General features: G+C 34.6%; 1 protein-coding gene across 1 annotated transcript; it reads right to left on the bottom strand.

Moving 5' to 3' along the window:
• Positions 1-47,642: 47,642 nt before the first annotated feature.
• Positions 47,643-137,058, bottom strand: Ube2e3 (ubiquitin conjugating enzyme E2 E3). Its single transcript, XM_026392000.2, has 6 exons — positions 136,672-137,058; positions 135,417-135,635; positions 133,621-133,671; positions 53,560-53,692; positions 50,072-50,219; positions 47,643-48,629 (listed from the first exon to the last, which is right to left on the bottom strand). The coding sequence occupies exons 2-6, from the start codon at positions 135,608-135,610 to the stop codon at positions 48,532-48,534; spliced, it is 624 nt and encodes a 207-aa protein (XP_026247785.2). The 5' UTR covers positions 135,611-135,635; positions 136,672-137,058; the 3' UTR covers positions 47,643-48,531.
• Between the last annotated feature and the right edge of the window lie 7,121 nt (positions 137,059-144,179).

Here is a 144,179-nt window from a genome sequence, read left to right as displayed (position 1 = left end):
ATTCCACCAGTCCCCTTGTCCCATTCTACATCAGGATCCCCCAGACCTCATCAAAATCAGTATCCCCTCAAGAGTTGGAGAGGCTTCTGAAATTCTCCTTCAATGCTACATTCTGATTGGTCAGTGCCCTTGTCCTACTAGTATTAAATATTTTTAATATCCCCATATCTGTCTTATGAAGTATTTTAAGAATTTAGTGAGATAATAATACCTAGCATTTACTAAGTATTGTGCTCAGTATTATAAATTGTCTAATGTGCCCAATCTCACAAGGCTAGGTGTGTCTTCTGTGGCTTATCAGGAAAATCCCTCATTTGATAAGGTCATAGAGCCCTTTCTTCCCCCATTAATTTCTTCCTTTCTAAGGTCATTGGCAATGCTGACTACATGTCATTAGTATATACGTGTTCAGCAATCTTAAAAAGAAAGAAAATAAAACCATTTCTAAACTAGATCAAAATGTGTTCATTAGCACACTGAGATTGAATCTCAAGATGACTTTTAAAATTTTCATGTCAATCTGTTTAATTAATGGAAGTCTGTACATTGTTTCTGTTTGCATGTTTGTATCATTTATTGACAGATATAATCATTGTTAACAACACATAATTTGAAAGGGGAAAAAGATGTATGGCTCAGTTTATGAAGTATTAACCCAAATGTTTAAGGCAAAGAAAGGTTTAGTTCTCAAACGACAGCATAAAATAAATTCTGTTTCTCCAAGTTGATGGTTTAAGAAAATAGCTAATTCAGAAATACAAAAATCTAGAATATATATATATATATATATATATATATATATATTTGACTTTGAAAAGTAATTTCAAAGTAAATATATATAAAAAGTAATTAAGCAAATAGATGAACTGCACAGACATTTGCTTCTTTCCCAGATTGACTGCTATTCTCTGTTAGTATGGAATGATGATGAGAGTGTACATCCCAATGCATTTCTACTCATAACTGGCCTGTGTGTGAGAGATTAGAAGCACTTCTGTTCCCTCACTATTCCTGCTGGCTTGATGGGGCATAATTAGTGTAGAATATTAGGTAAGACCGAGAGCAGGTAGCTTGCCAATCAGATTTACTATCGAAACCATGGGTGTTGCCACTTCTAGCCATTTCTGACTGTACTGCTAGGAATTAAATCACGGCATTAGCTGAGCACTCTTTGGCTATGGAAACCTAGTAGGTCATCAGTTTATGCCCCCACCCTCTAGACAAGTGGCAGGTGGAGCACACTAGCTACTGCTAATGCCATGAGCTGGAGGCTCTGGCTAGTAGATGAGAGTTTACAGGGTTTTGTTTTTTTTTAATTCATCAGGCCATATGCTGCCAGGCTCTCATGCAAATAGATGAAATTGCAAATAATAAAAAAGAACCAACTGTTTTAGCGGTTGGCTGTTTTTTCTCATCATTGCCATCTATGTGAGAGGCCAGTTAATGAAAGAGGGGTCTTGGACTCCCGGTGACATCAACCTAGAGGGATAGATACTTCAAAATCCAGGCTTCATTCAAACCTCTGCCCTAGGGTAACTTGGTGCCAAGCGACTATTTGGCTGGAAAGTAGGGAAGCCTGGCCTTCCAGCTGGCCTGGAGATTGGGCAAGCTTCTCGAAAGCTCCCTGCAGCTGAGGCCCATTGTCCACTGATGTGAGAACAGAGAAAGGTTAAGTTTCGTTTAGGTTGGGTTAAGTTGGGGCTCATGGGTTTATCAGCTTCAGACACACTTTGAATGAACAGCTTTAGAAATAGAAAAGATTAGTCAATGCTGTTTTCTATTTTAAAACCATAAGAACATTAGCATTTATAGGCTTTTTGAAAAGCACTAACTCTTTAATATCAAAGACTGTAGGAAATTTGTCTCCAAGCAGATTCTAAACTCTTCCCCAGAATACTTACATTTAAAATTAAAATGTTGCTAAACTTTTGTATAATTTCTGCTATTGCTCTATTCATAATTATTACCAAGTTTCCAGTCTGTACAAATGGAGAATTTCACACCCTTGATAGAATTCACACATTTATTTCCCATTTTAAGGCAATAAACCTCCAACCAAAAAATGAAGTAGACCGACTCTGAATTCATGTCTATGTGCATATATTTTAAACAATTCTGTTTTTGAAATGTTGTGCTAACGTTCATTTGCACCTCTCTCAGGTCACTTTGAAACCATAATTTGCACCTTTTTAAAGACAATTCAAAACCAGTTGTACACAATTAATATGCAATGTATTGCAGTTCAAGAATTGTCAAAATAAACATATCACAGAAATATATATATATATATAGCTACATGTGTGATACTGGGAGAAGTCTGTGATGAGTCTCTCATTCAACTCTTGCTGCACAGCAAGGGTGTACTGAAGAGTACTTGGCCCACAGGAGCCAAGGCACAACAAACATCTTGCAGGCAACCAGAAGCAAATTCTTTCCCTCCTAGTTTTCCTACCACATCACTAAAACTGGTGTTCTTACTGTCTTACTGGCTTTTCTTTGCCCTTTAGTTAACTGTAACCTAACCTAACCTAACTATGAAACACAAATGGGCTTAGCTCTACTATTCAGGAATGGTTCCCAGATCTGCTAGGGAACAAGTCACAATAAAAGGTGCAAAGTTTGCCTCCAACAGACCATGATAGACACACTTCACACAGCTTCTCAGTGGAAAAAAAAAAATAAGTTCATAGAGGAAATTAACATTTTTGGAAAAACTAGCTCATGTTGCATATAAACAATAAGGACTACAAAAGATAAAATCCACTTGAATTTTTCAAGAGAATGCTATTAGAAAGTCCTGGAACAAGGAATAACAGGCTCTATAGTCACTGATATTCATGATCCTGTATTCCAAATCTTGATTTTTTTTTCCCTAATGCCAAAGCGATGACTTCACTGGGAGCAAGATCTATTGGTGAAACTCACTGTGTAATGTCCTTCAAGAAAAGGGTTATCTTCCTAACAAATTTAAAACTGAGAAAGTTGCACCTAGATCAACCTTAACTTGAATATGTATGTTGAAGCAAGAAATTACTTAGTTCACAAAAGGTGAATGCCAAGACCTGAAGACATTTCCATGTTATAGGAAAGCATGCATGTGAGGTATGGAAGAATAATATTCTACTCTCTCAGTAGGAAATTTAAAGACATATCACTTTTCACAATGAATTTTAAAATTTAAAATTTATATTTAATGGTGATAAACTCTTCTATCATAGGAAAATGATGCAAATAATAAAAATATATTTACAAGATATAAAATACTTAGGCATTATTTTGTACTCAAGTATGAAAACCAATCATAAATTTTCAGAACAAAATGATTAATTAGATTTAAGTGTTAAAAAGAGCAAGTACCTAAAGAACTTATTGATGAAAATTCTATGATTAATTAGGTGAAGTACTGACATCATAAAAAAAGGATAGATGGTTCTCATACATAGGAAGCAAATATTTAATAATTTCCTCTATTCTGTCTTTAGCATTAGAATTATTGCTTTAATTTTTAATTTAAATTTGTTTTTTGTTGATCATTAAAAACATAAAAATTATATATACTAATGGGGTAATGTGATATTTTAATACATGCATCTATTGTATAATGTTTAAATCAGGTTAAACCATCTTCTCAAACATTTATCATTTCTTTATGGTGAAAACTTTCAAAATCCTTTCTCTTGGCCTTTTGAAATGTACAATACATTATTGTTATCTGCAGCACACCAGAACTTCTTACTCATATCTAACTGTAACTTAATGCCAATTAATTAGCCTTTCCTCCTCCTTCCCTCCCTCCTGATCTCCCCAGCCTCTAGTAACCACCATTCTACACCCAACTTCTATGAGATCAACTTTTGTAGATTTCATATATGAGTGAGGTCATGCAGCAATACTTATCTTTCTGTGCCTGGCTTTCTTCACATAACAACATCAAGTTCCATCCACGCTGTTGCAAATGGTAGGACTTCATTATTTTTTTATGGCTAAATAGTTCCCTGTTGTGTATATATAATACCCTGTTGTATTTCCTTTATCCACACACCAGTTGATGGACACTTGGATTGTTTGCATCTCTTGGTTTTAATGAACAGTGCTGCAACAGATATGGAAGTGCAGATGTGTCTTCAACAGGTTGATTTCATTTCCTTTGAGTATATATTGATATTGCTATTGCTGGATCTTATGATAGTTCTATTTTTAATTTTTTAAGGAACCTCTGTATTTTTTCTCTATTGATTCATTTACATACATGGTAGATTCAACCTATTGGACTCCTAGTGAAGTTATTTCAAAGAATAAAGAGGCTGCCTTCAGGAGATAGCTGAATTCCTTCCTTCCTTCCCTTCTTCCTTCCCTCTCTCCCCCAACAAATATTCATTAAACTCCCCATTATGTGCCAGTCACTCACTGTTCTAGGCACTAGTCACCTATCTGTGATCAAGGAGACTCCGATCTCGTAGAAAATCAAACCCTTAACCAGGAAAATAAATAAATTAACACGATAGAGGCTATGATAAGAGATATAAGAACAAGTGAATAGGCAAATATAAAAATAACTGGCTCACAGGAGCAGAGACATTTTAGATATCTGAATGTGATACTTTTTCCGGTGTGGAAAGCACAGTATAATTTAGGAAATACTCCTAGACACACAAAATCTTTTCAGAACTACATAAAGCATTAGAAATTATTCAGTGTCACTGCTCCCTTTAAATGATAAAGCTGAAGTGGATTAACTGGCTTACTCCATGTCCCATGGCCAACTGAACAATTAGCTTTCATTGTTAAAAAAGTAAAGGAGAGAGCGTTATTGTATGTATTCACTAATAGTCCATGACCCTAATACCTGTATTTAAATGGTAGAGCTAAAGCTGATTATCAATCCAGTTAAAAAGGAAAGAAGCCATGTAAATAATGGTCTTCATCTTATCGATGGTCTCATCACTCTTACATGGCATATGGACCTGGTTTTGACATCAAGTTTCTAACTCTCATTCCTTTATAATAATAATTATTTTTTAAGACGTTAACATTGCTTGGATACTACATACATATGCAAATGCATAGAAAACATTAGCATCAAAATTTCTCCTGAACTTTGTAAGAAGTATCATCATAATATAAAAAAATCTACAGGACTAGAACATAGCTTAAAGTTTATTTAATTAATAATACAAGAGTGACAAAAACACTGAACATCTATAAAGCATGTTATCACTATTTCCATAACCCAATTTGATCTTCAAATAGAATAACATAATGTAGAAAAGACTTTCTAATTCTTTTGGAGGTAAGAAACAAATGCAGAGAGGACTTGCCTAAAGTCACACAGCTAGCAAACATCAAAGAGAAATAAAACCCAGGCTTCTCATCCCAATCTTTATGCATTTTTACTAAAACATCTACCTCTCCATAAACATGTATAACAGGGTCTCTGGGTACTTCACATAGTACCAAGATCCAGGGAAGCTATGAAGGAAGAAAGAAGTCCTTTGCCTATTACAAGTTCATAGTAAAAATTTATCACTCATGCACATGTGTGTGCATACACACACAGATCAGTTTACTTGAAGAAAGAAAGAAATAATCTCCCCCAGCAGTCAGGTCTTTCTGCACATTATCTCATTTACAAACATCTCTCTCTTAAAGATGTCCCATTAGAACATTCTGAGGCTTCTATCTGGCTAACTTGTCTTCTTGCTTTCTAAGAATACACCAAAGAAGAATACATCAAAGAAGCACATGGGAGTAGTTTTAACAGATTAATCTGCATCCGCCATTAAAAACCTAAATGCAGTATATTTAAAGGACCATGTACAAACAGAGGCAATATGAGACAGAGAAGTGCCCCAGGCATCAAAGCAACCGGAAATTTGTCCTACTCTGCTAAAGAAACCCACTACTGAGAGATAGATTATCGTATCCATCTGGATGGATTATCCCATATAGCCAATGTTGCTATTATGTGAATCCAGCTCAGTATAACATTCCTAAATACAGAGAAGTTTGCCTTGGGATCACCAACTCCTTGTTCAGGGACTTGTCTATAAAGCTCTAACACAGCCCATTAAATCAGGTGGTTCAGAGGCATTTCACAATTCTGACTTCAAGAACAAGCATAGATAATTAAAAAGGCTGACAGACCCCATTATTTTTACACTCAAGTGCAACACATTGAATTAACAGACAAAGGCCACATGATGTGTGACATTTTTTTTCCACTGATAATCATTTATGTGGTGCCACTTTTGCTACCATATTCTTCTTGTCCATGGGCTAGACTCCAATAGACAGTCACTAAGCAGTCATTCAATCAGCACTCAGTATTTTATTTGTTTTTCTCTAACTGGGAAAGCTATTTTGAGACATTCTCACTGATAGTAATCTGATATGGTGGGAAAGAAGCTTAAATGTAAATAAGATATTAGTAGAAAGAGAAAAAATATATAACTGATACTACTTGAGTCTAGAGTTGTCCAATGTATTGAGAAAAAAATATATGACCTTGAATTTTTTTTTGTGGCCACACAGGTTAGACACTGCTGTTTAATGACTAAAACCCAACACATATATCTCAAGACAAGAGTCTAGGATACACACACATGATTACATATGATTCCCTATAAGGGTGAACATTTGCAGTGTTCAAACTTCACAGACACTGAAGGAGCTAGAAAGTTCCATTTAGTGGTTGGTCACTAAAAGCCCATTGTCCTTGACTGACAGCCCTTTGGAGGAACTAAAGCCTTAGAAGAGAAGGCTGCCCTCACTGTGGACCCTCCCATCCATACCTGAGCCAGAGAAGGATACACCAACTGCATTTGGGGCAAGTGGCAAGGAACTGTTTGCAGGGAACAAAGGAGCATAATCTGGTCCTATCTAAGTAAACTCTCTCCACAAACAGCCTGCCTTGTCCCCGGGCCCTGTCTCTTATGAAGGGACTAGCCCCCCTCCCCCAGGCTTGGCCATTCCTGAAACCCTCCTGGCAGCCATTCTAAAACAGAGAAGGCTAAACCTTCCTCCAGATCAGCTGGGCCAGCCTTTTTGAGCTGGGTCTGTGAAGTCCATATCTCAGCCCTGGACTGGACATTGGTTAGGTTCAGGAATCCCGAACAGTTTCCTTTGCCTATTCTTACCCAAGAAGGGGGATGGAGTGAGGTTACTGCTATTGTTGAGCTGAAAGTTTTTTTTTTTTTTTTTTTTAAGCAATCCTGAAATGGGCTACTTCATCCAGGAATCTACAAAGCTAAGAAAACACATACATACACATGAACATACATGCACACATATGTGTGCGTGCACGCGCGCACACATACATACACACACACACACACACACACACAGGCCCTCAGAGCTCAAGGATCCACAAGCCCAGCAGGTTGTAGGAGCCAGGACCTGAAGCCCATCCACATCTGGAAGGGATACTGGGTTTCCAGGTACAGCCTTGGCAGCTCTTGCCCATAGAAGTGAGGAGGTGTAAACTGCTAGTCACCGGCTGCTGTGCTGCTTCCCAGAAGACCTACAGGGCCATGGAGGCACAGGGAAATTGGGCCAGGGTGTAGGATACAGAGGGGATAGGTGCCAGCACCTTCCTAGGTAGACTACAGTGGGCACCATGTGGTCCAGGAAGAAGATGAGGAAGTACATCCAGGCAATAAAAGGATCAGGCCCCAGGAAAGTGTAGATGAGGCCAAGAAAGACGTAGATGGTTTCCATGTAATTCTGGTAGGCTCTGAGACACTGCTCCACATCAGCGTCACTCCAGCAATACTGGAGGCCCATGTCTCAGGGCATCTTCAGGGCTGGCAAAAGCCTTCTTCTGCAGCCTCACTGGCCTGTGATAACTACCACCTTGTCCATCTTGATGACCAGCAGTGTGATGCAGAGAAGGAAGGCTGGGAGCGACTATCCATTCACCGTTGCCAGGCTGGGGGAGGCATCATGGCCAGCTGGCGGGAGCTCCAACTTGGGACAGCATGATTGTAGGTATGAACATCCCCAATATCACCTTGATTTTAAGGTCAGAAAAATATTTTTTGATTTTACCTTTATATTTTCATAAATGGTATTTTCGACCCTAATGAATATGGTCATAAAACACAACTATCCTTTGAGAAATAAAGGAAAATATCCCTACCTGATCTCTCTCTACTTTCTAATTATTTGATTTGATGTTTTATAAATTCTCAATTTCATATATGGAAAAAAAATCACACTTACAATTTCTACTATCAGTAATGTTATAATTGTATATGCATTGTGGTTTTCATTACTGAAATAATGATTGAAAAGTGACAGCTTAGATTAAGTAATTCATAAGCATGAGATCTGACTGCAGAACAATGAAACCTATTAGGGACAAACATACTAGAACCTGCATATTCAAATATTTGCTGCCAACACAGAATTCTTTTAGAAGGAGTCAAAAAGCAAATGCTATTGGCATTTGTAATTTAAAGAGAAAATTTCAATTCATAAATGAGTAAAAATTGTCCTTATTTCATCCTTAAATGGTCTTTCCTTCCTTCAATATATACTTCTTTCCATCTTCTTTTTGACACAAAACAGTATGTCCAGAAATTGACCATTTGATTAATTTACCATACATGACTCCAGATAAATCTGGAAATCTACCTTTAAATGTTGAAAAAATTTGCCATCAGTGAAAAGTCACCTACCTCGGAAACAAAAACACATCAAAAAAATTGTGCACCATGATCAAGTAGGATTCATCCCTGGGATGCAAGGATGGTTCAATATACAGAAATCAATAAATGTTATTCACCACATCAATAGACTCAAAGATAAGAACCATTTGATCATCTCGATAGATGCAGAAAAAGCATTCGACAAAGTACAGCATCCCTTTATGTTCAAAACATTAGAAAAACTAAGGATAACAGGAACTTACCTCAACATTGTAAAAGCTATCTATGCTAAGCCTCATGCTAGCATCATTCTGAATGGAGAAAAATTGAAGGCATTCCCTCTAAAATCTGGAAGAAGACAGTGATGCCCTCTATCACCACTTCTATTCAATATAGTTCTCGAAACACTGGCCAGAGCAATTCGACAGGCGAAAGAAATTAAAGGCATAAAAATAGGAAAAGAAGAACTTAAAATATCACTATTTGCGGATGACATGATTCTGTACCTAGAAGACCCAAAAGGGTCTACAAAGAAACTACTAGAACTAATAAATGAATTCAGCAAAGTGGCAGGATATAAAATCAACACGCATAAATCAAAGGCATTTCTGTATATCAGCAACAAAACTTCTGAAATGGAAATGAGGAAAAACACCCCTTTCACAATATCCTCAAAAAAAAAATAAAATACTTGGGAATCAACCTAACAAAAGAGGTGAAAGATTTATACAATGAAAACTACAGAACCCTAAAGAGACAAATAGAAGAAGATCTTAGAAGATGTAAAAATATACCCTGTTCATGGATAGGCAGAACTAACATCATCAAAATGGCAATATTACCAAAAGTTCTCTATAGGTTTAATGCAATGCCAATCAAAATCCCAATGGCATTTCTTGTAGAAATAGACAAAGCAATCATGAAATTCATATGGAAAAAAAAGACCCAGAATAGCAAAAGCAACTCTAAGCAGGAAGTGTGAATCAGGCGGTATAGTGATACCAGACCTCAAACTATACTACAGAGCAATAGTAACAAAAACAGTATGGTACTGGTACCAAAACAGGTGGGTGGACTAATGGTACAGAATAGAGGACACAGAAACCAATCCACAAAACTACAACTATCTTATATTTGATAAAGGGGCTAAAAGCATGAAATGGAGGAAGGATAGCATCTTCAACAAATGGTGCTGGGAAAACTGGAAATCCATATGCAACAAAATGAAACTGAATCGCCTTCTCTCGCCATGCACAAAAGTTAACTCAAAATGGATCAAGGAACTTGATATTAAATCAGAGACTCTGCGTCTGATAGAAGAAAAAGTTGGCTCCGATCTACATACTGTGGGGTCAGGCTCCAAATTCCTTAATAGGACACCCATAGCACAAGAGTTAATAACAAGAATCAACAAATGGGACTTACTTAAACTAAAAAGTTTTTTCTCAGCAAGAGAAACAATAAGAGAGGTAAATAGGGAGCCTACATCCTGGGAACAAATTTTTACTCCTCACACTTCAGATAGAGCCCTAATATCCAGAGTATACAAAGAACTCAAAAAATTGAACAATAAGATAACAAATAACCCAATCAACAAATGGGCCAAGGACCTGAACAGACACTTCTCAGAGGAGGACATACAATCAATCAACAAGTACATGAAAAAATGTTCACCATCTCTAGCAGTCAGAGAAATGCAAATCAAAACCACCTTAAGATACCATCTCACTCCAGTAAGATTGGCAGCCATTATGAAGTCAAACAACAACAAGTGCTGGCGAGGATGTGGGGAAAAGGGTACTCTTCTACATTGCTGGTGGGACTGCAAATTGGTGCAGCCAATTTGGAAAGCAGTATGGAGATACCTGGGAAAGCTGGGAATAGAACCACCATTTGACCCAGCTATTGCCCTTCTCGGCCTATTCCCTGAAGACCTTAAAAGAGCGTACTATAGGGATACTGCCACATCGATGTTCATAGCAGCACAATTCACAATAGCTAGACTGTGGAACCAACCCAGATGCCCTTCAATAGATGAATGGATAAAATAATAATGTGGCATTTATACACCATGGAGTATTACTCTGCACTAAAAAATGACAAAATCATGGAATTTGCAGGGAAATGGATGGCATTAGAGCATATTATGCTAAGTGAAGCTAGCCAATCCCTAAAAAACAAATGCCAAATGTCTTCTTTGATATAATGAGAGCAACTAAGAACAGAGCAGGGAGGAAGAGCAGGAGGAAAAGATTAACATTAAACAGAGACATGAGGTGGGAGGGAAAGGGAGAGAAAAGGGAAATTGCATGGAAATGGAAGGAGACCCTTATTGTTATACAAAATTACATATAAGAGGTTGTGAGGGGAAAGGGAAAAGAAACAAGGAGAGAAATGAATTACAGTAAATGGGGTAGAGAGAGAAGATGGGAGGAGAGGGGAAGGGGGATAGTAGAGGATAGGAAAGGTAGCAGAATACAACAGTGACTAATATGGCATTATGTAAAAATGTGGATGTGTAACCGATGTGATTCTGCAATCTGTATTTGGGGTAAAAATGGGAGTTCATAACCCACTTGAATTTAATGTATGAAATATGATATGTCAAGAGCTTTGTAATGTTTTGAACAATCAATAAAAAAAGAAAAACAAAATAAAATTAACTATCAAAAAAAAGTCACCTACCACATGACTCACCTGTAATGCAACACCTTTACCTACAGAACTCAAAATAGAGAAGGGTATTATCCTTTAAACACTGTACATTAACTAGTGTCTAATACAAGTATTAATTCATTTCATGAGAGGACATTTCTGTGGCTACGAAGAAAAGGTATATCCCAAATATGGTCTGTCTACATTACAACAAAAGAATTTAGTTTTGAAAATACCATCCAACTTTTTAGATTAATTAGCCCTCTATGTCTGTTACAAAGCTTTCACCTACAGATCCTATCTCCAGCTTGAAAACTATTCTCACAAACCCCTAGAGCCCCACTTACTTATCCAGCTACCTTATACCTAATGACAAAGAAAATTAAATCCTAGATTTATCAATTACCTTATTTCAAAACACTCTATTCAGAAAAAAGAATAACATCCCACTATTATGTTGATATATTTGAAATAGCAAGTTGAAATTTTCTGATGGTGTTGTGGGATCTTTGTGAGGTGGACTTTTTCCAAGACACCGCTCTAGGCTCTATGTCTTACTGATTAACTCTGTCATTTAGTGCAGGCTGCAGGCTTCTCCCTGTCAGCTCAGGTTTGTGTGCAGATAAGTCATGTGCTTAAAGTGCACTGAAAACCACCCTAACAGATGTCCATAAAACTTAAGATATGGATGTCATTTTTAAAGCATCTCAGAGATGAAATCGTTTGCTGAGGCAGTCTTGAGGGCCTAGTAAGCAAACAAAAATGTCTTACGACTGTCACAGGCTGCCTGGGATACACAGAATTGACTTCCAGATTCTTTCAAACCTGTGAGTGGAGATATCCCTATGTAAAGAATTGACTTCACAAGAGGACAGAAACCACTTGACCTAGTCATTCAAAAAGGGACACCTAAGAAGGCCACCAGTTGACCAACATTACCCTTATGGACTTAAGACACAATGGTGTCTTTAGCAAAAACTGCAGAGGATGACAGAAAAGGAGCTGGGATATGAAGGTGCCTCAGGTGAGCCTCACATCCTCAAAGTCTCATGGGGACCTTCCTTGACAATAGACACAACTCTGTAGGTATGGATGTGAGCATCCTTTTCTCCCCAAATAACATTCTCTATTAATTTGAAGCAAGATTACTGGTGCAGATTTCCTGGTAACTCCTGTCTTATCATATCTAAGGTCTAATAAATTTGATGTGTTAGGAAAATTTGGTGAATCACATTATACCCCAATTGGTACTTATTAACTTGTTGACATTCACTATCATTTTAGAATTCAAATATTATGTCCTGAAATGTTATAGTTACTTGGAGACTATGTTTTATCTCCACATGCCTGGTGTAAGAAACTCTGGTCTCCAATTGCTATACCACCAATGGCATCCCATCCTGTCACAGCTTTTAGTCTAGTATCTAGACCCTTCTCTTTCTTCCCAGCTTTGAATTTGTATTAACATATTTAATCAACTACTAGTCCTCCCTGTGGAGCATCAACCATATTTCCAAATGTTTCCTCATCCTGTTTTTGAGGAATCATTTCCAACTGGCTTCCAAAACTTCATATCCTGAATCAGATTTCAGATTACATCCAATTCCCTCTTTAACCTGCCTAAATTGCCTTTCTTCCCTCTTACGAAAACTTAATGAGGCCAGGCACGGTGGTGCATGCCTGTAATCCCAGCAGCTTTGTAGGCTGAGGCAGGAAGATTGCAAGTTCAAAGCCAGCCTCAGCAACAGTGAGATGCGAAGCAACTCAGTGAGACCCTGTCTCTAAATTAAAATACAAAATAGAGCTAGGGGTGTGACTCAGTGGTCAAGTGTCCTGAGTTCAATCCCTAGTACCAGAAAAAAAAAAAAAAAAAAAAAAAACATCAAAACTTAATGATCCCTATTTATTTCTTCCATAAAGCATTCCATGGTTCTTCTAGCCCAATGTTTTTCAAACTTACTTTGCATCACTCTGGTATGTTGTTGAAATGCAGTTTCTGATTCAGGAGATCTGGATGGGACCTGAAATCAACATGATACCCACGTTATTGGTCCTTAGATGCACTTTGAGTAACAAGATTCTAGCCTACCATAGTTTCTACTTCCTCTAAATCATCTAGGACAGGCACTATGCATGATTTATTCATGTTTATATCTTCAGTGATCCACAGAGTGCTTGACACATCAAAACACTCAACAAATGTTTGCTAGATAAATGATTAAATTAATAAATGTGTCACATTCACCCTGGCACTTAGAAAATTCTATTTAAAATAGAATATTTTTATATGCACTTTTTTCTTTAACTGAAATCTAGTTGAGGGCAGGTATCAAATTCTATATTTGTCTCTTTAAAGAGTTATAGGTGTCCACTGTGTCCTCAGAAAACAGGCGCTTGGTATAAATTCTGATTGAACAGTTACATAAAAGGGTTGATTGAATAAGTCACTGGAAGAGGAAGGGTATCATGTTTAGCTTACACATCAGGTACTAGAAGATAAGAGTCATTAACAAGCTGGCATACTTGTAGATAGAAAGCCCCAAGTCCTGCAAAGGCACACAGAGGGCAGAAATATTAAAATCAGTAACCAGGAAAATAGGCCTTTTGTAGACACAGGCGCACTCTAATGAGAAAAGTGCTTCAGTTCGTTGAAATGCCAAGCCAGTGGTTGATATGCTTGGGAATAAAACCAAGCATTATTACAGGGGTAGGCAGATGGCACATTTTTTTCTTAATTCAAAGCTTCACTTTTGTAAATAACAATGGAAATTGAACAACTGGCACATAAGTTTTGCAGACTCTTATTAAGAGTTTTCAAAAATGAATTTCCTCAAGAATTTCTGCCTTTGGAGTATTTAAATATATACTGATTTGCAGTATTATTTACTCAATATTTCACACCTGCATTATCTTCTCAACCAGACTATAGCCAGGGATAGGGACTTTGTCTATATGAGATGGTGGGCACATGGCGATGTTTTTTAAATAAACATAATATTTAGAAGAACCTGGATGACCCACAATTACAGACATGGATCTGCTATCAAGTAGAAAAGGATGGCCAGTAAAAAGGTGAGGTGTATAATGAGTGGATTCCCAGGCTAAAGAGGGAAACTCCACATATAGTGGGTATGTATTTGTATTTCATTCTCTCTTTCTCTTTCTCTTGCTATCTCAGATAAACTAGCCTTGAATTCTGCCAATGACTGGATCTTTGAAAATATCACGTCATGTAAATAGATGAAAACCATGGTGCCCCTGAAGCTTTCAGAATCACTTCATCAAACATTGACTTTGCTATCAGATTACAAGTAAGCCAGATGCAAATAATTTATCAGGAGGGGAAATAAGCTATTATCTTCTGACTACATTGTATTTGTCAGAGAAGTAACGTATTGATTCTCAGAATGACAGGCATATACACACACACACACATACATAACACATATATGGGCTCATACCTGTGTGGTTCAAAGTGAACCTATGATACATCTGGTTTGTGTTTTAATCTATTAGCTATTATATATTTACTTAGACAATTATACTTTGATTCTGTTCAAAAGAATGCTTTTTGCAAGAACATAGGAGCTTCTTATGCACAAAGTATTTAAAATAGAACAAAATTAGCAATCTGTAACTTAAAATTATACATAACATTTAGCTTCATTTAAAATTAGAGCACGAGAAGCAGCAGATTTCCATGGCATTTTCATTATGCAGAGAGGTAAACAACAAATAAATAAGCCATACATGAATATGAAATTAACAGCGCGATAATTGCTTTACTCCTTACAGTGTGTGTAATATTAAATCCTCAAATAAACACTTACTTAACCTCATTCTCACATATGCCTATTGCTTTTATCAAAAGCAGTGTACCTGGAACACTCAAGCTAAGACAACTTCCAAAAGGAGGCACAAAGTCTAAGGAAATCACTGCCATTTCCTGGAAATTCAGAGTGACTTCTTTACAAGTTTTAGTATTAGCAGTATGTCTTGAGAGCCAGGGGACACGAGAGGAAATCTGGAAACCAAGAAAACATGCATTTCACATGGGATGGTTTTGCACATTACATCATATTTAACTCATTCTCGAAGAGCCTCCTCATCTAGCTCCTCAGCACAGCCATTCCAGGGGACTGCTACCTTCCTGCACAATCTTTGCTGACTTGTTTACCATGTTTATGCAGGAAACAAATTTCTGATGAATTGTTCCTTTTCTGCAGAAGGCAGATATTCTTTTTGTATTTTTCTTATGGCTCCAAACAATGGCTACCTTCTGTTTTAGGCTCTGGGGCCCAAGTTTGCCCTGAATTTAACCCCAAGTGATGGTTTCTCTATCTTACTCACAGTCTGAAACTGACTCATTTATGAAGAGGCTGCCAGTATGACTGGAGTTTTCCAGTAGGTAAGGGTTCAAAGGTCAGTAATAATGTCATCTCTATCTTTAGGAGTACACCAGTGGTAGAATTCAGTTATTTGGAGATAACCTGTCAAAACTGTATCATCATTTCCTGCTATATTCTCAACGGTAAGGTTTAGAAGGGATGTACAGTTTGTGTATGGGAGAAAACATCTTTCCTTGGAGGAGACATCAACCACTTCATCAGAAGTCAGTGACCACAGAATGGAATCATTCAATTAAAAAATTTTAAAATAGAAATAAAATAATTATGAGGTCCAAAGGAAGGAAAACTTCATCATCCCAAGTAAGCACCTTTAAAATTATCAAGTCTTATTGTCTTTCTGATGAAATTGCTATGTCTTTTTTGATCTCAACTTAAATTTGACTCAATGGGTAAATTTAAGCCTGAGGCTTTTATGCCATTATCAGAGGCTCTGTCAGTGAGTGCTTTAACCTAATTACATTTGATGCAGCAAATCAACAAAACCACTGCTGGTTATGACCTCTGCCAAGAGCACTAGTGAGCTAGACAAATGGAGCTTAAGATGTTATTAGTTGTTCTGTTGCAAAGTTCCAGATACAGCCCGACAGGAGGCTGCTGCCTGACTTGGGTGTGCACCCTCCAGATGGCATTCTGCATTGGCTTGTGGCAAAGCTCACAGGGATACTGGCACATTTTCTCCGTCAAAATGAAAGTTTTCCAATTACAAGGAGATAATGTGAGGAGATGCAAACTTAATCTCTTGAACAAAAGGTTGCAAGCTGTGTAATAGCCATTTCAGGGGAGAGATTTCACTATAGTTCAATTGATTTAAACATTGCAGATCACAAAATGGGCTATCTTTCCTAATAAAACCAAGAAATCAGTTACAGTTGATTCTATTTTCTGGGACAGTGTTGCAATGGGATGCTTCTTTTAACTTGGTTTTCTTCCACTGAACTGAAGTTAGTGATTATTTTTTCCTAATGTGTGAACAGATACAAAGAAGCTATTTTCCTTTTAGTTAAAATAGAAAATGCCTTAAATGAAGACTTCGGGTGTAGTATTTGGATGTCAGAGCACAGAGTTTCATTAGGACATGTGAAATGGTAAGAAAGCCCTTTTACCATCAAAACTTGTAACACAATGTCACTAAAATGCTAGTACTCTTCATTTTCTAACTCAGGCAATCCTAGTACAAATGAGGTGGACAGCTATCAATAGCTATGGAAATGAGGTGACTTGCCTCTACACTTCTCCCAAAATAACTGACTCATCAGAGCAAGACAGCAGGTATTTCATTGTAAGATTACTTCTCAGGAAGCTATGCATTTGCCACTTGACATGAACATGTGACAAATCAGGAAAGCCACTGTATATCCATTTCCAAGATGAGAATGTGTGTGTGCCAGCTCTGAGCAGAATGTTTTACAGAGTAACTATAACCATAGCCCTTACTAAAATGCATAAAATAGCATTTTAGCAGAGTTTAAATGCGGAAATGATCTACAGTTCTAATATAAGCAAAGATCTTTCAATATTAGTGCTAAGTGCCTTCCTTTTGTGATTTAAGGAAAATTAACTGATCCAAAATTTCTAGGCACAGACTCAGAATTTTAAGAGACACAATGTATAGTTCCAACAGTTAATTACGGTAATTCACATACAGAAAAAAAAATAATTCTACATCAAATTCCAAAACATTTAAAAAAATGTATTAAAGCTGTTTAGATGAAGATCAATGTTGCAGATTTGTGCAAAACACTTAATTGCAGTTGATGGAGTAAAAACCAGAGATAACAGATGCCTTTTGTCGTTTCTATAGGAAGTAGCTAGGAAACTGTCCTTTCTTTACTGAAAATTCAGTCAGCTAAGTAAAGCAGGATTATAAATTCTAAGTAGTCACAACTGCAACATTGTAAGATCTGTAAATCCGTCAGAAATATAAGCAAGCCCTTCAAATCACTCAGAAAACATAACAGATTCCTACTGAAGACTTACCATTTTCAAGCAATGAACATTTTTAAAAAGTCTCAACATCAACATAAAGTGGTCTATAACAGCTGCTGTAAAGCTCAACATCAATTTTATGTTGGCTCAACTACTAAACAGCAATCACAATGACATCCCTTAGGAGGCATTTAAGGGCCCAAGCGAATAGCAATTTAAAAACTGAGCAGGAAATCAAAACTAATTCCTCCTCTGTTTACAAAAACACTTCTCCCTGTGTTCTTGTACCACCACCTAGTGGTTATATAGCTCTCAATCTGACCATCAGTAGAAACCAGATAGAGAAGAGGGAAGGAAGAGAGGGAGGAAGAGGGAAGAACAGAAGGAAGAGAGGGGGGGAGGGAGGGAGAGAGGAAGGGGGAGGAGAAAGTAAAACAAAACAAAAACACAAACAATTTCCAGGTCTTAAGACCTATGCAATAAAACTCAATATTATGTTATTGATTTTGAAACTAAACATTATTTAAAGTCATTTTGCTTTGTGCATTTACAAGGACACGGAGATTCTATAGTTGATACAAAAATACCTGTTTTAAAATTTGTGGTTGAATTTCTAGGGATTTATTCTACTCCATAGAATATATATATATATATATTGCTAGTGTGTGAACTGATATGAGTACAAGATTCTACCATTATTTGAAATAGCTTCAATGTTATCAGTTGAGTTGCTTTTGTAAGTTAGGGGACATCCATAAAATAAAGAATGAAGTTCATCTTCATGCCTTGTCATGGAACAATGCCTAAAATATTTAGTTAATATTGCTGGTGTAGGGGCGGGATAAAGAACAATGTGTTTTGTTCTTTATCACTTGTATTAAAATATCTTTCTTTTATATGCGTACAGTATTTCTCTGGAAGAGACAAGACGCTGGAAACATTGCCTCCACCAAGGAGATCAGGATGATTGGAAGCCAGGTGGGAAGGGCATTTTGTAGTTTAAGTGAATGTATTACCTCCTCAAAGCCAAATAAATTAAATCTAAAAGTAGCACCTGACTCAATAAACCATTACCGGTGGCTTTTTCAAATCCACAAAACCTCCCCTGATGTTTTCCATTTGAAGAAAAACTTGTCATATTTAATGTGAATGTGAATTTATTGTAAATGTGACAGACATTGAAGCTTTGCTTTTTTGCTATGAAGAGACATATAATAGTCCAAAGAGGAAAAAAAAGTGGTTTGTAAAAAGCATGAAGGTAAAGTGAAGAAATTCTAAAACCACTTACACTATCACATGCTCAGCAGAACTGGGTGGGGAAAGACCCTCGTCAGGAAAGACATAGTGTCTTATGCCCTCCATGCTCTGGGCTGAACTGCTCAGAACTGCAAGGAAAGGACACTGGAAACAGCACTGGTTGCTAAGATGATCAAGTACCTTAAAGCGGAAAAGTTGAGACTATTAGAAAATGAAAAGAAGTAGGAAGGTAGAAAGGGTGGCTTCAATGAAAGAGGAATGAGATCAAGACCATCTGGATCCAGATTCAACCTTCACTTGGGACCCTCAGCCACCGTTTCCCAAAGGCTACTGCACCCATTGCCACAGAAACACGGATCAGACTGGCAGCCCAATAAGGACCACTGCAGATCTTTGTGTTAAAATGTTGGTTTTCACTTAGTAACATAGACCATTACTTTTGTACTCCTAATTTTAGCCCATCTTTATTTATTATTAATCTGGGAGCCTCACAAAATGAGTGTCTCTGGAAAGTCCTAGAGAAGTCCCTGAGCCTTCAGGCAAGGCTGGAGAGTAAGTGTGTTAAGGAGAAGTCTCAACAGTTTGAGTTCCGAGGATCTGGGAAAATCAGTGTCATGGGACTGGAGAGGGCTCATGGGAACACCAAAGGGAGAAAGCCCCCGCGTGGGAGGCACGTCAGGCACTTGTCAGCTCCCTAATGAAAGAGAATGCATGGGAAGGCCTTGGTTTTATCCCATTACCTTGTACAAACTTTCTGCCACTGATGTGGATATTCTTCTTTTGCTGATATTCACATTCATACTATTCCCTATATTTTAAAGGTCAGTATAAACCACCCGCTTTCTCAGATGCTAAATTCTACTAAAATATTCTCAGGTAAGCAAATATGTAAAATATTTCCTTACAAACTACAAAAAGAAAGTTGTTGGGAACTTGGCATGAAATCAATAGCATATCCTATAAAAGTTAAAAGATATCCTTAATTAACATGTGCTATGAACTTAATATTGAAAAATAAATTGTGCAAGGCAGGTTTTCACTGTGTTGCCAAGGCTGGCCTTAAACTCCTGGGCTCAAGTGATCCTCCTGACTCAGCCTCTCAAGTACTAGTTGGGACTACAAGTGTGTAACATCATACCCAGCTCAATATTTGAAATATTAAAAAACATTATTAAACACTTTAGAAGATACAATAATCAAAAGTGAGTGGGTTCTCCTTGGGCAGAGACGTGGGGAAGAACACATGACTAAGAAGCAATGAAACAAAGTGAGATAGACCCGTGGTGAGAAGGGGCTAGTGTCAGCTTTTACATAAAACAGCACAAAATCTCTCTAGTATAAGTCTTGACACTTGAAAACATTATAACAAACATTTCTGCATTAAACTTACATACTATTTTCAATAATATTTTAAAGATTTTTTTCAATTGGCCTTTTGTATTTTGAGATAATTGCATATTAACATGCAGTTATTAAGAAATGATACAGAGGGGATAGAGTTGTGGCTCAGTGGTAGAGCACTTGCCTGGCATGTATGAGGCCCTGGATTAAAATCTCAGCATCTCATATAAATAAATGAAATAAAGGTCCATTGACAACTAAAAATACAAAAAAAATTTTTTTAACGTAAATGATACAGAGAGATGCTGTGTATCCTTTACCCAGTTTCTCTTAAAAATAACAACTTACAGAAAAATAGTAGAATTTTTAAAAACTTAAAAATTATACTGTAATATCACAACCAGAACATTGACATACAGATAGGATACAGAAGGTTTTCATCATCATAAGTGTCACTCAAGTTGATAGCCACATCTAATTCTCTCTCTTCTCTCCTGTTACCTAACCACTAATCTGCTCTCTATTACTATAATTTTATCATTTCAGGAGTTTTATATAAATGTCATCATTAGTGTGTTTGGGATTGGCTTTTAACTCAACATAAGCATAATTCACTGGAGAGTCTTTCTCAAGCTACTGTCTGTACCAATGATTCATTCCTTTTTACTAAGAAGTAATAATACTTTGCCATCATATGAAGCATATGTATGTATCACACTTTGTTTCCCTACTTTCTTGTTGCAGGATCTCTAGGTAGCTTCAATTTTGGAGTTATTACTAGTAAAACAGCTATAAGCATTTAAGGTATTTGTAACTCTTCATTTTTCAGGAATAAATTCACAAGGGTTCAATTGATAAATTTATAGAATAGTTGCATGATGTTTTGCTTTTTCCAGAATGCAATATAGTTGAGATCATATTGTTTGGAGCCTTTTCACATTGGCATCTTCCACTTAGTAATATGCATATAAGTTTCCTCCATGTCTTCTCATGGTTAACAGCTCCTTTCTTTTTTAGGACTGAATAATATTCCATTGTCTGGATATACCACAGTTTATTCATCCTTTCACCTACTGAATGACATTTTTGTTGCTTCCAAGATTTGATGAATATGAATAAAGTTGTATAAACATCCACATGTGGGTTTTTGTGTAGACATTAAATTTTAAGCTCATTTGAGTAAATATCAAGAAGTGCAATTGCTAGAACATAGGGTAAGAGTATGTTTAGTCTTTCAAGAATCTGCCAAACTGTTTTCCATAGAGACTATACCATTTACTATTTTTCCACAGGCAATGTGTTAATAATTCAGTTTCTCTGAATCCATCATTTGGTACCATTACTATTTTTTAAATATTAGCTGTTCTAACTAATATACAGTAATATCTTTGGTCTTAATTTGCATTTTCTAAATGGCTAGAGTCTTGAATATCCTTTAATGTGCTGATTTGCTATCAGTATATCCTCTTCAGTGAAATGCCTCCTCATATCTTTTTTCCATTTTCTTATTTTTAATACTGATTTTGAGGGTTCTTCACATAGTCTACATATAAGTTCTTTGTCAGATCTTTGCAGATACTTTATCCAAATCTGTAACATTTTAACAGCTTGTGTTCTTCTTCTAGCTTATTAATATAGCTGACTACATTTAATGATTCCAATATTGGGGCTGCCTTGCATACCTGGAATGAAGCCCATTTGATAATGATGAATTTCTTTTCCATACTGCTGACTTCTAGTTGTTAATATTTTGTTCAGTATTTTGGGGTCAACATTCAAGAGGGATATTTGTCTGCACTTTTTTATATCCTATCATTGGTTATTACTAGCTTTATATAAATAAATGAAGTACTATCTCATCTCTTTTCTAGAAGAGATTATGAAGAATTGGTGTTAACTCTTTTTTTTTTTTTTTTTTTTTTTTACATTTTTGGTAGAGTTTTCTTGTGAAACTACCTGTATCTAAAGATTTCTCTTTTGGAAGGATTTTAATTATGAATTAATTTTCTTAATAGTCCGTAGAGTCTGTAGTGATATCTCTTGCTTCATTCCTGGTATGAATATGTGTATCTTCTGTTTTTCTGCTTTGTCAGTATTGCTAAACATTTGTAAATGATACTGAATGTTTTAGGAAAGCAGCTCTTTTTTTAAAAAATTTTCTCTATCATTGTCTGTTTTCAATGTTATTAGTTTCTGCTTTTAATTTTATTATTTCCTCCTTTCTCCTTGCTTAGGGTTAATTTTACTTTGATTTTTCTAGTTTTTTAGGTGAAAGTTTAGATTATTGACTTGAGATTTTTCTTTCTTCTAGTATATTCTAATATAAATGTTTGTACTATAAACTTTCCTTTTTGCCTCACTTTAGCAGTGTACTCAATTTTCTGTTATATTTCATGTTTAAGTCCATTAAAGTTTTCTCCTAAGATTTCCTCTTTGACTCCATGATTCATTTAGAACTTTGTGTTTACTTTCCACATATTTGGAAATGTTCTTGTTATCTCTGATATTGGTTTCTAGTTTGATAGTATTGTGACCATAGAATATGGACTATATGATTTCAATTTTTAAAAATTTGTTAAAGTTTGCTGTATAGTTTGAGTTTGCGGAGGATATAGTTTACTTTGGTATATAATTCACATGTCCTGCGGACACTTGAAACAACATGTACTTTGATGCTATTGGGTGGGGTGTTCTACAACATTTGATTACATCCCATTTGTATACACTGTTAACTTCCCCCGTATTTTTGATAATCTTCTATCCAGTTATATCAGTTAGTAAGAGGGAGTTTAGTGCCCAACTCTGTGGATTTATTTATTTATCCCTTTAGCTTTATCAACTTTTGCTTCACATACTTTGCATATATCTCTTTTGGTGTATGCATATTTACAGTTTTTACTCTTTTTTAATGGAAATGACACTTTTATTCATTAAACAGTGTCCCTCTCTGTCTCTGGTTATTTTCTTCACTCCAGGTTGATTTATCCAATATTTTTATAATCCCATCTACTTTTTTGTGCTGTTGAGATTAGCCCAATATGGATTCTTCCATTCTTTTTCTCTCATCTTGCCTATATCATTGCATTTTAAGTGAGTTTCCTTTAGGCAGTAAATAGTTGAATCATATTTTTAATGTGCTCTATCAATGTTTATCTTTTACTTGGTGTGTTTGGAACCAATATTTAGTGTAATTATTGAATATATTAATCCATAAGTATGCCATTTGATTTTTGATTTCTTATCATTTTTTAATTTTCCTTTTCTTGCCTGCCTGAGGATTACTTGAACATTTTTTAGAATTACATTTTGATTCATCTGTAGTATTTCTGAGGGTATCTCTCTGCATGTGTTTGTAGTGGTTGCTTTAAGAATTACATGCTATTTATACACAGGACTAATCAGTCCTGTGTTGAACTTTTGCCAGTTCAAGCCTTATCTCCTTTAGATCTCTGTATCTGCCTCTATATAAAATGTAATTATCTTAAACATTTCCTCTACATGCATTTAAGACTACATCAGTCAATATTCTGTGTATCAAATGTCAAACATAATTTAGGATATTACTTATATTACTTATATTTTTGCCTATGGGCAATTCCAGAACTGAAACTACACTACCCGTTGCTGCTAAAGCCAGGAGTAGTCATGGGCTTCTAGGTCTCCCACCACACCCTGTAAAACTTTCCATCATTTCCCATCTTATAGTTGTCACAGGAATTACAGCTAAGAAATGGTGAGACATCTATGAAAAATGTATTAAACAATTATTATTCCTGCAAAATAGCAGGAATATTCATGCCTTCCCCTCTCCTTATATTCTGTTCTCAAATTTTGGCAAGTAAGATTTTATTCTCAGGCTGAAAACTGAAGAATCTAAACGAAACCTGAAAAAAAATTCCTATATGATCCTATACACACAGAACCTCCAATCAGTCTTTTAGGGACTGACTCTGAAACCAAGGGCCTTCTGGCACTGAAAGAAAGCTTCTGATGGGAAAGAAAGAAACCAAGGAAAACACACAGAAAAATTAAAATGTTAGAAGAATCTGGGACAACACACTAAAGTGAAGAGAAAGTAAAAGAGAAGATGCTGCATTCAGGAAGGAAGAGTACGATACCCTAAAAAGGGAACATTCAAAGAATAAGAAAGAGTTCTTGAAAATTAAAAACAAGACAAATAAAAGTCTTAATAACAAGTTGGGAGGTCAGGTTGCAGATGTTTCTTAGAAAGCAAACAAACAAAAACAGATACAGCATAAAAACAGGAGAAGAAAAAAGAAAAGGAGAAAACCAAATCAGAAGTTCCAACATCCATTAGTAAGAGTTCCAAAAAGCTATAATATATAAAACAAAGAGAAGAAATTATTAAATAATAGAGCATGATTCAGGACATGGCCCTGGAGGAGAAAGAAATGAAACTGACAGATTACCTAAGTGCTCAGCTCTATTAATAGGAGTTTTAGAGATCTAGCAAACAGTTTGGAAACAAGTTAACAATGAGAACATAGAAAACAAGTTCACAAACAAAATTAGGCAACTTTTGGAGGGGAAAGTTGTATAAGAAAGAAAACGTAAATATGCTACAGTATATGATTTACTGTGGAAGACTTTTGTGCGGTCATAATAATATAGCACTGAATATATTTTTTAACCCAAATGTGACATGATTTGAGGGGAATGGAGTGAGGGACAGTGGAAGATGGTATGGGCTGGGGTATAAACTTCCATCCTCTAGAGCTGAATCTCTTTATCAACAGATAATGCCACAAATTAGAAAAACAAGAAATAGCAGTATAAATTTGTTATTAGAAATATAGAATTAAAAATCAGAAAATAATATATAAAAGAGCCAAAATAATTGACATACCTAAAGGAAAAGGAGTCAGAGTATGGGAGAGGTGAACAGAGGCCAGTCTCATGAATTCAGGAGTACTATTTTAATTTAAATGCTGTTGTTATTTTATTTAAAAACTAATTTGAAAATACAAGTAACAGTGATAACAATGTAGAGTGAGGGCATGTGAGCAATACAGAGAAATGCGAAAACAATTAAGATTTAACCATAGTCTAGGGTGACATATTCCTATCTACAAAGATTCTAGTGTGTAACTTCCAGACATTTTTCTCTGAACCCAAAACAGACATAAAAGAAAAAGCAGTAGCTCATCACTAAGTAGCTGTGATTGGTTAATTTTAAGGTCAAATTGGCTAGGCCAAGGTAGCCCATTTGGTTAAATACTATGTTAGATGTTTCTGTGAAGCTATTTTTGGGATGCCATTAACATTTTAATCAGCATTCTGTGAATAAAGCAGAGTGCCCTATACAGTTTTTCTATTGCTGTGACAAAATGCTGAAAAAATTAACTTAAAGAAGGAAAGATTTGCTTTGGCTCATGGTTTCAATCCATAATTACCTGGCATCATCACTGTGGGCCTGGGTGAGGCAAAATATCATGGACCACATGGTAGAACAAAACTCCTCACATTATGATGATCAAGAAGCTGAAAGGGAGGGGAGAGGGTAAGGGAAAGGTCCACAATCAACACATATCCTTCAAAGACACACCTCCACTGACCCTCTTCCAAGTAGGCTTCACTTTCTAAAGTTTCTACCACCTCCCAATAACATGATCACCTGGGAACCAAGTGAGGCATGAGTCTTTGGAGGACATTCCAGATCCAAATTATAAAGCCCAACATATATGCATGAGCCTCATTCAATCACTTGAAGGCCTTAAGAGTAGATAAACCGACTGCTCCCAAGAGAAACAGAATTCTATCTCCAAACTATCTTCAAATTCCAAGAGTAACTCTTCTTTGAGTCTGCAGCCAGTCAGCTTATGCTGCAGATTTTGGACCTGCCTATTCCCATAATCATGTATGTCAATTCTGTAAAAGCTGTCTCTCTCTTCATTTGGTATGATTCTTTCTGGAATAGTGTTTAAGTAGTAGTGTTTAAAGACACACAAAAAATGGACTTGACTGAGAGATATGAGTTTGAACTAAATAATATGGAATATTCTCTAAATGGGAAGATTAACTGGTTAGGTGGTTTCTATGACTGAAGTGCACAGAGAAAGGCATAACAAGCCTCATTAATATAAGACATATTAGTGGAGAGATTTAAATTTTACTACTTTAAGAGATGACATTCTGCTGGTAATTCTCACTTTAATATAGCTGCAATTCTTTTAGTCAAGCCAAAGACTAAGGAAAATTTTTGAAAAAAATAGTAACAAGTAGAAAGGCATAAGACTGACTCACTTTCAAATCCCTGAAGATAGAGTTGGTTTCAATTCCCCACTGTCTGGAATTTGCTGTATTGTACTGGACAGGTTATTTCATTTTCTAATCTTGTGTTCCCACATCTATCAAAATAGGGATAATTATACCTCTCATATGGCTATGAAGATAATTAAATAAGAGGATGTATGTGAATATAAAATCCACATTATGTTGGACAAGAAGTCGTTAAAGAATAATGAATATTAGTTGCTTCTAGGGAGCAGTTTAAAGGACATCAGTTCTTAAAATGACTCTTCCTGACAAAGAGAGTTTAATCTCTCTCTTTCTCTCTCTCTCTCTCAATCACAGGGGAGGGAGAGGGTAAAAAGGAAAGAGAAGATGGGGAAGAAAGAGCACTAATCACCCAGAAACTAAATAACAAACAAGGAGAAAGAGAATGTAGGTGGAATATTCTCAATGGGGAGGCACAGAACTCCAGCTACAGGAACAAGAAAGGAGAAACTGAAACATTGTTGTCTGTCCTTGTATAGGTGACCCAGGTTTAAATATTAGGATTTTAATGCACCAGAATTTTTCTTAGGTATAGAACTGTCTTTTTGTTCAGGAAAATACCTTGATTGGTCATTTTTTTCCCAACGTGATGCACACTACAGGTATTAGCAGGAAATAAAACTATCATTGGAGGCTCTGCAGAAGGGAGAGTTTTCTCATTTGCTTGTTTTTTCCTCTTTGGATAAAAGGAGAGGAAATGAGTAAAGGTCAGAGAAAAGGAGGAAAGGAGAAGCCAGCAAGATAAGAAAAACACCTATGGGGAGGTAAGATGAAGAATAAGTGAGCCTTCAGGTAGGAGAGTAGACAAAGAACATGAAACCTAGTGTGCTGAGCTTTGTAAGCTGAAGAAGCTGATGGATGCTAAAGGTTCTCATCTGTTCATTGGCATGTTTATCCTCAGGAACACACATTTTGAAGTTCCTAGCATGCAAGGTGTTGTCTGAATCCCCTAAATCCCAAGGAACCCACGGGGTTTCCAATGAATTACTTTTCCAAACTTATTTCTTGTCAACACACATATTTTCCTACAACTATTTTTAAGCACCTCATCAACCAAATGCACTCTTCCATTATCATCAGAAGTATTTCTACTATCTTGCCCTCTCTTCTGCTCCTTAATTAAATCCTATATAAGGTTCAGTTCAATGGCCTCTTCTTTCAGGAAGTCTTCTTAATTACTGCAGCCCAGAGCTACTTTCCTACCCAACCCCCAAATTTTAATGGCTTTAGGATATAGTTTGTCCTTAATTTGATAACACTTTCAGATGCATGAGTTTTATCTATAAAAAACACTCTTTAAACTACTTCAGGGAAGTGGCTGGCATATTTAGTAAAAGTTACTGAAAACATCAGAGTGTCAGAGCTTAATGTTATAGAGACAAATGACAAGGAGGCTGCCTGAGTTTTTCAACTTTTTGGCTCTATGTTTTAAACAGTTATGTGTTTTAAGTAGAACTAATTCATGTTTCATAATGTGCAATTTGGTTATCACATCTTTGAAAATTTATACTAATGTTGGGGCACAATGGCTAATAAGTTTTTATTATTAATTAATTTTCATCATAAGCTACAAAATATTTAATTTTGGAAGGCCAGGACTCAAGCTGACCAGTAAGTAAAGCATATCTGTTGTGCTTACTTTTCAAAAGCTTTATAAATTCTTTAAAGAATTCCCTATTAGCACTGTGTCCTGGGCACAACACATTTTTGACAGAAGTCTCCAATCAACAATGGAATAAAATTATTTTGTTGGTCTCTATAAATGTAAAAACAACAGAATTTTGGACCCACCAAGTCATGTCCAGAAACATTTTGCTCTGCTTTTTCTTGGCCAGTTCTTGTTTCATATAATGTTTAAGAAATCAGGTTGATTTGGGAAAAATATGCTCCCTATAGAACGTATTTTGGCTCCCTGTTTCATTGAAGAGGATTGTGCTAGGGCAACACTGCCCAGCACTCCCAGCATTACTTGGGAGAAAAATATTTCTAACTCCATAAAGAGAAAAATAAACCACTCAAGATTGTAACTACATAATAATAATAATAATAATAATAATAATTCTTCCATAAAAATTGAGCCTCAGCATTTTGTGACACATGAAGTACCCTTCTCAACTTCTAACCAGCAAAAGCATCCTTTTAGCAGGCTGTCCCTTTAATACAAGTGTTAAATGCAACACTAATGCTTAGCAAATAAAAATGATGACTTTCTTCTTTCTGTGCCCCATCTCAAAATACACAGAAGAAAATGAACAACAAATGGTTGTAGAGAAACTATTTCTAGGGACCTGTTTTTGCCTATTATCCTGGGAGAAATCCCTCTGCTGTTGAAGAGCACCTTATTTTAACAATGGGATGTCTATATCTTGACTAGTCATTTTAAATGCTATTGTGTATGAAAATCACATTGTATGTTTCTCAAAATGCAGATTTTTGACTGCTATGCAATAATTTGTGTCATAGATTTGAAGCAATGCTCAAGCACCTATGTATTAACATGATGAGTTTCTGGATCTTGTACTATGTAGGTTCTATGTTCTTTATAATAGGAAATGGGAATAATGCTCAAGTGAATCTCCTCCAGTACTGTTTAGGACTTGTGCCAATTTGGGCATTAAGGCAGTTAATCATGTCTGAAGCTGCATATTGAACTAGGTTACAAAAAAGAAAAGTTCTAATACAAAAATTACCAGGAAGATTCAGTATAGGAAAGTCTGATACTCAGTTTCAAGGTCTGTGGTCAAATTAATTAATTATAAAAATAGCATCTGAGCGTGGTGGTGCACACCTGTAATCCCAGTAGCTCAGGAGTCTGAGGCAGGAGGATCCCAAGTTCAAAGCCAGCCTCAGCAACTAAACGAGACCCTAAACAACTTAGACCCTATCTCAAAATAAAAAATAAAAAGGTCTGGGGATGTGGCTCAATGGTTAGGCACTCTTGGGTTCAATCCCTGGTACTAAAAAAAAAAAAAAAAAAAGGAAAAAAGAAAGAAAAAAAGAAAAAAAACCCAGCAAAACACTTCAGGGGTGTATTTTGTGTATTTTCAGGGAATTGTGTGCCCGAATTGTGTACTCGTTCCTCTTTAAATATTCAATGTTTGATGCAAATGAGAAAGTACAACTCGGTTGGTTTGGTTGTTGCAGACAGAGTCCTGGCCATGATTATTGATTTAGATATAATATATGTACATTCAGTAGATTTACTTTTACCCAGTTGGAGAAGAGCACTAGCAGCATAAGCAGAAGCCTTATTAAGAGTGTGGCTTATATACATTTTCACTACGATGTTGTAATAAAAGGAGTTGCAGTTAGATCTTCCTATATGCGAATCCTGTTCCATGGCTTTATTTGATAACGTCAGGAAAATTAGTCACAATAAAAAATCTCCTATATTAGGATTTTTAAAAAGGAATCAAAGAAACCACATCCAGGGCTGGCTGACACAGTAATAATTCAGTTCTCTTTCCTGCTCTCCCTCCCTTTCCAGTAATCCTTCCTTTCTTGAGTGCTGTACAAGTCACCTGAACTAGAAGATTAAGGGTCATTTTTAAAAATCCCACCCTCCTCTCCTCTTTACTGCTTATCTAAATAGTCATGAGATCTGTCTGCTCTGCTCCTAAAACTGTCTTGACTGCCATCCACCATGTCAGGTCTCTACTTAATCCACCCTTCCATTAGAATGTCACTCCCCCTCTATTTCCCCACAGACCAGACAGAAATATCTCCTGCTTTCACAATATCACAAAGCCTCTGATCACTGAAAGCGTCACAGGCTTCTCCAGGGTTATAAGGCAGCTGAGTGACACACAGTGCTAGGCAAGACTGTGACCCTGTGCTTCTTGGTTACTCCCTGTGGCTGTGTTCCTTTCTCCCTGGACCACTGAGGGAAGGAGTATAATCAATACCCAGCTCTGCCCTCTCAGATGCCCACTAAAGCCATCTGTACAAAAGAAAAAAAACTAGAAAGCCCACTGCCAGCTCATCCCTCAGGAAAGATAAATAATCAGCCTTTCACAGGTATTATAGACCAGATAAAGTAAATTCATTGTTTTAGTCTGTTTAAGGGAATCAAGATGTAAATGATTTGAAATGTAACTTAATAAGAAATGAGGATGCCTAGAAAAACAGAACCAAAGACAATTTCATAGAAAAAAAATTCTCTAAAACAGAAAATAATTCAAGTATTTATTTAAGGATGAGTTAACATTTCAAATGATTTACCTTCAAGAGTAGCCACTCTACTTTCTTACCTTGGTTAATCCAAATAATTTCTGAAAGCTCAACAAGGACTATGTACTATGAAACTAGTAACATTCATTAAATGAATGACTTTCAGAAATCAGTATGCATGTTGTGATGGACCTATATATTAAGGAGCACAATTAGACAAACTATAAAGTGATGATCAAAAATCAAGGAAAATTTTGCCACCTTCTTATTGATGCTGCCAATTCCAAGAACTAAGAGTTGAAGCTTTGATGTTGACTATTGAGAGTGCAGTTATAAAGTTCACAGTGGCAAACACAGAACTAGTGGCAAAGGAAAAGCAAAGTGCCGAGGCCCAGAAACAGGATCCCTGTACATGGTCCAAACCCTGTCCTCAGAAGTATTAAACACAGTTAGGACTTATGAGTGATTAACAGATTTATTCGGACATGTACCAAATACAAGGTAGTTTCATGAGGTTATTAAAAAACATGCTCTGGGATTTACACAGAGCCATGGTTCTAAAGAACAAGGTTTTTCATGATGCACATTTCCTGACTGCTTGACTCTTTCATCTTCCAGAGCGTTTTGCTTACATTGATCTATAGTTAGAAATGCTTATGCCAAATAAAGAAATAAGCCAGTGGTGATGAGTTGAGAGAGTTTCAGTTAATCATGAGATTTCAGCAAGAAAAAGAACTAGTCAGATTGTTAAAGAGGGTTCCTTTTCTGAAAATAGAGGCTTTAAGTAGCTGTTTAAAATTATGTTTTTATAACCATTATCCCATTTGATTTTTAAAACCACCACATAAGTATTATTTTTATTTGCATTCTACAGATGAAATATTTAATCCTCAGAAAAGTAAAGCCATGAACCTAAGCTTAAACAATCAGACGTGAATGGAGAGCTCATGCTGTTAACAACCACCCTATATGCCAAAACTTACAATTGCAGCTTCACTTAAGCAAAAGTTGTCTACTTCTCACAAACTGGAACAAATAAAATCTTAAAAGGTAGAAGATAACTATCAGATCATTCTTCTCTCTATTTAAATAAAACTAAAGAATGAATCCAGTTAAGTGGATTACACTGAAAAAAAATATATCATACGGATTAGATAAAAAACATAATGGGGAAGAACAGTGTTCTTAAGATCTAAAATAAAGTTGTACTTTTTAAAACCAATAAGACTGAAACTGTTCAGATGGTTCAATATGAATATAAGACCTGGCTAACATTATCTTTTTACTTTAAATTTACAAACTGTTAGTTTTATATCTACAACTCCCCCCAATAGTAACACTAAATGTAGAAATGAATTTGATGACAAATATTTGTTATATATACCCTCAATGTCACATTTTCAGATATGAATTAATCCTTATGTAGTCAAAAATTTCCCTTCCTGCTCCCACAGGAAATGCTATTGGGGAGTGACAGACACCAAGTTAACCAGCAGAGGATACAAACATGGTGAGGTAGCACCAGGGGAGACAGAATCCTGAGGCTGGGCTGGGAACAGGAAGAAACAGCTGGAGGACACTTTCAGAAGCAGCAGGAACAGTGGGTCTAGATGACCCCTTTGTGATGGGCTCTGTGGGGTTCAAGTTTACTAGAAGGAATGAAACTAAAAATCTCGGAACTCCTGGCACAGAAACAAAAGCAACCTTGTGTCTGAGGAACCTACTTGGGATCCAGGATAAGAGGCACTCAAGATCTTCAATAGTTCCTAGCTGGAGTGGGGGTTACAAACTTGCAGGGAAGAAAGCAGAAAGTGTGGTTCCTGTGAAGATCTAATGGTGCATGGGTGGGGCTCTGGGTGTGTGGCAATCTCTTCACCTGCTTCTGAAGTTGAGTTCTCAAGGCTACTGATGGGAAGTCAGACATTGTAAAGTGAAGAAGATGGTAGCTGGGAGATTTCTAAGCAATCATCCTTCCTTTATTTAAATAAGGGGGAGAAATTTTGAGGAACTTTGGTACAAAATAATTTTTAATGCACTTTCTGACTGGATCCCAAAGCTGACAGCCTAGGAAAATACTACCTATTACATGAGTGTAGAAAATCCTTAATAGCAAATAACTAATAAACATTTATTGAGGTACTATGAAGTTATACCCTATGTGGGGCTCTAGGGACGTAATAAAGAGTAAAAAGCCTTGGTTCTTGCACTAATGTGCTTCAGAAGTCCAGGCAGGGAAAAAAATGCAATCAAATAGTCACACAAATGAGGAAATAGTAAGATACAGACCCAGGTGACTTCTACTAGGGAGTCTGATTATAGAAAAGAACTTGGCCAAAGTGGGTTGGGGGGAGGGCATGGAGGAGATTTCCTATTTAGAATTCTTTCACATGGTGACAGTCTGACTTGTAACTGAACTATCAAAATTGAAAGTAGTAACTAAAGAGGTTTCTATAGGAGAAAAGAAAGAGAGATGCTTTAGATAGATCTGTTGAGAATAGTACTGCTAAGTAGACCAGCCACTCATAAGCAACATTTGGTGAATCTTACTGTAGTTTTTATGTAGCACATATTCTTATACTGTTATGAACCTGTGGTTGCTGAGTTATTGCCATTTCTAATACCCAGCTGTGGCATGGGGGTACTTTATTAGTTGTTTCTCACGTCTCCAATGAGGGAAGCTAATTTTCTTAAATGCATACCTACTGAGAGAAATTTTACAAATCACAGAATACTATAGCTCAAATGGGATGGCTATATATTATAATGAAAGGCATAAAATTGCTTTTTAAAATGAACAAATATGTAATCTCCACACTTAATGTGTTAAAATATATCTGCAAACAAAATATTCTACATAATTAATCTTCAAGACAAATTTAATTTTGTTAATCCATAAACCAAAGTGATTATCATACTGCTGCTACCTGAAGGTCAAGAAAATGTAACCATATTTTTTTTTCTCCAAGTAATAGTAATAACAACAATACATTCAAAGACATTAAGGAAGAGAAAGAACTGATTACTATAGAAACGAAACCTGGAGATAAAATTCTAAGTTTAGTATTTTAAGCTATTATAAAAATAAGACTGAAAATTTCTTTTCATGCTAACTTATTTGACAATAAAATATTTACATATTTAGCCCCATCTTTTATCATTTAACTTAACAAGAATGAAATAAGCATTGCCCTGAAGAGGTAAGAACTTTTAAGACATTTTTCCTAGTTGCTTTTAGATGCTTTTTCAATACACTTCCAGGTTATCAAAATATTTCTAAGTTTTTAAAAGAGTCTTTTAAGAAAAGCCTGCAACATTTGAAACAGTATCACTATCATCTTTCACTGAATGCCCTTATGCAAGTTGTGGATTTTAAACAATTTAACCCACCACAGTCGGAAATTGATTTAAATAATTTTGAAGCCCAGAGCCTATTGAAGATCTTTTCTTTCTCCTCCTGGTAGGAGAGCCACCAGTACATCTTGATTTCCTTCATGTGGCTAAGCTTACAAAGACAAGAAAGACAACATCATGACAGCTTGAATGAGTTGTCCTATTATTTCTAGCAAAATAAAAATGTTGGCTCACTTCTCAAACAGTAGCTGGGGTATTTGAGATTTCTATTCACTCTCCTTCAAAATCACCACTTACTCAACAATTTGCTTCTAACAGGGTATGGGTATTTTTTATGAGCTAAATTACAGTCACTGATAAAACTCAGTATTATTGATTCTTGTAATCAACATTAAAAAGATTTCTGGAGATGACTATATTTTAAGCCAAAGAATGAATCTCTAATGGTAAAATTCTAAGGGGAGTGAGAATCTAGAAAACAAAGGTTTTGTTGGGCTGTAGTACTGAATACTTTACAAATCATATATGAATTAGGCTGGTTTGGTCTTGGTTTTTCCATCTGAATTCTTTTCCTTAGTTTTAACAAGAATTGAACAAAGAATTCAAAGGCACTGACCTACCATTTAGATTTGCTTCAATGATGTAACTCCAGACTAGTGTGAGCTCAGTATTTTAGGGGTTTTAGCCAAGTAACATTTTAGTGGCTCTGGGTATCTAAGGATTAACTTTTGAGTCTTTGCCTGGTGGTGGTTGGTTGATTTGGAGGATTATATATGCACCAGTCAGTCCTATATCTACTTTAGAGCACCCTGAAAACTCCTGGAATTATAGAACTCTTATTAATCTCCACCATCCACCCCTCATGAGTATGGAAGTCCAGATTCTCAAATATGATCACATGATGGAGACAGTGGCAGGGAACACACATGATTTTAAAAAAATATCTATACAATTTTAACACATATGCCTGACTTCCCCAGCTGGTAATCACTAATCAGGTGAACAAGTTTTATTGCTTATTAAATTTGCACACATAAAATCCAACAGTGGCTATATTGTCATTATTTGAATGAAAAATATCATAAAAGTACAAGTTTTGTTTTATACACAGAAAACTTTATGATTTTATAACTCAATTCAATTCATGCATAATTTGCCATATACATTTCAAATTAAAACCTAGATCTAATCATCCAAAAGTCAAGGTACTATAATTTTGATAATCCCTTTAACTTTGCTGGTAATTCAAACTTAACACCATTTAAAATAACATAAAATGAGGACAGCTACATTTTAAACACTTCAACATTCACATCAACAATGTACCAAATGCTATATAGCAAATAGCCTTCTTGGATTAAGATAATAATTTATTTCATTTAAAACTTAAAGTTTGAAAATCTGATTCTGACCCTGTGCTTCTGCTAGATTAGCCTTGATCTTTATGATTTAACTGAAACACTGGTAAACAAAACAACCATTAAATTCATCTTCTTGAGTTACAGTTGTTTTCAACATACTGAATAAAAATAATCCATTCTAAAACTGAGATTTGTGGCAAATTTTCACAATGGGGACAGTAAAAAAGAAAATATTGTTTCTTTTACAATATTGCTGTATCAAGGAGAAAATAAATTTACCCATAATTCCATACCTTAATTTCTTGTCTGTATTTTTTAAAAAATTTTATCAACATACACTTTTTACATTGTTATAACACTTGCATACAATTTAGGGCAAAATCACTACTTAAATCCTAATATACAGAATTATATATAAACTTCTGAGACTATAGTGCAAAATCTGCAACATGTGATATATATCATAATCCCCAAATATCTAAGAATTTCAAACTTCCATACCAAATCACAATTTCCTTTCCTTCTCCCCTTGACTAAATAAACAAAGATGGGGCTCATGTGAATCTGATTTCACCATCTACAAAGCAATACACACAGAAAATTGTAATTGTCTTGGTTGTTTAGCAGTCTCTGTGCAATCATTGTAAAATTAAAGTCCCCACCTCCTTTGGTATAAATATCCCCATATCAACAACCAATTATCTCAAAGGTTCTTAATTATATCTACTCTTATTGAACTTGTTTTGTAGGAAAGGTAGGTAGTTCAAATGACAGACTTCTCCAAAAGGGAAAATGCACCTAAATATACTACAGCTACCAAAGGATGAGGGTAGAATATCTTGTACTTATAGAAATATAAATCTTCATGCTACTACAGTAAGCTTTGGGCCAGTCACTGTGTCTCTGCAATTCTGATTACTGTAATATGAATATCATATTTATATTCTCTCTTTGGGGGATATTATAACAAAAAAACTAGATTATATGTAATAATTTTGAAATCTTCAGATGAATAGTACTATATTTTTAAAAAATATTCATTTCTAATATCCTTTAGGACAAATAGCACTTATTACTAACCAGCACCACTAGTTAGAAATTGATAATGAATTTACCTTTCCAACAGGTTTGAAGAACAGTTCTGGAGAGCATACTGGTTTCATTTAGTAACACACTGACATCTAGTGGAGATTTATAGTGTGCTATGGATTACCTTACACCCCAAACCAACCACAGTTCTGATGCGGGCAGAAAAAAAAAATAAAAGCACCTTTTGGTCTTTATGCAAAGCATAAAGAACAAGATACAAAACAAACAAACAAACAACAACAAACAAACAAAAAATGAAGAAGCTTAAGTTTTTCTTGTTTAATTAGAAACACTGGACAATTCACCAGACATAATCAAAATGGGGTGGTAGAGGTGGGAAAGGTGAAGCATTACTTAGTGTTATGATTAAAGTGGTCCCCCAAACTTCCCCCAAACTCAGAATTTTAAGGAACCAATATATAACTATGTGCTTACCTGTTCTTGTACTTCAACAGTGAATGCAAGCAAAGGTGGGGGGTAGGGAGAAGGAAAGGAGGAATACTGAGAAGGGGCAGTGGGAAGCAAGCCTTACAGTTCCCACTACATCCCTTGAATTCATTTCTATATCTCTTTGAGGTTAGAATTTTGTTAATTCCGGAAGAAAAGTTCCTTTAAGCAATGACTGTATAAGCTTTTCGGCATGTCACTAAGCATTTATCTAAACCTACTTATTTAATACACAGCATTTCCTCTGGAATAAGTATGTTCCTCTGTAAATAGTATGTTTCCACTACCCTCTACCCTGAGCTTCCAAAATGTCTAGCACCATCAGTGAAAACATGACTTCTTTCTATCCCACCCAAAGGTTACAAGAAATAAATACTAACTGGCCCCAGGAAGAAGGCAACTTAACACCAAATATATATATATACCAAATATTTATTAAGACTGTTACAATCATGATATCTGCTACAGTTCAAATTAAACCATGCTCCCTCCTCCCCCTGTAGTGAACCTGACAAGAACTCAAGAGTGAGATGATCTATTTGATCTACATACCAGCCTAGCCTACTTCCTTATTTTCTACTGAGCTTCTTTACACCACTGTGTAATAGCTTCATCATTCCATTGAACCAGAAAGGGTGAGGAGGAGAAGTTCTGGAGTTGAAATAAAGATTTTTTTTTTTTTAATATGTACATACAGCTGTGTGCATTAGTCTCTGGTTCTGGCAGACCCTTTTCCACCACCTCTCTTCTGAGGGGGCAAAAAAAAAAAAAAAAAAAAAAGGAAGAAAGAAAAAAAAGAGAAGTGAAAACACCTTACTGTTGGTCTCCAAGAAACATGGAACAAAAAGAAATCCTCAAAGATTAGGAATGTGCGATTTTTCTCATGAAGAATGTATGAGTTTGTTCCCAGCACATCCACAATGCTTCTAATTTTTAACTCCTTCACTCTTTCATTGATGTCTGGGAATCAGAAGGATCACCTAGAAATGATTGGGCCAGACCAACTCCCAAGCTCAAAGTCCTAGAGGAATCTTAAAAGACAGCCACATTGCTTAGTTACAAACAAAACATGCTTAATACAGCCTTAAATAAATATGTATACATTGTTGGTGCTGTTAAACTTTAAAAGAGAAATATACTTTGTTCTTCTTGGGAATTAATAGTAAACTTCAATCTTCAGAGTCCAGAGACAAAAACGGACAAACAAAACAACAACAACAAAAAGATGGGACACAACCTATTAGCAAGAGCAAAAACAATGTTCTAACAGTGAAGTTTCACGCTGCACTCACTCAAATGTATCATTATCCATATTTATTGTATTTTACTGCTTAAAAAGCCTTTCCAAATATTTTATGCTGCCTGCTTTGCCACTAAATAATTCCCTCACTGAATTTCAACAGTGTTGTTCACTGCTTTTAGTTCAATGATATAATTGAGAAAATTCAAGCCTAGAAGTATAAAAATAATTCCTAGTTGCAAAAAAAGCAAATAAGAGATTTGAAAGCTTACTCTATTATACAATGCTGATTAAATAATTTGACACTAGAGTTTAGCATACTAAAGATCAAAAAGCCACAATTGAAATATCAGTTACATATAGTTTATTTATAAGTAAATCAATGATCCCTAAATATTCTAAAAATACAAATGAAATTTAAAACTTATCCCCTCTCTGTTTGTTTTAACAGGAAGTATCAAAAAAAAAATGACAAGGCAACCCTTGGTAATTAGTTTTCACATATATATATATCTTATTGAAGATAAGTTATAAAATAAAAGCTAGGGATTCATGGGAAGGCCCTCAATTTTGGCACTAAGGCTACTATCCCTACTGTGAAAAATAAGCAAATTTTTTACAGAGCAGTCGTCATTTTGGAGTGTGTGTGTGTACGTGTAACGTGTTGTACTAAATCAGTCTTCTAGTTTCATTCTCCCAGGATGTGCAGCTATGTTTTAGACAGGAACTGAATTTTCCAGGCATGTTCATAACTGTGGATGCTAAAGAAGAGGTACCTCTTAAAATATCAACCATGATACACTATATAAAATGAATCCAGAGATGTGGTCAGAGTGCTTGTGTACAATGTTTAATCTCAAAAAGAGAATTTACAATAACACCACAGAATCAATACCAAAATTTCTACAACCAGAATCCACTGCTTCCTATGCTCTTGGCTTCCCTGGAATGTTAAGAAAATAGAAACAAGATCACCTTACAGAATCTGGGTAAACTTTATTGATCTCTTTATCCTTTCAACATTACGAGAGCAAGCAAGACAATATTTTTAATGCAGGTTCAAAGGAGTAAATCTTTTTCCATACAGTATAATCTTCTCCCACGAATCAACCCTCCTCCTCCTCCATCACTTTAACAACCACAACTCAAGAGTACAGAATAGGAAGAACTTTGGCTGTTTCTCTTCAGGAGTTCTCACTGGAGTGTCTTGTCTTCTTGTGGCTTTTGGCATCCTATATTTAATACTCAGTGTTCCCAAAATGATAACCAGAATTATAAAAGCCTACTTGGAAAATAAATGAAGAGAAAAAAATACATTTCTAGTTAATCACTGAGGGTTCTAACAAGCTCTCAGTAAAAAATGAATACAAAACAATTTCTAATTTTAGTTAATAAAATATTTAAGAGATGCTAAAGGACTTTAGAGATGCTGTTCTCTAGATACCATTTGAGATACTAGTCTTGTAATCTTTGTCAGCTTTAAATAAGGAAATGCTATTCAAGCAAAGTGCCTGAGAAGAGGTATTAACCAAGGGAATGAAATGACCATTGTGTGATTTACAATCCTCCATTCCTTTAAATTCACTTCAGTTTGAAAGAACTCCCTTTTGGGCTTAGCTAACAATCAACTTTAAATTCAGATTGTTTTATGCCCATGTTTAAACATGGCCGAATACTTATCAGTCTTAATGGAAACATCACTACAATGAAAATAATTTAGCTTAACATTAACTATACCAAAGCACCTTCATAAAATGGTACTACAGGCATAGACATGTATGTTTCCATTTTATGAAGGTGCTTTGGTATAGTTAAAGTTAAGCTAAAAAAAATCTCCAAATACTCAAATCCAGGGAAAAAAAATCAAAGTATAAAGTTGCCCACTCATCACTGAATTATTCTGGACTGAACAGAAGGCTCAATTTCAGCACTGCCAAATGCTCTTAGGCATAGAAGCAATGCACCATCTGTCTTGAAGCACAAGAGCCTTGGTTCACATTTAAAATACTGGTGTGCCTAGCAAAGTATCTTAAGCAATCCATTTTCTGATGCTTGACTACATGGCCAGCAATAAGGTTACATGAACCAATATTTTGAACTATTGGTAGTAAAATAAATTATAAAAATGCTGGTGCATCAGAGACTTGTAGTCCTATGAGCACAAAGCCTTAAAGAAGTCAGTGGTTTAAGGAGTGTTTGTGAGTCACTATTGCTATTTTTCTGAGGAAATATTTTTAAGTGATAGATGCAACTGCTGCCGTTGGCAGAGTGACTCTAGTATGTCACTACAAAACAAGTGTATCTGAAATTGCGATTTTCATAGATGTTGCTTCGTCATGCAGCACACTACAGTGATATAGTGAAAGAAAGCCAGGTTTTTAAGAAATCAGGACTTGAATTTGGTAAAGAATGGGCAACCACTGACGTCTGTGAGCAGACTGTCCTGACAGAGCTTACTCTGGGGAGACGAATGTGATAGTAGTGTGAAGAATGGGTTTTAAACAGTTCCTGAAGATAAGGGATGTCCAAGCACCTGGATAAAATTGCAGGAGTGGAAGAAAACAAAATCAAGACCCGGATGCCCTTTACAAATAAGGCAAAATTAAAGCAACTACCACCTGTCACTGTGTGAAATATTCTGAAGAATACTGTAATGATCAATTTAACTTGGGAAAGAAGAGCCATATTCTGTAAGTTGAGGGAAAAATGTTTAGAGTCTACTTGGGCTTACATGTGCAATAATCACAGAAAAATACTGTCTCAAATTTCTTTCCTTCAGTGCCATCTCCAATCAAGCTTGGATCTCATCACTCCCCCAAAAAGTGTGCTTATACAAGTCCCCAACTATCACTCCTAAACTGCTAAGTAACATGATTATTCAGGCCCTCATCTTATTTACCAGTAGCACTAGATGCAGATTATTCCTACTTCCCTGAAACTTTTCACTTCCATCCCAGGTCCTCACACTCCTGGCTTTTCTTTTACTTTTTCCCTGTTTTTTCCTGGGGTTCTTTGCTGATTTCCTCCTCTCCTCAGTATGGCAGTGCTAAGACCTCTTTCTTTTCTAGAGGCATTCATTCCCCTGATGAGCCTATATACTCTCAAAGCTATACATCTGTTTACTTGAGTCCCAAATTTACAGAACTTATTCCTGAATCACAGATTTGTATGTTCATTGTCCTGACACCTCCATTTCCAGGTCTAATAGGCACAAAAAACCAAACCTAACTTCTCCCAATCCTATTCCACTCCCAAGTTTCTCAGCTTATGAAAATTATACCCTTCAATTTGCTCAAGTCCTACATGCATCATTCCTTTTTCATGCCCACCCCCCACCCCCACCCCAAAGTCAAACTATCACCAAATCTTGTTAGCTCTATCCTCAACTGTAACTTTATCATTTCGTATTACCTATATCACTGCCACCCAGATTGAAATCATCATTCTCTCTTCCCAGGATTACTGCATTAGTCCCGTGATTGCCTTATTCCTAATTCCCTACCTTAATACCAACCCAAGTCTCTTCCCTAACAGTAATCTAATTTCAAGAACACCTAAGTCATATCCTGTCACTTTTTGGCTAAAAACACCTTCTGGTGGTTTCCCATCTTATTTTGAATACCAGCCATATGCCTTACAATGTAAGACCCTACATGATGGCATCTACAGCCATCCTGCCCTAGCCTTCTACTCCTGTCCTTGTTGCTTACCTTTTTCTTTGGAATGGGTTAAGCTTGTTCTTCCTATGGAATGCAGCCTTTTCACTTGCTATTCCCTCTGCCTGGAATACTCTTCCCCTATTTGGTATATCCTTTACCCTTAATTAGTTCTTGACTACCCTTTTTTATAAGTGAATAGCAACCTCCCCTTTCTCTCACCCAGCACATATTCCATGTTTCTATTTCCCTTCCCTGCATTAGTTTTCTCCATACCATCTAACACACACATACACAAAATTTAACAACTTTTTTGGGTAGTCTGTCAGTACTTGAAAGTAAACTCTTCAAAAGCAGGGATTTTTGTGAGCTCTATTCATTGCTAATCCTGTAAAATAATATTTGCCAGAGTATACAACTAGTAACTTGTTGAATGAAATGAACTGATCCTTTTTTCCTAGGACTCATGATAAATTAAGGAGATTATACACATAAAAAATACTTTTAAAAAATGTGTCATTTGTCATTTTTAAAAACTAAGAGAAGAAAAAGTGTCTCACATACATATGTAAAATGACCTTCATATTCCAATGGACTTGAGTTTGCTTAGCTGGTTTTAACATGAGTGAGAAAAGAGACTAGTTAGAATTATACTTTTGGTACCAGAGAGCTCTTACCCAGTCACCTTTCAATTATATCTACTGGCACAAGGAAGACATTAGGTAACACAAAAGTGATCCTTTAATTTTTTGTCTTATTCCATTTCCCTTTCATTTCAGAATCTAGTAGTGGAGTGGGGAACTCGGATGATAGTTTAATAAATGACTTTCAACACTTAAGGACAGCCCTCTCCATCTATCATATAATATGCTAGTTTTCTCTTCCTCTAAAGAATTTCTTAGAATTTCCTCAATTTTCATTTTTCCTGTTTCCCTAAAAGCGTACCATAAGCAGATAGGGTCATGTGCTGCTTAACAATCGGATACATTCTAAGAAAAGTGTTGCTCATCAATTTCATTGTGATGAAAACATCAGAATGTACTTGCACAAAGACAGCCACACTAGGCAATGTAATCTGATGGGAACATAGTGATCTATGTGGTCCACTGATCAAAATGTCATTATGCAGTGTGTGAACATACATATATTTTCTTTTTACCAACAAATGGGAATAGAAGACATGAATCAATTAAGAGGATGCTAATAATAATGGGAAATTATGTCAACTTTGTAGAACAGGAGCATTCTGGTGTATTTACAGACTTTTAAATAAATTATAAGATTCATTTTCCATTTTAAATAAGCAGATATTAAGTAGGTTATATGAATAAACTATTGCTAATTTTCCATATTTCAGTTTAGCAGGAATATAAGCAACACTGACCACATACAGAGCACTCAATCAGGATGATGGGGAATTAAAAACGGCATGTCTGATAAGCTTCACATAGTGTCTGGATAGCCTTAAAAAGGCTTATTCCCATGATTTAATAAACATTTAGCAAATACACAACATATTAGACACTGGGGTAGGTACTGAAATACAGAAATGAAAAGTATAGGTATTACCTTACCAAAGCTCATTATCCAGAAATAGTGAAAAGGTGCTAAAATGAATATAACAGTATGTTAAAATGCAAGCTAGAGACATTGAGTATTAAAAGTAATTTGAAAGACAGAGTAATTATTTCAAAATCGTCAACTAGTGTTAAGCATGTTTAGTATTATAATGATTGGGTAAATTTACCAAACATTATACTAATATTTTCATTGCTAAATCAGCAAAGGCATATGTTCAATTTATTATTCAACATCCATTTGTAATGGATACACATTAGCAAAGATGTGTTCTCTTCTTCTAGGAAGAGGGAAAAATCTATCAGGACAGAAAAATGATGAACTAAAAGAATGTGAAAATGTACTCATATTTGTACAAACCATACTGCTTGAAAAAAATATTTCAATTTGCACTTAAAATTTGTAGAATAAACTCACAATAAAGATCAGTTAAGGGATTATGCAGAATAAATGCAGTAGAACACCCTTCTATTCTCCTACTACTTCCCTGAAAAAGAGGGAGGGAGGGAGGAAGGGAAAGAGATGGAAGGAGGGAGGGAAGGAAGACGGATTGATTCTTGGCTTTAGAGCAAACATTATCAAGGAGGGCAACTGGCTTGTTGCTGGTACTGGGAAATATGCACATACTTGCTTGATTTCTTTTTAATATTTCTGATGTTTATGTAGGTGGCATCTTAGAAAAGACTGACAAACTAAAATGTAAATGAGAGCAGAACAAGAGGAAGGAAGGTATCATTTTGGAAGCAACCTTGAGATAAATCTTAGGGATCTGTGGCAAAAACACAGCTTTTAGAGACCTGTTACGTAGATTTGCATAATGGCTTTAGCTTTACCAGATTCAATAAGATAACCTATAGAATTAGAAAATCTAAAGTGAATATAAATTTATCTAAATACAAATTACTGACTAGAATAACTAGACTTGTCAATCCCTTTTATTATGTCATAGTTGTTTCTTTCAGAATAAATCTGAACTAGCATGCTGTCCCCAGTTTCTGCTTCCTAATCATAAGTAATTATTTATGTGTATTTACATCAGCGACAAAAACTAATAAAGAATGCTTTAAACTGTCTTTGGGCCTGAATATGGGTCACCAACTACTTAAAAACTTTCTCCTCCAAAGCTTGGTGTCTGTCAACGCCCCCACCCTGCCTCTTTCCCCAATATGTTGGACATATCATTTTAAATCTTCCAGTCTCCTGAACTACTGGAAACACACACAGTTGGCAGCACAAAAGGTGGCAAACCAAAGAAGAGAATGCTAGAATTCCAGAATAAATACAGAAGAGAGAAACAGAAAAGAGCAAAGTGAGGGTGGTATTCATTTGCCTTACTTAGATATGAATAGACCTTAGAGCATCATCCCTCAATTCTCATTTTAACAAGGTTGATGCTGTCTGACAATGATCAAGGCTTTAACATGATTCATTACTGTTGACAATACAGTTATATAAACCACTCTCAGCAATTCATTTTATGACTATCAGTCAACTGTGTAGAAACAGTCCATTACACACTCTTTGGATACACATGTAAATCATCGAAGAACCTTATAAGAAAAAGCTGATAAAGTAGTTATTAGGGAAAAAAATCTACGTTTCATTTCAAAAAATGTGTATCTACTAAAATGTAATTATAAAAGCTTATTTACTTGCTTAGGTATAAAAAAAGGAATTTGTATATTTACTTAAAATAAGAAAAATTAACTAAAATATAATCCAATAATGGAGTTACTGTACAATCACTCAAGTCTTTTAAAAAAATGTTTAATGGTTTGAGAAAAATAACGGATGTCTCAGGTCATGTCATAAGTTTGCCCAAAGAACAAAATATAAATGGTGACTAAAACTGTGCAAATGTACTGCACTAACGAGACTATAACAGGTTAGGATCTGAAATCATGGGGCTGAAATTGATTTAAAATTTTACTACATATTCTTGTACCGTTTTAAGAATATACTTATTAGTATTCTTAAAAGATAGTGGGTTGATTCCAATTTCTTTAAATAAGCATCAGAAAACAATACCTCAGAGTTCTTGTTAGAAAAGGTAGCACACAGACAGGTGAAACTGTAATATGTACTGAATTTTACCTTTTTTAGTTAACACTACCTTGTTCTTAAAAAGCCAATATCTAGATAACTAAAACACCTTGTGGCTTTGAAAAATGCTTGATATATTTACCAATAAGTTTCCTGATGTGATTACACGTGGTATGTGGTTAATTTGCCTCGTTTTTAAATTAAAAAAAAAGGAGGCGAAATTAGTAATATTATATCTATGACAAATGTCGAAGGGAAAATATTAACAATCCTACCTCATGTTCACAGGAAACAAGTTTGTTAAGCTTCCATCTGAGATTAAAATAAGGATATAGTAAAATGTAAACTGTACTTCACTTTGTAAACTTCAGAAGTTATAATTAATTAATCTATGAATGTCCACTTTTGCAGGAAAGTCATAACTTGTGTATGTGTATTCAACAGTAAGCTATGTTATAAAAGACTCTTAGCCTAGTGGTAGAACATGGGAACTGCATCTCTTAATTGGATTGGCTACATAATGTTAAGCAAGTTATTTAACCTGTCTGTATATCAGTTCCAACTCTGTTGAACGAGGACCATCAGTATCTACTCTCCTAAAGCTCTTTAAGAGTATTAAACAAGATATAGCACATCAGCCTCTACAGCCTATAATTTGCATGCAGTAGTACATTACTGCCAAACTACTCCAAGGGCACGTGGTCATAGTGTGAACACTCCAAGTTCAACAGGATGCCTGGTGTCACTGTCTTTCTCAAGCACTTATAAAATTACGAAGGAGATCTACAGTTTTTTTAGAAATAGAGAATGAGAAAAAAATCGAAACTTTGAGGTGACCTATGATAGGAAACCAAATGAAGTTTATTATTTCTTGAAAATATATCCTTTGATTATCTTCTCTCAAACTTAGAAGAATGTACTCTCATTTTATAGGTAGGCTGACTCGTAACACCTAGATACTATTAGCACCCATTTAAAAATGTTGACAGTTCCCTGAAAAGAGAAAGCAGAACAAGCAGAACAAAAATTTATGAGATTAGAATTACTGAGTTTGAGAGATAATAGAAAACAGGGAAATTAATTCAACTCTTATATTTCATATATGAATAAAGTAAAACTCAAAGAAGTATCCTATTCAAGGCAACAAAGGTAGTTTGTGGGAGAGATGCAAATATTTTAAGTAACCAATTCCCTCAACTTTGTCCCAGGCCAACAAAGCAAAATAGGTTGGTGGTATTCATTAAATATATAGTAAGACCAGAAAATCCAATCATGGCGTCTATCTCCAAATATCCTATTATTTGGCACAATGAAAGATTTTCTAGCATCAAGAAAATATTTACTACTGTAGGACACAGAATGAACCATTTTGGTAATACAGAAAAACTACTTTCTAAAACTCCCCCAGTCTGATAAAAAATATTTTTGTTTACATAAAAAGTCTCCACTCTCACTGCACTGACATGGACTCTATTAGATGTATTAGATTTTGCTTAAAATAGTCAAAGCTCAGAGGTTTTCACAGACATAAGCCTCAAAATAGTACCATTTTGTTTGTTGTTTCTTTGTAATAGGATAATTTTGGGGTATAGGTACTTAACTGAAAAACAGATACATAAGTTTCATTTTACTCTAAGACTTCTATGACAAATACTCAAGTAGGAGTCCACTATTCATAGTGATGAAAATACAACTATAATCATGTTTTGCTTTATTATCTTATAGCAATGTATTTTTTAAGCTAATGATTCAACTCTAAAATTTTAAGATGGTACTCTATTACCATATTAAGGACTAAAGAAGATACTTGCTCCATATACCACAACCTTGATTACATAACCAAAGATAATTATACCATCATGGGAAATGGGAGGAGCACATTAATCTGTTTACATACTCCAATAAGAAAAGCTTGATAATTATTATAATTAATAATTACGGCTAGAAATAAATTAAGTTAAAACTGAGAAATAATACTATGCACTGTAACACAGTTCTTTTCTACCTTCAGGGCAGACAAGGGTTTTGTGTTCAACTCTGCTTCTGGCTATATTGGTTGGCCAAGTGTCACAGTAAGAAGGGTAAATGAATCATAAAAATTCAAGACCAGGATTAAAAAGAAAAGACACCACACAATAGCTATCAGATCAAAGTTATTATTTGACAATATTGCCCAATGCTGGAAAGAAATCACCAATTTAGAAGCAAAATGTTCTAAATAAGATATTTCCAGACACCTAAGTGAGTCATGGTTTTATTTTCTTTAGCTCAAAAATAACCATACTATCAACGTAAAACTTCATGGTTTAAAATTCAGTTTTGTATATTTAATTTCATTTTATTTTCTCATTAAGATTTAAAGGAAAAATCCTATACTTCAAGATTTTAAATGCTTTCAATTGAATAATTCATTCATTTGCACTAGTCCTTAGTAGCCATCTTCATATTCACATCTTTATTTCATCAACAATCATCTCAGACACACCTTCTGACAAGACTGACTTCAAACATTACGACAGGAAACTATGCCTTCAGGAGCATGTTTATTGTGTTTGAGATGATACATCAGTGCTCTCTGAGCTACAAAGGGTAAAAGGAAATCCTCTCATTACAAACTGACAAAGGTAAAAGGTAAAACATTTTCACAACAGCATGAACCACATACTCAGAAATAGATCTGGGTTTAATACAAATGACATAATTCCTAGTCATCTACGGCTACTTTTATAACTTCATACAGATAATGAATTAGGCTAAAATGCACTATAATATTTGGTAGACTTCAGGACCAGTATCCTTAGTACATCACAAAATACATTTTGATATCCCAAAGAAGCAAGACTTGCAAGTAGGCGTTTTAAACATAACTAATCTACAGCTACAAAGTTCTACTCTTGATAGCATTTACCTTTTTGGGGAGTCTCCCAGTCTCCAAAGGATAAAAGCAGAGAGTAGAATCAGTATAACATATACACAGAAGTCCGTATTGTAAAGGCTATAAAGATTTGCAGCACAGTGAGAAGATGCCTTCTGCTCCTTCACACTGCATACAAATTATGTGAATTATGTTGCGTATCTCTTGGTCCACTGTCTGGCTATCCTGTCATGTTCTGCTCTGTTGGTCAAATACTGAGTGGCTATGCTTCCAACCAGAGGATCCGCTAGAAAAGTAGAAACAACATTAAGATATTATGTGGGGTCTTAATGGTACAAGTCTAACATTATTTTAAAGTAAAACATTTCAGCAGTATCTTTACATATCTTTATATATAATAGATTGATTTTTGAAAGAAAAATGCTTAAAGTAATATGTCCATCTGAATATATTAATATTCAAATTAAGTATTCACTAAAAAATGAATGCTGAGTTAATGGATAGGATTTCTATAAAAGACATGCCTTTAGTATGCAAAAATTATTTTGTAGTCTTCGCATTTTATTGAACAATAAAAATGCAGTAGGTGGTGTATTTCTGGTTTATTATAGATATTAAAAAAAATCACTCTTACATGGAACCCTGATCTAAGAATATAATGCTATTCAGAATGAAATTTTCCTTCATTCTATACAATATGACTCTAATCACTATGCATGTCTCCATTTAAAAACATACTTGCCATTTTATTTTAAATAGAATTTTGAAATAGTTGTATCTACGATGTAAACTTTTAACTGATGGTTTGAATTACTTTTTAAAGTATACATAATATTTGAAGTGATCCAAATGATAGTAAAGAAAGTTTTAAAAACTGCATTCCTGACTCCAACTACTCCAACTTCTCTCTCTCTGGCAAACAATTGTTACTCACTTAAAATATTTCTTTGCAGAGATTTTATATGTATTTAACAAGCATCTTAAAGACCTTCCCCTGTTGTTAGTTTACATAGAGGCACTTGATTATTTTTAATAGCTGCATTCTTTATTAATGGACACTCAGCTTATTTCTGTCTTTTGCTTTAATAATGATATAAAAACTTCCATCTATTTATCCATCATATATATATCCAACTGTTGAGCTTAAGGTAACAATAACAGCTGTTAGTGAATTATAAAATATTTAGAAAGAGTTAGCAATTTATTTAAACATAACTAAATAGTAAGATAACATGTGAAAATCCAGATCTGTTTACCTTGGTAAACAAGTCAGTCACCCAGTTAGATATTTCTGAAAAAGTTACAAATTATATACTAATGATGCCAGAGTTTAAACAATCAAAATATAGTACAGCTCTCATATCAGCTATCATTTTAATGTCCATTACTACTATATTTACTATAACTAACTTTAATCCAAAAAGGGAGAGAGAAGCCCTTCATTACTGAGTAGTTAAAACTCATAGAAGCAGGCAGCAGAGAAAAGAATGCACCAGAGTCAAAGACACTGCTTCCTTCCTGGCAGAAATGCACTCTATAGCTACATGTTTTAGAAAGAAGAGATTCTATGAATGATAGTGAAAAATATAATTGTAGAGTGGCATTCATAATTTCCTCACAAAATGTTTTATACTCATTTTTCTACACACAGCATTTATTTCTTTATGAACACTTAAGCCAACCAAGAAAATGCACTAGTTTTTGTTTATGCTTATAAAGATTGCTTACCAGGGTTGCAGTCTGTCAAAAGCGAACAAATAGACAGCAAAACCTTTGAAATAGTCAAAGCAGGACTCCAGTTGTCTTTAAGGATGTCCAGACAGATGACTCCCTGACTGTTGATGTTGCAGTGATAGATTCTCGTGCGGAAAGTAACCTAAATAGAGTAACATTAAAAACAAAGAAAATGAATGCACTATTATCAACTAATATTCCATGCTTCATTGTCAACTAAAATTCTCACCAGTAACACACCATGAATGATACTAAACAGCAAATAATTTAACTATAGGTAATCTTGGATTAAAACAACAACAAAGTTAAATAGTTTTGATTCATTTGAATATCTTTGTTTTCACCTGATATAAAAACAACTACATTGATTTTAAAAGAAAGTAACTGATCAATTAAATCTAAATGAATGATATGGGAATTCTATAAATGTATGCACATACAGAAAGTAAGGGAGAACATGTTTGGGTGCCAAACTGTGAGAATCTGAAGAAGACTTTTCCTTAGCATAAAAGTTACATTAATTTCTTAGTAGAAAGAATCACTATATGGAAAATAATGGAGAAGAATTGAGGGGAAGGTTGATAAAACCATCTATATTACTGGACTTTCTATTTTTCAGCCTTTAATTTTCACAATGGTTTATACTCTAGTTAAGATTAAAAAAGCACAGTTTTTAGCTAGTAGATAAAAGAAACTAATACTTCCCAACATGTGTGAGAAAAGAATATAAATCACAGAACAAATTACTGGCAAGTTTCAAAACAACCCAAAAGATAATTAGGTGGTTAGTTCATAATCTGTAGTTGTAGAAAGAAAAAAATTTTCTCATAGAACTAGGAGTACTGTGAGCTTCAAAATAGAATCTGGGAAGAAAAACTGTTGAAAAAAATGAGGAAAAGGGCTGTTGTGGCTCAGCAGTAGAGCACTTGCATAGCACAGACGTGAGATGTGCTAGGTTTGATCCTCAGCACCACATAAAAATAACTGAGTAAAATAAAGGTATTGTGTCCAACTTACAAAATATTTTTTTAAAAATGAGAGGAGAAAAAGAGACAAGACACAAACACAATCTCAGAAGACCAACTGTGTAGTGGAAGAAGAGTAGGAAGGAGACCAGCTCCTATAGAACTGCTCTAACACAATACATAGAAGTTATATGTGCATCTAGATATCTAAATTGTAGCTAGTCAAATTAAGATGAGCTAAAAGTGTAAAACACATAGCATATTTCAAAGACTTGGTACCAACAACAGAATGTAAAAGATCTTATTAATATTCTTATATTGGTTACATGCTACAATGTCAATATTTTTTTATTCACCAGGTTAAATAAAATTATCATTAAAATTTACTGTTTATTTCTTTTTATTTTTTTCAATATGGCTACAAAAAATGAAAATTACACATACAGCTCTGCATAATATGTTTATTAGTGTTGTTCTAAGATATGGGAATTATATTCATTCAGGTCATTAACAGCTGACTACTAAATAGATATGAAAGTAGTTTACAAATACAATTAACATTTTAATTCCTTTCTGTTATTAATAATGAATTAACAGTAATATTCATGAGAAAAATAATTAAAATTTTATTATTTTTCATGAAGTTCAACACCTTATGTAAACTTCAAAAAGAACAAGTATAGTAGAAAATAATTGTTCCTAACACTAAGATAATACTACAACCCTTATTTGTTTCACTTCCCTAACTACAGACCTCAAGAATGCTTAATACTATATATCACAGCAAAAAATATATATATTAAAAATTAGAAAATTAAAATATTGCAATTTCAACAAATATTATTAGCATACTAAATTTTATAAATAACCATTAGCCAAAACAATTATGACAAATTATGTATAAAACTACATTTTGAAATTCTTATGGACAATTTTTATTTTCCATCAAAAGATGCTAAAAAATGTAAACATATTCAATTAATTTTGTCTACATGATAAAAGTTGTATAAAACACACCTTGCTAATAACTTTCCCCACTAATTTTGCTAACGTTTTAAACCAATTTCCAATATGAAAAATTAGACACGTGGAAGTATCAACTATTTATAAATACAGTCATGAAGTTTGCCAAGTTGAATCACTGAATGCAAATTGAGCATCTAGTAGATATACTGATATTAAATAGGTCAACTAATTTGTATAGTTTGTGGTATTATCAACATGGGGGTTTTCACTTTTTATTTGACTGATTCAGCAAGATGGACTCTACAGACTTGGGTGCATTAAAAAAGACAATTTCAATATTGGTAGATTCTGATAGGATCACACATAGTACAGCACTCAAAACATAGTCTTAACTGGGAGTTAAAGGGCCTTAGTATCTGCAATTTGGGGTAAATACCACTAGGTGGAACTATTATTACATTATAAAATAATGCTTATTTTAAACAAACATTTTTACACATAGAAGTATTAATTCACTACATAAATGACAAAGAGTATAGGAAACATAAGGAATTATGTTGAAAAGAAAAACATTTCATCACAGACTTGATAACTATCTCCTGGCATGTTGGACATCTCTGTAACAAGGGCAAAATTATGTTCAGGTTTAATTCTGGTGATTTTTATCCTTTGGCTTGATCATTCTAAATGAGCAATCAAGAAGAACCCATTCAAGTAATTGTTATATGTCTTAAGCTTTGCGAAATAATTGACAGTCATTACCAGGTTAGAACCCAGTCCTTCTCTGTTATTCATCCAATTTATATTTGAAATTAACTAATAGCCAACAAAAAGGAGGAACTTATCCTGCCAGATAAGTTCAGATTCCATTACTAGTCATACCCACAGAGGGCCCAAAATGAGTTTATTAAATATTATCAGTTTTCCTTTCCTTTGTTAGGCTTTCTAGTTTTTGCTTACCTATATAGACAAAATTCACATTATTAAATCATTACTTCTGGAAACTGTTAAACAGGCTTTTTATCTTTTCTTTTCTTTTTTTCTACAATCCTGGGAATTAAACCCAGGGATGCTATACCACTGAGCTACATTCCCACCTCTTTTTATTTTATTTTGAGACAAGGACTTGCTAAGCTGCCCAGATGGCCTTAAACTTGGGATCCTCCTGCCACACTGTGATTACAGTAATGTGTCGCTGCCCCACTTTATCCTAACATTTTCTTAAGGAAGGGTTAGATGTTATTTTTTCTTGCTCATATCATAAATTTAAAATTTATCACTTTATTTTTGTACAAGGTATAGATCTATTAGTATTAATAAAACTGCATAACCAACTGAAAAAAAGTATAGCTTTATTTATAATTAACAAACCCTCTGTTGAATAAGAAGTTACTTGTGAAAGAAGTCAACTGAGTTTTAAAATCCTTGATTCTGTGAGTTTCCGTATCAATTCTTAAATAATAAAATTATTATATTAATATGCATTTGAATTCTATGATAACCAGTTTTGGAGAAAGATAAATATTAAAGAATGTATTTCTAGGTTCTTACCTTTGGTGGCTTAAATGGATAATCTGATGAAAACGTGATATCCAGAAAAAACACACCACCTTCATATACAGAACCTGGTGGACCAAGTATGGTTGATCTCCACTCATAAATGTTATCTCCTTTAGGCCCAGCACTACGTAAAAGAAATTAAAATTTATCAATATGTTCATCTGTAAACAATGCGTATTAACACCTTAAAACCAACAAAGTTTAAGTTAAATTAGCAATCGAGAAAAATGAGGGATATCATTTGTTTCTAAGCTATTTTAAAATAGCCCTTTTCATATAAATCTTCAGTGTTCATTTTCTAAAAACACTCTCCTACAAACCTCAACACAATACTTTAATCTACAATTTGCATTATGAAGTTGTCATCTATCTCAATAATCCTTTAAAATCTTTTATTTTTTTCCCCTCCAGACACAAAAACCAGTGTTGGTGCCAATTATATCCTGTTTTCAGTCTCCTCTAACATGGGTTCTCTTGGCCTTTCACTTTTGTAATTAACATTTTTTTGCAGAATATATTCTTATAAAAACAAACAAAACTCATCACTTTGAGCTTGTCTGGTATTTCTTCATGATTAGATGCAAGTAATGCTTTCCTGGTCAGAGCAGCACAAAAGTGTTGTGTACTTCTCAGTGTATCACATCCAGAGGCACATGATATCCACCTGTTCCTCATGGGTAATGTTTCATCATGAAGACAAGGTGCTGTCCAATTTACCTACTATTTAATTTACTACTTTACCCCACAACCAGTAAGTAATCTTTGGTCAGATAGTTGAAAGTCATGCAAATATCCTGCCCCTTATCAAAATTTCTTCCCTATGATTCACACCCACTTGTGGACTCTTTGAACTTTACTAAAATGATGGCACAATCATGATTTTTCAATTTTAGTACTTTCTCCACACTTAATGATACATTACTGGTGTGGTCTCATGGATTTCTATTTTCTTCCAGTGTTTTATTATTATTCACTACTGCTTTTTATTATTTTTTTTATGCTCATATTTGGCCAGTGGGAACCCTTCACTGACTCCATCTAACATGCCACCATTAGTTTTTAAAACACTTTTCTCCTTTCTGGCTCAACAAAACATTCCAGGCTCCCAGCACTAGAATCAGCTATTTTTTCAGGAAGACCTGGTTCTTTTTAGGTGAAAGTTGTTAGGAAAGTTCTAGGTGCTACTAAGTCATAGTTATATTTTGATACAATGTGCTCACCACTGTAATTTCATTTAGAAAATACAAAGAGAGTTCAAACAAAATCTAAACTCAGAATTACTTGTAGAAAGGCAGCTCTAATACTCCTTAAATTCTCTTCAAGTCTTATAGACCTCTGTTTTTCTCTAATCATTACATAACAAATTATCTTGGCTTCCTGAACATATGTATATATAAAGCTTTTCTTATTTTGAAGTACTTATCATTTTAGAAATCCAAGTTCTACATAAAACAAGCACAAACTACATTGATAAATCAACCATATTAATTAACAACAGAACATTAGTTAAAATGATTGAATTACATATTAATTCTGTAAAACATACTTTTATAAATTGTGAAACTTCAGGTAAGCCATATCATCAATTATCGAATGTATGCTCTGAGAAATGATTCATACTAAAAAATACACAAAGCTTGACACTATAATAAAAGTTACAGGTTGTTTCAATAATCTATATTTAAGGCAGATATATATGAACAATAAATCCTGACTATTGCGGCCTAAATATTTATTTGAAAATAACATTTTTATATGTTTTAAATATACACAGCAACTACAACTAACATAATAATGGCTCACTATTCTGTCGTTTGAGAATCATGTGAATACTCACTATAACAAAAAACATAAAACTGAGAACCAATTTTATGAAAGAAAGAAGTTTAACTTCATCAACAGCATTTCTTTTCCATATTAACTTTCCACTTGGTGATTCAAGGTAATCATAATAAAATTAAATTATAGCATCAGAGCTTTTACCATCACCAGCTGCTCTAGTAAAATGTTTCTGAATGACACCTTTTACATACTAGGAATAGTATTAACAATGTCAGCAACAGTTTACCCCATCTTTACTATAAGTCAGGTATTGTTTAAAAGCACCATAGCACATAACTTATTTAATTCTCTTACCAACCTTTGAAATGGGAAAAAAGCACAGAATTTGAAATGGGAAACAAGGCATAGAGTTAAATAACTTTCCATATAGCTCAGAGTTATAAAATGACACAGAATTTAAACAAACTATATGGACTAGTCTATATTTTCCTCTAAGGTTTTAATATATTTCCCAGAAGTACCTACCCAAAGGGAGCTGTTATAAAACAAAAACAAAAACAAAAACAGACTGTCTCAGAGATATTTTTCTGTATTATCCTTCAGATGGCTGGACTTGACTGAAAAGAATTCAGTTGAGCACAAAATCCTACCTTTAGACTTGAATCTAACACAGAGAGTATAGGATCCATGTTAAATCCCCTCTGCTAGCTGGTGGAAGAGCTGGGATCCTCACACCAAACTCAGTTCTTCAACTTGTTTTCTTCCCACTTAAGGGATACGCCACAGGACAAGGGGTACATTAAAATTACAGCAAGATTGTCAATGTGACTTTTCCTGTTGTTCTGGAGTAAAATGAGTAGAATATAGCTATGCTACTACAAAGTAGTATCCAAAGATGCCTAGCCTAAGGGGAATGAGCCTTGTGTTGGCTACCTTGTCTGGAGTAAGGGGCCTCTTCATTCTCGAAAAGGTACTATCTGCTACTCAAGGCCTGGGGAGGGTGGAGATGAGTAGGAAGCAATATGGGATAAGAGCAGCTGCAGGTCTGACTTCATTCTAATCCAAACAAAGCATTTTATAGGCTGACAGCTGACTTGCTACAGAGATCTCAAGAGAAGTAGAAAATGAGTGATAAAAATGCTGAACAGTTTCAAGATAAGCACTATTCATACCTTTTTACTACTTCCCATCTTTCTCTCTTCCCAAGTCTCTCTCTTCCTCAAGAGCAGCATTCCTTTTGTCTCTGACCAACCACTTTTCCCTCTCTATGGAATAAATGTCCACAAGAGTCCAACAATGCCTTTCTCTAACATTTAATAACTATTCAAAAAAGCCCCTCTATTTCACTACCCCTTCCAGCTTCAATCTCAATTATCGTCCTTTATAACAAAACTCCCTGCAAGTATTATCTACTTGCTGTCTCCAACTTCTTTCCTCCTGTTTTTACTTGAAACCAATCCAAACAAGCTTTCCCTCCCTATTCCTCCATCACAAAAGAGCTCTAATCCAAGGTCATTAATCTCATCATTCCAAAGATCATTTCTGAATCTGCATCTTACTTGGTCCAGCAACATTTGATAAAATCAATCATTTCTTGCTGGAAAATTTCTGTTTAGTTGTTAGAATAACATAAATTAGTTTTCTACCTAACCTTCCTGGACTCTTCTCATTCTGTACTGCCATTCATTATTTCCCCAACGTCTAGATATTGCTAGTTCTTCAAGGTTCAATCCTTAGAACCTTCTATTTTCTATCTACATGTACTCTTTTGGTAATCCCACACAATTTTATTCCCTTTAAACATGCTAGTATCCTCTTAACTGCCAAATCTGTATGTACCAACTAGATTTTTATTCTGAATCTCCAATTATGCATCTAAATACTAAGTCTCTATTTTGAAATTGAATATTTAAATCTAGTAATTTTTAAAAGTACCTCACACTTACCACATCTCAAATGAAATTCCTAACATTCCAACTATAATCTTTCCTATTTCATCTAATGGCATGTTCACTTGTAAAACAAAGGAAACACTGCTTCAGCTAGTTATAATTTACCATTGCAGCCACCATCTTTTTCATCTCTTCCTTGTTCAACTGGCTGAAGCAATGCTGTTTTCTCCAATACACAATACACACTTCCACCTCATGACCTCCATATCACCAGTGTCTCCCTGCCTGGAAGGCTCTTCCCCAAGGTACCCACATGGTTTAATCCCTCATCATCTTCAGGTTTCAACTCAAAAATCACAGTTTCAGGAGTCCTTGCCTGGTCATTCTGTCCAAAATGTCACACATACCTTCACACACACTTGTCCCCCTTTCCCCCAGAAGCATTTACCATTCTCTAACATATTTCTATCTTTCTTACTGTCTTTCTCAGTAAGTCACAAGCCCCAGGAGGATATAAGACATAAATGGGACTCTTTATCTTACAGCAGCCTGAACTTTTTATGCCCTGAAAGTGATACATTATTTCTTGGAAACAAGAAGTGAAAAGGGTGGTAGGATCTGCCTAATGAGACAGGAAAGGAAGATGTCACAGAGTCTACTAGCAGTGGTAACAAAAATAAATATATAAACTGTTATATAGATAAAACTTTCTTAGTTTCATAAGAAAGGGTCAATTTGTTTAGTAATTTACTTCACTGGCATTGAAAAAGTAAATTTCATCCTAGCTTTGGATCAAACTGTGAAAAAGATGACGAAATAACAACATAGTTTACTGAAACCTCACTATAAGCTAAGAAAGAGCTGGGGATATAGCTCAGTTGATAAGAGTGCTTGCCTTGCATTTTTGTTTTGAGACAGCTAAAGTTTTCCAAGCTGGTCTTGAAGGCCCTGGGTTTAATCCCCAGCAAAACACACACACACACACACACACACACACACACACACACACACACACACACAAAGGCTAAGAACGGTCAATTACTAAACTGAACTGCATAACTCATTTTTTTTGTCTAAATATGATTCAGCCAATGAGAAATATCTTCATTCTACTATTTTTCCTTGCAAACCATAATTTCCCCTTTCAAACATGATGTTTACATAAATTATTATATCAAAACAAAATTTAAAAGTAGGTAGAAAGTATAGACAATGACAAACTGACACCTGGGACTATTCTGTTACCAGTGACTCTTACTGTTAACAAGTGATATTTCAAACATTACCATCATTAGGCCCATGTTAACAAGTGATATTTCAAACATTACCATCATTAGGTCCAATACCTTACAAAATTCAGTTTTCCACTGTTTGAATGCTAATTTGGCAATTACTTTTCCAAAAGGAGTCATAAACACTATTATTCTACAGCATAGCAGTGATTTCCTGCAAGAACTTTGAAATACTTAAAAATGTGTTCATTTTTACAAATATACTTTTTCCCCTAACACAATGCTTTTTACGAGTCCAAGTTTTTAATCTTGTACTAAGCCAAATACAGAGGCATATCCTAAATACCATATGGTTGAATTTTTATCCCTAAGGCAAAGAGTCTAAGATGAGTTGAACCAAATGCAAAGAGAACTAAGATGATATGTTGATGTAACTTTAATAGGCTTTATCAATCTAGATTAAATTTTAAGAAACTAAGTCTTCTGAAAATAAAAATAAAAGTAGTAAATAGCTATTAAATACATTTATACATAAGAACTCGATAAATATTTTCAAGGTGACAATTCTTCCAACTTCATCTATTGATTCAATGCAATTCCAACAACAACAACAACAACAAAAACCCCAGCAAGTTATTTTGTGGATATCAAACAAACTGATTGTAATGTTTATTTGGACAAGAAAGCCTCAGAATAGCTAACTCAGGAAGAAGAGAATAAAAGAGAAATGATAGTACTCAATATAAAGCTACAAAAGTCAGTCTGGTACTGGTGAAAAGAAATACCAAGATAACAGAATAGAAAGTATGAAAATAGACACACATAAGTAAAATATACTTGCTTTTTTTTTTTTTGTTTGTCTGTCTTTGCCATGATGGGGATTGAACCTAGGACCTTGCACATGCTAGGCAAATACTTTGCTTCTGAGCTTTTTTGAGACAGCTTAAGTTTTCCAGGCTAGTCTTGAATTTGCAATCCTTCTACCTCAGCCTCACAAATAGCTGGGATTATAGGCATCATCACCATATCTGGTTACAATTAACTAATCTTTGACCAGGAGCAAAGATAATACAATAGGGGAAAGACAGCTTTTCCAATAAATGGTGCAGTAATGATTAAACATTTTCCTACAAAGAAATGAATCTAAACACTGAACTTACATCCTTCACAAAAATTGACTCAATATGGGTCACAAATCTAAGTGAGAATGCAAAACTATAAAACTCCTAGAAAATAACATAAGCGAAAAATCTAGATGACCTTGGGCATGGTAATGACCCAAAGCACACAATCTATGGAAAAATTACTGGACTTCATTGAAACAAAAAAACTACTGAACTGCCAAGATAAATGTCAAAAGAATAAGACAAAGCATAGACTAAGAGAAGCTACATGCAGAAAAGAAAATGTATACAAAAATAATTTGATAAAGAACTGTTATCCAAAATATACAATGAACTCTTACAACTCAACAAGAAAATGAATAACTCAATTAAAAAATAAACAAAGACTTGTACACCTCACCAAGAAGATATACAAATGCCACATAAGCACATGAAAAGATTTTCAATGTAGCATCATTAATACAGAATTACAAATTAAAACAACAATAACATACTAATGCATATCCATTAGAATGGCCAAAATCCAAAACCCTGACAACACTGAATGCTATGAGGATATAGAGGAAGAGGAACCCTCATCCACTGCTGGTAGGAATGCAAAATGTCTAAATTCATTTTTTTGCATGTGAATATGCATTTTGTAAGACAGTTTGGCAGTTTCTTACAAAGTTAAACCTATCTTACCAGATGATCCAGAAATTGCTGGTATTTATCTATGAACTGGATTTTTTTTAAGCCCAATTTTAAAAAAAAAAATATTCTTTTTAGTTATACATGACAGTACAGTATATTTTGACATAGTTATACACACATGGAGTACATCTTATTCTAATTAGGATCCAAGTCTTGTGGTTGTACGTGATATGTAGATTCACTATGGTGTATAAATACATGTACATAGGAAAGTTATGTCAGATTCATTTCACTGCCTTTCCTATTTCGGTCCCCCTGCTTCCCTTCATCCATTTTGTCTAATCCACTAAACTAAACTATTCTTCCCCTTCCCACCCCTTGTTGTGTTTTAGCATCCACACATCAGAGAAAACATTTGGTCTCTGATTTTAGAGGGATTTGTTTATTTCTCTAAGCAAATAGTCCACAGATCCATCCGTTTACTGGCAAAAGTCATTCTTTTCTATGGCAGAATAACATTTCATTGTGAATATATACCACATTTCCTTTATCCATTCATCTGTTGAAGGTTCCAGAGCTTGGATATTGTAAATTGAGCTGCTATAAATACTGATGTGGCCGTGTCCCTGTAGTATGCTGACTTAAAGTCTTCTGGGAATATGCCAAGGAATGGGATAATTGAGTCAAATGGTCAATGAATACATGGAAAAATGTTCAACAGATCTAACAATTAGAGAAATGCAAATTAAAACTACACTGAATGGCAGTTATCAAGAATACAAGCAATAATAAAGGTTGGCAAGGATGTGGGGAAAAGGGTATACTCATACACTGCAGGTGGGACTGCAAATTGTTGCAACCATCCTGGAAAGCAGTATGAAGATTCCTTAGAAAACTTGGAATGGAACCATTATTCATATTTCTTCTTCTGTGAAGTGTCTACTCAGTTCCTTTGTCCATTTGTTGATTGGGTGAAATGGTTTTTGGGTGTTATTCTCTATATATCCTGGAGACTTATGCTCGATCTGAGTTACAGGTGGCAAAGATTTTCTCCCATTCTGCAGGCTCTGTTCATGTTCTTTACTGTTTTCTTTTCTGTGAAGCTTTTTAGTTTGATACTGTTCCATTATTTATTTGACTTCTTGTGCTTTAGGAGTCTTGTTGAGGAAGTTGGTTCCTAAGCCGACATGATGGAATGTTGGGCTTACATTTTCTACTTGTAGGTGTAGGTTTTCTGGTCTAATGCCTAGATCTTTGATCCTCTTTGAGTTTTGTGCAGGGTGAGAGACAGGGTTTAAATTTCATTCTCCTACATATGGACTTCATATGTGTTCTCCTACATATGAACTACTTATGTTTTCCCAGCCCCATTTGTTGAAGAGGCTATCTTTTCTCTAATATGTCTATGGCACCTTTGTCTAGATGAGGTAACTGTATTTATGTGGGTCATTTCTGTATCTTCTGTTCCATTGGTCTTCATGTCTTTTGGTACCAATACCATGCTGGTTTTCTTACTATAACTGCACAATAAAATTTAAGGTCTGATATTGTGATGCCTCCTGCTTTCCTTTTCTCACTAAGGATTGCTTTGGCTATTCTGGTTCTGTTATTTTTTTCAAATGAACTTCATGCCTGCTTTTTTTTTTAATTTCTGTGAAAAACATCATTTAAATTTTAATAGGAATTGCATTAAATGTATATAGTGCTTTTGGTAGTATAGCCATTTTGATAGTATTAATTCTGCCTATCCAAGAACATGGGGGATCTTTCCATGATCTTTCTATGTCCACACACAAAGACCTGTACATGGATGCTTTATTCATAAAATGGAAAAACTTAAAGAACTGAGATGTCTGTTACAGTCTGGATATGAGGTAACCCCCAAAAGCTCTTGTTAATGCAGGAATATTCAGAGGTAAAATGATTAGATTGAGAGCTATAACAATAATTCCATCCTACTTTGGACGGATTAGGCAATAACTATAGGTAGGTGAAAAGTGGCTATAGGAGGAGAAGCACAGAGCATGCCCTATAAAGGTATGCCCTGGAAGGCCCCTGCAGTCCTCACCCCTTTTCTCTTTCTCCCCCTCTCTTCTTCCTTGCCTCCATGAGTGGAGCAGCTTCTCTCTGTCACACACTTCTCCAGTGATGTTCTGCCCAGAGATATGGAGTCAGCTACCTATCAACTGAGATCTCTGAAACCAGGAACCCTAAATAAACTTTTCTTCCTCTAAGTTGCACTTGTCAGGTGTTTTGGTCAGTTTTGAAAAAGCTAACTACAACAATGTTCTTCAGTAGATGAACAGATATAGAAACTGTGGTACAACCGGATGATGAGATATTACTCAGTGTTAAAATAAAAGGGATATCAAGCCATGAAAAAAACTGGAGAGACTTTAAATGCAATATCACTAAATGAAAGAACATACTGTACAAGTACATAACACCCAGATGAGACAAGGCTATGGAAATGGTAAAAAGATTAGTGGTTGCCAGAAATTAGGGGGAAGGACAGGATAAACAGGACCAGGACAGAGCACTGTTATGGCAGTGAACCTATTCTATATGATGCAACAGTGGTAGATTTATATATCACTGTACATTTGTCAAAATCCAAAAATTGTACAACACCAAGAGTGAATCCTAATGTAAAATAGGGAATTTTGGTGATAAGAATATGTGTCTAAGTAGGTACATGGATTATAACAAATCTACCACTGTGATGTGGGATGATAGCAGGAGAGGTTGTACATGTGCGGGACCAGAAAAGGGTATTAGAAATTCTATATTTTGCTGTGAACTTAAAGTTGCTTAAAATAAGTAAATAAATCTTATTCTAAAGAAAACAAGTAAATATTTAGAACAAGTAAATATACATATATTAAAACAAGAAGCAGCAAATGTTTCTCTTAAGTGTGGGCTTATAAAAAAGCAGTTTCTAATTCACCAAGGGGTGTGTTCCCAATATTTGTCTTAAAACCAGGTATTTTGGACTTGGGATACATTCTTATCACAATAATATAAATAGTGGTTTCATCCTGGCCCAAAAAAAGTTTATTTAAACTATTTCCCCATAACATTGAGTTAATGCATACAACACTTCAAATTTCAGAAAAAAAATACTAAAAAAGTGATGTTTATTTATCATGGTATCAGACTGAACATTTAAAAAATACATAATCAACATTACCCTCAGCTGGACCTGTATGGCCTCAAATTCATTTAGTTTGCGGGCTTTTTTTTTTTTTTTTTTGGCCTATTCTTTCAAACACAGCTTTATAAGCAAGGGGAAAAGAAGGAGAAAAGAAGGACAAAAAGTAAGATTCTAGTAACAAAGAGAGAGGCGAAAGAGAATTATTCTTGGAGAATTAGAGTGTGAAAATGATTGAAATATGGAAAATAGAGGGAATAGGATTTTAAAAGTGATGAATACGTGTGCTCAAAAACACAGAAGTAAATGAACAGCCTATCAATCAGTTCAAGACAGGAAGAAAGTCAAGTAAAAAGGAAAGCAAGGCAGAAAAGTGAATTGTAAGCATAAAAATGTAGAAAGGGGGAATGTCCTGGGCCAGAGACAGGATAAAGAATATAAAGAAAGGGATGTCCCCTGGCCCAACAGATGAATGGATACCAACAGTGGGTATTCCCTTCAGCAGCAATGATAAAGACTAGGACTTAATGACTACAAGCAGAGATCTGGAAGGTAAACAAGGGAATTTTTGCAGCCGTCAGGAGACACATAAAAAGGACCAGTCAGTGTTAATGCTAGCATTCAAATAATATGTGAAAATCAAATGTTCTCAGTTACCTTAATAATTATTTTGCAATTTGGGCATTACATTCATTTTCTTGTAAGATGTGGTTGTGTCAGCTATCTTTATCACAGCTCAAGAAAGAAGACAATTCACTATCAATCAGTCACAATTAAGTAAAGTAACATAATTTTTACAATGAGCCAAACTATATGGAGATGACTGATTAAAAAATATATCTATCTATAGATTCTATGCAAAATATTTTATTTGGAAACTGTATGTTAACTTGGAAACAGATAAATGAACATTTTAGATTATCAATACTTTGAAAGAGTAGCAGAGAAAACAACAGCATTTTATAAAGCTAACTCATCTCTTCACTGTAAATACACATTCAAAAGGAAATTCCTACATATAAAATGTTATTAACTCCATTAGACTGGATAACCACTGTGATAAGTTTTCAGAGTTGTACACATCATCTGTTGTAAAAGACACTTCAGAATTGGTTCATGACATTTAAAAATGAATAATAGTGGAAATCAAAATCAATCACTGTTATTATCACTAAAATAAGCAATACTTCTAACAATGATATACCTGTTCCTATAATGAATCTATCACTTTAGAATGTATATTATGGAAAGATGGGATGAGAGACTGAAGAAGAAAGAAAAACCCATAAATTAAAATCAATCTTAGATTGGAATGAGTTAGGCAACTGAAAAATTTCATTATAAACCTTTTCAGGCCAGTAGCGTACATTTCGGGGTAAGGTTTAGTAAATACATTCTCCTAAGCTCTAAGATTATATTAAAAACATAAATATATTCAACTTAGCATAATTCATGGTAGTGCAAAACTACAATAATGTCCATTAATGAGAAATAAATGTATTTTTTAGCAATTTAAAAAATGCTGAAATTTTTCTGCAAGAATTCCAAAAAGGATAAGTGAAAAAGATAAACTGTAGGATTAAGGATATTATATGCAAAATATTTTATTTGGAAACTGTATGTTTATCAATTTTATCAGATAAATATACAGTTTATCAGATACCATTTATTGGATACCATTTATCAAGTTTTTAAAATGTAAACAGATAATGCATATTCTTTACCACTACATCCATACATAAGCAGTAAAAATATGTAAACTTAAACAGAAATTATGTACAAAAAACACAGGACTGTCTCTACCTGTGGGGAAAAAGGAAAAAGACTGGGAAGGAAAGATAAAGAAGCTTCAACTACATAGTTTAATTTCCTTTAAAAATGTATTTGAGCCTTCAAATATGTTAGGATTATCAGATTATTAGTCACATATTTATTTCTGTACTTACATTAAAACAAAAAAGCTTCAAAGTGCACCAGAGCTCTTTTTTATTATAAACATAAGTACATTAAGAAGAAACATTTTATCGAGTGCTAGGGCCATGCCTATTTATGTGCAGAATTTTGCAGTTGAAAAAATGAAGAGCCAGGAAGGTTAATTGACTTTCCCATGGATATATGTAGCTAAAATTCTCTTTTAAAATGTCTTCAAACTGGGTGCAGTGGTGCACAACTGTAATCCCAGTAACTCAGGAGACTGAGGCAGGAGGATCTTTAAGTATGAGGCCAACCTGGACAATTTAGCAAGACCCTGTCTTGGAAAAAAAAAATTTAAGGGGGTTAGAGTGTAGCTCAGTAGTGGAGCACCCTTGGGTTCAATACCCAGTACTACAATCAATCAATCAATGTCTTCATCATAAATTTTAAAGCAATAAATCCAAATATTCTAATTATTCAGCTCCAGTCCCCACAAAAAGTTAACAGAGTCAAAAATAAAAGTATCTGATGATCAACATTTAAAAATAACATATTAAATCCATATAATTCAGATTATTAACCTTTCTGTTCCATCTCTGTTTTAAATGTCTACTATAGTAATCCCTCCCCTATTTTAGGGGTTATGACCCTGAAAGAACCCTGTTGAACAAAGCGGGTGGTAACAAGATGAATTCTAGTGTTTTTTATATTTACCAACTAGAATATGGAGGAGGAAGGAGAAATAATAAAATTGACAATAAATTCCATTTTTAAAAAAATAAGGGAAAAAATCCATAAGGCATCACCTTTAAAACAAATATAAGTCATCTACATTAAAAATCTATAGTGGTATGTAACTCTCCTCTGAAATATCATTAATAATTTTCACTGAACTATGATCAGCATACTGTACTGGTAAAAAAAGCAAATTGTTTTCTTAACATTTTTATTAATCAGATTCTAACTCCTTTAAAAAGTTTTAAAACCATCCCTTATCAGATTAACAACTTTTACATAAATGTCTGCAAAATACTTCTGTAACCTACTAGCCCTTTTGTAAATTACAGTGATAATCTGTGAAAGTATGATTTTTGAGACCTAGTCTTCTTTTCATATATTGAGAGAGTAGCAAATAAAAAGATTTCCTCTTTCTGTCCATCCCTGATGAAGTTACCTCATGGTTTACAAAGATAGAAACAATATTGGTTTTCATGGTCTTTTAATTTAGACTGAATTAAAATTGGATTATACTGAACATACCCCTAAAAAGGCAGTGTGTGTATATCATATATACATATAAATAACTTCACAGCTCACAAAACCATGTTTTTATAGAAGAATTAAAGAACATTTCTAGCAGTTAGAAACAGATATATATATAAAGATTGATGAACTCAAAAAGTAATATCTAAATGGCTAAAGATATTTAATGCAAGGCTTTCTTGATTCAGTAATTACTAAATAGTCTTCTTTAAAACTATTACTATAAAGTTTGTGCCCTGTCTATATTAAGTTCTATTATGACATTCGTGATTCAAATGCAGTCAGGTTTATTGTGTATAATCATGGGAAAGACTTTACAAGTGAATTAAGAATGTAGTCCAGACAATATTTATTGTGAAGTACACTTGTATAAATACAGGAGAAAACATTGCTAAAACTACAGACACGAGATGAAATAATTTTTTTTAAACAACCAAACTCAGTTATCTAGCAGGAACCAGTCATAGTGAATTAAATACACACTGTGTGCCTCGTGAAATTAAATAAATATCAATAAATACAACATCTTCAGCTAATTTCAGCTAATACCCTGATCACAATCTTACACTTAAGTCCCTCATTTTTTATATTCACATTTACTGTGGAATATAATATTAGACTTCACTAAAATACACTCAGAAAGCTACACTGTCCAGCAGATCCCTAATTTCTTTCTTTTTTTTTTTTTTTTGAGAGAGAGAGAGAGAATTTTTTTAATATTTATTTTTTAGTTTTCGGTAGACACAACATCTTTATTTTATTTTTATGTGATGCTGAGGATCGAACCCAGCGCCCCACACATGCCAGGCAAGCGCACTACCACTTGAGCCACATCCCCAGCCCCCTTAATTTCTACTAATGGAAGCATCAAAAATACCTTTCTTCTCCTAGTGTACTCAACTTTCCTCAGCTGACTACCTATGGAGTTCTACCTTTACAAGACACAAGAAGAGAGAAACAGGAAATTTAGTTACCAATGAGCTGTTCACTTACCAACAGTATCAACAGTGGTTGGGATTCTAAAACATCTCTAGCATATAGAACAATTTAATTACATTAAGTATATTAAGTACTACATAGACATGTTCAGTGAGTAAGGCTGGAAACCTAAGCAGTCTTTATAACATTTTTCTAAGGGAAACCCCTCTATTTCTATATTTCTCTCCTAAATTTCTAACAATTATTTTACATGTGAACAGTTATGATTTGTGAAGTGTCTTGGAAAAAGTCCCTTTTCTCTAGGTTGAAAGTAAATTAGAAGTTCTTCATTCATACAGACAACTGATGGCAGGGAAATAGCAAGGGAAATAATAAAGGGAAATAACTAATAACTAAAAAAGGTATACCTAATCATCTGCTGGTAGTTCCCAATTATTTGATATTTCTATTCCTCTCCCCCAGAATGATCTCTCTTATAAACCTGTGAATTCTGATGAATACTACTACCAATCATGAAATGGTATTGCTTATTATTCCATACTGGGCCTAGTGAACATGAATTCACCTTGCATTAAAAGGGGTATCTGAACTTCTGCAATTGCAGTACTTGTTAGATTCAAAGGAAAAAAACAAATTTATTCATCAAAGATTTGTCGAATGTATTTTGTGATGGGCACCTGCTCTACAAATGATGCAATGGTCATTGCCTTTGAGAAGATTATAGCCTATTTGAGGATACAGATGTTAATTAAATAAATTTACATAAAAATCCATAAAATAGAAAAATGAGACAAATGTCACAAAGGAAAGATATACCTTATCCAGGAAATGTGACCTAGTTAGGGAGATCAGGGAAGATTCAGAGGAAGCAATACTTGATAATATATTTGAAACACCCAGTGGGAGTTAATTAGCAGACTGAGAGGGGAAAAAAAAACTGTGAAAGACTGAACATATGCAAACGCCCTTAGGCAGTAGGGAGCAAGGTGAATATCAGTGCCTAGAAATAAGGACAATGTGGCAGAAGAAAAGAGAATATTAGGAAGTAATGCACAGGGAGATGGAAGTTATAAGGAAAGTAGTGACAAATGTCCCTATGGGACCTTGTCAGGATTGTATAAAAATATTTGTCTTTAATATAAAAACAACAAGGTTACTAGTTATAACACCATATGGGAAGTCCTATGTAATCATGTTATAATGAAATACCTGAGTTAATAAACTTATAAAGAGAAAAGGTTTATTTGGGGAGTTTTTAAGTTTCCAGTACAAGAAAGGGAAGGCCAATTGCTTTAGGTCTCAGGTAAAGGTATCAGATGACAATGTCAGGGAGCATGTGGCAGGTTAAACTGCTCAAACCATGAGCCACGGAGAAAAGCCAGAAAAAAGAAAAGAGACTAGAATCCCCACAAATCCCCTGTGAGGGCATGCATCCAATGACCTAAGAACCTTCCATAAGGCCCCACCTCACAATGGATCCACCCTGGGGCCAAGATTTCAACACAAGGACCTTTGGATTACATTTACACAAACCATAGGAGAAAGTTATCAAAAGGTTTTAAAGCAGAGGGAGTGCTCAGGCTATTATTAACATTTTGGAAACCTTCCTCAGGTTGCTATGCAGAATTTGTTCTACATGCTAGCAATTATTGCAATAATCAAAGTGAGAGATGATGATAGGCTGTACTATAATGATAAGAAAAATGGAATATGGAGTTGAAAGATATTTAGAAGATTAAAAAAAAAATCAACCAAACTTACATGTTTGGAATATGGAAGGTCAGAGAGAAGAGGGTATCAAGAAGAGCTTGGGTGGGGGTGGGGGCTGGGGTTGTGTCTCAGCAGTAGAGTGCTCACCTAGCACATGTGAGGCCCTGGGTTCGATCCTCAGCACCACATAAAAATAAAGATATTGTGTCCAACTACAACTAAAAAAATAAATAAGTGTGTGTGTGTGTGTGTGTGTGTGTGTGTGTGTGTGTGTGTGTTTTAAAGAATAGCTTATGGGCTGGGATATAGCTCAGTTGGTAGAGTGTTTGCCTTACATACACAAGGCCCTGGGTTCAATCCCTAGCACCACTGCACAAGCGCGCGCGCGCGCACACACACACACACACACACACTAGCTTGTAGTTCTGTGGACTACACAACTTCAATGATATATCATTCACTAACATATGGATGTGGAAGAAGACAGTTTTGAACGTGGTGGGATTCAGAAGTCTTTGAGATATCCAAGAAATCAAAATGTCAGAGAAACATACACACTTACATAAATAGGTATTATGTATCTGTGGGACCTGGGCTATAAATATAAACTTATGAGACCTTGGTACATGGGTGGTAATTGACCTACTATATATGAGATGAACCAGGCTAGGGAAATAATGCAAAGTGAAAAGAGGAGATGATTTCTGGAACAAGAAAACTTTATGTAAGACAAATATATATGGCAGACCTGTGACTGATATATAATAGAAGGATCCCCCCCCCCAAAAAAAAAGAAAAAAGAAATTAGAATAATTTCAGTAAAGTAGGGGAGCTATGGGAAGAAGAGCTGGGTTTGATAAGGAAGACTTCAACAGTGATGCCAACTCACATGACAGGAAAAAAAAAGTTTTTTGGAATAACTTTCAAGACACAAAATAAGTAGGATGAAAAATAAGGATCATATAGATCAGTAGATATAAGTGTTCCTGTTATTGTAAGTATAAACTATAAAAGCTATTTGTATGTGTAAGCTGGCAATATTAACTTTTTTTGGGGGGGGAATATAAAAGGAAATGCTAATAGAGGTTATCTCAAGAGTCTGGCATTCTCCAGTGGAAACAAAGTCTTTCCAATGTCAACTCTTTCTACTCTGAATTGTTTTCTATGTTTAAAAAAAAAAGAGAGAAAATATTTTTCAATTTTTTTTTAAATGAGGGGAAAAAAACACTCAAGAGTATTATGGAGGAATTGCAGGAGAAAATCTGAAAAATATTAAACAGAGTGAATTTCTATTATATGCTGTTATAGCCTAAATCCTAAAACTGGAATTCCAACAATTGAGTCCCTCTAAAAATAACACATATTAATAAAAGAGTTTTTTAAAAGATATCTTACCTAGAATTATTTACACCATATTAGGTAACTTCCTTCTCATTCTTTACACAGAAAGGTTTAAATAGGCTTATACAAAATTTACATCATTTTGCCTATATCCTGTAACTCTATTTGACAGGATCTCAAATAGATCTACCTTTCATGTTAAGACAAACTCTAGTAAAATACAATTGATAAACATGTTAACTTCAAAGTTCAGTTTGTTACAAAGCCTAAACAAAACATGAATTCTAAAAGCACCTGTTTGTACATTAGTCTTTTCTTTATGTTGTTTTAGAGCTTGATACATGAGGAACAGATATAGACATGTAATACATACCAGAACTATTTCTATTGCAGTGCTATATTTCTGTTCCAAATTTAATATTGCCTAAACAGAACTCATTCAATGCAAAAGATATTCAAAATTCAATAAATCTATTTTCCTGCTTAATCATTTGTTTTATGAAAGATCTTTTTTCCTTTGTGGGTAATAAAATTATAAAACTTCATAATACAGATAGTGTACACAAATAATACCTAAGGTATTCCATTAAATATAGTGTTAATGATTCATTCTTCTGATAGCTACTGAGTACCTAACATGTACTGGGCATTGCTGGATACTGAAAACACAGTGATAAACAGAACAGACATAGTCTCTGCCCTCACAAAGATTATACAAATACTAATAACACAAAATTATTGATGTAAAGTAATACTAGATAAATTCAAAGCCACTTACATAAATAGGATACCTCCAAGAGAATAATGAAGGAAAAATACTCCTTTAACAATGGTTCCTATGTATTTTTTTTTTCTCCAATGTATCCAAGGCAAGGCTATACTCACATCAATTAACATTGGTTCACTCAAATAAGAAGAAGAGAATAAGGGAAGGAACACTGTGGGGGCAATCCCCAAGTGATTCTAATAAGCAACTTCCTTTATTACTATTAAGAAAGTGAATGGTGTTACTACATTTGAAACCATGGACCCCAATTGACTCCCAAGTAGAATCATGTATATGGTTTTGTTGTTGTTGCTGCTGTTTTGGGTTTTTTTTGGGGGGTGGGGGGGTACTGGGGATGGAGGGATGGAACTCAGCGACAGGGGCCCACTGAGCCTATCCCCAGCCCTATTTTGCATTTTATTTAGAGACAGGGTCTGAGTTGCTTAGTGACTTGCTAAGGCTGGCTTTGAACTCAAGATTTCCTGCCTCAGCCTCTAGAGCCACTAAGATAACAGGCATGTGCCACCAACCCCGGCTCACATATGGATTTTTAAGAATTACTGATCCCTGGTCCACCCCTGCCCCAAGTTTCTTAATATTAAGTCTGAGGTGTGTCTGAGCTTTCATAGAAGTTTAAAAGCTCATCAGATGATAAATGTACAGCCATGATTCAAAACTTACTTAGGGAAAGAGGAGAGCTAACATAGGGAAAGAATGGGAAATAAAAGAATGAAAACAAAGTATTTCTACTCCTCAGATACAACATAATTACCTAGTCTCTGAAACTGTTACTCCTCCTGGGCAGATAGATGTTAGTAACAAGTTATAATGTTTTGCCAAAACTCATTATCATCTTTGGATTGTAGTGAATTTATTAAGGTAATGCTACTCTGTTGGTCTTAGCCAGGGGCATGCCAGCCTCCTTGGAAAACTTCCCTATTACCACCGCAGAAAGCTCCAATGATTACTAGCCTAAAATATTTTTAAATTAATTGATCAAATAAAAAAAAGCTTGACAACATTTTTACTCATAGTTCACAAATAATTTTGCTTATATATTTGTCACTGAAAAGTAGAATAGCACGACAGTTTAAGGTCCTTGAAAAGTAGAATAGCACGACAGTTTAAGGTCCTTGCTCTTCCTGCTTTATGCCTTCTTGTCTTTTCTTTCCCTCTCTGCTTATATAGCAGAAGCATAAACAACAGATGTAACAATTAGAGACAGGCAAAATCTTAAATTTAGAATCTTACTGAAACACCTGCCTTTAAATTCTAATGTTAAGAAAATTCTATGTAATGGGAAAATATAATAAATTATATTTAATTCTAAAATATTAACCAGTACACAGCACTAGACATTATGAGTGTTGTTCTATAAAATACTTTTCAAAGTAAAACTTAACAGTTTGAGACCTGTAACTCTGAAAGTCCTGTTTAAAAAAAACAAACAAAAAAACAGAAAACAGTGAACACTGAAGAATTTTAGCATAGTGGTTCAGATAAAGAGCACTGAAGGATTTCATAATATGCTCTCATATACAAACAAAACACAGAAAGTTTGCTGAGATCAGAAATACATTAATCTATGTAACATAAAACACTTCTATTGGCATAATTGTGGAATTATGTCAGAAATTTTGAAATTATAAAGTTTGTTTACAACTTAAGATAAATTGTGTATTCCTCAGGATGAAGTCTTATAACGCACAATGTCCTATTAATGTAAATCCATATCCTCTATTAACTCCAGTATTCTCTAGCACCACTACAGGTCTCTCCCAACCACCTTCATTTTTATTTCTGATGTCCTCGCTTTGTCTTTAAGGTCAGTTTTTAGCACCTTACCTCTTGCTATATATGATGTCATAAACATTATCACATACACTATATATAGATATCACTTTGAGATTTCATCCTGTTTCATATAAAGTACATAATGTCAGTTTCTAAGTCTTTAGTTGTACATTGTATATTTTGCCTTAGTCAGTCTGATTCAAGTGCTTGCTTGACATTATACTTGTCCATCCAACTGTGACCCAAACTCAACAAAATCAAAATAATTATTTAAATAAAACCTGGTCCTATCAAAGACCAACAATTGTAGTACTTAAGGACGACGAGGTACAGGAATCTCAAACACTACTGGTGAAAACAATGCAACTTCTTAAAGATTCCTAATCACATAAATCAAGAACTATTTGATAAATTCATCCTATTTCCAAGAAGCAGTCCTAAAAGAATAAACAGGTGAATAAAGAGTTTTGTACAAGGGGGTTCAAAGCAAAACCGCAAGCGTAAAATTCAAAAAAACTTAAAATTTCAACAAAATGGTAACTGTTAAATAATTTTTGGTTTATGAATCAACATTGACATAGCTACTAAAAACCAAGATTTGAAGACTAATGATATGAGGAAATACTCATAACAGAGTAAGGGGGAAAAAGAACTCACACAACTGTAAATACTAGTTATTTAATTGTGTAAATATGTAACCTATTTTAAAGATGGGGAGAAATATTAACAGTGGTTATCTCTACAGTGATATAGTTGATTTTTATTTTTCATTTAATTTTGCTTTTATGTCTTGTCAAACATTCTACAATTATTACATATTCATCAAGATTTTTTAAATGGTTCTTTGATTTGTTTCATTTATATAGCCATAAAAATGAGTTTTAAGTCCTTCTCCATACCACCCAATCATTTTGCAAGTTCTTTAGAATAATCTTTCTTATGACACAGAAGAGAAGCAATAACTGTATTGGAAAAGCTTGGACATCACACAAGACCTAAAACTTGGTTACATTTACTAGATTTACGACAGGTAAATTACATAACTGTCCCCCTTTCTGTGTATGCTGGCACCTAGCTTTATGGATGTACTGACAATGGCAACTTCACTTCCATTTCCCAAATACTCAGGTATTTGACCTGAGACTGAATTATGATGTTCAGAATTGAAAGGAAATTTAAAAATTATTTAGCACCAATTCTCTTGTTTTATAAACATGGAAACTGAGACTGGGACTTTCTCAAAGTCACAGAGATGGTATGTGGCAAAACCTGAATTCTACTTGTTTCTTGACGCCAAGTTCAAAACTGTATTAACAGAATCCTTGGAAAATACCTTGATTCTTGGTAACTGCATTTCTTTCTAGTCCCTGATCATCGCTGTCCTCTTTCAATATTCTTGATCTGAATTTAAGTAATAAATAGAAGGCCCTCCCCAATGCCAAACATGACTTTTTTTAAAGTTACTTAGTACATTCTGATGTTTAGCTTTTTGGTAGGCCAGAATAATAACTTTAAGTTTCTCAACAGCCTTCAGTTAACAAGAAAAGACTGAGTGATATTATTCAGGATGTATTCTGCTCCCTAAAATATGCAAACAGATTCAATTTCAGGTATTAGAAAGCTTAGAATATGACTGAAAATTTGGGGTTAGACCAAGGAGACATGACAATTAAATAAAATATGGTATCCTATAAAAAAGACATTAGTTTAAAAAAAAAAACTTAAAACTCGAATAAACCCAAGAATTTAGTAGTAATTTGCCAACACTGATTTCCTGGTTTTGATAAATGTAACTAAAAGTTTCACAAATATTTCCTTACTTATACTTGCTTTCTGTCATCTAAAGGATGGGTGCCACTATGATGTTTACAGTCAATAAATCTGAGAAACTAAGGTTTGCCCAGATGACTCTCCACTTTGTGTTGGTGGGGATAAGGTCTTCTGGCTAAATTCAAATGCTCTTCAAAACCACATGACCTTTCATCAACCTGGTTGTCATTCAAGTCACCAAGTGAAAGCATTGACCATTAATGTAATTCTTTTTTTTCTTATTATGCAATAAACATATTTGTAGAATTTATTTAATTAAATTCAAATCCTGAGTATATTCTTTACTTACAGATAACTAATTCGTCTTTTTCCCAACCAATCTTTTTTTTTTTAATTTCTTACAAACATCACATCAATGTAATTCTTGACGAAACTTTATGCAATTTGTGGTATTAAAAATCCTGTGTCACACAGCACTCAAAAGGAAAAAAAGAAAAAGCAACTAACATCTACTCTAACAATTAGTATAAAGCTACACTGACAACCTATATAAAAAAATTATAGCCAAAGCTTTTATTAATGTTCAATGCCTCTATGAGAAGATATAAGGTGCTATTTGACACTTCATATCTACTTTAAAAAGAAAAAAAAGCCAGTCATTCTTTGAAGCAGTACTTTTCACTACGTCTTTAGAGAAATGTGCTGAAGCATCAGAAGAAACTTCTAAGAGCCTACTTAAGAAAATTCAAGTCCTTTGCTCTTCTAAGGTAAAGAATTATTTCATTTACTACACAAACTCTTTTGACCAACAATACACGAGTAAGGGAGTAATGTTTTAAAAATCCCAAGACCTGTTTCTTAAGTGACATTTTAAACTATAATTATTTTAAATATCATAGCTATTAAAGTGACTTTGTCATCAAACTGAACAGTTTTTCCAATATTTTTAATCTATGATCTGTCTGAAAGCTCTGGTGATTTCCCACTCTCATCCTTTGTATTTACATTAAAAAGAAATAACATTTTATTCTAACCCAAAAGTTTAGATATTCTATTATTTTTATATATTCCAAAGCAACTAGCATATTGCTTACCACAAAACAAGGTATTCAATAAATGTTTGCTAAATAAATGTCAAGCCTATTGAAAATGTATTATGACACAAAATTGATTCTTGTATAAAAAGTATTTCCTATCCACTAATGTTTACTGTATGCACATAAGCTGGGCATTGTAGCTGTGGTATGAATAAAAAGAATAAGATGTAAGCTGATTAAATTTACAGATATGGAAAAAAAGGCTAGATGCATTATAGTGTAACATATACAGAAGTAGAGATTTCAATGTCCCATGAAAGAATGAAGAACTATGTATGCATCATTGATGCTCCACTGAATACACCAGAAAACTCTATGAATGTAACGCAGTCCTCAATTTTCCCAATAACAAGATTTCAAAAAAAGAAAAAAGCACTCTCCCACACATTAAATGTCAGGGAAACAACATGAACTACATGGATGAGTCTAAAACCATTATGTTAAATAAAGAAACACTCACAAGTCTACACAATACATGCTTCAACTGATAGAACATCCTGGAAAAGGCAAAACCACAGTGCCAGAAAGCAGATCAGTGGGAGGGGTATGGGGAAAGGATATCGACCAGATCACAAAAAATATTTATTAGTTTAGCGGCAGATTATTTAATATCAACCAGTAAAATAATAAATCAATTTGTAACTAATGATTTTTCCACATTCCTGTTTCACCAAAATTACATTTCATTCTTTTAAATCAGTCTTTCATTATTACTTAGTGAGATACAGCATCTTTCTTTTTGTAACTGACATTGTTATCAGAACTTTTATCAGTCCAAATTATAATTTGCACAACCTTTAAACAAATGTTTCATTTGACCTAAAAGTTTATCTTATATTTTGAATGTAACCATTTACTGAACTCGTTTAAATCAGCTTCATTGTGGTTAATTTATAATACAATTTGCCACTATGAAGTAAACAATTTGATAAGTTTTGACAAATGCACACAGTTCTGTAACATCACCACAATCACGATACAGAACATTTCTATGACCTTAACAAAGTTTCCTCCTGTTCCAATATAGTCAATCTCCCTCTCTCTACCCTTTACTCTTGGCAAGCAATCATCTACTTTCTAACACTATAAGTCTACCTTTTCTGGAATGTCCGATTTATAAAAATATACAGTGTGTAGACTTTTATGACTACAGCTCCATCTGAAATAATTATATATTACAGTTTAGTTCTGGAATCTCTCTCAAAGGCTCCTTCCTGTGTTGAAGGTTTGCCCCCAGCTGTGGCACTACCCGGAGGTAGTAAAAGCTTTTAAGAGGTGAAGCTTAGAGGAAGTTGGTCACTGGAGGTGTGTCCTTAAGGATGTATCTTGTCTTTTGCCCCTTCCTCCCTCTGCTTCCTGGGGTCCATGAGGTGAACTGCTCTGCTTGACCACCAGCTCTCCACCATGATGTTCTGCCTAACCAAAGGCCCAAAGAGAATGGGGCCAAGTCAATGCGGACTGAAACCTGTAAAAAGGTGAGACAAAATAAATCTTTCTTCCTTTAAGGTGTTTTTCTGGGGTATTTTGTCACAGTGACAAAAAGCTAACATATCCTATTTCCAAATCAGATCACATTCTGAGGTACTAGGATTTAGGACCCAAACATACCATTTTGGGATACATGGTTCAAACCATAACACTAAGTCACATGGTGTTTGTTTACAAAAAAACTGCCAAAATGGTACATAAAGTGGCTATACCATTTTTGCCTTTTTAATACATATATATGACAGTTTCAACTGAACCCAGGGGTATTTTACCACTCTTCCCCAACACTGAGTATGGTTTGGGGTTTTTTTGTGTGTGTGTGTTTATTTCTATTTTGAATTTTAACCATTATAGTCAATGTGTAGTTGTATCTCACTGTGGTTTTAAACTGCATCTTCTAAATGAATAATGATGTTATGACTCCTTCACTGATGCCACGTCTATTCAAACTTTTTGTCCCACCTTTTTAAAAATTTATTTATTCTAATTTTTATATATGACAGCAGAATGCATTTCAATTCATGGTACACACATAGAGCACAATTTTTCATGTCTCTGTTTATACACAAAGTAGAGTCACACCATTCGTGTCTTCATACATGTACTTGGGGTAATGATGTCCATCTCATTCTACTGTCTTTCCTACCCCTTTTGCCCCTCCCTTTCCCTTTGCCCTATCTAAAGTTCCTCCATTTTTCCCAAAGCCCCCATCCCCATTCCCATTACAGATCAGCATCCTCATATCAGAGAAAGCATTCAGCATTTGGTTTTTGGGGATTGCCTTACTTCACTTAGCATAATATTCTCCAACTCCATCCATTTACTTGCAAATGCCATGATTTTTTTCTCTTTTAATGATGAGTAATATTCTATTATGTGTGTATATGTATATATATATGTGTGTGTGTGTGTGTGTGTGTGTGTGTGTGTGTGTTGTGTGTGTGTATCAATCGCAGTTTCTTTATTCATTCATCTACTGAAGGGCATCTAGGATGGTTCCACTATTTAGCTATTGTGAATTGTTCTGCTATAAACTGTTTATAGCAGAACAATTCACAATAGTATGCTGTTTTTAAGTCCTTTAGGTATAAACCAAGGAGTAGGAAAGATAGCTGGGTCAAATGGTGGTTCCATTCCAATTTTTCCAAGGAATCTCCATAATGCTTTCCATATTGGTTGCACTAATTTCCTGTTCCCCCATTTGAACTGATTTTTTCTCACAATTAAGATGTAAAAGTTAATATATGTTCTGGATATAAATTATTTCATCAGATACAGGTTTTACAAACATTTTCTCCCTTTCTGTGGTTTACCTTTTCATTTTATCAACAGTTTATTTTGATGAAGTCTAATTTACCAATTACTTTCTTTTACTTTATGCTTAAAATATTTTTGCTTAATTCAAGGATATAAAAACTTGCTTTTGCTTAAGTTTCATAGCTTTAGCTCCTACATTTAGATCTATAACAAACTGTGAATATGACATAACAATTAAGGTCCAGTATTTTTCATATGAATACTCAGTTATTCTAGAACCATTTGTTGAAATCTTCTCCCTTCTGAATTAGCCTGGTACTTTCCTGAATACCAACTAACCATTTGTGTGTGGATCTTTCTCTGGGCTCTCTGTTCTGTTTCCCCTGATCGTTATATTCATCCATAGACCAATAACACACCATGATGATTACTTTTGTTCGAGATAGTCCATCTCAGAATCAGGTAGTAAGTCCTCCAAATTCACCTCTCCCAAATTATAATGTTTAAGATGTCTCCTGCTGTGATCCAATTCCTTCATCTTCTTTCAATCAGAAATTTGGTATTTCAAAGATAATATTCAAGAAAATCAGTACTTTTATTGTTTGAAGAATGTACTGAGTGGACATAGGCTACCACATTGGAGGATTACTTTAATATATAGAGTCCAACATCACATAAAGTATATCTAGCTTTTAGCTACTGAAGGATAAAAAGTATTAAGAGATTATGTATTCATTACATAACCTTCTTCCCATCCCCAGGGTAAAAATCCTAGGAACATATATAATAAAACCATGGATTATACTAATAAAATATTAACATATTACTACAATATATTTTAACATATTTAGCTAATATGAGTAATACACTATTACTAGTAAGAATAATATTATTAGCACTTATAATTAATTATTTATTTATTTTTAATTGTTGGTTGTTCAAAACATTACATAGTTCTTGATATATCATATTTCACACTTTGATTCAAGCGGGTTATGAACTCCCATTTTACCCCATATACAGCTTGCAGAATCCCATCAGTTACACTTCCATTGATTTACATATTGATATACTCATGTCTGTTGTATTCTGCTGCCTTTCCTATCCTCCACTACCCCCCCTCCCCTTAAAAAGTTAAAAAGTAACTCATTGTTTGGAACATTTCCCAACCCCCCCACCCCCCCACCCCCGTACTGGAGACTGAACCCAGGGGTATTTTACCACTGAGCTACATACATCCCCAGACCTTTTTTTTTTTTAATATTTTGAGAGATGGTCTTGTTTTAATTGCCAAGGCTGGCATTGAATTTGCAGTCCTCTTGCCTGTCTCTGGAATAGGGAAGATAGTTTCTTTAATCAACAAAATGATGATTATTTCCATGAAAACAAAAAACGCTGTGCTTAAGTTCAAAAAGGAAAATTAAACAGTTGGAAGAAACACTATAACCCCCAAAAGAATACTTGGGAAAAGGAATATATATGTAGTCTGGCATTATACAAGTTGGAGGACAACAGGTACCTCAGAAATCTTTTACTTGTGAGTTTCACTTTTCACCATTGAAAATATTGCTGGTGCTTGAACACAGTATACAAATACTGAAACAAAATTATTTGGCTTATAATGTATGTGAATCAAAAATTTTAAATATCATAAAACAACTACATAGTTTGAATGACTTATGATTTGTATTATCATATATAAGGAACCTTTCCAAAGGGGATTTTGTCATTTATTTAGATAGATTTACTCAAAATATCAGTTCTCTTAGTTTTCCCCTCTCTAACCTTTTTTAACTTACATTACAAACCAATTCTTCCTCAGAAGATGTTACTATTACACCTTTTAAATATGTAAAATATGTAAACTTAAAAGATTTTCCCATGAAAATTATAAAAACTGTGTTATGGTTTGGATATAAGGTGTTCCCCCAAAAGCTTCTGTGTTAATGCAGGAAAGTTCAGTGGTGAAATGACTGGATTTCTGAGAGCTATAACCTAATCAGTCTATCCTAGTTTGAATGAACTAACAGGGTGGGGTAACTGTAAGTGGGTGGGGGTGTACCTGGGAAGGGTTCATCTTCCCTGTGGCCTCTTCTCCTGGCCACCATGCACAATTGAGCAGTGCTCCTCTACCATATCCTTTTACCATGATGCTCTGCCTTGCCTTGAGCTCAGAGTAATGAAGATTATCCTCCATGAAGGAAACAGAGCACCAGGCTGCTTTGTTGGGTATTTTGGTTACAGTGATGAAAAGCTGACTAACACAAATTGTCAAATTTTAATTTTTTTTCTATTACTCAGACCGTTTCATTGGTAAGTCACATTTTATCTTCTCAATACTTTTTGAAACTTTAATATAAACAGTAATGAAACAAGTAAACATACATACTGAACTTTGAGTTGGGCATGAAATAGTATTTATTGTAACATTCTCATTTCAGGAAATTTTAGATAGTGTATAACCCCAAAATCTTATCAAGCGCTTGCCCATAAATTTCAGTGGTTCTGAATCAGCTGGAGTAAGGAGGATACATTTAAAATTTATATTCTGTTCATCTCTATTTTCTCTTCAAGTCAAAATTATGGTGAGTAAAAAAAAAAAATCTCCTTTCTGCTTTTGAAGACACTAAATTTTTCTTAGAAAAAAAAAGTATCAGTTAACTGAGCATAAAGGCACATTCCTGTAATCCTAGCAACTCAAAAGACTGGGGCAGGAGGATTGTCAAATTCAAGGCCAACCTCTGTAATTTAGTGAGACCCTGTGTTATGGTTTGGATGTGACATGTCCCCCAAGAAGTTTCAAAAAAGTATTGAGAGGAAAAAATGTAACTTTCACCAATGAAAGGTTCAGAGAAGAAACCTAGGTTATGAAAGCCTTAACCCCAATCAGTGAATTAATCACCTAATGGGATTAACTGGGTGGTAACTGAAGGCAGGTAGGGTATGGCTAGGGGTGGGAGGGCATTAGAGACATGGCTTTGGGGTATATAGTTTTATCTGGCAAATAGAGTGTGTGTGTGTGTCTGTCTGTCTGTCTCTCTCTCCTGTCTGATCATCATGTGAGTCTCTTCTTTCCATTACACTCTTCGGCCATGATGTTTTGCCTCACTTTTAGCCTCAAGGAATACAATACAACCTGTTGTCTATGGATTGAGACCTCTGAAACCATGAACCCTCAAATAAACTTTTCCTCCACTACAACTGTGCTGATTGGGTCTTTTGGTCAGCAAAAAAGCTGACTAAAACACCTTGTCTCAAGATAAAAAATCTGGGTAAGAAAGGATAAGAGATGTAGCTCCTCATTGGTAATTCATCCTTGGCTTCATCCCCTGTACCAAGAGAAAAAATACACACACACACACACACACACACACACACACACATATATTAAAAGAATATAAAGAGTTGATAATAAAGAAATGGAAAATGAGAAAGACCTAAGTTTCAAAAAAATAAACAAATACAATATCACTAAATGACTCATACTGTTTCTTTTAAACTTCATTATCTTATCTACATTATCTACTAGATTTTCTTCAACAGGACTTAGATGAATGAATAGCTTACTCAAATGATTTTCTATAGTCTATGTATATAAAAGGACAGCATACATTTTTATCAGTTAGTAGAAGCCAACTTGTCAAAGAAATAAACTTCACAATTAAGAATTAATGTTAAATGTGTTATTTCATACTGTTGCTACCAGATGAATAAAACGTATTCTCTTTTTTCTTTTCTTTTGAAATAATGATATTTGCTTATCAACAAAAAGTGCACTTTGTCAGATGTTAGACTTTTTCCAAGTAAAGCTGGATATAGAACCTGCTCAAAGAGACATTTCTAGAAGCAGCTTCTTCAGGAAACTAAATCTTCAGAAGAATGATCATCAGCAGTTTTTGGTTTCCAGATTTTGCTAATACAGTACCTTCCTGAAGCAGCTTCCCATTTCAGAAAATAATTCTTGGAGGATAAGAACAGGTTACATCCCATTTCCACAATGGCATTTGTGAGATCTTGCAAACTTCTGAGTTAGACAGAAACAATGGCATTTTAAAAGTTACTAACTTGGACACATTTAAATCAGTAAAGTAGCTGATTAAGTTAAACTGTTATACAGTGCTTGGTGTTACATTAGAGGGAGTTAAGTGTACATTTTCCAAAACTGGAGCTAGAGGAAGAATGAAAATGAAAAAGCAGCATACACCAAAACTAATAAAGCAAAAACCTTCATCCATCAAAATGGGGAGAAAAGGGAACAGTAAAAAAGAAAAAAGGAAAAAGAAAGTACTAAATAGATAGTAAAAATGAGTCCCTATTTTACTATCTTCAGACTGTAAAGCTGAATAAAAACATATATTAATAATAGTATTTTAAAAAGACAAAAGTTACAAAGGTACTTGTTTCAATTTTTGAAAAATTATGTGAGTCATGCTTCATGTAACAGTTTCAAGACATATTACTACAGCAGAAATTAGTCAAGTGCCCACACATATTTTTAATCATCTGTTTTACTTTTAAACAAATAAAGCTGGAAAAATTTAAGATATAAAATATCTGAACTACATAATTATTAAATTTGATGTGACAAAAACAGAGAAAACCTGTACAGAACAATTAAAAGACAGTTTTCTCAAACACACTGGCAATATTTAAAAACCTAACAATAAACTATTTAAAAAAGCAAGTCTGATCTAATTTTTTGAAAATCAGTATCAACAGAATTTAACTTAGTTTGTACCTTTGGCTAATTTATATTTTTCTAGAAGTTGGACATATAAGCATGATTTTTGAATGTGTAAATCTAATTTTTGATTAATCTATAATTAATAAAAAATAAAATGAATTGGTTTATTTCTTCCTCTCCACCTCACCCTAAATACAAAAACATAATTTACAGAAGAGATTCATCAGATTTCAAGTTGAAGATTATCTGAACTCAAACTTTTCTCTGAAGTAAAAGATTTCTTCTCTGAACCAAAAGATTTCTTCTCTGAGACCAATATAAAATATAACCTTAATATTTTTAAAAAGCTATGAAAAAGTTAAAGGCCAATCTCACAGATTGTAAAGTCTTATTGATAACAAAACACATCCAAGAGTTTATATTAAAAAGAATATATCATGACCAAGTTGAATATGCAAAATTAGCTTAACATTATAAAAAATAATACAAATGCAAATCATTATATTAGCAGATCAAAACAACATGACTATTTTTCTTTAGTAAACAAAGTATTTGTTAAACTTTAACACACTTAATGAAGATTTTACATATGACCACCACCAACAAAAACAACCAAAACACCTTGGAAAACTAGAAAAAGAAAGGGATTTATTTAATTGTAAACAGTCATCTTTCTAACATCTACACAAAATATCATCATTAAAGATGGAAAGGTTCTACCACACCATTTAATATTCAGAACAAGAGAGGAAGTCCACTTATGACATGGTTTTGCTGGACAGTAGAATCCAATATGAAACAAAAATAAAAGAAACTTTTTGTTGTTTTTGACATTCTTCTGAAGACTGTTAGAGATTATCATCTCTAAATTGTATGTTAAAAAATGTCTAAGCAAATTATTAGAATTACTAACAGTATTTAGGCCATGTTTTAGATCCAGGACATCAATTAAAAATTAATCTCCATAGAGCAGAAATAAATAATTGTTACATGATATGATTTACAACAGCACCAAAAAATACTAAATACCTAGAGATAAACCTAACAAAAGATGTATAATACTTACATAGAGAAAGTTATTTTCAAAAAAGGGATGAAAGGCTATGTTCATGGACAAGGATAATAACCATTTTAAATAATTTTACAAATTTCAATTAAAACCACAAGAAGAGTTTCCAAGTTACTTGATTGATTCTCAATTTATATGAATCAGTTAAGCAGCTACTGATGAAATACACAGATTACTTCCTCTACCAGATATCAAGACTCATTAGAATTATCGTAATTAAAACCACCTCATATACTCTGTGTAGGGATAAGCAACTTAAAATACCAGAAGGGTTTACCATAGCCAAAATCATAGAAGTGGCATTCTCCAACCAATGGAAGGTAAACTCAATGAACAGTAATAAAACAGTTATCTATTTGGAGAAAAAAGGCAGCCAGACTTTACAGAATCAATTCCAAATAGATTTAAAATAAATATGAAGGGCAAACCTTTAGAAACAAAATATAAACATTACCTTCAAGACCTCGGAGTATGGGAAAGATGTACTAACCATAACATGAAAAGTGCTAATGAAAAAATTTAGCTATATGAAAATTCAATTCTCTTCACCAAGATGTCATTAAAAAATCATTAAAAAAAAGAGAAACTATTTACAACACATATAATACCTGTGTCCATAATATACAAGAGAACACTGAAGAATAAGAAAAAGCCAACAAAACAGTGAGGGTATGGCGGGGATACACAAAGCGAAGACAGAAATCTCACAGATGATAACAAGATACATATAAAAAAATGTTCAACCTTATTATTAGTCAGGAAATATAAATCAGGAGGATTCAAAATGTTCCACAAGAGCATTCTTCTGTTTTATGGGAAGTGAACTGAAGTTTAGTTGTTGCCTGGGTTTTATTCATTATTTTCTTAAGTTAAAATTTTTAAAAAATCTCAGATTACAAGAAAATGACACAACAATCTATAGAACATGAAATTTATATTCTAGTTTTTAAAAAATCCTGTTTCTATAAGAATACCTAAAGTATAAGCCCCCATCATTATTTTCAAATTGTGACTAAATCTTCTGAAAAGTTACCATGTGTGTTCTCAAAATTTCCTGCTTTTTAAATTAAAACTAAATATTAACCTAATACATCTGATCCTATACCAAAAGCTTCCTCAGTTCCATCATTTTATTAACTACTCTGTTGATCCTAAAGTTTACATGAACTCAAATTGCTTCTTAGTTTTATTCAAAATTTAGCAGATTTTTGAAACAAAATTAGAAAATGTTTTACACATTTTAAGTAAAACACAGTTACATGTTTATATACACATTTCCATAAATCAATTTCCTGCTCTTTAGAAAATTATTTACATATAAATTTGAACCATCTTAGGTAGTTTTAAAAACAAAAAAAAATCATTAACGTTAGAATTGTTCTTATACAGGCCTAAGTATAAACTCAAATTTTTCTTTGTCTTTAAAGTCTATTAAATTGTCACTAAATGTTTCTTCACTGCTAATATATGAAGATGTGATCTGGGAGATTATTAATAGCCAGTAACAATTCAAATCCAGTGTTAACATAATAGCCACATATTTCCCTGTTCTGAAAAAAACTTCAGTAACAGCATGGTGCTCACTTAAAAACAGAAGTGATATGTGAAATTTAGCAACTATGATTAAAGGTACCTCAAACAACTTTTCTAAAAAATAATATCCTTAAATGACTTATCCCAGGCAATTATAGCTGCTTTCGCAATAATCTCAGAGGGCAAATACAAAGCTAACTTTGCCTTACAAGGCAAAGTTACATCACCAATCAGGGAAATAATGTGTTCAATGACAACATCAATATTATAACACAGTGAAAACTATTTTTAATTACAAATAAAATATTGGTAATAAAATGAAAGCATTTTTTAAAAGCAAGCCCATTTCACTACCTTACGTATTATTAACAGCAGAGTTTTTGGTGGACTTAAGAGACTGTCTAGGTTAGTGAACACATTTAGAAATTCAAATACACTGGTCAGGGAGAGTGTAGAAGTTATTTGATATTTTTAATTTTCTGAGAATACAGGTTGAATATCCGTTTAATAGGATGGTTTGGAAATAACTGTTTTGGATTTGAGATTTTGGAATATCTGCATACATAGATATAATGAAATATATCGGGGATTAGACCCAGGTATGAAAACAAAATTCATTTATAGTTTATATATACCTTATACACATATCCTGAATGTAACTTATGCAATATTCTAATTCACCTATGTTTTGACTGTAACCCATCATGTTAGGTATAAAATTTTTCTCTTATGGCATCATACAAACACTCAAAGATTTGGAAACATTTTGGATATTTAGTTTAGGGATGCTCAACCTGTATTTTGAACTTTGGTCCCAGAATTTACCCACTTATGACTAACAACAGACATATGGCTATCCTACCAAATAAGATCATGAAAATTATTTTGCTATTGTTCTACTTTTATTAATAGAACTGATATGATATTAATATAATAATGCAAAGAAAAGCTTACTTTTGAAATTACTACATTTTAATCACTACAATTCAAGCAATATTACCTAAGCAAAAAAAATGAACAACCTTATTTCATTTCTAGAACTCTAAAGAACTCTAGAGATCACATGCAAGGGACTGGAATGATGCATCCACATGTTCAAGAATGCCAAGGGCTACCAGCAAACACCACAAGGTAGAAGAAGCAAGGAAGAAAATCTCTACATGTTTTAGAGGAAGCGTGCCCTGCAATGCCTTACAATGGAAAACTTTTTTTGCCTATAGACTTGTAAAACAAAAATTAATGTTCAAAGTCATCCAGTTTGTGGTACTGTTATGGCAGCACTAAGAAATGAATAAATATGTCAGCTTTCCCACATAAACTAACAGTATACAAAACTATAAAAGAAGAAAGAAAAGAAATCACTGGGACATTGTGCCCTTCAGTGAAAACACATCTTTGATACAATTACAGATGAAGTTCACAATTCCTGACATTTCCATAGTTTCTATTATTTCTTCAAAATGAAAAATAAAATTAATTCTGTGCTTTCCAAGTAACAACCTGAAACAACAATAAGTTAAAAATGCCACTGACATTTTTAAAGTTTGAAAGTTTATATTATGGGGGAAAGAGATTAATGCAAAGTTAATACAACTCTGAATGATATTTATGGGCAGCAAATTTTGAGCAACAGCTGAGTATATTCCAATGATATAATGTCTGCCAACTGAGAACTTCATGGACTCACATTATCATAAATTTTAGAATTGGAAAGGAAGTTAAATGTTTTATTATTTCCAACTTACTTATTTTTACAATGAAATATCTGAGACCGAGAACCTAGATCTCTCCTTACTCCCAGCCCAGATAATTGCTTATCAAAAAATAATTTTCTCTTATACAAAAAGCATGAGCCTTTCTAGACCCTCCAGACACTAAAGAAAACAAGTACATGGTAACTACTATACTCTACGGCCATTAACCCAGATGTTACCAACTGTATCAAACCACAATGCATATACAGAGATATGAAAAATTGTGGTATATATGTGTAATAAGAATTGTAATACAAAAAAGTACATGTATATAAAGGCATGAATTGGTGTGAACATACTCTATATACAAAGATATGAAAAACTGTAGTAAGAATTGTAATGCATTCCACTGTCATGTATTTAAAAAATAAAATCAATAAAACTAAAAAAAAAAACATAATGAAGAAGCCTGAACTCATCCGTACATCTAAAATGACTTTTCTGCTTTAAGTTCTTCAAAATTAGCTCATTAAAAGATCAAGTAAAAGAACAAGCATTAAACAATTAAATTAAATAAGAAATTAAACAATATCCAGGTGTCAGCAAACAAGGGTACATAGCTTTACCTCTAACTCCTGAGTCCTTTGGCACAAAAGCTAATCAGGAATGAACCATCTGCTCTGAAATGCATTTCTGTGCATATATCGATATACATAAACAACACTCCTACAGATATACTGCATAGTGTATACACTATGTTTTCCTACGTCAAATATGTGTATAGATGAAAACATTAGTCACGTGTAAACAAAGGTGCATGTATGTTTATTATATGTTCACATACACATCACCAGAATAGATTATCCCAAATGGGACAGACTCTCCAAATATAATGATCTGTAGATTTTATTGGCATAAATTGTTGTGGTAGTACAATTTTTTTTTTTTACTTTGAACATTTTAGAAGAAATGGCCAACAAAGTAGCAAGAGCAAACAAATGAACACTGAACAGTCATAAATAAAATAAAGGTACAATTAATTGTGTAGGTCTCACAATGTGAAAGTAAGTACAAACTAAAACATCGAAATTAACTAGCTGATCTTCTGAGTAGAAAAAAGAAAGTGGGAAGTAAAGGCAATGTGAAAAGGAAGGAAAAGTAAAACAAGCTCAGAAGACAGAGCAGGAAAATGATGGCTGTCATGAAGATAGGATTCCTTTAACTAGAAAACCTAGAGTAGCAGTATTCCAAATGAATTACATTCATTAAAAAAGCAGCCTGAGCTGCAAAGGCATAACCCTGTAATCTGAGGGTTATGCCTTTGCAGCTCAGGCTGCTTTTTTAATGAGTGTAATCTGAGGCAGAACAATCACAAGTTCAAAGCTAGCTTCAGCAATTTAGCAAGGCCCTAGCAACTTAGGGAGGCCCTAAGCAACTTGGTGAGACCCTGTCCCAAAATAAAAATGGGCTGGGGATGTGGCTCTGGGGTGGTTAAGTGCCCCTGGGTTCAACCCTCCCACCCCATACACACAAATCAGCCTGAAGTTTCTGTCCAGTAGTTATCAAAGTGCCTTGTTTTAGTTGGGACCTAAAAGATAAGGCAAGCCAGAAGAGTACTCTAGACATAATTATTTTTTAAAAGAACTTTCACACCTTTCATGTACGACACAAGAATAAATAAACAACATATAACACTTCTACACGAAATAGATCAAGGGAGACTCCCAGAACTGAAAGGCAAAAAGAAAGCAAGTATAGAAAGTGCCCCATTTCCTGAAAGGATGGTATGTATACTACTGCATGTACATGATATGATTTTAGACTATATATATATATATATATATATACACACACACACACACACACACACAAACTTTTCATCCCTTGGAGAAAACTGCCAAGAATTACTGTATTTGTAGTCCAGTCTTAGAAGAAAAACTGTAGGCTTAATACTCTACGGAGTCATGCTTGATTTCCCATCCCACACCCCCAATTCATCATCTACTGGTCCACCCTCACATGTACCACACCCAAGTTTTCCTTTAAACCCCATCACTCCCAGTGTGTGTATGGGGGGGGGGAGGTGACTTTCTTTTCTTTTCAGGTTTTCATACCAGTTTTTTATTTAGTTTTGCTTTTAATTGTCAAACACTTTCCTTCTTAAATTCGAGTACAAGAATACAGATTTAAAGAAAAAGATCAAGAAAATAACAGTAGTAGTGATACCTTGACAGGGCAACAGTTGCTGAAATAGCATAAAAATGAACAAACTATGGAAAAAACAACTGATACTATATTAAAAAAAAAGCGTCATTTTGGGGTCATGAGGCTTCAGATGGAATTTTGCAACCTTGAATTCAGGTAATCTGGTTTAATTACATAAACTATGGCAGTTCATAAGGTGATTACAATTTAAGTGTCAAAATTAAGAAAATAACACATTTACATAGTTAGTGTTCAAAAAAGGTGAGTTTGATCATAGCTCTAACTCCAATTCCACCATTTTATTGATGAAGACAAAACATTACAAAGGAAATAAATGTTTTATGTGTCTTATCCTCGCTCTCAAAGCTAAATCAATGGCAGATTTAAGCTTAAAACTCCATCTCCCAATAGAGTCCACTACCACTTATTTCAAAATCTGCCTTATAAATGTCACAGGTTGAATGTGGTTATTTACGTTTCTAAAATTCCTATAACTTTGTAAAGCTAAGATAAATTTTAATCTTCATTAGTAATTACTCTGCTCTTATTCTCATAGCTCTAACACCATAGTATATTACAAAAACAACACTGGCTGGTGAGAAGAGGACAATTTCTAGTTTAGGTTCTTACATACAGCAGTAAATTACTTGGGCTAGTGATTGAACCTGTGTGAAACTCATCTTCAGTATCTGAGAACAGAACCATGTGGTCCTTTAAGCAATTACACTCTATTCCAGATGTCTGTAAATTCCTTTAAGTACATCTCATTTTTCTGTTATCATTCAGCTTTAATGAGATCTGTAGCATCTCTTTTTAATATGTCTATTATTAAAACTAAACCAATATTAGTTTTCTTCAATTTTTATCTGTTGATATAATTCAAAGTAAAAAAAAAAAATTGTCTTACCTATATCATATAATGAAAATTTTCCCCAGAATTCTGAAACTGTCTTTTAATACTGGCACTAGTTTACTTAGACACCGAATTGTTTCCTTGAGATTATAATCTATCATTTATTTTACAACATGGTCTCTTTTTAAAGCACAATCCTTCATTTTTGTTCATTTTTACAGCGAAAATTCATCACATACTATCATCTATCCCTGCTTTGTTGCAATGAATCCTGCTGTGACAAATGTTCTAGTTTTATTAAAATGAAAAAAATTCAAGTCACTAACTCAGTTCACAAAGAACACAATCTACATAATCACTTTTTAATTTAAAAAATTAATTAAAAATTGATTTCTTATTTTGAGATGGGTTTCCGTAAGTTGCCAAGGATGGCCTAGAACTTGTGATCCTCTTGTCTCAGTCTCCAGAACTGCAGGGATTATAGGCATGCACCACCATATCCAGCAAATATGTGCATTTTAAAATGGCCTCATTCCTTACATGTAGAAGTAGATTAATATATTGGGCTATAAATGTCTTTGTGACTTTTAAATAAACATGCTTTTCCGTGTCCTGAGTTTGTACCCAGGGTTCTGCCCTTATTAATATTTCCTGATCTTTAAATAAATATTTAAATATTCTGAGTCCTTTACATTATGAAAAGCAAAAATTTTTAGTTAAAACGATGACTTTTTAAGCTGGGGTCTCATTTAGTTGCCAGTGTTAGGTAGGCAGGCTTCCCTCCCCCGCCCCCCTTCACATTGCGCATCTGTGCGCACGAAATTTCCACCTGGCGAAATGGCCAATCAGAAGCTGACATGGCAACAGACCCCCCCAACCACCACAGATCCACCGGTGACGCAATCGCCCTGTCAACTCACATCAGCCCTGACCAACCAGGGGCAGACATGAGCCCCCTAAACTCCCAACTGTTGTGGGGAGCTGCAATTTAGATGGCCTAGGCCTTCCCACCTCCAGTTTCCCTCATTAGCATTGTTCTTGCGTTTCCCGCCCACAACTTCCCCTGCACCCCAATCCTTTCCAGACCTCGCCCAGAGAACCTCCCAATCAACCTTCTTTTGGTGCTTCAATCTTGTTCTGTGATTCTTGATCTTGTGCGCCATTTCTGCTTTACACCCAGGTTGGCCTTAAACCCCTTGGCTCAAGTCATTCTCCTACCTCAGTCTCCCCAGTGGCTGAGGCCACACCCATGTGTCACCATGCCCCAACAATTCTTTACTTCAAACTTATTTGCAGCTATTATTGGCTTCAATCTCTCTCTTCCCCTCTAACCAAACATCTTGATTAAGTTCTTTACCAAGCATCTCTACTCTTTCCTTCCCACTCACTCCACCTTGTCTTTACTTCCACTTCTCTTAAAGAACAGCTCTGTTTGAAGAGTAAATGTAGGAAATCAGAAAACGGCAGAGTAAAGCTGCATTCCAAGTCACACAGTGGCTGGGTACCAAAGCAGTGGGTGTACAGCTTCTCAAGAGAGGTAGTGAAAGAGTGATTTCACCAAAATCTTTCAAAGTGACTTAGGGACTCAGAAATTTCGGTACAATAAAGTCAGAAATTTTGGTATGATAAAGAGAGAATATATTGGGGCTGACCCAGTTGCCCACCAGTGCTGAAAAACAAGTGGTAATGGCATAGATTCATCAAACAAGAAAGGAGAACACCGAGTTAGTAAAGAAAATCTTAGATCAACAAAGCTGCCTAAATGTAACTGATCTAGAGGCTGCACTACACACTGGTGCTTGAAAAGCCTGCTTTGTATCTCAACTAGCAGCAGAGAGCTGAGGAAAGACCCATCTTGGGGCTATCTGCTGCAGCAGCTCTGGGAGACAGGAGATTAGAGGGAACTCTGTCACAGTATCCTGGCAGGCAACGATGGGTGCCCTAGGATGTGCCTGGCAGAAATGTGAGTGAAACAGGTGCGGAGAAAACTGTACCCAAGGAGATTCAAGATTGAAAGGTAAAGGTTAAGTCCAACTCTCTTCACCCTTGAGACTGGCTGCTCATGTGACCAGCTGAAGTCAACCAGGAGCCTGAGCAGGCAAGGAGAATTCACTCAAGGACAAAGCCCAAGAAATCTGCTGTGGCCAGCAATGAGTGGAGGATCAGATTCTGGCCCCACTACTGGAATTCTGGATCAGATTCTGGACCCACAACTGAGATCAGCTACTATCAAGCCCTAGGGACAGGTCAATCTAATCTCTCCAAAGCTTAGCCACTCAATGAAAGCCCTCAGGCCTGATTAGACCTAAGTTCACCTGCAAGAACTCCCCCCACAGATCTTGCATAAGCTTCACCCTTGAAGTGCAAGTAAAAGATTTGAATGAACAAAACACCCATTCAAAGTACTTCCTAACCCATCCTTACCTCACATTGGTGAAAATGGAAGCTGAGTCTTATAACAAACAGCTTCAATCTTAGGCCATCCAACTGGCAGCTCAGAAAGCAACACAAAAACAGAAAGGGGTTAATAAACCCTACCCCTAGCTCTACAGAATTGAAAAGAAAGATTGTTTGGACCACCACAGTAGTGATGGTAGTAATGGTTCCTTCATTAAGAATTTTTTTTCTTTTCCTGCATGCACATCTGTGTGAATTCTTGCTGTGCTAATTGGTTCAATAACATATACAAACACTTGTTTCTTTTTCTCTCATTTTTAACACTTTTTAAATGTAGCTAATTTTTCCTTGCCTATCTTTAGTTTTCCATTTTTGACTGTTACATTGTTGGTTTTTATTATTTTGTTTATTTATTTTCTTTCTTCGCTTCTCCTACTCAGAAATTCTATTGTTCTAGTTCCCAAATCTTTGATGCTTCTATTTTTCTCCTCCTAGCACCTGCTACATCTCTTCTGCATTCTCTCTTCTCACTTTTTAAAACTGTAAACACTTTTCTATCTTCCTATATTTTCTTTTCCCCTAATAACTGTATTTGTACCATTTTCCAGAACTAAATGGCTTACATATAACTCCTGTTCCCACCCTTAATGTTGATGCAATCATTACTGCTGTGGATGATATAGTTGGCACCCTCTGTTTGCTTTGAAGCCAAATCTAATTCATGGTTATTGTTTTTACTGTTGATAATTGCTGAACTGTTTCTGTTTTTTGGTGGTAATTAATGTTAAAGATGTCATAGTAGGAACTGGGTATTTAACTTTAATGCTGTGTACTGCTTGCAACTGTTGTTACAATTGTTTATTTCATCCTATTCTGTGATGTGCTGGGAACCTACAAGGACATTGAAAATTCTGGTCAGAGACTCTGCTGCTGAACCAAACTCAACAGCAAGAAAGCACACCTTGCTCTTCACATAAATTAGTGACATTCCACCTTCAGCCATACTTTAATACAAAGAATAGAAGAGTCAAAAATCAAAATTAAGAATTAGACTATGTAATCCCCACCCTATCCATGTTAGAATGATCATAAATACATAAACAGTACAGTAAACACCTACTGTCAAATTAGTGATCTAATTCACAATTTTTTTAATTGTTGGTAATGTTCTTAAATGCTGGCCCCACCATTCCTATAGAGGTGACAAATATTATCACAGACATCAAAGAAGACACCAGACATTTAACATATTGTACACATTTGTTGCTGACATTAGTGCCAGTCCTGGCTCACCCTCCAAGAGGGATCAGAAAGAGATCGGGACACTTCAAGATCACGGAGATTGTGCAATCATGAAATACTTACATCTCAACCAAACAACAGTGAATCTTAATTCACATACAATCTTCTACACCTGGGCCCTAAAATTACTCTAACTCAAAGAAGTAAGGCAACAAAAGCCCTAAACGAACAATAAGGACCCAAGGAGGAACAATCTAAGAGGAGCCCTGGGTCTTACCCGCTAGCATCTACTCTTACATCAACAACAGAGGGAAATTCCAGAAAAAATAAGATAATTACACACAAAGGACATACATAAAAAAGAGGTAGGGAACTCCTCAATTGATGCACAATTCCAAGACCTCTGAAAATATAAGGAAACAGGCAAATAAGTTTCCCTCCAAAATCCACAATCCTCCAACAACAGATCCCACCAATAGTGAGGGGGAAGAAATCCCAAAGTTTATAAAAACTGAGTATTAAAATGTTCAATGAACTAAAAGAATATCTAAGAAAGGAATTAAGATGGACGACCACTTTAAAAGAAATAGAAATAGTGAAAACAAATGATGCAGAACTCCTAGAAATAAAAGACAAAATCAATTAAATTAAAAATTCACTTGAAGGCCTCACTAACAGATTAGAATGCATAGAAAATAGAACCTCAGCCCTTGAAGATAAAACTTCAGGCCTGAAGACAAGGTGTATGATCTTCAGCACACAGAATGCAATAAAGGGAAAATAATTACAGAACATGACCAGAATATACAAGAATCCGGGACAAAGTTGAAAGACCAAACCTGAGAATCACTGGGATAGAAGAGAACATGGAGATACAAACAAAAGGCATAAAAAACATTTTCAATGAGATAGCTACAGAAACTTTTCCCACATCAAAATAGGATAGACAGGGGCTGGAGATGTGGCTCAGCGGTAGCGCGCTCGCCTGGCATGCGTGCGGCCCGGGTTCGATCCTCAGCACCACATACCAACAAAGATGTTGTGTCCGCCGAGAACTAAAAAATAAATATTAAAATAAATTCTCTCTCTCTCTCTCTCTCTCTCTCTCTCTCTCTCTCTCTCTCTCTCCTCTCTCTTTAAAAAAAAAAAAAAAAATAGGATAGACATCCACATAAAGGAGGCTTTACAGGACCCCAAACAGACCTATTCAAATGAGAAGGTCACCAAGACATATCAAAATCAAAATGCCTAGAATAGAAAATAAGAACATATTATCACTCCCAAATTTTTTAGTTTAGAACCTAAAATTAAGGAGGACCTGTAATGAGATATTCTAAGAACTAAAAGAAAACAACTGACAGCCAAGGATACTAAACGCAGAAAAGCTCAGTTTCAAATTCAGGGGGAAATAAAAACTTTCCAGGACAAAAATAAACTAAAAAGAATTCATGAACACCAAGTCAGTACTACAAGGAATACTCAAAGATAAACTGCACACAGAGGAACTAAAAAACAATTCCCAAAGCTTCCAAACAGAGGATGTTCAACAGAAGAATATCCCAATACATGAGAAACAAGACAGGATAAAATACAGCAAAAAAAAAAAAAAAGGCAGGAAACCACAAACACATATCCATACTAACACTAAACGTTAGTACTCAACTGAATCCAAAAAAAAAAAAAAAAAAGCCAACTATACACTGTGTACCAGAGGTTCATTTTATAGGGAAAGATATCCACAGGCTGAAGGTAAAGGGATGGAAAAAAATTATTCCATGAAAATAAGCAGAAATAGCTATTCTCACATCTGCCAAACCAGTTTTCAAGCAAAATTTAATCAGAAGAGACAAAGAAGGCCACTACATCCTGGCAAAGGGAATAATCAAACAAGAAGATATAACAATAATAAACGTTTATGCCCCAAATGTCAATGCACTTAACTACATGAAAAACAAAAACCAACCAACCGAACAAACAAAACAAAAAAATCTAGGACATTAAATTCCACAAAGACCCCAACACAATACTGGGTAATTTTGATATATCCTTATCACCAATAGATAGGTTATCAAAACATAAAATCAATAAAGATATCTCAATATAAATAACACTGTAAATGAAATGGTCTTAACGAGTATCTACAGAATATTTCACCCCCAAACAGCTAAATTTACTTTCCTCTCACCTGTGCATGGAACATGTTCAAAAATAGATCATACTCTAGGCCACAAAGCAAATCTCAGCAAATACAAAAAAACAAAGAAAAATTATATAATCACATATATGTCACCAGATCATAATGGAATGAAACTACAAGAATCATCCGAAAGAAAAATCAGAGAAACCACATAAGCACATGTACATTGAATACTACTCTCCTAAATGAAGAATGGATCAAAGAAGAAATGAGAATAGAAATCAAATTCTTAGAAATGAATGAGAACAGAAATAAAAAAAAAATATCAAAATGTCTGGGACAGTGTGAAAGCAATTCTAAGAGAAAACTGATAGCATTGAATGCCTACATTAAAAAAAAAAAAATTACAGAGATCCCCAAAACAAGCTTTTGCTCCACCTTCTTGTTCAAGTCCTTAGAAAAAGAAGACCAAACTCCAAAACCAGTAAAAGACAGGAAATAATTATGATCAGAGCCAAAGTCAAAGAAATTGAAAAAAAAAAAAAGAAAACAATACACAGAATCAATGCAACAAAGAGTTAATTCTTTTGAAAAGATAAATAAGATTTTCAAATGCTTAGCGAAACTAACCAAAAAAAAAAAAAAAGTGAAGAGCCAAATAAACAAGATCAGAGATGGAAAAAAAAGAGAGACAGAGAGAGAAAGAGAGAGAGATAACCACAGACCCTTCGGAAATCCAGAGGATCATCAGAATCTATTTTGAAAATGTATATACTCCAGGGCTGGGATTGTAGCTCAGTGGTAGGATTGCCTAGCATATGTGAGGCACTGGGTTCAATTCTCAGCACCACAAATATATAAATAAAATAAAGGTCTATTAACAACTAAAAAAGTATTAAAATATAAAAAGGAAGAAAGAAAGGAAGGAAGGAAGGAAGGAAGGAAGGAAGGAAGGAAGGAAGGAAGGAAGGAAGGAAGGAAGGAAGAGGGAGAGAGGGAGGGAGGAAGGAAGGAAGGAAGGAAGGAAGGAAGGAAGGAAGGAAGGAAGGAAGGAAGAAAATGTATACTCAAATGAACTGGAAAATCTGGAAGACAGGGACAAATTTCTAGACACATATGACCTGTCCAAACTGATTCAGGAAGATATAGAAAACCTTATGAGAACAAAATAAAGTAGTAAAATTAAAACAGCAATTAAAAACACCACACACACAAAAAAAAAACCCAGGATCAGGAGGATTCTCAGCTGAGTTCTACCACACCACCAGTCTTTCTCAAATTATTCGATGACACTGAAAGCAGTATAGCCCCATACCAAAACTAGACAAAGATGCATCAAGGAAACAAAACCACAAATCAATATACCTGGTGAACTTATATGTAAAATTCAATAATAAAATACTAGTAAACTCCATTCTCATTACTCCTATTCAATGTAGTCTTTGAAACATTAGCCAGAGCAATCAGGTAAGAAAAGGAAACAAAAGGAATACAGACAAAGGATTAATGTGACCAAGGAGTTAAATGAGCTCTACAATGAATAGTATAGAACACTAAAGAAACAAACTGAAGAAGAGACAAGAAAGATATCCCATGTACTTGGAGAGACAAAATTCATATTGTCAAAATGGCTATACCAATGATATGCTTCACAGAATTAGGAAAAAACAATTCTTAAATTTATCTGGAAGAATAAGAGACCAAGAAGCCAAAGCAACATCAAGCAAGGAAAGCAAAAGCAGGAGGCATCACAATATGTAATCTAAAGCGATACTACAGAGCTGTAGTAACAAAAGCAGGTTATTGGCATCAAAATAGATAGGAAGATCAATGGAAAAGAAGACACAGTGACAAAGTCATATACTTACAGTTATCTGGTATTTGACAAAGGTGCCAAAATATATTTTGGAGAAAAGATAGCCATTTTAACAAATGGTGCCAGGAACACTGGATAGTTATATGTAGAAAATTGAAACTAGACCCTTATCTTTCACCCTGCCCAACTCAAATTGAAATGAATCATAGAATTAAGAATTAGAGTAGAAACTTTACAACTACTAGAAGAAATCATATGGTCCAAATGCCACCATAAAAGTACTGGCACCAACTTCCTTAACAAGACCTCCAAAGTACAAGAAATAAAACCAAACAAGCGGGATGCCATCAAACTAAACAGCTTCTGCACAGCAAAGGAAATGATTAAAAGCATGAAGGGAGAGCCTAAAGAATGGAAGAAATGATTTTGGAGGAAATGCTTTTTAGTTTTTCTAGAATGGAAGAAATGATTTTGGAGGAAATGCTTTTTAGTTTTTCTCCATTTAGTATGACATTAGCTTTGGGTTTGCCAATTGGTTTGCCAGCTAACTCCTCCAGCAGAGGGAGGAGTTTTATATATATATATATATATATATATATATATATATATATGGAACTAGAATATATAAGGAACTTTAAAAACTTAACTGTTGGTGGGACTGCAGACTAGTATACCCTCTCGAAAGCAGCATGGAGATTCGCTCTAAAACTAGGAATAGAACCACCATGTGACCCAGCTACCCACTCCTTGGTATTTCCCCAAAATATATAAAATTATCATTCTACAGCAATATAGCCACCTCAACGTTTATATTAGCACAATTCACAATACCTAAATTATGGAATCAAACCAGATACCTGTCAATAGATGAAGAGATTATGAAATTGTGATGTGTATACACAACGTGGTCCACTGAGCCATAAAAAAAAAGTGAAATTATGGCATTTGCTAGTAAATGGATGGAAATGGAGAATAACATATTAAGTGAAATAAGCTGAACTGAAAAACTCAAAGATCCCATGTTTTCTTTCATATGCCGAAGCTAGAGTAAAATAAAGGAAAGGGAGAGGGAAGGACAGGATAAAATAAAGGAAAGATCAATAATGTGGAAGAAGGAGATCAAGAGACAGACTGAATGGATGAGTAATAAATTCTTAAATGATCATGTTTTGTGCATATGTAAATGTATGGCAGGAAAATCCACCTTTATAAAAAGGTAGAAAGAACCAATCAAATATAAATTAATAGATGAGCAAAAGGAGGTCTAGTAGAGTAAAGGAAGAAGAATGGGAGAGAAAAGGGGGAAGTCATGAACTATAATTGAATTCCATGCATGTATGAGTTTGTCAGCTTTAACCAAACAACTAGGAATATAATTATAATGCTCTACAAAAAAAAAGTCAATGTAAATTCATAAGGTCACAATAAATGTTCTAAAGAATGAGGGGAAAAAAAACTTTGGTGAAGTCACCTCAAAGAGTTCAAACACAGTAAATGTTTAGTCCTCTGCCTGACCTTGATATACCCTTAAAATAATAGGTTTCTATAACATATAACTTCCTTGTTTTATTCCAAACTTAGGTCAGCCATTCTCAGTCTTGTTGCCAGTGTGAAAAATTCTAGCCAAACAATTAAAAGTTTACACTCCTCAAAGCTTTTTTTCCTTTTTATTCATCTTCTCAGTTTACATTCACCAAATTGAGCTTTATTCGTACTTACTGCCATCTTTACATTGAAATTATGAATTATTTCTGATGCAGACAACTCCTCTGAGCTAGACTACCAACCTTCCATTTCCACTGTATGCCCCCTCAAGTAATTCAAACTCATATATTGTACAGAAATGAATGTTAATCTCCCACCCAGCCTACCAGAATTCTAAACATTAAAAACAAAAACTTCCATTTCAATATCCCCTAGGATTTCCTATTCTAGAGTATGATACCACATTCACTTCATTACCCATATCAAAATCCTAAGAGTCATCCCCCATACTTGCATCTTTTTCACCACCCATATCTTTTAATCAATAGACTCTGTCCATCTTTCAGTATATCTTTTGTATTTATCCATATCTTTCCATCCTCACTTCCACCACCATCATGTTCCCAGAGTACTAGATGCATGTTAACTGATCTCTCAGCATCCCCTTCGGTTCTACCTTCTACAGAGACTGATTTTTTCCAAAAACGAACATATCAATAATTCTAGTCCAAAGGCTCTTTCAGAACCTTGCCAATCCCCACTAAGAGGCCTGATCTAGTTTTTCCTCCATTTGAATTTGTGTAGGACTTTGGACTCATTTGACAAACAAAATGCAGCAGCATAATGCTGTATGACTTCCAAAGCTAGGTTAGAAAAGGCAAAATGCAGCTTCCACCTCTCCCTCTCTCCTCACCAGATGCTTGCTCTTGAAATCAGACATCAAGTTTATGGAAGATCAGGCCACACAGAGAAAACTCCCTCCCTCCTAACCTCCCTCAGATCACTTATTGTGGGGGAAGTTAAATTTTAGTCTAATGTATGATGTCAACGAATGATCTTTAGTACCTCAATTTGAAACCCAGATTATAGTTACAAATATATGTTATTATGTGTTACAAATATATGTTATTATGTATAACAATTATATAATAAATACAACATTAATATTATGTTAATATGTAATAATACATCAAAAGATACAGTAACTGTGCATATCTACAACTATTGGCATGGACAGAATACAATGCACTCATTTAAAGTTTACATGGTGAGAATCTAAGACCCCCTGCCAACAACTGTGTGTGAGCAATCTTGAAGACAATCTAATTAAGTCTTCAGATAACTACAACTTGCTGAAACCTTGAGTAATTTCATGAAAAACCTCAAACAGAACTACCCAAGTAATCCTCTCCCAAATTTCTGACTCACAGAAAATACAGGATAATAAAGTTTTCTAGTTTAAGCTTCTAAACAAGAGTAATCTATTAAGTAGCAACAGATAATTAACACAATTCCTATGGTCCCCTATCATAACAACCAATACTATTCTGTTGTTGCACTTAACATATTTGCAATTTTTAAAAATTAGTGTGTATGTCTTTCTGATTCCTTTCAAGGAAGGACAAAAGCATCACTTGTTTACAGTTTTGTGTGTGTGTGTGTGTGTATGTGTGTGTGTGTGTGTGTTTATACCACTCTATAAGCACTCTACCACTGAGTTACAGCCCTAGCCCTGTCTAAAACATGCAGAGGGATGAATGAGAAAAATCAACAATTGTCAGTATCTTTAAATTCATAATTATAAATGTGTTAGATAATAAAATTTAGTCTAATGTATAATGCCATCAAATGGTTTAATACCTGAATTCAAAACGTAGATTTTATTTATTTATTTATTTAGGAATGTATGTATGTATTTGTAGTTAGCAGTAGAAGGAACTGAACCCAGGGATACTCTATGCACTAAACAATATTCCCAGCTCTACTTTGAGATAGTGTCTCTGTAGATGCCAAGCTAACCAACCTTTTGATCCTCCTGCTTCTGTCACTGAAAATTTCTGGGATTACAGGCCTGCACCACCATGCTCAGCCCAAACAGAGAGAGAAAAACAAACACATACTAGCATATGTGTGTCCATTTCTCAAACTATTGGCATACACAGAGTACAGTGCCCTCATTTTACTAGACAGACCTTCCAAACTGGCTTGAAACATAAAGAGATTACTTTGTGATTATTACATGTTAAACATTTTGTGACCTTGTCTTTATTGACAAGGTGCGGTTGTCAGATTAAAAATCAATTACACTCACAAACTTGATTCCACAAGTACACTCACATATGTGCACGTGTACACCCACACACGTACATGTGTACACCCACCCATCCTGACTATGTCTGCATTTTACTTAAAGAGATATAAGTACCCAGCAAAACTACCTGAGAAATATTGCAAATAAGACATTACTGATTCAAATGACAACTATAACTCACAAATACCTTGACTGTCAAATGAATACAAAAACTATTTGAGTTATATATGAAAATTTACAATAGACACTATTGCTTTTAATAGGTTTATTAGACCTAATGTAATCAGTGTTGATAATCTACTTAGTGCTGTTGCAAGAAACATGAATACTATTTAAAAACAACATTCTTTGTGAAGGACAAAAATATGGAGCTAGTGATCTACCTTTGCTTTCCCTCCAACAAGATAAATTTTTCCCTTCCAACATAGTAACCAAGTATTCTCCATAGCTGAGCAAAGTAAAGATGCCTTTCCACATAAAATTTTAACACCAAAGTGATAGGAAAATATGATATATTCTATGGAATCCATTTTGCCAATAACACTCAGGGAATTTAAAATCAAATAAATAAAAATTATTGTTTATAATGTGAAACTACTGAAAAAGTTACAGTCAATCCTTTGCATTTGCTCCTTCTAAACTCCCTCTAGGACTCACGGTTCACTCATTTTAAAAAACAAAATAAAAACAGTAAGCGAATTTTTATAATACTACTTGCCCAGAGGAACTCAGTGATTATATTGTTATAGTTTACTGAAGGCTGGCATTTGGAAGAAAGCTGAAGAATGGAAAACCAATACCAAGCAACTAATAGAAATGACACTTCTAAACCATGGTTCCTATGAAGTCACTGGGTTATCATTCTGAAAGAAAATCTTGCTTATTTTTGACTAAGGTGTCCTAGAAAGAGCAGTGGGCATGGCTATTGTTTGAATATTTGTCCCCTCCAAAACTCAGGCTGAAATTTGAATGCCCTCATGACAGAGGTGGGACCTTTGATAAGTGACTGGGCTATGAGGGCTCCACCTCATGAATGGATAGCCCTTATCATAGACATGGGTGATTTTAAAAGAATGAGTTCTACCCTTCTGCTCTATAGGTGCTATCTTTCTTCCTCTCCCTCCTCCTTCCATTCAATCTCCACTCCAAGAGATGACCCTGCAAGAAGGCACTTGCCAGGTGCCAGTACCTTGATACTGGACTTTCCAGTTTCTATAACTGTGAGCCAAAAAATTCTGTTCATTGTAAATTACACAATTTCAAGCATTCAATAAACATCAACAAAAGGAGTAATACAGAATTGGAGCCTACAAAAAAAAAAACAGGTTTGTAAATCTGTAAAGATCATGTCAGTGGTATGATGTAAATAAAGTTGAAGCTAAAAAGTCATCAGTATGAAGTTTTAACTAAAGGCACTCATCAATAAAGAAATCAGTAGGTTCTGTTTTGCAAAGAAATACTCAAAGTACATATAAACAAATCCAAGGTAGATTTGAATGCTGCCAATAAGCACATCCACATAAGTGTAAAAAGGAAGAAAAGGAAGAGAATATAGTAAAAACAACCAGCAGGAAGTAAATTATTTAATATTCTATAGCATTAGACCTCTTTTTAATTAAAAAAAAAATCCCCCAAAACTGGTTTTAGCAGTCACAGTCTCAGTTACTTTGAAATCTCACTAGAAAACTCACTAGAAAACTGTTATGCAAATGTAAAAAAAGGAAAAGTATAAGATGAAAATAAACCAGCTACTGATTTCCTTTTAACTATAAAAACAAGTTCACATGCAACTTCTGAATCCATTTTTTCAGCTACAAAACAATCACCAAAATCTTAAATTCTACTAGAAATATTACATTATAGCAAGGAAAATTTTCAGCCTGGTAGAAGTATTAAAATCCTGCAGCCAGGCATGGTGGTGCAGGCCTGTGATCCCAGCAGCTCAGGAGGCTCAGAGTATCATGAGTTCAAAGTAAGTCTTAGCAATTTAGCAAGACCCTGTCTCAAAATAAAATATCAAAAGGGTTGCAGACGTGACTCAGTGGTTAAGGGCTCCTGGGTTAGATCTCTGGAACCAAAAAACAAAACAAAACACACACTCTGCATATTTTCTGCAGATCGTGTTCCTTACTGGAGAGCACACAAGCAGATTAGGGCAGATAAGAATAACCCAGAAATACAATAATATCCCTTGTACTTCTAAAGCTTAGAATACCAACCACTACAAGAGAAAGAACTGAATGGAACAGAAAGGAAAGGAAGCTAAAAGTAACCATGTCGAAAAATAATCTTCAATACAGGATGAAACAAATATGAAATAGTATCATAATCAGGCCACACATTCCCCAGCAATAGGAAGATCACTACTTCAAGGCTATCCTCAGCAACAGAAAGACTCTCAAGCAATTTAGCAAGACCCTATCTCAAAATGAAAAGTAAAAATGACTGAGGAGGCAGCGCAGTGATGAAACACTCCTGGATTTGTTCACTCTCCCAATAATCCCCCCCCCAAAAGAAATAGTATTATAGTAACATGTTATTAGCCTTATAATCAACTCTGACACTCATAAAATTTATTTCTCTGAATGAAAATCAGAACTGTATAAAGAAATGAGAGCTATACAGAAAAGCACAATTAATAATGAAAGAGAACCCAAAATATACATTGCTGTGTGTTAAAAGTTTGGTCATTAGTAGTCCAAGATGCTACTGGGAATTGATAGAACTTTTTAGGAGGAGGAAGGGGAAGGAAGTTATAGCATGGATATACCATGCTATAACTTGATAGTGTACCACTAAAGGTATTTTGGAGAATCTGGCCCCTTGCTTTCTCTCTTTCCTAGCCTCTACCAAATACTCCCCACCATGTTATTCTGCCAAGCTACAGGTCCAAAAACAATGGAGGCAAGCAACCATGGACTGAAACTTTAAAACTGTAGGCAAAAATAAGTCTTTCCAGTCAGGTGTGGTGGTGAACGCCTATAATCTAAGCAGCTAGGAGGCTGAGGCAGGAAGATAGCAAGTTCAAAGCCAGCCTCAGCAATTTAGCGAGATCCTCGGTAACTCAGCTGGACACGGTGATGCACGCCTGTAATCCCAGCAGCTCAGGAGAGACTCTGTGTCTAACTAAAATATAAAAAAAGGGCTGGGGACATGGCTCAGGGGTTAAGAGCCCCTAGGTTCAGTCCCTGGCATCAAAAGAAAGTCTTTCTTCCTTATAAGCTGATTAATACCAGGTATTTTGTCACAGCAACAGAAAGCTAACACAACCAATATTGAAGATGTTAATACTATTAGACAGACATTTATCTTACTCTGTTTCTAGATGGTAAAACAAAACTTCAATCCAGAATGGGTAAAAAAAATAGGCGAACTGGAACCTGATTACATTTCCCCCCATAATCTGTATAGAACAGTTTTAAATAAAAGCATAAACAGGCCTGGTAAGGTGGCACATGCCTGTAATACCATGGAGGCTGAGGCAGGAAGATTAAGTTCAAAAGTTCAAAGTCTGTCTCAGTGACAGCGAGGTGCTAAGCAACTCAGTGAGACCCTGTCTCTAAGTAAAACACAATATAGGGCTAAGGATGTGGTTCAGTGGTCAGGTGCCCTTGAGATCAATCCCAGGTTAAAAAAAAAAAAAAAGTATAAACAGTATTTACACTATGAAAACAAAAATATGCTTCAGAAGTCAGTTTATCAAGAAAAATGAGGATGCACATTTATGATTTTAAAAAGTAGCTCTTAGTCAGCAGATATAGGCCAGGAGAGAATGGAATTATATAGTTAATGTCCTGAAAGAAAAAATTGCCCAGAATAGTATACCCAGAAAAGCCATTTTTTTCAGAAATGAAGAAGAAATAAACATATTTTAAGACAAAAACTGAGGAAATTAACCATTACCAGGCTGGATCTACAAGACATGCTTAAAGGAGACTTACATTAGAAGCAAAGGGATGAAAACACAAAAGTACAAAACAGAAGAGCAAATACATGAAAGAGAAAAAGAAGAAAATCAACACTATTCATTACAGAAAACCACCAAACCATAAAGACGAATAGGAAGAGAAGAATATACAAAACAGTCAGAAAAAAAAAAAATCAACAGAATGACAGGAGTATGCTTTTACTTATCATTAACAATCCTGAATATAAAGAGATAAAATTCCCTTACTAAAAGATACAGACTGGATTTAAAAACTAAACTGAACACTATGCTACCTTCAAAAACGTCATTTCAGTAAAGAGGCACATACTGAAAATGAATGGATAGAAAGAGATAATACCAAGCAAACAAGAGCTAAAGGTGTGCAGAAGTTGCTATACTTAAATAAGAAAATAAAAGATCTGAAGTCAAAACTTTTAAAAGGAGGTTAAGAAGCTCACTATGCAATAATGATAAAGGAATCAATTCAACCAGAGGAAAGTTATTAAGTAATACATATACATCCAATATTACAGCACTCAATTTTACAAAGTAGATATTATTTAGATATAAAAAGGAAGATATAGACTCTAATATAGTAATAGTTGGGGACTCCAATACCCTATGTTCACACATAATGTCTAAACAAAAAAGTCAGCAAAGAAACAATAGCACTAAACAACACTGTAGACAAAAGGAACCTAATAGACATTTATAGAACTGCAGAATACATTATTTTTCTTCTCAGCACATGAAATACTGTCCATAATAGACTGTATGTTAAGCCAGAAAGTCCCAACAAATTTAAAAAATTTTTGAAATTACAGCATGTATCTTCTCTGTCTACCATGGAATAAAACTAGAAATCAACAAAATAAATTTTAAAAGTTATATAAATATATGGCAACTAAACAACATGCTATTGAACAAATATTCACTGTTAGAAACTAAAAGAGAAATAAAAGAATTTTCTTGGAACAAATGAAAATACAACATACCAAGACCTATAGAATACAGGGAAACCATACGAGTGAAGCTTATACCAATAATCGCCTACATCAAAAAATAAAAATTTCAAATAACCTGATGATGCAATTCAGAACCAGAAGAACAAGAGCAAACCAAACCCAAAATTAGTAGAGGGAAAAGAAAAAAACAAAGATCAGATCAGAAATAAGTAAAACAGACTTTTAAAAACACAAAAATCAAATAAATGAAGAGTTGGTTTTTTTAAAGACACAAAACTGACAAATCTTCCACTAGATAAACCAAGAAGGAAGGGAGAGAGAGAGAGAGAGAGAGAGAGAGAGAGAGAGAGAGAGAAACAGATGGGGGCAGGGGAGACCAAATAAAATCAGAGATGAGAAAAGTATATTACAATGGATACCAAAGATATACAAAGGATCATTAGGGACTATTATGAAGAACTAACTATAAGTCAAGAAATTGGAAAAGGAAGAAGTGAATAAATCTCTAGACATATATACTCTTCCAAAATCAACATGCGGACCCTGAAAATCTATATACACCAAACACCAAGTATTGAGATTGAGTTAGTTTTAAAAAGTCTCCCAACTAGTTCTTAAAGAAAAACTAGTGCCAATTCATCTCAAACTATTCTCCAGTATTGAAAGGGAGTTTCCAATCATTCCATGAGGCCAGAATTGCCCTAATACCAGAACCATAGAAGGGCAAAACAAAAAAAGGAAACTGCAGACCAATATCAATGATGAAGACAAAATACCAACAAACTGAATTCAATAACATAAAAAGAATTATATACAATGTTATGTGAAATTTATCCTAGGTATGAGGATGGTTCAATACATACAAATTCATAAGCATAACACATCACATCAACAGAATAAAGAATAAAAATCAGATGATCTTCAATATACTCTCAGAAATAGTATTCAATAAAATTCAACATCTCTGCATGAAAGGAAAGGAGAAAGTCAAATCATCCATTTACAGATGATGATTTTATATATAGAAAAATCTTAAGGTTTTAACAACAACAAAACCACATAACCCTGTTAGAATTGATAAATGAATTTGGTAAGTTTGCAGGATACAAAACCAACATACAAACCTAAATAGTTTTTTTTTTCCTTTTTTAAAATACACCAGTAATAAAATTGCTTAAAAAAAAAAAAGTCATCAGGAAAGCAAGCTCTATCACAATAGTTTAAAAAATAAAAATAAAACCAAAAACCTAGGAATATATTTATTTATCCAAGGAAGTGATTAAGTTCTACAATGAAAATCACAAAACAATGATGTATGGAACTAAAGACACCACCACACACACAAAAAAAGAAATTCTGTGTTCACAGATTAGAAGAATGAATGTCATTAAAATGACCATACTACCCAAATGCAACCTACAGATTTAATGCAATTCCTATCAAAATATTAATGAAAATTTTCACAGAAACAGACAAAACAATAGCAAAATTTGTATAAAACCTCAAATAATCCCAAAAGGCCAAAGCAATCCTGAGTAAAAAGAACCAGGCCAGAGGCATCACAATACCCAACTCGAAAGCACACTATACAGAATGACAGTATCCAAAACAGCATAGTACTAGCATAAAAACGGACACAAAGACCAATGGAGCAGAATAGACAGTACAGAAATAAATCCACATATTTACAGTCAACTGATTTTCAAAAGGCAACAAGTATACATATGAGGGAAAAGAAAGTCTCTTCCATAAATGGTGCTGGGAAAAACTAGATAGTCATAAACAGAAGGAACTAGACCTCTGTATTTCACTACATACAAAAAAGTCAAAAAAGACTTGAATGTATGACATGAATCTATGAAAACTGTTAGAAGAAAACACAAGGACAAAGGTTTAAGACACTGGTATGGGCAAAGATTGTTTTTGGAAACGATCCTAAAAGCAGAACCAACTAAATTAAAATTGACAAATGTCATCATATCAAATTAATAAGCTGCTGTAAATCAAAGGAATCAATCAATGCAGTGAAGAAACAACCTATAAAATGAGACAAAATACCTGCAAATTATTCATCCAACAAGGGGTTAATATCCAGAACAAATAATGAACTGAAACAACTCAACACCAAGACAAAAAGAAACTCTTCCAATTAAGTCAATTAAAAAATGAGTGAATGATCTGAATACACTTTTCTCTAAAAAAGCTGGCAAAAAGGGGTATGAGAAAATGCTTGACATTACTTATCATGAGGGAAATACGAATCAAAATCACAAAAATATACCATTTCACACAGTAAGAATGACTATTATTAATAGGACAAAAAACAATAATTGATAGTGAAAATGCAGAAAAAGAAGAATTCTCATATGCCACTGATGGGAATATAATTAATATAGCCACATGGAAAACAGTATGAAGGTTCCATTAAAAAAAAAAAAAAAAAAAGGACTACAAAGAGAACTACCATATGATCCAGCAATCCTACTAAAGAGTATATATCCAAAGAAACTGAAGTTAGTATGTCCAGAGATACATGCACTAATATGTTTATTGTCCAAAATGTGGCATCAACTCAGGTGCCCACTGATCAATGAAAGGATAAGGAAAATGTGCTGTATATACACAATTGAATATTATTTAACCATAAAAAAGAATAAAATTCTGCCATTTGCAGTAACATGGATGGAACCAGAAGACACTATGTTAAATGAAATATGTTAGTCACAAAAAGATAAATATTACATTTTCTCACTTATATGTGGAAGCTAAAAAATTGAACTCAAGGAAGCACAGAATAGAAAAATGGTTATCAGAGCCTATGAATCGTGTAGGAGAGGGATGGTTGGAGAGGGGATGGTAAGAGGAATGCAACTAGACAGGAGAAATAACTCCCACTGTTCTATAACACAGAGGATAATTATGGCTGACAATTATTAATTGAAATTTTCAAAATAGCTAAGTAGAAGATTTTAAATGTTTCCACCACAAAGAAATAATATATATCTGAGGGGACAGATGTTCGAATTACCCTGATCTGATCATTATATACTGTATACATATACTGAAATTACTGTACCTCATAAATATGTGCAATTACTATTATCAAAAATAAAAATTTCAAGAAAAGCATTCATATAGTAAATGCCAGTGTGCTTTTTATCACCTCTTTATAATTCTAGATACTAATAAACCTTAAATCCATACTCTTTACATTTCCTAAAGAAATTAATCTTAGCTTTGGAGTGCAGTAGTTAGAAGAAATGTTCACAACAATTTAGAAGATAAAGGAATTCTGAAAATAAACTTGTACTTGTTCACTGACTCCAAGTAGTTGTATACATTAAACAAAAGCAAAAAGACAATTTAATAATTCAAAATTGGTTATATAAACAAATAGAGAAAAAAGTCCTTAGTTTTCAGTTATTTGTTTTATGATGTGCTCAATCTCTTAATATCAAAAATATTATATGCTTATAAAAAACACTACACTGGCATTACATTTACAATAACTGTGGAAGAAAATCAGAGGCTAGGCAGAAGAGTCTGAAGGAGTAGGACACAAGAAAAAAAAGTAGCTGGCTAAAAGAAATACATATAGCATCTATTGATGCTGTTTTAGAATCTTTAGAATCTTTAGCACTGTTACACAAATATTTAATTGTAACATCCAGATCCAACATCTTTCATCCAACTTGTTTTACATTACCATTTGAAAAGAAAACTTGAAGAAAAAATTCTGAGACTGAATGACTTCTTCAGTGACAGCAAGGGAGAATCATGATCACAATCTATCAAAGTATTTCAAACTGAGCATCCAATAACTGTTGAATAATGTTCACCTGTAGAAAGCCGACCTGACTTTAGCATGTCCAATGTTCTTGGATAGTCTTTGTTCCCAACCCAAAGCCAAGAGGGAATTCCTCCATCCTCGTCACCACTAGATATTCCACCATAAGCAGTCCCAATCCCTCATTCTGCTGTTACCTGGAGCTGCCCACTATGGCTTGAAGAAGAAACCTTCCTTTACAACATAATCAGGGATTCACTACAGATCCAGCTAGACCTCATCTGGAATAAGAACACATATTTCCCAAAGGTCAACTTCTACACTACAAATGAAATGTCTATGATAATTTTAAGAACAACTAAAAAGACCAGTGCAGTGTAGCAGTTAAGAATACGAACTTTGGAGCCAGGCTGCCTGGTTTCAAACCTTGGTTCTAACTTTTATCAAGTTCATGATTCATGTGTTCATTTCTGTACCTCAGTAGTTTTTTTCAAAAGTGAGGATAAACATTCATATAGCTGCTCTGAGACTTAGAATAATGCCTGGTACATAATTGCTCAGTTAACATTAGCAAAATTATTTGCAAAGCTTTACACCACATGTAGAAGACACACACACACACAAAATGTGCAAAGTAACTGCCTGGTAAGTATCCCTATCATATATGTCTAAACTGCAGAAACCCCATGTCACAACTGATAATCTTACCATAAGGGCCAAAGTTTAATTTGAATAAATCTCAATACCATTCAAGTCATATTTTCAAAAGCCAGACTGAACAGATAATTCAGAATACAAAATGTTGTATTTTAGTTTTAGTGAATACTTGAAGAACAAGGATAAATTGACTACTTCACTGTTGTAAAAATGTTGGTGAAGGTTAAAGACTATATGATATGCTAGCCACTAGCCACATATGGCTATTTAAACTTACAATAATTAAAATTAAAGTATAAATACAGTTCCTTTTTCACACTAGCCATACCTGAAGTGCTCACACATGTCAGGTGTCAAATACATACTGCAGAAAGTTCTTTTGGACAGCACTGATTTAGACAGAATCCTGTAGCAGTATCTTCTCTGCTCTACTGACCTCTCTTCACTGACCTAACTCTTAGTGAGTGGTGGCAAAAGGAATATGCTGATACAGTGATCCTCCAGCAGTAGTATTAAAAAAAAAAAAAAAGACTGAAGCTTACTTAATTGAATTTTTGAATTGAATTTTGAATTTTTTACTTAGTTGAATTTTACTTAGTTCCAAACTTCCTCTTTTCCCCAGTCCTGTCTACTTTATTAAACAACAAAAGTACTAACAAGTTTGATTAACAATGGAAAGCAAGAGCTAGGGTTGATTAAGTGTGTGAGAAATCAGTGGGTCATGCTTCTCCCCAAACTGTCTGGATGAGGAAAAGGAGAAGGAAGCAAGCTATTTTAATTAGACTCAAAAACTCTGAAAATACGTAGGGTCACTTCTTTTCTTTTTCTCATCTTATTCAAAAGGGTGGTATGTATGCATACAGGATCTGACGTACACAAATTGTGATTCCACAGTTATGAAATCACCACAAACTACTAGAAAAGAGAAATATAACTCTCTTGCTAAATCTGGGTTAAAGGAGTTGAAAAGAACTCTGAAGGACTAGGGGATAAAAGAGATTGAGAAAACCTGGCTCAAAACATTACTTACTTAGAGATGCCTCAAGCTAAATTAGACCATGGTTTCCTAACATTTCCAGTACAGTACTGTGCTAGAAAGAAGATTAGGTTGTTAGATGCTACAAATTCTACCTGGCTTTTAAAGTAATTTTATTTTGAAATTTTTTAAAATTGAAAGAATTTTAGTAGTACTTTACCTCAGATTATTGTTTCAAAAATTGGCTCTGAAGTATCAAGAAGACCCCAGAAGGTTTCTAACTATTTCGTATTTGCAAAACACAAATGTCTAGGGATTGGGCTTATAAGAAAAGACTCAGAGAAGATTACCAAATAAAAACACAGGAAAATCTATCTAAACAATTTCTTACAACTACATGTTAATCTATAATTCCATTAAAAAATTAAAGAAAAACACTGAATACCCAGTTAAACTTGAACTTCAGATAAGCAGAGAATATTCAGTATGCCCCTAATATTTAGTGTGTATAAATATGCCCCCATATATACTTAAAGACATACTCACACAAATTACTCAATGTTAACTAGAAATCCTATATTTTATCATATTACCACCCCACACCTAGAAGTATTAGCCTTTGTGGAATACCGGTAAGGCAACAAAATCTGAAATCACAAAACAATATGGACAGATTAAATGTACACTGGCTAGAGAGGTACACCTATAAAACAAGTAAGAGCATGACTACAAGAATCTAATGCCTTTGAATCTAATGCCAGAGAAAGAGAATCTTGTCAGAGTAATTTTTTCTATACTAGTGTTCAAATTCAGCTCTCTCTCTGTTCCAGCTATGGCAGCCTCCTTGTCCTCGGCCCAACCACTAATGTTTAGGTTGGTCCTCTCTTGGTTTAGTTGTAACTATATACATGAGCCCAAGTCTTAGCCTCAGGTCCTTCCAAAGCAGTTGAAAACTAGCTGAAGTTTAAACAATAAGTAAACTCATTATTGGTAAAGTCATCTGAAAAAAACTAATCAAACCTTTCACAAATATCTTTGCCATTACACACTCAAAAAATTAATTCATTAAAATACTTAAGACATACATATCCAAATTATTAAAACTATAAAAATATATCTGTTAAATGGAACAGAAAAATATAACCATAACAAACTCTTCAACAGTTCTAAATATCAGGAAGCTATAAACCAGGTAATCAAACCAGTGTCTCCAAGGTATGAAGCAGGTAATGTAAATCAGTTAAGTAAGTCATGCTAACAGGGAGAGATAAGGACTATAGTCAAACAGAATGCATGTTGATTTTGCTACTCAGCTACATTCACACTTAACTATGGTAAAGCATTTCACATGTGCACCCCTTTTTATAGCCTATATGCTTACAGTGAAGTTAAAGTCAACTCAATGTCAGGACAAACCAATGAGCTGAACCAAATGCCCATAATATTTTACTTTCACCGCCCTCACTCTCCTGTCATTGGTTCAGTGAATAAACTCAATGAGTGTTGATGAAATTAGATGTGATGAAAAAAACAGGGACAAAACTCACTCTGTTTAACACTACATCTCAAAATGAAGGATACAGTTGGGAGGTAATAGCAGTTTTAACCACAGAAGAAAGTATGTCTAAAAATGGAGTCAATTAAGAGGGAGGAGAGCTAGTAGATAAAAACAAGTGTACTCTGAAACTGACAACACTGATGAAAATACAAGCAAGAGGACCATAATTACAGATTCTATACAAATAATGAGATTCTAAGTGTAAAATAGTTATACAACAAATATGTCATTTTTGGAACAAACTATAATACATTGGAACACTTGGCAAAGTTCATCCATAGAAAAAAGAGTAGAGCCAATGTGTCTCAATCATAAATAATGGATACCTATGGCATCTTCAGTGGTGGGGTGGATAAATACAATTGGTTAGTTTCAAAATATTCTATTTCTAGTAGAAGTAAAAAATGGTATTAGCCTTTGTTCATGAAAATAATTGGTGTGTGTATTGTAAATGCATGGGCTACTTAAAAAACTTGTTAATACAAACAAGAAAGATCTCATAAATTTGTTGGATTTTAAAGGAGACATCTGTTTAGCATCCTGAAATGATGAATGAGAACCCACTAAAGGAATAAGTGTAATGTTCCTGGACCTACTACTGTCCAAAATTTATATCAGACTTGACATAAAAAGCCATATTATTCTCAAACAGCAAGAACAATGATGTCAAAGCAAGCCATGTTATACAAAACCAATAACACATCATCAAAAAATACAATAAATAACCCTTTGTTATAAATGTTTTGCTCTCTGCCACCAAAATTAATTGCTGAATAGTCATTAAACTCACTTTTTTTGTGTAATGTATAAAAAGATAATGAATTTTCCCATTTCCCATTTATAATATAGCTTATATTTGCAAAAGAGACATATATTAGCCCATTGCTCTATTTATAGGACAATCTGGATTTTCATTATTAATGATAATAACAGATATATAAACTCTAGATTATGAATTCCAGCCTATCTTAATGCACCTGTCCGTTTCATTGCAGTATCTGCAGAGCTTAAAAGTTGTAACATAATCGTATTGTTTAACTTACAGCTAATTATGTAAAGTTTTTGTATACAAATAAGAGATTTAAAATATTAACATATTATTGAGTTTTCCAACTACTACACAGTACTACTGGCTTCAACTCTAACTTCAAAAGTGATTATTGTAAGTTCTTAAAAGATGTTTTAAGCCAATTAATTTCAAACTCTTGTATAATACAAAGGAAAGTGAAGAGAAAAGCAAAGTATTGTGCTAAATTAATTAACTTCACAGTTATTAAATTTTCCGTAACTCTCCATCCTAACCTCATAAACACAGTTCTCCACATACACATTTACATCTGATTCTATCACAACATTTCAGGCAATTTGATGAAGAACCCAATCTTCCAATCAGACAGACCTGAGCAAGAATCCTACTTCCATCACTTATCAGTGGCTTTAGACTAGATATATAATTTCTCAAAGACTTATTTTTCTTTCTAAAATTATGATAATAATATCTTCCTGGGAGAACTGATAATATAAATTACCTATAAGAGTATCTAGCATGCTCAACAATAATGCACTTAAAATTTATATTCAAATGGATACCAACAGATAACAATTAACTTACTTGTCAAAATTAATCACACTTAAAAAAGCATATGGTTGGGCTGGGATTGTGGCTCAGCGGTAGAGCGCTTGCCTAGTGCATGTGGGACTCGGGTTCGATTCTCAGCACCACATAAAAATAAAGGCATTGGGTTGTGTCCATCTACAAAAAAGATTCTCTCAAAAAAAAAAAAGCATATGGTAATTAGAATGTACAACACTTGAGGCCTTGAAAAACAGAGTCTCATTTGATTATATATTATGTACAAAACAGAAAAAAATTTACAAAAATTTTAATATTCAAATTTAGTGTTCAAAAACAGCAAAACTATTTATGACATTAGGATGCTAAATTAAATGCAATCCAAAAAAAAACCAGAACTAATCATATCTTTAGACTGTTAACTTTACCTCTAGCCAAGGATTGTTAATTTTCCTTATACAAACTGAGGTGTCCCAGTTCTTGAAATCTACACAATAAAAGAGGTAAGAGGAAATAATAAACCATGATAGGTGAAAGAACACAGGGCAAACATTCTAATAGAGTAGCCACTGTTTTACCTCTGACTATTTTAAGCCTTAAAAACTGGCTATTCTGAACTGAAACGTGTTGCTGACTATAAATATACACTAGATTTCAAAGATATTTTGTACCAAAAAATAAAAATGTCACTAATTTTTATATTATTTGTTGAAAGCAGTCATTCTGAATATCTGACTTTAAAATATCAAAATTTATTTCACATTTATTTAATTTTTAATGGGAATTAAAATTGAAAGAAAATTGAAATTTACCTATGTGGCTTGCATTATATTTGCATTTTTCTAAATCATGGCATATAAATCTACAACCTTAGAGCATTTCCATCATTTGAAATCATTCCTAAATTAATCTTTAAAAAGAAGTTCTGTGAATTGATAGATGCCTGCCTTTTTAACTCTGTATTTGTTAACCTTTTCATATATTTTCATACAACTTCTTAAAATGTCTTGCTAACAGCAGTAGGCAATATAAACATTTATAAATATAAGTAATACTTGAGTATAGGTCAGAAGACCAACAAATGATATGCATTTGCATTAAAAAAAAAAACCTCATTTTTAAGTAAAGGGGTGACTGGTAGACACCAAGCATAAAGTCAACCTAATCCCTAAAACTTTCTTTACTAACCAGCAAATACATGCTAGATATGAAAGGTTACATGCATTTCCAGCTAATCCCAACAGAGCATCTATGATACTGTAATGTCTGACACTTGTAATATTTAAGACTTTGGATCCATGTGCAACAGCTAGAAAGGTACAGCTTAGTAAACTTCCATTATTAAAACATAAAGAGGCATACACTTTTTTTATAGTCACCAAATATTTAATAGGATAGCACTCTTATTAGAGGGGAAAAAAATTTTAAATCGCCTCAACCAGATTTGAAAATACTATATTAACAGATCTGAAAGGTGATCTGCATCCAGATTGTCATCCTTCCTCAATCACCCATTTTTCAGTTACCCAAGTCTCTCTAACCACCACAAGTCAAGTTATAAGATAACTTGTTACCTTCTAAATTAATTCTTCTTTTCAATACCTTGTAAAGATTTCCTATGGCCCTTCCTGACAGGATCTTTACTGTTTTAAGAGACCTCTTTAGTAGGTCACTTCAGATTTCTAATCTCCTTTATTTTCCCCTCCACTTTTCTGCCTATTCCTCCCTTTTTGCTTTCTCCAAACTATCTCTTCCATTGGATTTCTATTACTTGTTCTCTCACTCTACACATTCACATTGAGGGAGAGGGATGACTTCTCTGACTCAAAACAAACCATAATATTTATTTTCCCCAGCCACATGATTTCTTAAAATTCTACTTTCAAAATCAAAACTCTCAACTTCATGGAGGCTTTTCTGGCATTTCTCTCCTACCTTTCTTACATAAGTGATATATTTTACCTTGCTTCATTTTCTCACACTAATTTATGTTAAATGTAATAATTCATACTTAGAAAACTCTACAACTTGAAAGGAATCTGTGGCCTCCAAAGCCAAAATTTTTAAGTATTTTTCTAAAGAGTTGGTTCAAAGCTTTCAATAAGGTTTTTTAAGTAGTCCAAGGAGTAAAATCCTTCCAAAGCTGTTTATAATTTTTGTAAGAGTTCCTGTGACTTTATTACCCTTCATCCAATCAGTTAAATTCTTTATGCATAATACATATTCTTTGTAATGTTCATGTAAACATTTTTTCTGTGTTTAAAATGTTGTTCTTTACAAAGCACAAAAGTTCTTACTTTACATACCAGAATTTCAATCATATCCTTCATAATGTGCTTTGGGATTCTGAAATACAGTTATTCTTCAGGGTTTAATCACAACTACCAAAAAGCACAACTCCAGCAAGTACCATTCCCACTGCACTCTGCTCAACACAGCACAGAGCAAGGTGAATGGCACCCCCGAGTTGTACAACATGTTTTGAAACCAACCAGTAACGCATAGTACGTCATATTTCCCTTTTTCTACATTGTCCAATAGCTTGACTTTTTATAATACAAAAGATTTTCATCCATCTGAGTTTACATTATAAAAGTTTTAATTAACAATGTTTCTTGGCTGGGGTTGTGGCTCAGTGGTAGAGCACTCACCTAGTACAGGTGAGGCCCTGGGTTCGATCCTGAGCACCACAAAAAACATAAATAAAATAAAGGTCTTGTGTCCAACTACAACTAAAAAATAATTTTTAAAAAAACAATGTTTTAAATCACTACACATTTATCTCAATTTTATTTAATAAATAATCTTAACCCTATGATTTAAAAATCTACTTTAATGGGTGTTTAACATGTATTCACTAGGTGCTAGAAATTAGACTAAATGCTGAAAATAAAAAATGCAAAAGACAGCTACTAAAACAGAAAGGTTTTAAGTCTTACCAGAGAAACAGTTATAGTATCATGTGATATTTTTTATTCTGTCCTACTGATTACTGCTATTTGTGGGCCAGAACCACTTTTTAAAATAAAGCTTTGTGTTATAATTGATTTTATCTATTTTTAAAACATTTTTTAGTTATACATGGACACAATAATGTTTATTTTGTTTATTTTTATGTGGTGTTGAGGATCTAACCCAGTGCCTTACATTTTTGAGGCAAGCACTCTGCCACAGAGCCACAACCCCAGCCCTGTAATTGGGTTTTAATACTTCGTTTTTCATGTTCTTTCATAAACATTCCTATTTATTTTCCCATATCATAACTACTATTTAACATTATGTGTTGCATTTACCAGGTATGTACTATCTAATACACTTCAGAAAAGATGAAATAGGATTATTACCCACATTCCTGAGTATCAGAAAAGATATATTACTTGCTCAAGTTTTCAGTTATTCAATTGTGAAGCTGGACTTCAACTCAAATTTATCCAACTCCAAAGCCCTTTATCTGAGTCATTTGGATGTTCTGGATTTTAGAACAGTTTTATGTTCTAAAATTTTTTATTATGATTTTGGGGGGTGAGGGGCTACCTTCACCTGTCTTTATCTTTCCTTTTTCAAACTCTGCATTATAATCAGTCACTGTGTAACCATAATGGGGCATACCCACCTTTCCCCCCAAGAATTTAAAAGAACTATTCACATGTACTTTTAATACAAAGAACATTGGCTTTTGTTGTTGCTTCTGTTGTTGTTAAAGGGAAGCATAACTAGGAAAGAATTCCCTTCTATGTTTGAACTGTCAGTTAAAATACATCAAATGATGCCGAACATCTCTAGTTAATACTGGAATGCAAAATTAAAACCACAGTGAGATGCAACTTCACACATAAGGATGACTATAATGAAAAACATGGAAAACAAAAAAGGAATGTTAAGGATAGAGACAAACTGGAGCCCTCCTACACTGTTGGCAGTAAATTAAAATGATGTAGCCTTTGTGAAAAGAAGTTCAGTGTTCATAAAGTTAAACAGAGTATTTGCTGTCTGACATGGGAGTACCACTGCTAGGAACAGTAATGCTGGTTACCCCAAAGGGGTACTCAAACAAATGTTCATAACACTACTATTCACAGTAACCCAAGTATAAAAATAGCCCAAATGACAACAAATGATGAATGGATAAAATATCCATTTGATGGTTCTTTATGGTATTGTGATATTTGTTAAAATGCTCAACAATTTATCTTCTTCAGCATATTGTTATCTCAGAATACCATAAACTGTCATTCTTAGCAGTGTTACAACAAAACTTCCCTTTGTAGAGAGGGATTATTTTCTTATAATAAATGAATTCTATTTGTTTTACCATTTCAGTAGTCTTGTTCAGTTTGATTAGATACTTGTAATTTTCCATTTTTTTAATGTTCTCAAATAAAACATAGGAAATATCTAACACTTTGAAGTTTAAGACATCCTAAATCTATGAGGAAAACTATTTAACATATCAACTATAAAATGAAAAAAAAAGTGTTTTTTACAAATAATCTGATTCATGTTTTCAAATACATCATCTCCAGATTATTTGAAGGAACAACTGTTAAGAGATTTGTGGTCAAAAACATGTTAGTGAGATTTAGGGGTAAATGGTGCTGAGTTCACTCATCTTCCTCTAAAGTTGCATTATACTAAGTTTCAATTTACTTCTATTTTCAGTTGTTCTCACTAAAATTTCATGGTCTCATTAAATCATTAAACACACATACAAGGATATACAACTTTAAGGTTTAGCACAGGCTACACACACTACTACTACTACTGCCTCCACTACCACCAATAGCTTTCTGTGTTATGACCCAAGCAAGTACAGGAGGGTGCTTTGATTAAGAAACAGCCATTAAAATCAGGAAAGAAACACAATCTTAACTGTTTTCTAGCTTTAGAGGATAAACAGTAAGTTCATTTGCCCATGCACCTTTTTCACTCTCTCAATGTCAACCAAGACTATAAGTCTCAGAGTACAATTTTTCAAAGAATAAGAGAAGCACTTGTACTTTAATCTTTAGATATCCTTCTTAAGGTGCACATTCTCAGGCCATACTTGGCCTACTACATCATAATCTCTGATTTGGATAATTGAAGATTGAAAAGATCTCTTGATTCACCAAGACCAATAAGAAAACCACCATTTTGGCATCAGAGAAAGGTGATCCAATAATTATCATACAAACTGAGGTATATTTGAAAGTAGAAATAAATACTTTTAATATTTACATGAAGATAACAGATATAAAAGCAGGGTTCTTGGTGCCAGCCTCAACTAAGTTTTGACTTAAAGTATTTTCATCTTTAATGCAAGGACATTATACTAAGAACTGAAAATATAAAGAATACGAGATCTACCCAGTTCTAGCACCTTGTTCAGTTGGGTAAAAAGGAAAGATGACCAGAAGTCCTAAGGACCTGAATTAAATGCACAAGTCTCTCAAGAGATACATGAAGGAAAGTCTTTGCAACCAGATATAGGATAAAATAAGCCTTAAAGGATCACTCTGGTTTGAAAGATAAAAGCTATTCTAAGCAATGAGAGAAGAGAAACAAAGATGCACAGCCCAGAAAACCTAAGTTATACCCAAAGGGTGGGAAACTTTTAATAGAGCATAGTGCTTTTATACATAATGGAAGATAAAAAATAAGGGTTGTTAAGAGCAAAGTGCAGAATATTTTGATAGATAACCACTGAGATTCTGAGGAAATTCTATAATCAAAAGGCAGCTGTGATGCAAAGTGATGAGTACCAAGCAATAAGAAGAGACAAAAGACACAAGGATGGAGGGAAAAAAAAAAGATACCATATATATAGTAGTACCATATATAGGAGGAAACACTAAATACTAAAAAGTGAAGAGAAGAAAGAAGACATTTCTGGAACATCAAAAAAGAAGTTGAAGCTAAAGAGAAATAAGAAGGTGGGTTCCCAAAAGAAATTAAGATATGTCATATGAACGAAATATTGACAACAAAGATTGCCAAATGACCTTTCAGAATAAACAGATGAAGAAAAGCCAGATTATAAAAAGATGAGAGAAACAGAAGACAAAAAAGTGGAGAACTGATGAGATACATACAAGCAAACATCTAAATAGACTAAAAGTAAATGGAAACCCAAATAGGGGATAACAAGGGGAGGAGATAGGACAAAAATTAAACAGGCTTTAAAAATACCTCTTAGAACATAGAAGAGGTTAAGAATCAGAGATTAGAAATAAAAGAAAAGGAAAACACAGTTGAGGTAATGAGCTAACAGAAAAATCCGATCAAGAACCCATGCTTTCCCATAAAAAATAAAATAAAATTCACTAATAATAAGAAGACCAAAGGAATACACAAAGTCACATTTTTTTTTTCTTGAGAATGTATTCATACATACATGTTAAGCTCATGCACAAAGTTCAAACCTACTTTGAGATTTCAGAGTAAAGGGAGTTAGGCAAAAATGCTGGAGGGAAGGAAATGTACTTTTGCATTAATAGTAAAAAAAAAAAAATAAGGAAAATTTGGCCATGATAGACTTCACATTAAAAATCTATTACAAGTTATCTTAGCTTTCTCAAAACAATGCTATACAAATTTAGTTTATCACAGCAATGTGAAATCTAGATCAGTAATTTTCAAATGTAATTTTCAAGTGTAAATTTCCCCATTCCAGATATTGAGAAATTGGTGGGGTGACAGGGATTGGTAGCCACAACACACAGAGGCAGCAGGGTCCAAGGATATTCAGTATCTCCCAAAGCAACGAAGCCTAAGGTACCCCACTACACTGAGCATACAAAGAAAGGTGCTTTCCTTATAGATAACAAGAGGGTGAACTTTTTAATTCAATTCTTGTGATAATTTGATTCTGCTAAAGTTTGCCCTCTACTTTAACCCACTGCCTCAGTTTAATTCAAACCCTAGTTCCAGTGAAGATATTTTAGGTATTCTAATGCTAAGAACTTAATTATTTCCCTACAAAAGACAAAGACAAAGAAATGGTTAGAGTATGTCAAATATTAACAATAGCTTCAATAAATATTTAGTTTTTAAAATAATACCTAGGGCAATAGTTAAGTTGAACGCATTCATTTGCATTATTTTACCACTAAATATATCCAGGCAATTTCTTTATATCTGATGGTTCCCAAAGCAAAGTAATTTAACTTAAAGTGTATTCAAAATTAAGAAGTTATATAAGAGAAATAATGGCAATGAGCTCAAATACTGCAACAGACTGAAATACAACAAATATGAGTTAATTCTGAAAAGGGATAAAAAAATCAACAAATTGTTTTGAAAAAGAAAAAAGTGTTAAGAATTATACACTTATTCTGCCTTTTACTGTATAACTTATAGCCTTGAGTAACTGAACAGAAGATGAATGTAAGTTTCTCTTTAGAGATATATCCAATGACTGCTAACATCAAAACATGGCCAGGTTCTAGATGTCTCCTGACAGAAAAGCACAGTACCACCTATGAAGAAGTTTTGTCAAAATAAGAAAGAAAAAGTAATACATTCAGCCTGAATTTGATCAAGCCATTTGAGGTCTCAAATTTACAAGAAATACTGAGGACAAAAAAGATATTATACCACAGGAATCCAAAAAGCAAAATAAAAACTGTAGGAATCAGCCTAATTTCTTCAAAATTCAAGTTAAAAAAAAAAGAAAAAGAAATTGAGAGGAAGCTTACAAATTAGACGATATGAAAGTAATAGGAACCTATCACAACATATCTACTTTATTTGGGTCCTGATTCAAATAAGTTTAGGAGGAGAAAAGACACTCATTAGACATCTGCAAATTTCAACAATGACCAACTACAGTAAAATTTTCATGTTAATGACAATGTAGTTAAGTTAAAAGCAGTTTTTTACCTTTTGAAAATGTACACTGAAATATCTACATCTTTAAAAATACAGATGAAATAATGAGAACTGCTTCAATGTAATAGGGAAGGATGAAATGTATAGGGATACAAATGAAATGAGATTAGTCAAAGATTGGTAACTCCCACAGGGTGAAGGCTACATGGGAATTCCTCATACTAGTTTTTTTTTTCTTCTTATATATTCCAATTTCTCCATAATAAAAAGATAACTGAAAAAATTAATAAATTTCAGCAGGAAGAAAAAGTGATCATTTTGTAACAAGTTTATTTTAGGGTTTAAAAAAGAACAAAATGAATATTCTTGGCAAAGTTCTCTAACTGAAAGAGGGATATTAAGCATTTGGAAAGATAAAACAAAATATCTTTAAAAAATTTTTGAAGATGCTGGTGTAAATAAAATGAAGAAAAACTAAAAGTATTTTGTTTATTTTTATTAGGTGCTGAGGATCAAACCCAGGGTCTCCAATGTGCTAGGCAAGTGCTCTACGCTGAGCCACAATCCCAGCCCAAAAACTAAAGGTATACTAGTTAAAATTGCCATCAAATTCCACATATATCATATCCCTTTAATTTTGTATTCAAAGTATTCAAATTCCAGAGTTTACCGCACCATGATTCCAGGTAAATTAAGTACAAGCATATATATATAATATATATATATATATATATATTATATATATAAACACAACAAATAACCCAATACCCTTAGAAACTAGTGTGAAGCAAGAATAAAATAATAAAGTCAATGCCTTTTGGTGCCCTCTGTATTTGTTGTTGCTATTGTTTAAATTGAGAAGACCACAGAAAGCAATAGGAGGCCATAAAAAATATGTAGCCACAATATTCTGAGATTCCTTCTCTTGGGGACTCTGAATAAATGGATTCTTGACTTACTAAAATTTGATGTAAAAAATGATCCATTTGTAAAGGACCTATAAGATTTTAAATGGAGAAACTACAAATAATCACCTTCAGAAAGGGAATGAATAGTGTTTATAAAAAGTAAGACACATGGACATAAAGGGAGGATCATCATGATGATTTATAAGTAAAAGAAAAGAAAAAGGTAACAAAATTCATGTTTCCCTAGGTCTTTCATTCAGAGCAAAAGATGTGGAGCTATACTCCCAAAAGCAATTTCGGACTAGAGATGTCTTTATTTTTCCCCAGACAAGCTGGAAGTTAAACAGAATGACAAAGTATATTTGCTCTGGGACACTGAAACAGCAAAGAAACTTTGAATGACATGACATTGGTCAGAATCCCTCCAGAAGAGGCAGACTAAACCTCAGACGATAAATAAGCACTTCAATATCCTGATTCCTTTCAAAGTCTCAGTTGTTGCAAATAACCATAAAATTAAAACAGTTATTATCTATGCCAAGAACCAAAGAGAAGGGAATAGGATTTTAAAAACTTTAATAACACTAGAAATCTAACCCACGTTAATGATATTACTCTTAAGGTTAATTACTACTTTCTATCAAATCCAAAAGAAGTGGCAAAAATAAGTTTATACTGTTTACATACACACCCTTATAAAACTGATAAAATATAAAAACAGACAAAAGTCTCAAGGCCTTAGAATTTAATTTTAATACGGCATTTAAACACTATTCAAGGCACAGAATTGATTCATAAAACTCATGAGTTTTAACAATCTAAAATGAGCTATCTAAACATGACAGATCACCCTGAGAACATTGGGTAACTTTTGGTAAGAAATCCAGCTCCTCTCACAAAGAGACTTGTTAGGAAAAAAAAAAAAATCCCAATATCTGGGTATAACCTGTTTATAAAATCACAAGATTAGCATCACCAATATTTAGACAAATAAAACTATATAAAACAAGATAAAGTTAAAAGGGACTAAATTTCTGCAAAAAGTCAGGTCAGTAGTAAAAGATTTAACACATGCACAAAGTTGCTGAGATTCCAACTTTTAAAATTCTCCTAAAATCCTGTGATTTTATGCTTTCCCTCATAAAGCACAGAAATTATTATCTGCAAAGTTTTTCCATCTTCAAAACTGATAGATATGGAAGGTTTCACAATTACCCAGAAAAAAAAGTGGAGGTTAATTTTCTTGTGGGCTTTTGTTGCCCACAAGACAGCTATACATATATAACTTCAAGTCAGAAAACAAAGATTTACTTTTTCCACTATAATCATGTTCAATCCCTTTCCTCTGTCCTTATAAGGAAAGAGAACAAGATAGCTAACAACTTGGGGAATGCCCCCGGAAAAAAAAATGCTTCTGAATAGGGGAAAAAAGTAAGAAGGGATACCACCCCAAAATCAGATAAGTATGCTCTCTTCTTTCCTCAACTCACTACTGGGCCATGCCAGATGCAAAAGCCATGGAACAGTATTTTGGATGCTTCAAGATAAGCAAACAATGGGATATACTTAAACTAAGCATGTAACCACAGGCCTATAATTAATTCTGAATGCTTTTACCAGGTTTTTCAAACAGTACTGTATTAAAGCAAAAAATGATTACTTTTATATCTAAAGTAAACCTAAATTTATGTCCTGCATCTCTCATATGTATGTACTATATAATGACATTTTGCAAGCTTTTGAACAACTCTCAGATTCAGTTTTGAAATCTAAAAAAAACTAAAGATATTTACTTCATACATTTGTTTTCAGAATTAAACAAAATATCATATTAACAGGTTGGTGTACTGTGGAACCTAGTACAGCTCCAGGCTAGTACTCTATTACCCCCTTCCTTTTTTTTTTTTTTTTTTTTTGGTACCAGGGATTGAACCCAGGGGTGCCTGACCACTGAACCAATTTCCCAGCCTTTTTAAATTTTGAGACAGGGTCTCACTAAGTTGCTTTTAGGTGCTCGCTGAATTGCTGAGATTGGCTTTGAACCTGTGATCCTCCTGCCTAAGCCTCCAGAGCCACTGGGATTACAGGTATACAACACCATGTCCCAACATTTCCTTTTACTCTTAAAGTGAGAGTAAAAGTCACCTATTCATGAAACTATATATCCTTTGTGGCACAGAAATTGATCTCTCACTGAATACCCATATTCTCCCAAACATTTTCAGCCACCTTTTAGTTAATCTAGGCCGTGTGACTAATTTATGCCTTATTTCCAGACCAAAGCATTGAATTTGGCACATGACCCTCCAACTCTCTTGCCTGGAAACATGCTCCAAATGGCAGAGCTTAGAGAAATTAAGCAGCATGGATCTGAGTTACCTTGTGGTAGAGTTACCCAAAGGACTCCCTGGATGCACAGTAGATTTCATATGAATCAGAAATGAACCTTTACACGTTGAGCCACTAGCCCTTCTAGGGTTATTTATAATCATAACACTAGCAAAATTTAACATCTCCTTTTAGAGTCTAATTGTACTTAAATGATATCTGACAAAATACACACATAAAAATGACATGTTTTATGTTTAAGTGTTAAAGGATATCTTCCTTTCTGTTTAATTTTGTATATCTAGAATGAACAGAACAAAAAAGACAATTATTTCAAAAGCCAAGTAGGAAAGTAATCCAACATACACAGAACGTAAAGAAAAACTGATAGTTTCACCTTAACAGGAAAGAACTCTAAAACCCCAAGTCTAAAATTTGCTTTAATTGAGCATGCAAGTTATAAAAAAAAAAAAAAAAGCAAAACAAAAAGCAATGATCTAAAAATAACAACTGAGAAACTGAAATCAGCTATTAGGAAACAGGTGAAAAGGAAAGCAAAGCAAGACTCTAAAATATCCTTTCACCATGAGTCATAGTTGCAGTCAATGATCGCTGTACAGAAATGAGAAGGGGCCATAAATACTTATCCATACAATGTTGAAATCCCAAAAGCTCTGAAAATCAGGTTTTGGTTTGTTTTTATTAAGGCTAGCACAAAATAACTTGATAGAAACACCAGTACAAACTAACCTGAAACTATCTATAGTTTCTATTTGTCACACTTGGTATGAATATTCATAAATTTTTGATGAAGAAATATTAATGTTTGATTATGAAGTGCTTCGGGAGAAGATCTTACATAAAATAAAACAATCACATTATAAGACCTTTCTAAAACCTGAAAATTTCTGCAACAGAACAATTCTGAAACACATCTGGCCCCCCAAGAGTTTGAAATAAAGATTGTGGACTTTTGAGTACAGAATGTAAGTAACCTCTGTATTGTCCTAGTGATGAAAATAAAAACCAAATGAAGAGCATGGCTTTCTAACTAGTGTATAATTCAATGTAAGACTTGAATTTTGATTTTTCCAATGGTATTTCCCTTTGATGTTACTTCAATATTCCTAGTAGAACATAATAGAAACAATCAGCCTACAGCTAGATCACCCAGAGGTATTATTAAACTGGTAGAAGACCCGAAAACAATTAAAATGTTGTTATAATAATTTATGGCCTTAAAAAGCCATAAATGTAGCAGGTATTCATGTTAGCCATTCTTGTGGTTCTACATAAAAAATAACACATACCAGACAATAATGATATATGTAAAATATAACATAGGATACCAGCTCAAAGGAAGATATTGGTTAAAGTATTAAGCAGACAACATTAATAAAACAGGAAGAAAGTCAAAATCAAACTTTCAAAAATTCAGAGGGCAAAGTATAGGAACAAATTTCCAAAGCAGGGTTTTTCAACCTCAGCATTACTGACATTTCTTTAGACAATTCTTTGTTGTGTACTAGGGTATGCAACAGCATCCCTGACTTTTACTATATGGACTAGATCCCTTTCCCCAAGTTTTGAAAAGCAAAATGTCTCCAGGTATTGTCAACTATCTCCTAGACTATGAATGTTGGGGAAGAGACAAAAACCATCCAGATGCAAAAGATTAAAAGTTTAAAGACATTCATTGTTTAAATTCTAATGAAATGCCCGACCATGATTCTTGTGGAAAGAAAGAAATCATCACTTTACATGCCTGCAGATCTACAAGTAGTTTTGTTATATCATATTTGTAGAAAAGAGGAAAAAAGAAAAAGTTTTCCCATTTCAATCTGAATGCCCTTGTACTCTAAGCAAGACTTGTTGATTTTCCTTATAACTAAACATCATCTATTTGCTATTACAGCAACACATTCAAGGAGAGAATAAGGTACCAATCATTTACTTGCAGAAAGGAAAATAACAATTTGCTACAAGTAACTGTGAAATAGCCATTTAGCTTTTTAAAAAGAACCCAAGGTTTTCACCCACTTTCTCCTTACATTATCTGCACTGAACATAATAGACATCTAATAAAAATGTGACATTTGGGTGGGGGATATATTATTTTCAATCATTCCCCCCTTTGGAAAATGTTTTTAGCCATTCAACGGTACTGAGTCCTACTGCTGCACTGGTATATATGGGAGAAATAATTAGGATTCCTGTAATTATCAATTATTTCTTATAAGCAAAAAGAAACGATAGCTAAATAATCTCTGAATGAATAATATTAAATATCACAATTATGAAAAAAGTAAAGAATATGAGTTATTTGATAATTTTTTCTGATTCAAACTCACTGTTTTGCCTGGAATTACACATTATGTTGAAGTAACTGGCAAACTATTCCATTATGAGTTTAAATTTTACAAATACTGATATTACTCCATTCTCGATAAAATCACAAACTCTTAAATTGGGACATCTAAAGGGGGGGAGACATTAACTAATACCACTATCTAAAAATTTTTATTATACTTTACTGGGTAGTCACAGCATTCTTAAAAAAAAAATTTTGTAGTTGTAGATGGACAGAATGTATTTATTTTATTTGTTTTTTTTATTTTTATGTGATGCTTAAGATCAAACCCAGTGCCTCATGCATGCTAGGCAAGCGCTCTATCACTGAGCTACAGCCCCAGCCCCATATCATTCTTTTTTAAGTATCAAGGGCTTACGCATATTTTTTGGAAGAGAAATAGTATTTGTTTATCTATGACCAACACTTTTAGGCCAATTTTCTGGTTTAACTCAAGTTTAAAAAAACCTGCTTTTACTCACATTAAAAACAAACTGCTTGATACGTACTCAATAATTAGATGATGAATTAAGATGAAATTATCCTACAGTAGGATGTTGATGCACTGGAGCAAATACCAGCAAGAGTGAGGGCATGCTGCTAAACTGCCTCGCCTACTTTTATCATGCTGTGTCTACTTTAGGGATCCAATTTATGTGGTTAACAAAACTTTCAACATATTCATTTCATCCTCACAACAACTCTACAACGGGGAGATCATTTTAATCTTCATTTTACAACTGGGGAAACTGAAGGACAAAAATATTCCATAACTTATATAAAATGACATGCCAGAAGTGGCACAGTATGGCTCTGAACAGTCTTGCTTCAGAGGCAGGATTTTTCAAACTTTAATACACACACAATGCAGTTGGCAATCCTATTAAATTCAGATTCTGACTCAGTACTTCTGATTAGAGGCAAGCAACATTCTGAGTTTTAACAATCACACCTGTGATGCAGATGCTGCTGGTCTGCAGATCACCCTTTAAGCAGCAAAGTTCTAATCTAAACTGGACACTGGTGAGACATGGCAACCTCAGAAACACGTACAGTTCATCCTCAGAAAATTAGTCTTATGTGCAAGTTAAGGGTTGCCAACTTCTGTTTTAGAACTTATGCTTCTTCTTTGTCTTTTTTTTTTAATCAAGTTAACAAAATCAGCAAGTATTATAGTACCTGATTTCATATTTTGCTAGTCTACAAATTATTCATATAAACTTGAAACTGTAATATCCACCCCCCAATAAGGCCTTTCCCTCATCCAAAAACGATTTACAAATATCCCTGAATATCTTTTTTAAAATAGATTCAGTCCAAACCCATTAATATTTAGGAGTACATATTTGTACCCTCTCATACAGGAAAAGAAATTCAGGGTTAAGTTAGAAATCCAGCACCTTTCTAAACTTTTGCTATTTACACAAGTGCTGACTATAAGTGGACAAGGAAGGATACCCTTTGAGAAATAGAACATAAATGTCAACACATTACTAAACAATTCTTGTCTATAACTTTCTCTAAAATAAAGATAGGGAAATGTTCATAACAATTTCCCTTCACACTCACGGGTGAATTGATTTTTTTTATGCCTTAATCTAAAATAAAGAATGTAAAGAGTATAAATTTAAACCAAAAACATATATTATATCCCTGTGTTTAAGACGCATTGGCCCACAGCCCTCTGATATTTAAAACATAAAATACCATCAAATCATTAGAAATGACATCTTTATCAACCTTTTTTTACTAAAAGAAATACTCCTATTGACATATAATCAAACATCTTTAAAGTCATACATTTAGTCTGACAATGACATCTACCCGAAGACCACCCTGGATGTGTAACTAAAGAATACTTTATTGATTAAAACAAAGGAAGGGATTTAAGAAAAATATCCCTAGTACAAATAATTTTGGTTTTCCTGTATTTCATTCAACATTTTCCTGAATGTACCCAGATATACTTTACATTTCTTCCCTGAGGAAGAATTAACACTGTCACATACTTTGACAAGTTTATACACATACACACACACACACACACACACACACACACACACACACACACAAACATACCCAAAACCATAAGGAAATCTGATTAAATAACTACATATTTGAAAGTAGAAAGTATTAAGTTTCAAAGGTCTCAGGTAATATTAACCCACAAATCTTAAACGTATTTATGATTGTGGAAACCTATTTTTAATTATAGCATAAATTAACAAATCTAAATAATACAACTACCATAAAGCTAAAACTCTCATTTACACTGTTATGGATTAGAAGAATATAATACTACGCATTATCTGACACAAAAGGAAAAACACAGTATAAATTTAGGCTTTTCTATCAAAATTATAAGAACTAAACCTTCAACCCAAAAGAATCCAAAGACACACAAAAGCATCTAGATTATTTTACACATGAGGTATATGGGAAAAAGTCTCTCCCCAAAGTAGTAAGAAACAACTTCTAATTTCCTGAGAAATTTGTATTTTACATTTGTTTTTTCCCTGAATCACTTACACATCCACAAAGAAACTCAGATATTAAAGAACTAGAGAACTTAATATATGTCATTTGCAATAGCCAACGGTCACCAAAGACCGTGACAGAGGAAAATAGAGATAAGTATTCTATGTTATTGTGCACAAAAAAGCCCAAGTTTCACTGCTTCACTAGTTAAACCACTAAATGTTAAGCATTATTTCATGAACTTAAATGAAATCTGGTATATAAAGAGAAAAATATCCAATAAGTGAAAGTTAACTTTCTATTGCACAGAAAGATTCTATTCCTTCTAAAATAATCCTGTGACCTTGTGAAAACAGTCCTGGGTTAAACTCGTAAAGCAGATTTCTTCAGCAAATGCACCAGTACATTATTGCTCTGAGGGCATTCAATATGTCTACTGTGCTCTCTAGATGTATGCTCATACACTGGTTTAAGCCATTTGCAGAAAATCAACAGAAACCTTTAAAAATGTTTGACCTTACATGCAACTTTAAGACATGTGAGTTTTAAATTGATAGATCTCTACATCTTTCATAATGGGAATTATCAGAATACACTCTGCAAGTTAAGTGATTCTTCCACAGAGCAAATTTAACTTGACCTCCTTAAATGGCTACAGATTTGTCACTCCATTTAGAAGGCTAGAAGGAAATACTGATTTACTTCTTCTCTAAAGCAATAGTGTTCAGCAAAAATATAATGCAAGTAACTTTGAATTTTCTAATAACTATGCTAAAATGGTGAAAAATACAATTTTAAAAGCATTTATTAAAAGTCAAATATTATCATTTCAATATGTAATAAATATTTCTAAAATATTCATTCTTTTACAACTTTTACTAAGTTTTCAAAATCCGGTATGCATTTCATATTTACAGCACACCCCATTTTCAACTAACCACAACAACCTGGTCAATAGTCAGACATGGCTAGTGGCTACATTATTGGACAGTATACCTCTTAAGTAATATTTTGAGATCTGACATACCACTCTGTTTATAATTAGTTCACACTCAGGTCTCCTTTTTGAACTGAAATGGTTGTGACCACAAATATAAGCAAAACTGTTAATTCACTGGATAAATCAGGATCAGATCACCTTATCTGAGGATCTAGTTAACACACACAATAAGAAACAAATGGATTATGCCTTATTTTGTCTCAAGTAGACTTCGGAGATGGTTCTGATCAACAGGAGCAAATCACAATTTGTAGCAAAAACACAGCTTAGACACCAAAATATTTTTATATCAAACCACAACACTGCCTTAATTCTAGCATCCCTTCCCCTCTCATTCTTGAGCACATACTTCTATGCAAATTATTTATAATACTGCTTTCTAAATCTGATGAATTCTGTCAACCATACAGTCACCATTCAAACCATAAACAGAATACTATATAAGACGCAAATGAAAAAATTGAGAAAAATTATCAACCAGCAACTTTTAATACAACTTATGCCAATCAATCTTAAATTATTCTGAGTTCCACTGAAAGTAATTCTTCCCACAATTCCAATTCATTTACTGCTTATTAAGAATTTTCCCAAGTCATTAGGACATTTGCTTAAAATGTAAATAATTCCAACAATGTGTTTTCTAGAAAATAACAACTAAAACCATTAGCTTAGCACATAAAATTTGTCCTTAAGGCAAGTTACTGAATAAATCAAACAGAAACAACTATACTCCTGTTTACTGCATTTACATTTTGTAACATCACATTCAGCAATTTCTAAATTTGGAAGGTCAATTCAGATTGCACACAAGCAATAACTTTAAAGCTTGAAATTTTACAAGTTTCTACAAAATACTTGTGAATAAATACATCCCACATAAATAAAACAGAGAAATCAGCACCATTCAAACTAATCTCAGCAAGAAGAACAAAATCAGTATATTCATAAGTCCAGAATGTATGATACATGCTAAAGAGTATTTTTCTCCCAATTTTATTTAATTCACCTAGGCAATTTTTGTTTAATGCACTTGCAAAGCTGTAAGGAAGCATAGCTAGCTAGCCTCTTCTCCTGCACATATATACAAGGACAATACATTCATCTCCTGATATCTTTCCACAATTTAGAAATCAAAACAACAAAATTTATTTCTTACCTGCAGTTAGGAGGAGGATCAAGGGTTATTTCAGCTAGCTCCTTCTGAATTCTGTTAGTGAAATGAGAACAGACAAAAAGGATTTGAGATAGTCTACAGAATAACCGGGGAATTACACTGCCCTCTACCACCATGCAGTTAAATGCAAGGCTGGCTTTGCCTTCAGTAATGCTAACATGGCTGCTTCCTCTTTGTTCTCAGAGGCATAACCCAAATCCCTTAACAGAAACTTTGCAGCTTTTTTTCTCACTTGCTACTGCAAATAGGTAAGTCATTTACACCTGATTTGAGAAAGTCCTCCACTACTACTCAGCAAAGGATATAAAATCTATTTTAAAACACTTTTTACCAAAGAAATTCTCTTTTCAAGCTTATATGCAAATGAGACAAAAAGGGAGGAGGGAAAGCACTAGAATATTTGACAATGACTTCAAGCCACTTTTACTGTGGTAAAAATTAGCAAGCTACTGCAAGAGCACATTAATAGTTTTGCCAATATTTTGTCTGTTTAAAAAAAAGTTTAAAATTTACAAATATCTTTACCAATGAAAAACTTCCAGGGACTATTTTGGCAATCTTATTTAACCATTTGTTTTCTCTGATCTTAGGTACAGCACATAAATTTAATAATCTCAGAGGAAAGAGGATCAGATGTATAGCCATGAGGTAAGGAGAAAAAGAGCATTTCTCTGATTTTCTTGAAATTTAAAATGTTTTCAAAACTTGTTTAATGTTACTCTCCACAACATTACAACAAACTGAGAAGAATTTTAAATTATTGCAGACTGCTGCTAGTCAATATAATATTCTCAAGTTTATTAGTGTTTGATTAATGATAGAATGATGGTGAAAATCTATAGAAAAATAAGAACATATGTCACTATAAAATGCATAAGTTGATCAGTTTATATTTTTTTCTTTAGTTGAGATCAATGAAAATCAACAAAATATCAACACTACGTAATGCTAAAGATATATTTTATGTATGATTACAAGAGTTCTACTCAATACAACCACTATCACTGATGGAGTCCCATTGATGGAATCCTTTTTTTTTTCCATCAAAGAAAATAAAAGTCAGCAGGAAACAAATAATCTTTCACTTACACCCAACAAAATGTTTTTCCTGCTGCTGAGTATTATTACTATGTCAAGAACATCCACAAGTTTTAAGAGTAAAGAGGTACAAAGACAATGAAAGTTTTCAATGCCAAAGTGACACCTAAGATTGTTAATGGCTACTTTTCAATTTTATTTGCTCTCCCAAGAACAAGGAGAGATAACTATAATTTAACTACAAAAAGTTATATGTGTTATGCAGGATTTAAAGCCTTGTTTGTGAAACTAAGCAAATTTAAAATACGCTTTCAAAAACAGCCAAGGCCTGACATTTAAAATTTTTTTAGCAAATATAAACTTTTTTGATCATTTCCTTTCATGAAGAGTGACACTACTGATCTCTAAAATCGTCAATTTTACTCAAGAGTATAACTCACAAAAGGAAATATCCTCAATGTAGCATCTAATTCAGTTTCCCCAAAATTTTCCTTGCCAACTCCTTAAACTGTCAGAATGAGAATTCAATCGCTATTCTAGGACTCTTCCTGAAGTTATCAAAGTACAGAATAAGTTTGCTTAGAAGTATAATTTTAGTGAGGACGTTTATATGCTCCCTAAAGGATGACAATTCATTCAAGTACAAATTCAAGTACTGATCATGAAGTATTTCTGGAGTACTGCTCTTGATGTAAAAACACAAGCCTCTAACTGCTTGGAAGACAACCTGACTATGTTACCTTTTAGCACTAGTGGATAACTTAGCAGTGGTTTTGCTAGAGAGTTTGGTGTTCTTCTTCTGCTGGGTGGCAGAAGGTTTTCTTTCTTCTTGTTCTTCAGGCTCTGGAGCGGCCGGGTCTCGCTGGTCCGCATCTGAACTGCCACTGCTGGTGCTGGGGCTCTCATCATCGGACCTTTGCCTATCACTGGACATCTTGATGAAGTTATCGCTTGGAAAACTTTTAAAGAGAAAAGGGAAGAGGAGAGAAATGTTAATGTAAGAAATCAGTCAACAGCATTTTCTTGTCTTAATATTAACCTAAAATTGTATCTTAACAAAAAGGCTTCAAAAGTGTTCACACTTATCATATGGCAAGGTTACTGGGGAGAGGATGAATCTTACAACGCCAGCGTTCAGGGATTTCCCGAACTCAAGTTAGAAAACCCACTCACATTTTTTTTCCATTCCTTGGACAATCTATCAATTGTCTACTTTCTCAGAAGGCATGAAACAGATTTGCCAGGGAACTTAGGCAACCAGCATTAATAACATATGACACACTGTAAATAACAGATCTTGCTGAAAAATGTTTAAAAGTCACTAATAACGTCTCAATATTTACAGACTGACATTGGTCAGAGCTACCAAATTCCCCTTCCCAGAGGAAAACATACCCTGTTAATCGCCCATATGCTTATTTAAGGTGGAGATTCCTCCTCTATGCACGTAAAACCTTTAAACACAACACTCGGAAATTTAAAAATCAACTAACAAGCTGCCCTAGCCGTTTCCACGGCCAGCAGGGAAGATTCATCCGGCCAAGACCGAGCTGCCACCCTGGGAAAAGCAGAATCCAAACTGCACCTTCTGCAAAGCTCCCCATGCCACCAAGGTTCCTCGCTCAATTTTTACATCACGGACCGACATTTTGTCCAAAATAACGAAAAAGGGGGGAAAAGCCCAGGAAAAACAAACAAACAAACAAAGCCCCAAGAAGTGCAACAAATTTCCGCGCCCGCGTAGGCGAGCCGCGGCCGGCGGCGGCGGCCACGCAGCTCCGCGGCCCTTTGTGGGGAGGGCCGCGCGGGGGCCGCGGGCAGCGCTCGCCGCGCCGGCCGCCAAGTGATGCGAGCAGCCGGCCGGCCCCGCAGCGGCTCGCGGACACCGGCGGCGCGGGCGCCCGGCGCGAACAAAGCTGCCGCCCCCGCCCCCTCCCCCACCGCCGCCGCCGCCCCGGCCGCCCCCCACGCGGCCCCCCGGCCCCGCCGCCTTACCTCGGCCGCCCGCCCGGCCCGCTCGCGCGCCGCTACGGTGTGGGGGAGGGAGAGAGAAAAAAACCCTTCCTTAAGGAAATGGAGGCAGCTGGGGGGGGGAAAGGGGGGGGAGGGAAAAAAAGAAGCCGAGGAGGCTCTGGCCGGGGAGTGTGGAACATTGAAAGTCGGAGGGGGTTGTGCAGTGCCGGGCTCCGGCCGGAGGGTGGCGCCGCCCAGCGCCTTCGGAAAAAAAGGGGGGGTGGGAGCTCGGCTGGGCGAGGGCGCGAGCTCCCGGCGAGGCGGAGGGGACGCGGGAGACCCCCGCGCGCTGTGGCCTCCCGCCGCCGCCGCCCGGCTCGGCTCCTCCCGGCCGCGCAGTCAGCAAGTTCCGAGGCGAGCGCGGGGGGAGGGGCGGGCGCGGCGGCGGCGCGCGTGCTCGCTGCTTGCCTGGCGGAGGGACGCGCGCCGCCGGCGCCCGGCGGGCGCGAGCTGCTCCCGCGCGCTCCCGCTCGCTCTCTCCGCGCCTCCTTTCACCCGGGGGGCGCACGCGTCCGCCCGCGCGCGGCCAGGACAAAGAGCGCGGCGGGGACCCGGCGGGCTGGCCCCTGCGCCCTTGGCCGCGGAGCCGGTGCAGAAGAAGGCGGGGGCGCGGGCGCCGTCTCGCGGGGCCGCTGTGCCGCGGGGTGGCTTCCGGCCTGGGCCCGCCTCCGGGGCGAGGCTGCCCATTGGACTACCCGCCCCCTAGGGCTGGCCGCATTCCCTCTGCCTGCGGTGGGGCGCCGTGCACCTCTGGGCCAGCACAGCTGGCAAGGGCCCTGGGCGTGTGGTTGGGAGTCCCTGACTGTCCTGGGAGACTGAGGACTAATGGGTGTTGTTGACGAAGCCAGGCACGCAAGCTGAGGAAAGCTACCCTTGACCCTTCATGTGAGCTAGAGGAAGGGGCAGGATGGGTCGTGGGCTTGAAGGAAAGTAAAAAGGATTTTGAGACTTGGGGACTGGCCTCTGCTTATCTTTACCTCACAGACTGCAACTGTCACCTTCGGATGCTTTGAAACTTAAAGAATCCAGAACAACACTTTTTAAAATGTCCCGCCCAAGATTTTAAGAAGTGGAGGAGGAGAGTTTGGGGGGCTATAACCTGACACTTTTCAACCGGACAGTTCTGCCCTGCACGCGCAACATCAGGGTAGGCGTGACGCTGGGTCACTACGTCCACAGAGAAAAGCTTTAATGCGGATAGGGAAGGTTAGTTTCGTTCTATCATCCTTTTTGCAAACTCTTCAGGTGGGCTCCAAAGTTTTGGCCCCAGGCACAAAGTAGGTGGAAGTACAAAAACTTCCTGTTTGCCTCCCTGATCTCCAGCTACTGGGAACTTGTTCTAGTGATAGAGCCTCAAAGGAATTTGTGGATTCCTCTCCCACAAGTATCCAGGGGCAGGGGTGCTGGGAAAATGAGAAGTACACATAGAGGAAGTGAGAGTGGCAGTCATGATAGATGAACCAGAGTTAAGGGAAAGAAGAAAAGACTGAGTGAGCCGACATACTATTTTTCCTCCAAATAGAAAAGTTTTGGTAAAGGGTTGCTCACAACTCTAATAAGTTATATTTCTGTAACTTTCCAGAGGGAAAGTCATTCAGTGAAAATTACTGAGGGTATAGGCTGCTAAGTGCTAGACACACCAACTACTTCATTCAGTTACTATGATGTAAAGCCAGATCTCTCCACTTATGATTAGAACAGATTATTAAAGTTCACCAGGTTGAAAAGAAGGAAGGATATTCCACTCCAGAATGAATAGGAAGAAAGCCTCTCCTGTCTCAAGAAAGAATATGGTCTGTGTGTGGCCAAACATTTTGATTTGGGTGGATTAAAGAGTACTTTGTGGGACGACTTCAGGGGTAAAAACTAAGTAGAGGATTCCCCCAACTTTACACTATGTGATACCACAGCAACAGCCAGCTAATCTAGAGTTTGGGCATTGCTTTGTTTGGCATGGGAAACTGTTTTATATGGTAAAAGTGATGTTTTAGTTAGCTTTTTCTCTGCTGTGACTAAAAGATCTGATCAGAACAATTTTAGGGGAGGAAAAGTTTATTTGGGCACTCTTGGTTTCAGAAGTCTCAGTCCACAGAGAGCAGGCTCCATGCCTCAGAACTGGAGATGAGGCTCAACATCATGGTGCAATGTGTGGTAGAGGCAAACGGCTTACAAGGTGATCAGAAAGCAGAGAGAGAGCTCCACTGCCAGATGCAAAATATATATCCCATAGCTATGCTCCCAGTAAGACAGTTCCTCCAGCCACATGCCTCCAGTTACCACTCAATTAATCCCATCAGGGATTAATTCACTGATTAGGTTAAGGCTATAACCCAATCATTTCTCCTCCAAACCTCCTCACATTGTCTCACCAGTGAGCTTTTGGGAGACACCACATCTAAACCATAACAGGTGAGGAAATTTACTGTCACAGATTTAGCCTGAAGACCCAAAAGCCAATTGCTGGTAGAATTTGAGGGGGGGCGGGGGGCGCAGGAGACTGGGAAATAAAAATGTTTAGTTGTGTTTTAGTAGCATCTTTTATAGAAGAAACAGTATTGAAGAAAAGTAAGGGAACTGGATTCTAATCCTCATTCTGACAAATTTATGTGACCTCATAAAAGTTAGATGTTCTAGCTTAATATTTCTTATATGCAAAAGGAAAGCATATCAAAGGTTGCAAGTCTTCTCCTGCTCAAAAATTCCATGAATGATTCTCTAGTGAGTTTGGAGTTACAAACTCCACTTCAACAGACATTTAGAAACTACTGAATGTTTAGGAAGTTGGAGTGAAATATGGCCCATGATCTTACCGAGTTCAATCTGTAGTGGGGCAACCAGAAAACAGACTGCAGAATGAGGTGTACTGCATTAAAAGACTAAACAGAAAGAGTGGAGCATTATTAACTATCATTTAATAACTAGTAATATAAATATTAATATAGCTTGGAGCTTTTGTCATAGGGTTATGGATCAAAAGAAGTTAACACTGGACTGGACCTGGAGGGATCAAGAGGCCCAGTGATAATGTAGATAATGTTTTTGGCAAAATATGTGGAACTTGTTCAATAAGTAATATTTTCCATATTGCTGAAGTTACCATAAAGAGAAAGAATAGACCCATAAGGTTAGGGAAAATAGTGTTGTACCCCACAATATTAGTTGCTCAGCTCCTTGCATTCAGCCGACTATAGGGATTGTTCAAAAAATTCTTTCTAGTGCACAGCTCTCCTTTAAAGTAATATGCTACCTTGATCAGAAGCAACTTGTAAGTTATAAATTGTGTCTAATGTGAAGTTCTTCCTCACAGGACACCTTGCTTTGTACTTATTTTATTTCTTATTTTTGCTGTTTATCCTGGAAATCAAGGATTATGTCCTACAGTCACTCCTGGGGCCATATAAATTTAACCTAATGCAAATTATTCCATAAAAATATATAATAAAATATTGTCCCAGAAGGCTCCTCAAAATAGTACCACAAAGCAGACCCTAGATACCACAAGAAAATTGTTTCTTCTCTATTTATTTTTCCCCTTGTTGGTATGGGGTACTGTCTGCCTCTGATTTACAACCCTGAGAGGACCCTAGACCTAATTGTAACCAATAGTACCCTAAGTATCTCCTCTTTTTTTCCATCAAATGTTGTGACCAAAAGAGACCTTCCCTTAGTACAAGAATAGACAAGGTGGATCCCAGAACATTTTACACCTATCTAGTTTGGGAGATACTTCTTTCAGAGCATTTCTGTGGAAATGCTTATAGTTGGTGGGGATGGTAGAGGGTGTGTATAAATATATACACATATATATATATACATATATAGTGGTGTGTCTGTAAATACATACATATATGAGTGTTTGTATATATATACACATACACATATGAATATATATTATCATATACATCATCATATATGATAAGCTGCTAAGGAATTTTCTCCATTGAGTGATTGTATAAGCTGGGATGAGGCTTACAGATCAAAACTCACCCACCATGGCCAGCAATATACTTTGCACATAATAGATGAACAATAAAAACATTATTTTATTAATTCTAGGGTTTTTGTTTGTTTCCTGCCATGCAATAACTTTACTCGGTGCCCCTTAATTTTACCCCTTACTTCTTTTTCTGGCTGTTGCTGATGCTCTCAAATTGCTTGTATCCTTCTATCCTCTGGCTATAAAGTTTCTCTTTCTACCCCTAAAAACTGGGCTAGTTTAGTAGGAAAGCATTTCTTGTTCCAGCTTTAGTTTACAGAGCCAAATCTGTACCCCCTAAGTCCAATGCACTGCTTGACATCTCTGATCCTGCATGTGTCCTGGGTGAAAAACCCACTGGATGTCAAATCAGAGGCTATATTTTGGGAGTGGAAAGATTCAAAAGCCTTTCTCTGACTTCAACTAACTCAGTGATAATTTAAGGGGTTGTGGTTCAGAGGTAGAGTGCTCTCTTAACCTGCATGAGGCACTGAGTTCAATCCTCAACACCACACAAAAATAAAATAAAGGTATTGTATCCATCTATAACTAAAAAATAAATATTTAAAAGAGCAGACTATGATAAAATGTTAATGAGGGCAGAATTTTGTCTATTTTCTTTTGCTGTGAAATTGGAACCTAATAAGGCTGAAGCACAAAGTGAGTATTCAACAAATCTTGCCCAATGAATATGCATTATATTTTTGCACCCACAAAGGAAAAGTATCTGAAAATACACCAAGCCAGGCACAGTGGCTCATGCCTATAATCCTAGTGACTCAGAAGGCTGAGGCAGGAGTCTCAAAAGAATATAATAAAAGGGGTTGGGGATGTGTCTCAGTGGTTAAGTACCTCTTGGTTCAATCCTTAATACAAACAAACAAACAAAAACCAAAAAGAAAAAAAAAACTCCAAAAGATTGAATATACTTCAATTTTAAAGTGACTATGAATAACCTATTTTCTTCTATCTCAATATTTTTCTAGTTTTCTTTAATGAACAAGTACTACTTTTACAAAGAGCGGGGGTGGGGGAATAGGAATAAATGCAGAGGTATAGATTTAGTGAAAATAAATGCTGTTTTGTTCAACAGGATTTTTAAAAATTAAGTTCTTTTATGAATTAAAAGAAAAGATGAAATTTCAAGCAAACTATTTTGAATTTGTCAAAATGTTAAAGTTGATGCAAGAAAAAAAAATAGGGAAGACCATTCTTTAAATCCTGAAAAAAAATGTTGAGGAGATTCCACATTAACTAAAATAATAAGCTCTGGAAAATAAGTAACCAAGAATTAGATAATTTAATATATGACAAGTAATATTTACTCTAAAACACAGAAAAAATAAAGTTATACAATCAGTGATATTGAGGTAACTAGTTACCAGTGTGGGAAAAAGATCACTTAGAATTATGCCTTTTATCATATATCAACATAAATTACAGATGAGTTAAGTTTTTAAAACATCAGTTCATAGGAAAATCGGAATAATTTGAGGGCTTAATGTAAATAGAGAAGAGTTATGGTATGTTATGCTATAAAGCAATAGAAAAATTAACAAAGAAACAAACATGTATCTGATCAGGTACAAAAACTGAATCCTCAGTATACCTTCCTATACACATAAATGCACCAAGTTGAAACGATAGACTTGAGAAAAGGGTTTATACTCTGAAAAATAATTAGTACATATCACATGTAGTTCTAAATAGGCTTATAGTAATATCAAAACGTCATAGATACTTAAAGGACATGTTAGAATTTGAGGATATTAAACTGTATATAAAATACTCACCTTTGCCTTAAATTTTAATTAGTATATTTTAAAATGAGGTAGAATATTTTTGCTCATAAAATTTACAAATTGAAAAATTTACTAATGCCAAATACCTGTGAGACTATTATGAGAAGGGCACTTTCCTATATTGCTGGTGGCACTGTAAATTGATATAACCTTTTTGGAAAGCAATTTGGCACCGGGTTTCAAATGTCATAAAAATGTTTATACCCTTTAACCTAGTAATTCTACTTCTGGGAATCTATCCTAAGGAAATAATCCAAAATATTTTAAAATGCCATATGCCTGACAATATTTATCTCAGTATAATTTATACTGTATAAAAATGTAAGCCGCTCAAACTGTCCAACATAAAGGCTGTGCTTTAGTAAATTATGATTCATTCACTTGATAGAATATGATACATGAATATAAAATGATGAGTACCATAACTATCATTTTTCATCAATTCCTCTTTGTTGGTAAATTCTTTTCTGTAAGATCAGCTCATGTCCTACTTGGTTAATGAGACTAACAAATGGTGTTATGCATCATTTTAAAATGATATTTTAACTTAATGTCACTTAAATTTTTCTGAGTTGCTTTAAGGACTCATTTGTAAAATTGGGTTAACGTACACTTCTGCTTCTGAAAGCAAAATTGTAAATACAATGATTTTCTGGAAAAAAAACATAAAAGAGATTTGGAATAAATATGCTAATAATCATTTACTTGTGACCTTGACTACCTCTTCTATACTGCTCAAATGGTTATCTCATTGGAAAATATTCGATAAGGAGCAATGTGGTTTTATTTGGGGCTGCAAATAAAGTAGTTAAATTTGACAAAATAAACAAATTTATATTTCAGTGAATTTTTTTTTAACTAAGAACAACAACAAAAAAAAACCTAAATACTTTTAAAATGGTGATGTGTCTTTGTCAAGAGGATTACTTTTTTCAGGTTCATTCTAGAGATGCATCATAATTTATAAAAGCTCTCAAAGGGTTGTCTAGTAAAATGCCAACTTGAATATGATCTTAATTTGCCTGAATTGTAATATCCAAAAATAACTCAGAGAAAGTGAACATCACAAGGTTGGTTAAAACAAAAGTGATAAATAATTATCAGTAAGAATATACTCAGTGTGTGTGAGTTGCAGGTAAGGAAAAAAATCCAACTTGGGCTCACCATCTAATGATTATTTAGTTCTGAAACTTGTAAGCCAAAAAAGAATATTGAAGCACTGGACGATTTTAACCAAGGAAACTGAGGATCTGAGACACTGAAAGACTGCCCTGAAGTTTTAACAGTAGCTCCAGCAGAACTTTGGACAGAATTTTGGAAGCCATTCCACCATACTGTCAACTCCACTGTGGTATACAGTCCAGGCTCCCAAGTCATCAGTTTCTGGAAAGATTGTCAAATTTGAATGACGTCAGAAAGTTCTTGGAATTCTTTACAGTCTTTTCTCTCTCTTGTCCAAAGTGTGGACAGATCATTTCTGATATGGTGGTAAAATCTGGTAATACTTTTATAATTATTTATAATACCTTATTTATTTTTGATAATATTTATCACCATTTGTAAGTAAATACTTGAGTGATTATTTCTTTAATATTTTTCTCCTTTAACTAGATTGAAGAAAGGGTCCATATCTTATTTTTGTACTCAGGACAGTACTTGGCATAAAATATTTAGTAAATAATTCCTGATGATGACCGAGTTACCTTCACATT

The sequence above is a fragment of the Urocitellus parryii genome, chromosome 1, assembly GCF_045843805.1.
Source record: "Urocitellus parryii isolate mUroPar1 chromosome 1, mUroPar1.hap1, whole genome shotgun sequence".
NCBI classification, from domain to species: Eukaryota; Metazoa; Chordata; class Mammalia; order Rodentia; family Sciuridae; genus Urocitellus; species Urocitellus parryii.
Note: the sequence above shows the minus strand (reverse complement) of the source record. Positions and strands in the feature narration are given on the sequence as shown.

Bases quoted from the DNA above. Each gene is read 5' to 3' on its own strand.
- Ube2e3 (XM_026392000.2), bottom strand. From the start codon at position 135,610: ATGTCCAGTGATAGGCAAAGGTCCGATGATGAGAGCCCCAGCACCAGC. The intron at 50,220-53,559 runs GTAAGAACCTAG...TACTCTATTTAG, and splicing joins ATCCATTTAAGCCACCAAAG to GTTACTTTCCGCACGAGAAT. The intron at 48,630-50,071 runs GTAAGCAATCTT...CTACTTTTCTAG, and splicing joins TTTGACAGACTGCAACCCTG to CGGATCCTCTGGTTGGAAGC.